This window comes from Amblyomma americanum, chromosome 10, assembly GCF_052857255.1.
Source record: "Amblyomma americanum isolate KBUSLIRL-KWMA chromosome 10, ASM5285725v1, whole genome shotgun sequence".
Classification (NCBI taxonomy): Eukaryota; Metazoa; Arthropoda; class Arachnida; order Ixodida; family Ixodidae; genus Amblyomma; species Amblyomma americanum.
The window spans coordinates 15,977,062-16,118,944 of NC_135506.1; the positions used below are offsets into that span (position 1 = coordinate 15,977,062).

Consider the following 141,883-nt stretch of genomic DNA (forward strand, 5'->3'; position numbering starts at 1 on the left):
TTGACCATTATGATTCCGAAAACCGCCCGCGGACTTTCGCCGTATTAGCGCCGCCGTAAAGCATTGCATGGTCGTACGGCCGTATAGCCTGGCGCTCTCGGGCGTGCTTTGAGGATGATGGGGAGAGTTAGGACCAAAGGTCGCAGAAGCTGTCCTATTAGTTTGCAGAAGAGTGCGCGTGTTTGTAGACAAGTTGTAGGCAGCTTAATATTTAGCGTGGCTTTGTCCAATGAATAACGAAATGATTAAAGCTCCCCTGTGACCATAGGTGAGTGTCAGTGTGCGTGTCTCACTGCCAGGGGAGTTTACACTACAATATACAGCCGACAGCTGGGAGCGTTGCTGGTCAGGATGTATCGAGCTGCAGGAAAACTATCACAAACACTTTGACCCACATATGCCGTTGACGTGCGCTGAATGCCCAAGGCAAATGAATTGGTAACTAAGGTTCAAACCGCTGATGCGTTCCGCTAGATTGTTAGCCGCGTTTGTCCAAAACTTCAAGTGCGGGATGGTTGGTAACGCAGCAGAGCTTTGCCTTGCATTCTACAAAGGAGCCGCTGAATCTTCACCATGACTAAATGTGTATATAATATACAGAGACTTCTAAATATGAGAAACATATGCACTGCCACTAATTATATTATTTCTCTTTTCGGCGGGACCATCCGGACTGCAGGCGCCAGGAATTTAGCTCCGTCTTTATTAAATGTGGGATCTTTTAAACACTAACATAAATAAAGTATAAAGCCAGCAGGGAACGCTTAAGGCATGCCCAGTTTGTTTGCTCGTTTACATTAAGAATTTCGCTTCACATTGCGTAGAATATTTAGTTCGTCTGTAAAACAATCAGTTTACTTAATTTCGAAGCGATATTTGAGTCCTTTATATCAGTGTGACAAAGGCAGGAAAACGTTTGACCTGCGTTTCGGCGTTCGTAAAAACCATTGTGTGTGTTTATCATTTTCGGCTGCCTAGAGATTATGACTGTTGAAAAAATATATACATCGCTTCCTGCCACGATACGCGTGTTGTGATTTTAAACCGGCATCATACAACCATGGTTTTCATATCTGTTTTGTAAAAGCACGAATTACAGCACCCAAACCTGTGAACTGGCTTGTCTTTCTGCAGAATGTGAATATCATTGGACTATCGTGTAATTACTGCTTTTAATTACGGATGGACACATCAGCCGTTCGCGGTCACATAGAGACTGCCTTCAGTTGTTGCATGTTTGGCAGTTCTATAGAGTCGGGTACAGCAGAGCATCAATCCGCGCTTTCCAACACCTGACAACGCTTGCATTCGCAATCTCCACAAACCTTTGTCTGCTGGCTGGCTTGCGAACTAAAGATAGGTATTGGATGAAAAAGGACCAACTGCAGCTCGCTTACAACCGTAACTTCTCGGCGTGCATTTTAAGTTTCACGCAGCTCGTTTGTAGATAAGAACTTTATCATCGACGATGGCATTCTGCTCACAGTACGACACTGCATTTCTGAGGCGGCATGCTTAAAGGAGGGCGCAGAAAGGCGAGATGTATACACCAGATATATCCTTCCCACCACTGCGCTGTTGGGCCTATGACGACAGAGAAAAAATATAAGCACGTGGAGGAGATGAGGACCTAAAAGTCAAATCAATAGCGGAGTTTTTATCTGGAGCATCATGCATAATAATACTGCTGACAGAATGGTTAGCTTCAAAGCGAGAACGAAGCAATATATTGCACATCCACAAAACCTGCATACTTGCTGAAAGATGTTGCAGTCAATTTCGGTGACATTACATGCACTTTGTGACACGCGTTGCTTGCGGCGCCATCACTTAACCAGGCGCATTGACACAAATTATATGCAACGTGTGCCACGCAGGTGCATACCTGGTGAATTTCAAGGCTTCAATCACGCCAGTCGGAGGTGAGTGTAGCGGTACCCGCTGGTGCCACGGAACCCGCGGCAAGACCGTTACGGCGAATTTCTCGAATTTCGCAACATAACCTGTATCTTATGATTTTCTGATTGCTGAATAATATAACTTCTCGGCAGGCTGTTGAGCCTACTGGGCTCAGGGGAAAAATTTCATTCAATACAGCACTGCTTTTCGTGAATGCAAACAGTGTCAGAGGTTGTCCATGGGAGACAGATGAATCTGACAGTAATCTGTAGATGGAAGCGTGTAAGGATTAGGTGTTTGCTTGAAATACCTAAATTTTTAAAGATATGTTGTCTGGATTATGAATTCTGTGTGTGTACAGATTTGTGGCAGCCCCGGGAATTTTACTTCAATGGAGCGCAGTTCAATGGCGGTTAATTGCTCCTGAACCACAGTTACAGATGTAAGGCCGTCGTCGTATATTTCATCTCATCGGTTTTTAGTTTCACAGTAGAGCTGAGAAGCTTTTGTGGCAGCGCTTTGTTCTGCCCTGAGAGAGTTTAAGAGCAGTGCAGGGTGTGCTTTGACAAGCGTCGTGGACAGAGCTATGGAAAGGAGATTCTTTGGGTCACTAGCCGTGCCGCCATAGGATTGCCCGTGGCGAGTTCGTGAACGAATCATATCTGTACAATAAACTATCAATAACCTTGTTTTCGCATAGCCAGTTCAGTCGCCGGGAAAATATAAATCATACATTTCCGAGGTCCGGTAGGGACAAGTAGTTCGACATGGTTACGGTCGATTTTGGGGCAACAGGGACCGAAAAAGTGAGGTGCACAGTCTCCTTGACACAACGCTTCATGGACCCCCCGTAATGCTTTTGCCGAAACTGTGTCGAAGACTGAGGGCCTCGTTTATGCGGCTCATTGTTCATTGTTCATTGTCAATGTTCTGTGTCAGTTCTTGTACAGCAATTTTTCTCAATGACTGAGCCCATTATTCACCGTTTCCTTCTTTGCAGGAGACTGGCCAATTGGCTCCTATCCGGACGGTAAGCAGAAACATTTGGGTTTTAACAACAAAGAAAAAAATCAGCCATCGTCAGTGCGCCGTTAGCATCAAAACCTAATAAATGGGACAATGCAACAAAAAATATAGTCCTATTAGTTTGCAGAAGGCTGCGCGTGTTTGTAGACAGGTAGTAGACAGGTTAATATTTAGCGTGGCTTTGTTCAATGAATAACGAAATCATTAAAGCTTCCCTGTGACCATATATTTGGGTGCCGGTGTGTGTGTCTCACTGCCAGGGGAGTTTACACCACAATATACAGCCGACAGCTGGTAGCTTTGCTGGCCAGGATGTATTGAGCTGCAGCAAACCTATCACAAACAATTTGACCCACATGTGTCGTTGACGTATGCTGAATGCCCAAGGCAAATGAATTGGTAACTAAGGTTCAAACCGCTGATGCGTTCCGCTAGATTGTTAACCGCGTTTGTCCTAAACTTCAATTTCGGGATTGTTGGTAACGCAGAGCTTCGCCTTGCATTCTACAAAGGAGCTGCTGAATCTTCACCATGACTAAATGCGTATATAATATACAGAGATTTATAAATATAATAAACATATGTACTGCCACTAACTATATTCTTCCTCCCGTCTGCGGGACCATCCGGACTGCAGGCGCCAGGTAAGTCAGCTTCGTTTTAATTAAACGTGAGATCTTTTAAGCACTAACATAAAGTCCAAAGCCAGCAGGGAATGCTTAGGCATGCCCGGTTTGTTTGCTCGTTTAAATTAAGAATTTCGCTTCACATTGCGGGGAATATTTAGTTCTTCAGTGAAACGATCAGTTTACTTAATTTCGAAGCGATATTTGAGTCCTTTATATCGGCGTGACAAAGGCAGGAAAACGTTTGACCTGCGTTTCGGCGTTTGTCAAACCATTGTGTGTGTGTGTGTATCATTTTAGGCTGCCAAGAGATTATGACTGTGAAAAAAATATACTTCGATTCCTGCCACCAGATGCGGGTTTGTGATTTTAAGCCGGCATTATACTTCCAGGGTTTTCATATCGGTCTTGTAAAAGCACGAATTAAGGCACCCAAATCTGTGAACTGGCTTGTCTTTTTGCAGAAAGTGAATATCATTGCACTATGGTGTCCACTATTGTGACGCGGTCACAAAAAGACTGCCTTTAGTTGTTGCAGGCTTGGCGGTTCTATGGATGAGTCGGCTACAGGAGAGCATAGGTTCGCGCTTTCCCGCACCTGACAACACTTGTATTCGCAATCTCCACAAATCCTTCTCTGCTGGCTGGCTTGCGAACTAAAGATAGGCAGTCGATGAAAAAGGACCAACTGCAGCTCGCTTACAAGCGTAATTTGCCGGCGTGCATGCAAAGTTTCATGCAGCTCGTTTGCAGACTAGAACTTCATCATCCACGATGGCATTCTGCTCAGCGCACGACACTTCATTACTGAGGCGTCATGCTTAAAGGAAGGCGCAGAAAGGCGAGGGGAATACACCAGATATATCTTCCCCACCACTGCGCTGTTGGGCCTATGACGACAGAGAAAAAGATAAGTGCGTGGAGAAGGTGAGGACCTAAAAGTGAAATAAATATCGGAGTTATTATTTTGAGCATCATATAAACAAACCCTGCAGATAGAATGGTTAGCTTCAAAGCGAGAATGAATCAATATAATGCGCATCCTGTGCGACAGGTCGTTAAAAGAGTTTTGCATAAACTAGAACTGTTTAAAACCTTGAAGCCCTGTAGCGCAAGAGACTCGTGTAACCCTGCGTTAAGCGGGCGGTAGCGTAAGAATCTTGGGGTCTAAAAAACCAAACACACCACAAAACCTGCATACTTGCTGAAAGATGTTGTAGTGAACTTAGGCGGCGTTACATGCACTTTGTGACACGCGTTGCTTGCGGCGCCATCACTTAACGAGGCGTATCGACACAAATTATATTCAACGTGTGCCACGCAGGTCCAGTCCTGGTGAACTTCAAGGCTTCCATCAGGGCGCACCAGTCTGAGGTGAGTGTTGCGGTACCCGCTGGTGCCGCGGAGCCCGCGGCAAGACCGTTACGGCGAATTTCGCATATAACTTTGATCTTATATTTTTCTGATTGTTGAATAATATAACTTGGCGGGAGGCTGTCGAGTCTTTTGGGTTCCGGAGAAAAACGTGTATTCCAATACAGCAGTACTTTTCGTGAATGCGAATGGTGTGAGAGGTTGTCCACGAGTCATAGGTGTTAACACTACAGAGACAGATGATTCGGAGAGTAGTCTGAAGATAGATGCGTGTAAGGATTAGCTGTTTGTTTTAGATACCTAATTTTTGTAAGACATGTTTTCTGGCTTATGATTGCTGTCCTGTGTACAGATCTATGGGCAGCCCCGGGAACCTTATTTACGTCAATGGAGCGCAGTTCGATAGCGGTTAATTGCTCATTAACCACAGTTACAGATGTAAGGCCGTCGTCGTAGATTTCATCTCAACGGTTTTTAGTTTCACAACAGAGCCGAAAAGCTTTGTAACAGCGCGTCGTTATGCCTGGTGAGCGTCGAAGAGAAGTGCAGTGTGTGCCTTGATAAGCGTCACGAACAGAGCTGAGCAAAATACTCTTTGGGTGACGCGCCGTGCTGCCATAAGATTGCCCGTGGCGAGTTCATGAACGAATTTTATCTGCATAATGAACTATCAGTAACCTCTCCCTGGTTTGTTTTCGCACAGCCAGTTCAGTCGCCCGGAAAAATAAGGCGTACATTTTCGAGGTCTGGCAGAGACAAGTAATTCGACATGGTACGGTCGATGTTGGGGCAACTGGGGCCGAAAAATTGAGGTGCACAGCCTTCTTGATACAACGTTTCATCGACCTTCTGTTATGGTTTTGCTTAAACTGTGTCGCACTGCGTTGCTGCAAAAGACTGAGGAGGCCTCGTTTATGCGGTTAGCGCTCGAAGATGCTACTTGATGAACTAAAGAGCATTTGAAGCATCCCTTAGGCATTCTCTGCATGGTGCATTTCCCTAGAGAGGCAGGGAGTGAAGCATCGAGTCTAGGCACAGCACACTGACGTCAGCGTGTTAGTGTATCTACTGTTAGATGGTACAGAAATACTTGGCGATGACAAGAAAAATCTTGTGACGTCACTGACCGGCCGTAGGACGCGCACAAGACATAACCACTGAAACTCCGCGGCGGGTGCGCTGGGCTTCCTTCGGGGCTGAGGTCACATCTTTCCTCGGCATCTTCCGTTTTGATCTATCATGACTGTCTTCTACAATGAGCCTCTGGGCATGTAAAAATTATCTTTGTTCTGTGTCAGTTCATGTACTGCAATTTTTCTCAATGACTGAGCTCATTATTCACTGTTTTCTTCTTTGCAGGGGATTGGCCGGAGAGCATTGACACAGATGGTAAGCAGATCAGGTTTGCAAACTGCTGGGCTAGTTGGTTCATATTGCATAGAAAAGGAACCAGCGAAAATAGATGGTGATGTGTGCCTCCTTTGTTCTTGTCTTGCGTCTATTTTCGCTGGTTCCTTTTCGATGCAATGGTAAGCAGAAACTGTATGGGTTTTAACACCAAAGAGAAAAAGCAGCCATCGTCAGTACGCAGTTAGCGTCAAAACAATAAACGGGAGAATACAGCAAAAAAAAAATATAATAGTTGTTCTGCCTGCCTCTCGAAGACATGCGAGCGCATCTTAAAGAATGTTAAACAAGGAATGAGGGAAGGAAGAGAGAAATAGGCATCGCATTTTGTTTCCGGAGGTGCCCGCGTGCTGAAATTCATGCGGATGCACGTTCCCACGAGGGAGGTTGCTGTAACAGTGTATTACAGGATAAAATCATTGCAGGAAACGGCAGAGTGTCAGCCAGGCGGAGGAGATTAGGAAGCTTGTAGCATAACGCAGGCGTTTCTGGCACGTGATAGGTTTGGCTGAATAAACATAAGATCCTTCCTCTCCTGCAGTGTAAGCTACGTTGAACATTATTTTAAGAAGTCATCATAGTTGTAGGCTTCTGAAGGGCCTGCAAGGGTTTTGTAGACGCGAATAAAATTAGCAGAAATAATTATTTCGCGCTCGTAATAGAAAAGAAGTTATTTCATCAGTTTTAGCAGCTCAGTTCTTGTTGTGAAAACTAAAGCTAAATATTTAGCTTCAGTAATCAATTACAGCAGAAATGGCTTTCAAATATATGGAGCGACTTGTGTTTTTTTTTTCACTTACGCAGCAGTGCTGTTTCAGTAATTTGTTTGGAGCTTAATAGCGCCCATTTTGTAATATCGTCTGAAAGATAACAGGTGGTTTAGGTTTATTTCTATTTTTGTGCTATTTTTTCTTTCAGGCCTGACGGAGTAAGTAAAACTCTTAATCGTAAATTTGTGCCCGATGAATCCGGACAGCGCACTCTGCAGCCAAACGTAGGGTTTATCTTTTATTTTACGCTGTCTTTCATGCTCCATAATTTGCATTTCGGTGTTCTCTGGAGGTTAAAATGGCTTGCACCCTTGTGCGTTCACATAACCCTTTTGCAAAATTTTCGTGAATAACATGAACACGTGATTTTACATTTAGGCAACAATGCAAAGACGGTTGGATAGACCTCATTTGGAAGACGGTGTGCAAAAAAAAAAATTGCATGGGGCTCTTACTCAACATTAAGTGTATGACGGGATGTCATAATGGGTTAATTGTCATATATCTAGAATATCATTTTTTACTTTACATTCATGGGTCTCTGGGGGCAGTTAATCCGCTATCCGCAGGGCAGGTGATCACTGAGCAAGGTCACGTGTCCTAAGTGGCCCACCTGCCTCCTAGGTTGCCTTCTGGGCAGCACCTGCCTGTCATGCTCGTGATTTTTTTGCTCATAACGTAGACAACGCCGACGCCGTCACTAGGTTTTTCGGGTAACGAGGCCTTTAACGCTATTGAGTAAAAAATTTACAGAATGATCATAAAGCTAAGAAAGCTGCGATAGAAAAACTATAGAAAGCCAAACCAAACCAAAGAAATCCATAGGGACGAAAAACGGAGGAATCCAATTTGGGTCGTTTGTCGCAGACTACATTAGTTTTCGCTGTCCTTCTGGACCACCATTCAAAGCGGTTCTTCCCGATTCAGAGATACAATGCGGTGTCCCTGTCCATTGTCAGGGGTTTGCGAGTCGTTCCTGCTTCTTTGTCACGCTAGAGGCCCATATCCTATGGTGTAAGTTTGATATTTCCTCGCAGAAACATGGCGGGTGTACGTAGTCTGATTTCCAAATCATTAGTACAGTCGCGCTTACAAATTGAATTCTAGAGGTTCGATAATGATATCTTTCTTCCTTTTCGGAGCGTTCCGTTCCGTGCCTGCAAGGATCTCCTTGCAGGAGGTCAGCGATTCCCCCCTTAATAGAGAAGCATTGGAAACCTAAAGAACATATCGCTGACCTCCTGCAAGGATCTCCTTGCAGGAGGTCAGCGATATGTTCTTTAGGTTTCCAATGCTTCTCTATTAAGGGGGGAAGCTGGTCTTAGAAAATTAAATTATTAATGAAGTCACAATTATGAAATCTTCAGGGAACATGTATTTTTGCTTGCTGATTCCAAATATGTAAATTAATTTAATGTACAACAAGTCCTTGCGCCCTTAATGCAATATGTTATGTAACTTTTTGTGGAAAATTTTAACAAAATTCTGCTGCAGGGAACTTGCTAAAATGTATGCCGTCGGCCTGTCTTGACATCAAGCTATGCAATAAGGGTAATCCTGCCTATCATAGAAGTTGATCGAGCTACAGGGTTTTGAACTTGGTACTCCACAAATGGGAAGAAAAATTTGTATTCCTCTTTCTGAGGTGACAACTTCAAAATCGTATAACTCAACTTTTATGACAGATAGGATGACAATTTTACCTATATTGCATAGCTTAACGTCAAGAGAAATTAATGGCATGCATTCTAGCAAGTTTTCTGCAGTAGAATTTTTTGAAAGCTCTCCACAAATTGTTGCATAACATACTGCATAAGTGCTCAAGGAATTGTTGTACATAAAATTAAATAACATATTTAGAATTAGCATGCAAAAAAATACATGTTCTCTGAAGATTTCATAATTGTGACCTCATTAACAAAATTTTTTTATAAGACCCTCTTCCCCCCTTAACGCTGATTTTTGGATAAACACGTCTGCCGTTTTCGTCTGATGGGACTGTAGTGTTGGATGTTACTGAAGCCATAGATTGGAAGCCATATAGTTCCCTATATCAATCGAATGACCCAGAGTCTAAATCAGGCTGCAATTTTGGAGTGTCGTGTCCGAGGAGGATGCAGCCGTATCGGCCGCTGATTCTTGCTCTACTGAACTTTCGGCAGGCGAACTGCGAATCCATGATGGTTTATTTACATCCGGGCTTCGAAGTAAGCGCGAGGGCATTGGCTGTCTTTAGTTACCCCAATATAATTTCATACTAGAGGCGCAACATTTATGCGCTTTTCTTCTTTGTTCACGCATAAAACCGTTACGATTTCGTCGACGAATCCCCGCGCATGCATGTCGAAGGACTGCGTTGGCTCTAGCCAGGTGCCATTGGGTCTGGCTCTGGAATAAACAGGCTTGCATATGTCGAGTTCTGTGCTGTTAGAACTCCATATCTTGGTTGTTGGGGATACCCACCCGCTTATTCGGTGGCTGTTAGGAAATCCATCTCGAAAAACTTATCGTGCCGGATGTGGAAGGGATGCCGAGTGCTTTTTTCGTTGCTGTTCTGTTCGAGCTTTTTCCGTCTAAGCAACTGTGCTCAGTAGGCTACTCGGCTGACGATGAAGTTTGCATTTGTACCAGTTGTTGCCTTTCTTTGATCATGTGGGCTTACCTTGCCCAAGGTGTGTTTGAGCTTGATGATATCATTGCCGCATCCTCTTGGATTGTTCCAAATGGAGCTTGTAATTTTCCCGACGTTTGTCGTCTGCGTACAATGAATATAGAATCTTTCACATCATTCGGGAGGAATGGAGGGCCAAGCAAGATAGGAGTGGTGACGTACCCTTCCCTGCGGCGTCCGTCTCGGTCAGATTTATAACGTCTCTATTTTTTCTTCCAAGATGATCATAATCTTGTCCTATCGAAAGTCTTCTACGTAGCTTACAGTTCTCTATCCGCAGCCCTTTCCTACCACATTCTTGAGAATTGTCTTACAGAGGAATTTATGTAAACTGATTTTAGATCTATATAATATAGCCGTGGTTTGCTGGTCCCTGCAAGAATCTCCTTGAAGATGGTGACCGATGTGGGTTTTAGATTTCCAATGCTTGTACTACGGCTGCGTTTGGCTCTGGAATAAATAGGCTTGCATATGCTGAGTTCTGTGCAGTTAGGACTCTAGCTCTTGGTTGTTGAGGATACCCACCAGCTTATTCGATGACTGTTAGGAAATCCATCTCAGAAACTTTTCCTGCTGGATGTGGAAGGTCTTAACGCTGGTTTTTGAATAAACACGTCTACCGTTTCCGACTAGTCATTACCCCTCTCTCCCGTATGTGTTAAAAGCATGGCGAGCTCCTAGAGGGATCATTGTCCATGCTCCAACATCTTGCACGTGACTGTTACGCCTCCCGGGCATACGCTGCTATTCATGTAGAGGGCTGCTTTAAGCTGATTAAATGTTCTCACCTTACGTTCTGTTGGCTGTCGTAAGTAGTGGTGGTCTACACCACAATATGTACATCTTAATAAGTGTTCCTTGTCGTGGCTCTTCATCTGGCTACGATTACAGTTTGTTATTTGCATTAGGCAGTGGTTGCTATGTAATGCCTCCCAGATGTTTGCGTGCCTCACGTTGTCACATGTGATGCAGTAAAAGCAGCTATTCTTGCTCACGCTGTTGCCCATTCGGAATGGCTTAGATGGGTTGGCCCGTTTACAGCAGGCAGTCACAGTCCTGGGTCGGGAACTGCTGGGGATAAGAGTTAATGGCAAATACCTTAGCAATCTTCGACTCACTGATGACACTGTGGCTTCCACTCTGTGCCCACTCCTCGTCACTTTCATCCTTTTCACGGTGCTCATCCCACGTGACCTTCCTATCCACATTCAGCCGAGGCTTCGCACACTCGGCTGAATATTTCTGGTTTGTGTAAATGGGACAAACCACGTGGCGCTTCTGGAAGGTAAGCCGGCTTGGAGAATTCCATTTCCTCATCTTTTTGTGCAATAGCATTATCCATTGCATTTCTGGAATCTGAAACTGTTATGCTATCGCAGTACAGGCAATGGTGAAATCCCACCTACGAACCGCGAACCTTGATCCATTTCGCCACCCTGTAACCCACCCACCACTACCTTCCATAAGTTCTACGAAGGCTAGGCAGCAGCCGTACCAAAAATAGACAGCAAGACCGAAATCAATGACGGCAGTTGCTCTGCTCTGGTCGGGTGGCTAGGTAGGTGGCTGCCGCCACCCGACTATGAAAATGGTCGCGATGGCCACCCACTCAGCGCCATCTTCTGTGCACCTCTCGCTACCGCCCAAGGTTACCCGGCATAAAAAGGCAACAAAACAAAGAGGATCAATGTGACTGTTGCAGAGTGGGATATGTTTATATTCGGATTTGATTTGTAGGACCGGTCTGTGTCCATGAAGTGAATTCAGCCATGGTTATGAGGGCCTCTGGGAGACGACGGAGTGGAGACTTCAAACGGGGACAGCGCCGCGCAGAACGAGCGAAGGCGATTGCGCGTAGTGCTCGATAGCGTTTTATTGAATGGGCATCGTCAAGGCCTGGCTATGTGCGGACACGTTACGAGTGTGGCGTCGAAAGTACGGGGAGACCTCAGGCTGTATTTGGCGAGGTGATAAAACGTATTACGAGACAGCAGTGACATTTCGCGGAGCTCGCTCACTTTGCGTACAGGCTAACTTGCCGCCTTCTTTCGCATTACTCAGTCTTGTCTGTTTTACAGGTATGCATGCACACTCTGGCTTCGGCTCTGTGCCCTCCTCCTTGTCACTTTCATCCTTTCCACGGTGGTCATCTCACTGCACCCTCCTATGCACATTATGCTCCTCAAATCTTCACAGCTCTCAACTAAACAGCGAAGGTTCAAGCTGATACTTCAGGACAAATTTAGCCAAGATGTCAATAGCAGTGCTAAAGGGTTACCCGGTTACTCTTTGCCAATGTAAAGTCGCTTTGATTCTCTTGCTTTTTGATGGAGGGCAACACTGGACAGTAGCGAAAGGTGGGCAGAAGATCTTTCTAGTGTGGAGCCTCCGGTTTGACAAACGTATTTGTTAAAGAAAAATATCAAAGCAAAGATTGAGGCTAAAAAATGCATGATATCGCAGCTTTCTGGCATTAGCCTTCATGATCGCTCGTAAATTTGTTTGCAACAGCTGTTGCGTGAAGTGAAGGCCTTATGGAGGGTGAAGTTTGTCGTGTTGCGCTTCAGTAGAGTAAAGAGCTAGGTGGAACGTAAGCGGGGTTGGCGGTGGTAGATATGCAGCCCCCTTAGCAAATGGGTGCAGTGGAGATGTGCCCGGTTCATGGGTTGCGCTTTTGGACGGTGCAGGCTTTAGTCACCACGGCTTCACAGAAAAAAAAACGCCGCCATTTCCGCCACTAGCGCAGTACAATAACTGCACTTTGCTCCAGCCGCTTTTCCACGCTCCTGAAAATTGCTGCGGCTCCATTGTTATTGTTATTTTTTTTTACTGTCTAGGGCTTCTCACCGTAGGAGACAGTCATAATAAAATGTGGGAATGCTAAAAGTTACCTTAGACCACATCTATCCCGTCAGCCTGCAGACTGCGAAGTGTTAGTCTCTGTGTTCTATTTCTTCTGCTGCAGAGAGATGAATGCCAAGCTGCGCAGGATGGCCAGGACCTTGAACTTCCTGGCTGTACTCCTGGCGTGCTGCACATTATTCACTCCTCTCTGGATCATCCTGAAGCCGGACCCAAATGTGCTGCTCAGTAAGGCTCGTTTTTGAAAAATACCCAAATACTCCCTTGTCGCTTCTGTTTATATTAACTAATATTCGAACATCACGCGACGGCATATCATATTACTGAAATTTACTGCGCATTATTTCTTATATGTGAGAAAAATCATTACACTTGATCACAAAATTTTCGGCATTGCTCAGAAATATTGAATGTGCCGAACATGTCGAGATACAAAATGGGATTCCGAACCCCGGGTCGTGTACAAACAGGTCAAACCTTCTAGAAAGCAGCAGAGAAGCGTATGGGTAATCGAATTTTACAAAATTGGTCTGCACTGCAACCGCTGGCGTTGTAGTCACAGTCAATGTCCGCGAGGCATTCGACTGTGTCTCTCATGATCACATTATTTCGTTCCTCTCTAACACGAACTGTAACTCCCGCATGTATAACTACGTTCGTGGTTTCCTTTCTAACCGCAAGGCAAGTTTCCGGGTATCTGACCTAACTTCTACGCGACGGCATATCATAGTACTGAAATTAACTGCGCATTATCCAGGCGGACCTTTCACCCGCTCCCGACAAGTCCGAACTAATTGTTTGAAGCTATTCTGCCTACCAACGAGCTCCCAACTCACTGATCTCTCTTACCCTGGCCGGCTCCCCAGTCTCCAAAGTTCCTCAGTGCCGCCTTCTTGGCATGCCTCTGCATGAAGCCAAGAACGTGCAGGCTGTTTGTACCGCTGCTTGTACCTGTCACTGTGTCGCTCACCTACTTCCCCGAGCTGTGAGGTGGTCTTCCGGCCTGCGGGAAGCGCATGCATGTCGACTGGCTCGTGCGCTGGCTCTCCGCATCCCCATAACCACCTCCACCAATAAACTTTATGCCACTGGTCTCTTACATCCTGTTCGCGCGCTGGCTTCTCAACTATTTCCCCCACCCATACGGCCCCTCTTCCTGTTCCCTCCCCTCCTGAGGCATCCAACCTCCGTATACCTCCCCTATCCTCCAATATGTCACCAGTCCTGCATGCTGGCCGCCGACATGCTGCTTCCTCTCATCATAGTCCCCCTTCAACACTCACTCCTCTTACGTGGCACCTCGCGGCTCCGGTAGCAAGGACCTCCATCCTCGTCTTTTTAACCCTGCTACTCACATCCTACACCTGGCCCGTCCCGTCCTCTGCATCATTCACGCCACTCCACCAGTGCCTATAAACTCGCCCATAAAGCTTATTCGGTCACCATTGATCCCCTGGCCAAGGCCCTCGGAGGGCGGGTCGAGACTGTTCCTTCGCGGCGCCATCAAAGAGTAATACGACGCTCTCCGCCTCGACCGTAAGTTCTACCCCGACCCTCCTCACCCTAGTCTTTCTGTGCGGGAGGCTCATGCTTCGACAGATACAACTCAACACACTGTCACACCTGCACGGCTTTGTCTGTACAAATTTCGTTGCTGCCCTTCATATTCCATCTCTCCTGCCCCTTGTGCCAACCTTTCACACTGTTTATTCTCCTGTCCAGTTTCTCTGCAATCTGGTTTTTTTCCCCCACCCGCTCCGATACTGCAGGGACCTGACTGGACTGGCTTGGAACTGATGGTGAAGAAGAGCAGCGCCTGCTCGTGCAGCGGGCCATCGACGTCTTCGGCGCCTAAATATTGTGCTTAAATAAAGTCTCTTACAACCACTACTGCTACGTTCTCATATCTGTTGCAGAATATACATGTGTAGTTGATGTAATTTAAGAGGTTAGGATAAATTTCTTGACACTGCCACGCCAAGCGACGCCATTTATTACATAGGCAACTCATGAAATCCAACTGAGCCAGCTTTTGAAAGCACATCTTTAAGGTTCGACATTGTGAACCATAACGCGAATCTGAACGAACTTCAGTTTCCTAATATAACCTTACGCCTTACGCATTAGTGCAGGAAATATAAACGGATCACGATCATGCCTTCTAACACTTCTGATGATTTGCCTTATTTAACTGGCAGCTGTGGTACTGCAACCTGGTAGTAAACCTGGTGTGCTTTTACATGGACCAATGATGATAATGTCAGAGCGCAGGCGTGATTTCAATTAACATGAAATAGTGTGCACAGTTCACTTATGTCCGCAATAGTTCATATATGTGCTTTCCTGAGCACGAACCTGCCCAGAAGGCACTGATGCATCTCTTTTTGGACTCGTATCAGGCTGTCGTCGTATCTATCCCTGTGGCACTACTTTCTTGTTCAGTCTTTGGAGTACGTAAATGAAGCCCTGCGATCGGTTAAATAAGTTGCGAGCTCCGCTGCCCAAAGCCTTCGTTTCGAAGCACTATGTCCATGCTGCGCTTTTGCTCTGACAGCATGTTCAGCGAGCGTGTGCGAGAATGGTCAAGAGGGCAGTCAGAGGCACCCCGCACCTTGGGTTAGGTTGCCCTGTGGTGATGTAACCAAGTCACCAGTCCCCACGCACATACCCCGTGCCTTGCGTCCCACACTAACAAAAAAAAACGAATGCTCCAATAATAATAGTAAGTGGTTTTTTTGGGGAAAGGAAATGGCGCAGTATCTGTCTCCTATATCGTTGGACACCTGAACCGCGCCATAAAGGAAGGAATAAAGGAGGGAGTGAAAAAAGGAAGAAAGGTGTCCGTAGTGGAGGGCTCCGGAATTTCGACCGCCTGGGGATCTTTAACGAGCACTGACATCGCACAGCACACGGGCGCTTTTGCGTTTCGCCTCCATCGAAACGCGGTCGCCGAGGTCGGGTTCGAACCCGGGTACTCCGGATCAGTAGCCATGGCAAAAAAATCACAAATTACTATGACACGATTTTCTTTACGCAGCCTCCGGTTATTTCCGGCACGCGGTGCCGACTACTACTACGCCAACGGCTTTTCGACCGAACGAGCTATAAACGCTATCGCGTAAAACACAAAAGCAACAAAGCAAACTGCAAGTTATTTTAAGATTGTTTTGGAAGCGCGTACGTGAATGCATCCAGGGCGTAGCATTGAACAGTCCATCTGCTCGGTCAGGCGCTTTGGCTTCAAGAGCGATGTGCTCTGCACTGAGAGGATGTTATCCAACTATAGACGCGAGTAGAAAATAGTGCTAGACTATATGCGCATCCTCGAAGTTTTTGTGAATTTCACGTATACACAACGCAGGACATTGGACGATCGCATCTCGTGCCTCCGTCTTCTTTACGTGCAACCTGTGCGAGTTTGGCGACCCCCAAAACAAACCGCCCTTTTAAATTCTACTTCTTGGCGCTTAAAGATAATAATAATAATAATTGGTTTTGGGGGGAGAGGAAATGGCGCAGTATCTGTCTCATATATCGTTGGACACCTGAACCGCGCCGTAAGGGAGGGAATAAAGGAGGGAGTGAAAGAAGGCAAGAAGAAAGAGGTGCCGTAGTGGAGGGCTCCGTAATAATTTTGACCACCTGGGGATCTTTAACGTGCACTGACATCGCACAGCACACGGGCGCCTTAGCGTTTTTCCTCCATAAAAACGCAGCCGCCGCGGTCGGGTTCGAACCCGGGAACTCCGGATCAGTAGCCGAGCGCTCTAACCACTGCGCCACCGCGGCGGGTGACGCGCTTAAAGAGCACAGTTTTAATTTACAGAGTTTACTAAAAGAGCACAGTTTTAATTTACAGAGTTTACTATAGTTTTCAGGCATGCTTCTGCCAAGCCCCCATGCCTGTCACGTCTTTCAGGGCAAGCTATCTGAAGCGGACCGCGGAAATTCGATATGATACGGCTGCTTCATGGCACATCATAGCGTGAAATCTAAAATACATTTATCGCATCTACACCCGCCGCGGTGGCTCAGTGGTTAGGGTGCTCGACTACTGATCCGGAGTTCCCGGCTTCGAACCCGACCGCGGCGGCTGCGTTTCGATGGAGGCGAAACGCTAAGACGGCAGTGTGCTGTGCGATGTCAGTGCACGTTAAAGATCCCCAGGTGGTCGAAATTATTCCGGAGCCCTCCACTACGGTACCTCTCTCTTCCTTTTTTCTTTCACTCATTCCTTTACCCCTTCTCTTACGGCGCGGTTCAGGTGTCCAACGATATATGAGACAGATACTGCACCACTTGCTTTCCCCAAAAACCAATTATAATTATTATCATTTACAGATGGCAAATTAGGCAGACATTTGCAGTATCACTGCAGCACGGCAAGTGCACGGTAACTGTGACCAAAAGCAGCAGTCGAGTCATGACGCCACAGGAATCTATCCCAGGAACTATTGATTTCACCAGCCTTCATCCGAATTGAGTTTTTAATGGCTTTGGTGCCTGGGCAACCAGCGCCCAGACGTATGCGAAACCTATACAGTGGATGCGAACAGCGACGCGTGTCTCCACGATCTCTTGCAGCCTCTGATGAGAAAGTGTGGGCGGCAACTGCCGCTACAGTTAAGAGATAGTTGCGCGCTCTATCCTGATCGCTAACAGTCCATGTTCACTTTCACGCACTGTTGAAACTGTAACGTTGGGTGGCGGCCCGGCGAACACATTCGTGCTTTCTTGCGTCCAGCGAATGTCGCAACACGAGAAAACTACGGTGGTAACGAGTATTTAGACCCCTGTATGCTGTTGTACGCTACCCTCAGAGCTTGACCGTGAGCTTAGTAGCTGTAACAAATGTTTCGGATGTCCTAGCTATATGGCTCTATCGTGACCCGCTGTAGCGTCGCCAACAACGACACGGCGTAGGTGGAACGCGCACCGCACAGAATGACTGCTGGCTAAGATATAGTGAGACATTAACTGAGCGAGTCTCCCAAACCTCTTGTACGCCCGACTTGGCTGAATAGATACATGAAAGTGTGCGCGTGGTGTGGGGGCTACGTCACGACGTACCGCGTCACCTGGGGCTGTGAAAAAGGTCCTTTACTGCCCAAGATAACTAGCCCTAGTCTCGAGCAGTGGGCGGTCCTCCTGACTCGCTCCAACCCCAGCCCAAGGCTTATGCTGGTGATGAGGGCCATGGCGACGGCGGAGACCAACAGGATTCTGGACTAGGTAAGACCAACCACTGAAACTCCAAGTCTATGCTTCCCCATCCCTATGTCCTAACTTTTATCTTTCCAAATAAATGTTTTTACTACTACTACTACTGGAGAGGCAGTTAACTCCTTATCAGCTGTGAGTGGCGTAAAGGCCACCGACCGGCCAGAATAACTGATAATTTTACAATATTTGGCACGTATTCAGAGTGCATAATCGCGTTACGTTCGCGCCAACTCGCGGATATACTACACAATGCAAGCACGTGTATTCTCTGCACTCTTGGGGAATTAAGCAACAACCTTCATCATCCTTGCCGTCTTGGAATGCAACAGTACTGTTGTGCAGCCGTCAACGTCAAAGGCCTCTCCGTACAAAGAACACACGACGTCGCCATCCAGAGGCCATCCAGATAAAAAGCAAGCAAGCACTGCACAAAACGCACAACTCAATGCGCACAGCTCAAAGCGAAAAGTCCAAAGCGCAACAAAGGAGCAGTCATATAGCCTCCACTCTAAACACGAATTACCCTATACAGTATTGAGCATCTTTAACACGAAGATTTTTAAAATTTTTCCCGCCTCAACCACTGGCTCATTTGCGGCGAAACTGAGCACAGAGCTTGGGTATTACTACAACTTTCGTCGCGCTTGAAGTTTGAGAACGATGCTTACTTGATTCAGCCGCGAATGATGAAATTCAGTAATCGTCTGCGCCAAATTAGACGAACTGAAATCCACCAGCGACGGGTTGCCGCCGAAGAGGGTGGTGGCCCATCATAGGCTGCGTTCCAATACTCCCAAGTAGACGGCTACTTAGACGTCTAGCCGGACAGCCGCCATCTTGGAACGCGTTCCATTTCTCGGCGAAGCAGTCTCATAAGACTGCTTCGCCGAAGTCCACATCGATGCAGGCTAACTTGCTGTCTAAAGATGGCGGAGCTGATGTACGCGGATGAGCGAGTCGTGCTCTTGCGGGCGTCGGACTGTACACGGAGTATAGGAAAGGAAAAATGTGAGTCATTCCATTATGTTATTTGGTACGCAAACTAGTGGCTAATTAATCTTCGTGGACGTGCGATTCCTAACAGTGAATCACGCAGGAGAAAATCGTGCAGTCGAGAGCTTTGCTACAGCAGCGGACGCTGTAGGTCTATTTACGTGATCCGGCATCTCACGATGTCGGATCTTAATTAGCACCTTGATTTTAGAGAATACTTGTCGCTGTCGTTGGTTTCCTCGACGGGCGTTAAGACGGCTGGCGTGACGGTTAACAAATGTGTTCTTCTGGTGCTGTATTAGTTGCATCAACTAGCTCTTTCGCGTGCATTCTTTTTTATCTCTACACTCACAGAACAAATACACCGGCATGTTGCGAATTGATTTTAGTCTTTGCAGGATTAAAGATCGCTGCTGTATTTAGGTATCTCGCTGTCTCCGAGTGCCACGTACGGCAGACAGCAGGTTTAATGTCACGTATGTGTTTTCCTGTTGCAGTGTATATTAGCCGTATCGCATTTTGCGCATATTGATTACAGTCTCGTATTCTTTCTTATGTTTACAGGACCGTCTGGACGAGCACGTTCGAGGAGCATGTACAGTTTAGCATCAATAATAAAAGAATAATTGCATATCTCTTTAGCGTCGTCTTTGGAGAGCGGCCCCGTCTGCTACAAGTAGACTGACCGATTGGCACATCCACCAGTCCGGTTTACGCGCAAAGTCATTGCAGAAGAAATGTGTAAACTTGTTGAAAACACGTTTTTAATTATCGTTATTGCTCAGTTTGAAAATAGTAGTACAATTGTTCATAAGCTTTAGTTACATTATTATGCCGCGAGGCGGCGCGAGCAGTAGACAAGTTCCAATACATGGACATGTAGACTGCTTCCTAGACGTCACACTAGACGTCTTGTTAGACGTCTAGAGTATTGGAAACGCAGCCAGGATCCGCGCACTTTGCAAGGCTCGACACGGCGCCCTTCGCATCGTGGCGCTTTTTTCTGTAGACATTAGATGGCGCCACCCGCTGCAGTTAGGCAAAAATCCGACGTTGGTGGCTTACGTTTCCTCCACCTCGGCGCAGACGACTACGGGTGTACATCATGCGCGGCTGAACCATATTAAGTAACGTTGTCCAACTCGCTACGATACAAAAAAGTACTGCTGTATTCAAGCTCTCTCCGCAGTTTTACAGCAAAGGATCCAGCGGTTGAGCAGAGAAATTTTCCAAATTGTTCCTCATCAGCACGTACGATACTGTAAAGGAGTAAAAAGGAAGTAAGCTGTCATCTGGCGCTCTCCTTTATTTTATTGACAGAGTATACTTACCAATCCATGGGGTATACCTCTATATCAATCCCTAAACATTCGAAATATACTTATGGTTGGAAACGGAAATGAATTCCCTCTTAAAAACATTGTCTTGTCTATTTCCTGATCTCGAGACCTAAGCTGCCGCCAAATTTAAACATCTCCCATTGCTAACTGTGTCAAGTTACAATGCTTTCCAGTGGGAATATTGCCTCCGTTTAATAATAAAAATAATTGGTTTTTGGGGAAAGGAAATGACGCAGTATTTGTCTCATAAATCGTTGGACACCTGAACCGCGCCGTAAGGGTAGGGATAAAGGAAGGAGTGAAAGAAGAAAGGAAGAGAGAGGCGCCGTAGTGGAGGGCTCCGGAATAATTTCGACCACCTGGGGATCTTTAACGTGCACTGACATCGCACAGCACACGGGCGCCTTGGCGTTTTTCCTCCATAAAAACGCAGCCGCCACGGGCCTCCGTTTCCAAGAGTAAGCATTCCGTTTATTTAGTGAACAAAATCTACTCTGCGACTTGGGCCAGCACGCCCTGCCCGTAAACGGGGAGTGAGCTGGAGAACAGCTTTTTTTCACTTTTGTACTCCCATGTAGGATTTTTCGTGTTTAGAGAGCACGAGCTACCAATATCTTTGCGCACACGTGTGGTGCCCAAGGAAGGCATGCGATAATAATAATAATAATAATAATAATAATAATAATAATAATAATAATAATAATAATAATAATAATAATAATAATAATAATAATAATAATAATAATAACGCCTTTGTTAACACCACAAGCCCCATAGTTTTAGGTGAGATGAAGAAAGAGAAGAAAACAACTTGACGACAGCTGAGGATGCTGCTCCGCCTGGCTCGCATCGCCGGAGTAATGGGCCTTGTACTCATAGCGTGGTACTACAGGGACAAGGCCGCGGCCACGCTCCTTCGTATTGGCTTCAGCAACGGGACACAGCCACCCTCTCTGGCCACCTGCAGTAACAGCGGTGACAGTGCGCACTGCGAGGTCCCCGCCGTGGGCAACACGAGCCTTCTGGGTAAGCTCCACAAGTATAGAAATACGTGCTCCCTCACAGTTTCTTGGGCTTCGGCATGCAGTGAAGATCATTTTGTCCAATCGACTACTAACACTGGATCCAGCTTCGTCAAAGCATTACAGAGTAATCATACGCACCTAGTTTATCTCATCTGCTGAAGGCACTAATACGATAGCATTTAGGTTGTCTCCCAAGAACTGCAGGCTTCTCTGTAACCAAATTCCGGGTTGGTCGAGAGAGGTCACATAATCTTGTGTCTTCGTCACAATCTATCCACAGGATTGTGAGCAAACTGTCCGTCGTTGCCTAATTCAATGCAGTTTCCACGGCCCACTGTGACGCTCCACGTGAACTCACGGGAACTCGGCAAGAGCAACCTGTGTCTCACTATCCCCATCGGTGGCTGTGTTTGAAAAAGCCACCTGTCAGGGCAGTGCCGCATCACTTAACCGCTCCACCGCTGCACCAGAAGTGGTATGGGGACTCGTAGCAATCTATGAATGCGATTGAAAAGGTCTTGACGTCATCGACACCTCGTGACCACCAGTGCACCGATGGTAGGGTACCGCCAAATTTGAAAATCCGAGCGCCCCGAAATCTGTTTTAAAATATACTTAATGTTTTATAGCGAAGGGACGTTCGGTGTTTGTCTCGAACACAAAAATTTGCGTGGAAGTAATCTGAAACGCTCAGGTTACCCTTATTCCATGCTTCCTTTCTCCTGGCTTTGCCAGAGAGGATACAGGTCCGACTAGCGACACTGCAGAGCCGAGTGGTGCATGCCCTGGCCACCATTGACCCGCAGCAATGGCTGGAAGAATACGTGCGTGACCTACAGTCCACTGATTGGGTCCAGGAAGCTTGCTCTTCTCAGATCTTCCTGCTGCTCGTGCCGATGCTGCTCAGCTTAATCTTTAGAAGGTAAGGCGGTTTGAGCAGAGACCTGGGAAAGTGTCGAGCGACCCTGCAATTCACTTACGCTTTTCACATCTTAGAAGTTGCTCTCGAGACGAGACAGTGATCAGTGCCCTCGTTGATCCATTAGCCGCAGTTTCGTGAATGCGGCAGAAGTCGAGTCTAGTCCCCATTTTTTTTTTAGAGAAAGAGCGGATTTTGAGAAGCTAAGGCGAATATTTTGACTCGTCCTTCACTGTCTTCTTAGACGTCTTTGCCGTTAGTCGAATTTTGTCGCATTCATTAAACGCGGCTATTTTGAGTCCGGTTCTGGCCATTGTTCTTGTAAGGTGGTGATTATGGTTTGATTGGATTTTTTGGCCAGCTTCGCCAAAAAGCACCATCGATAGGTAGTTCGGTATCCACCTAGCAAGGTCACACTCCTTTTTCCGAGCATTTCCCCTCAGTGAAGTCCAGAATAGAAAAACCGATGGGTACCTGGCGGGACCGGGGACCGAATCTCGCACCTCCCACATACGATGTCAAACAACCGGCCCACGGTGCAGTAGATGATTTTTTGGAGACATATCGCTGACGGCGTTTAGCAGTGCAATGCAAATGGCCACTATCGGGATCTGCAGATGTTCCTTCGTGGTTAAAAAAGCACGAACCAGACGGAACACATGATCGTTGTCTGCGAACTGAAGCTGCAGAGTTCAGCCATGAGTGAAAGGTTACTGAACGACGACGATGCTTCACTTCTCAACAGAAACTACAGAGAAGGTTTACTACATTCGAATTGGTACGAAAGCATGGATTTGTACTGCGCAGAAGACGACAATGAGCGGGCAGTGCCGCCGGATGGAGCCCGTGCGCTAATCCAGCTGCGAGCAAACAACAGAACAGACAATGGATGATTTTGTTCGGGGTTGCTAACCTTTTTTATCCTTTTATTGGTCCTCTCCAGATAATATAAAGACAACATAACAGAAAGAGAGAAGGAGCCTGAACCAGCAACGCTTTGGCAGGCTCAACGCTACTTAAATAAAAATATATTAAAAAGACAAATGATAAAGATAAATGAAAATGAGCTAAATGTCCAAAAGAGAAAAAAATCATTTAAATAGAAAAGCAATGTAGCAAAAAACAAAACAAAACTAAAATCAATAGGAAACCAAAGACACAGCACAAAGTCACAGTCACAGGTAGACAGTCAAAGCACAGAGTGCATGCCCATCAAATTAGTGCTTACGCATTAATAAGCCACAGCACGTGAGTTCAGGTGTGCGTGCGTGCATGCGCAGGCACCAGGTGGACGAAACTTCGTATTTTCTTGACATGTGATAGGCCGAAGACGTGTACCTTTCGTCAAAAAAGAAGCTGCGCAGTAATTCAGGTACTTCTGTATTTTGAAAAGTATTCGTTGCAACACATCAATAATATTCTCACAGTGCCAAGTTTAAGAAACTCTGTGCACGTTTCTGAATTCGACAGAAATAAAACGAGGAGCTGCGCTCGCTATACTCTGAGCAGGCTACATTCTTCTGCAAAACGACACATTTATTTACTTCAAAAATATCATGTCATTGTTTGGTATTGCGCGCATTCTGAATTCACTAAAGAATTTTTGGAGGCTGCCTAGAAGGAGCCATGCTTCATCAGATGAATCCACGCTTTCAGGGCAACACAGGGCTAACCAAAAAACAGTTGGGCCTCGTTATAGCAAACTAAAAAAAGTGCACGTACGTGACCTTTACTGAAATTGTCATACTAATAGGCTTGCCTGCCATCTAGACTGTGGGCAACCTAGCTAGCACTGAGTATAGCGCCGATGTTTTGAGGGAACCTTCAACATCCGCACCGAGCGCCTCAGACGCGGACTGATATATGTACACAAACAGAATGTATGTCCCGCCAACGCATGCGTGTTCTCTCCCCGCCTATAGAACAGCTATTGGAGAAATGATGTGTACAGGAGAAACCTATTCAGAATATTTAGTCCCGCTCTTTACGTGCCCAAGCCGAATTGGGCTGCTGTGCAACCGGACAAGCGGAGGTGATTCCCGCGCGAATTCCGTTTTGGATTACTTCTCCGCCTAACGCATTGTCACGTTTGCCATAACACTTCACTGCATGACAGCAATGTCGTGTGAAGAATCAGTACGTCAAACATAAGACTAACAAAAACAAATCATTTCAAAATGGCCATCAGGTGCTTCTAAAACAAGGTATATTAGCTTCTTTTTAGTTTATTTCACGCCGCCGAGAAAGGTACACAATGTGCTCAAAGCTACGTCGGAGTCTCACTATTTGATGTTAATTTGCACTCGATGCGCCTGCTTCGATTACGGCCGCATTCTTGTCACCGGAAACTGTCTTGCGCTTTCGGTTCCCTTTGTACCTGTGAAGCCAGCGCAGAAACGTCGATATCCTCAAGCACACCAAACGTACACTGCCAAATGGTCAAACATGCGAGCACAGTGCGACAACGTACACTGTACTGCACACTCCGCGTGACAAGCCCAGCGCGCTCACAGTCGCCCGTGTACATCGAGAAGGTTGGAGACATGGGAAGCAGCGAAGCCGGCCTCGCGTACCACTTGCATGACGTTGATCAGCGGCCAATGTACCCGTGTATCCGAGTTTCGGCGAAGGTGGATACGCCGGTGTCTAACTTTCTTGCGCCGGAGCCACCAAATTATCCGGAGAAATGAACCACGCGGGCCCCGCTAGAGGCGGGAAAAGCCCTCTGCGCGTTGTGTGTACTCCTCGATAGAGCGAGTTGTGCGGTAATTTGCTATGAGAGCTTCCAGAAAGAAAAAAAGGCCATTCCTTCATTATACACATTATTTCGATATAAATCGTTTCTTTATAGCGATGTTTCACTGTACGGGGTTAGCGCTTAGCGATGTTCTCGTGGTGGGTGAGCAATCACAGCGCCACTTAACTGCATGCAGCTTTATTCCAACTTTACGCCCTTTACAAACTCGGTTTCATCACAACCTCGTTGGCAGGTGGCGCTGCGGTGGCTCCGGCCAACGTGGCCAGCGGGAGAACGGCACCAGGGTTGCCAACTCACCACCACGCTGCCTGTCTCGCCACACTACTACCGCCGATAGAGAGCCACGCTTCGCACTTGCCCGCCACCGCCGACCAATCACGTACGGACGCCAGCACGACGACGACCACTGTTTTCTTAGCCGTAAGACAGTTTTAAACAGAGCTCTTAATTGAATCACACCGGCTACCAAACTCCGTTTCCGAGCCTAGCTGTTGCCTTTGACCACTTAGCGGAGCAAAACAGACGGTGGTTCCCCCTATGAGCTGGGCTACCAGCTATCTGAAATGTCCTCCAACTTGTTTCTGTATTACCTTCGTGGTTTGAGCAGCGTTATACTGTCGTCTCAATACCACAGGTGGCGTGACAGTCTGCTAACCTTGTAGTTTTGGCCCAGTCAATGTACCACGTTCCGATCCACGGCTTGAGGACATTTCACAACTCATAGGTGCAAAAAAATAAATGGTTTTTGAGGAAAGGAAATGGCGCAGTGTCTCACATCTTGGTGGACACCCGAACCGCGCAGTAAGGGAATGGAGGAAGATGGGAGTGAAAGAAGAAAGAGGTGCCGTAGTGGAGGGCTCCGGAATAATTTCGACCGCCTGGGGAAGGTCTCTGGTCTTGATGTGCACTCATGCACGCTAGAGTAAGATACTTGTAGGTTGCCTTGATTCATCTGAAGTGCTGAAAATGTTTCCAGGAAACGAAATCAGCACCGACTCGATTTGAAAAGCCCTTGAGTAATGGGATCAGCTCTTAGCAGCACAGGTCTATACTAATACGAGATGTCTCCACGAGCGATGGGCAACGCTGTACAGTCAATACCTTCAGTTAAAAAAGGCGTATCCTTTCAAGCAGAAAAAAAATCTTTTCAAAACGCAGAAAAAGCAAGACGCTCACTGCTCAGGTAACGGGTACCGATTCAGCAAGTACTTTAATAAATGTTATGGTATGGCAACGGACTTCGTCAAAAGTTTAAAGCCCAAGAGGCGTACTTCTGGGCCATTCCGTGTGGCTCGTTAAGCACCGAACATCTGAAGATTAGAGGAAGTTTCGTTCCCAGCGCTCTGAAAGTTAGGAATGCCGCAGACGCGTGAAAGGACTCGCCATAAACCGCTTATATGCAAATCCCTTCGGCTCTACTTCTGATAAAGGGCGTACCTTAAGTAAAAGGCACCATGGTGGGCGAAAGTAAGCACTGGCTGCGTGTGGCCCGGGGAACGACGGGAGCGTCACGGAATCGCGACGAGTGATGTGTGTGACGGATGCGGTGCAGTGGAAACACTAGAACACCTGCTCCTTCACTGTGCCGCGTTCGCCGATGCTCGTCGCGATATGCTCGCGGCCTATAGGGCGCAGGGCATACTATACCAGACTCCATCGAGACGCTTTTCTGGCAGCAGGGCAGTGCGCGCACTCGTGAGCGAACTTTGGTGAGCCTCTCTGCATTCCTCGAACACACGGGCTTGACGTCCCGTCTGTTCTGCGCGCCCGGTATAGTTACACGCAGTGACCGAACGCTCCGCGAGTTCTACCTTGAACGATTAACAACTGGACGCCCCACTCCAGTTGTAGCCAACACAGTGCTGTGTGCGTATGTTTTTATTGCTGCATCATCAACTAACCACGCGCACAACCTGTGCATATTTCTTTTTGTATAAATAATCTGTGTATATTACCTCTCCCCCTATCCTCTCTTCCTGTCCCCTCACCTCTTTCATTTCTTTTCTCCATTCTGCCTGCTATTCTTTATTTCCGCTGCCCCAGCTCAGGTGCTTCAGTATCGATGGCAGATTCCGGGGCTAGCAAAAATCTTTTCCTTCCTTTTTACTATTATTTTAATAAAACCACTTAATTCTACTACTACTACTCCCTTCAAGTTCCGACTCGTGCTACTCTGCGTGGAGCACTAGCTGACAAAGCACTTCTGGTGTCGAGACTGACGTTCTGGGCCTGTCTCAGCACCAGGGGCCGTATTCTACAAGCGCTCTGTTTTAAAATGCCCATTTCGCGTCTTTCTGGTCTCTGTAATTGGTCACTCAGATATACCAGCGGCTTTCAGACGTCCGTGGAAAGCGGCCTGGCCATTGGGCGGAAGGCGACCGGTCCTCACCGTTGGCTGCATATCGCAGCCATTGGCTGCCAGTTGTCAGGTCCGGTCGCCTGCTGTTGTCAGAGCACTGAGATACGGCTCACCATTGGCTGCATATCGCAGTCAATTCAGGCCAATGATAAGGTCCGGTCACCGACTACCGAATGGCAGGGTCGCATTCCAAAGGCGCTTGAAAGCCGCGAGTATATCTGAGTGACCAATGACAGAGGAGCAGACGGACATGAAATGGCTAGTATAAAATGAACAGCTTATGGAATCCAGAAGTGCTTTGACAGGTGGCGCCCCTAGGCAGAGTGGCACGGGTCGGAACTTAGAAGGAAGGGGGGGGGGGCTCTCTCTTACTTTTGCTCAGGATAGTACATACCAGAGGTACAGTAAAGTAAAGGGTACATTAAAGTGCGTAACATAATTTCATGGTTGATTTTGCAGCATCAAAAAAGAAAATACGAAAAAAGATGAAGAATTCAGGAAGGGAACAAGAATAAGTGGGAGTGCATTTCATGAACACTGCTTATTCATGAAAAGCAGCTTACCACAGGAGTTAAAATAGAGCGGAGGACACAGCACCCATTAACGGGACGGAAAACATTGAGTACCGTGCGCTAAGAAACATGAAGACAGTAGCCCGAACAGGGGAATAGGCCAGTTGATGACATATCCTGGAGCCGCAAATTATAGTGACGGAATGGACTTCGGCAGGGCACGTAATGTGCACAGCATGTAACCAGCAGCAATTAGTTGTGTCGGAATGAAAAGAAGGAAACAAACACGTAGGCGGCAGAGGCTGGCCTAGGTATTCAGTTGGCAAGATTGCTGAAGTGGGTTGTCAACAGATGGCGCAAGGCAGCTGTATTGTCTAATCCCTGCGAGAAGCCTGTCCTGATGAGGACTTGCAACCAGGTTTCACATGGGTGACGTGCACATGGCACAAGAGCTTCGTGGCGCAGTCTCATTTATTCTTGTCTTTATTTTGCTTTCAATTTCTTAACAATGCGCAGCACCACACACACCTCGCACTGGTACCGTGGCAAGCGCAGTTCACGCCGATTCCTCGCCATTTGCCACAGCGGGGCTGCTGGATGAACTCCAAGCTGCAGGTGGGAATCAGAATAAAGACGCTATTTTGCTGCCCCATCGCGCAGCTATTGGACAACTATTGCAAAATAATCGTATTAAAGTACACCCCGGAAATAGTGCCTGCAACGCTCCTAAGACCTTTTTGGGAATTGACTTCTGGCGGTCCTGCAAAGACGTCAAACACTCTGAACATTCAATGAAGGGCACATAAGCTGCTTCCTTGGCGAAGAACAATATTCTGGGGCTCGAAAATACCACCCTGGAATAAACACGCCAGCAAAGCTTCTTCTCGTTTAGGATACCAACCTACAGAAAGGCGTGTCGGTACTCGACCACAAAGCCGTACGTGTGCTACAACTCCTTGCTATGCATGCACATACCAATCTGTGCTTGCATTATCTTTACCTTCCCAGAGGAGGGGTGCTAGACAGTGCACTGAATGAACCTTTGACATTGCCTTTCACACAGCCGAGGAAGCTGCTGTCCGTCTCATGAAGAGCCGACTGGCCACCGCCAAAATGATCTGAACAGACAGGACAAACATTTTATCTAAAAAAGATGGCCCACGGCCGGCTTGTGAAAAGGAGGGATGTGGAAAAGGGTTATAATTCGTGGAAGTAAGTCGTTTTAGTGTAGTTTTGAGAGAAATAAGTTTGATTCTGCTGCCGTTCTTGGGAGAAGCGCAGCTGTCGTAAGTGATGATTGCATCATCCTGCAAGTAACGGTATCTGTGTCGTCGGTTGTCCCGGACATCACCAGGGGAAATGTTCGACGTTTGTAGGTGTTCTGAGATAAAATCCCAGGCTCTCGAGTGTGCTGAACGATGCCCTTACCTCCTCTCCCTCGCAGCCAAAGAGAAGAGGAGGCTGGACGCCGTCAGAGTCATCCAGCGCTGGGCCCGCTCAACTTTCCAGGGCTGGCTGCTGGAACGCGCATCTCGCTCAAGGTTCTCAACCCGACGACCGAGAGGTCAACTAAGGCGGGCTCAGGACAGAGACGACGGCACCATGTACGCTACCGTCGTCGACTACAGCGACTTCTCTGAGGCCGGACTCTCCCGCGATGGCAAAGCTCCTTCGAGCAAGGCCCTGCTGCAGATACCAGAAGTAGCCCCGGACGGGGGGCTTGATAAAGGTATCGACGGTGGCATGCGCAGGTCTGCAGTACGGCGCTGGGAGGCACCGGCACCCTCCACTGCCGTGTGCCCGCTTTCCTCCACGGTCTTCGGCAAACTTCGCTCAGCGGGCGCCACGCTCAAAGTTCAAAACGCACAAGGGAGGCCTTCCCGCTCTGGACCAGCCATGGGCCAGCAGTGGGGGTTCCGGCTCCCGCACGGATCTAACGCTGCTGAGAAGAAACAAAACAATAAAAATTGATTGTATGGTGCTTCATGTTCAGGTTCACCGTTATACTTCAAGAGTATAAAAATTGGCAGTGGCTCTTTAGCTCGGATATGCGTAGCGAAAGCTAAGGCACAGCTTGGTTAGCTTTGGCTAACCTTGATTGCAAGTCCAGGTTAGTCTGGGTGTGAGGCTAGTTGTTGTCACGTGGTTGTTCACGTGACCAGTCACGTGTTTGGTCACGTGGTGTGGTGCGACCACGGTGAAAATGCGAGCGCGGCGAAACCGCGAATTCGTGGCCGATGTAGCTTTCGCTACAAAACTTTAGAGCATTTATGCAAAAGAGTTAGTCTCGATGTGTGGTACAGCAGTGACACATCTTAGTGTGCAACTTGTCCACTCCAAACTCCGGACATGATGTTCGATTAAGGAGAAGGGGGGGGGGGGTGCTAACATAAGGCTCGACATGACTTCTCACTATGTCATCTACTGTTAAAGCTAACATTCATAATTTCTAGGTCAAAGCTGTTCTACTACCCGCACGCGAAGTTTCGTTAACAGAACGTCAAGAGCAGAGGAAAGCCGCCGAGTAATAGATCGTTACGAGTAAAAATGCGTTTCCTCCGAACCGCTGTCTTCACGTATAGGTACCTTAATGTTCGTTACAGCGCAAAACGCTACACCCAAAACACAGATTTGAAACCGGCGAAGTGCCGGCGTGTCTCAGCTCCCTTTGTATCCTCCCCTGCAGCTTTCTCGGGTGTAGACTGTTTATCATGGGTAACTAACTAGCCTGCACCCTTATCTACAAATCGCTGCAACGTGACAAACCGAAGCTAACATCATGCGCCTATCGAAGCACTCACCCAGTCTACCAAATTCCACAGAACCTCGAACTATTCCGGAACACACCGAAAGCTTTTTTTTCATTTTTTTTCAATTGGACGAGAACATCTTCGAGGGAAATCCGCCTGGTTGGATTTTGAAACAAAGGTCGAGAAATGCTGACACCAGCCGCTAATTTGCTTTTAAACCCAACGTTCCGGGACCAACTCAACTTGGCGCCTCTTGAACGGATTAGGCTCTGTGGCCAAGACGTTCCCCTCTTCGAAGGCGATTCTGCGTTTGGCGTGTTCGCAGTGCTCGGCGAGGGGGTTGCCTTCCGAACTCACTGGCCGGACGTCATTCTAATAATAATAATAATTGGTTTTTTTGGGGAAAGGAAATGGCGCAGTATCTGTCTCATATATCGTTGGACACCTGAACCGCACCGTAAGGGATAAAGGAGGGAGTGAAAGAAGAAAGGAAGAAGAGGTGCCGTAGTGGAGGGCTCCGGGATAATTTCGACCACCTGGGGATCTTTAACGTGCACTGACATCGCACAGCACACGGGCGCCTTAGCGTTTTTCCCCCATAAAAACGCAGCCGCCGCGGTCGGGTTCGAACCCGGGAACTCCGGATCAGCTGTCAAGCGCCCTAACCACTGAGCCACCGCGGCGGGTCAATTCTTGTGTTGCCCGATTCGTTGATCGAGGTTTTTTCTATATGTTTAACTGTGCATGGTTGCATACATACCCTCTTTAACCGAATGTTACTATAGATATCGCGTGTTCAGCACGAGACACACCCAGAGCGTGTTCTAGACGATAGTTTTGCCCTTTGTACGTGCCCGATTTTCCTGTAACAGTTTGCCTGACCGCAATGATGGTAATGTTGACATTTTTGCACCCATTCCAGATGCACTCAAGTTCTCTTTATATCTTTGCCACAAATAAGGTGCTTGGATTCAGTCTTGATGCATTCAAGTTCTCTTTGCAGCTTAGTGTATCGTGTACCATAACCAAGGCACCTGTTCATGGACACGGTAAATAAATAAATACTATATGCTAAGGCGATAACTAGGCAGAAAACAAAAAAAGCATACTTGCAATGCTTAGGTAAGCAGTAATCATTAAATGAATTATCAAAACTTTGTTCCTTTTCATATCGAAGAGACTTGTACGCTTGGCCTGATGAGACTGCGGAATCTTATAGCCACTCTGAATTAAAACTCCGGCGATTCTTTTTTTTAAACAAATAGTTTATATGTACTTATAACCAACTCCTTGGATACAGGAATTTCTGCATATGTGTGTGTGTGTGCGTGTGTCTTTTGTCTGCCATTCGTCCCTGTGCCACCCACGAGCACAAGCCTATGCTGTGAAAGGAGGAAGTCAAGCCTGTCTTACCTTGTATCTTACGACAGTGCAGAACTATCAGTTCACTTTAATCACACAGAACAGACACATAATTCATATGAACAACATAGCTCGCTGTTCGAAGGTATAGCACGTTTATTTGGATACAGCTGAAAAGACAAATGCACGTATAAAAAGCTTAAAAAAAAATCACAGGAAACATTCCGCTCCGTGCCTCGCCCAACTTCTCCGGCTCCACGCAAAGCGACTTCGTTAACGTCTCGTTGCCGGTCACGTGACACCTCGAGAGCCAATCAGCGCGCGGCGGAACGTTGGAACGACATGTTTGACCGTAGGGCGACTAGTACGGTGCACGGAGCGGTTGATTACAAGTCGTTTCACGACTGATAGGAGACTAACCACGGCGCCACAGCCGTCTCACCGCAGTTTCACCATACCATAAATGCTAATCACCGCTGAACCCGATTAGGATTTTTTTTTGCACTTTTTGTAATAGAACGGGCGCGGGATCAATAAAAAGCCTATTACAGCCGCGGGCAAATATATTGCACAGAAAGACGCCTGCTGTGGACGCGTACATTTTCTCTATGCAGTATACACGCGAAAGTGGCGCCACGCGGTGAGCGAGGAAGTGACTAGTCGCTCAGGTTCATTTCGACCACTTCGTCGAGGAATGGTTTGAGCATGGGCAGGTAGACGCGCTCGACGGCGCGCAGGTCGTAGCCGCTGTCCACGTACACGGCGCCGGCCACGGACTGAAAGAAGTTCTGGATGAAGCAGCGCCGCTTCTCCACGCCCCCGAGATCCTTCAGGGTCTGCAGGTCGCATGTGACAGCGGCAGAGAAAGAGGGCGAAATGGACGTTACACACCAAATGCAGAAGCACTGGAGAACCTACCGGTAGTTCGTTTGTGCCATGGCAACATCAAGGTGGCAACAGGCAAGTTTAATTAGGCTCTGAAAGAGGCTCTAATAAAGTTGCGGTATGCCTGGGATGTTAAAGCACGCCGCTTCACAAATATTGCCTAATAGTATTTTTTTAATGCACTTTATAGAATCTATCTGTAGTCAAAATTTGAATTCCACGTCTTCGTGCCTTTCCCTCTCTGCTCGTCACTGTTTACAAGCTGGAAAGTTGGCGCTCCTCTGCCTGCTCCACCTCAGGGGGCGGAGCTTCCTGACCCACCGGAGCTACGCGGCTTATTGGCCGCGTCCATGGTCGTCTGAAAGAATCTAACCAATAGCCACCTCTCAACTTGTATACGCAGGTGCGAGCGACGGAGAAGGGTGTGAGCATGAAAAAGTCGCCGGGAAGGGCTCGACAACTTTCGTGCGTGACTGTGGGTCCTCCGATGCGTGTAGAAGTGAATTATTTAGCTCAGGTTTTCATGGCAACGCAATGCAGTAATTGAGCGAGTTTTCTGTGCTCTCCTGAGAAGGCGATTCAGAGCCCCTCGTCATAATTTTACATGAAACTAACGAGAATTTTACGAGAAACTAACGAATGATTGTGACACTGGTTATCAAAGTTTAAAAAATTATGAATGTTTTCTCGTGCAAGAAAGGGACAAAGAGAAGGCTTTATAATTAAAAAAATATACAGACTCTTCGCATAAGGTTCAAACAAAACTGACGGGATGCCTCCAGCCAAAGCCTCTACATTAAAATGAACTGATAATACATTAACAAGGACGGTACGGTACATTAGTGTAAAGAAAAAGAGAAAAGAGCTTGCTTGAAAAACAGCACAGCATTATCACGAGCGATAACATGAACTTCTGTTCTCCATCACGTGATCCCATTACACTTACGCATACAAGACACACTAAGCAACGCCCTTTGTGAAATCTTGTTTTGACAGCTGCAGTTTCGCGGGATATATGCATTACAACACAAGAAATTGAGAACATAGATACTGGATACATTTTTTTAACATAATGTTCGGGTTTTAATTTCAAAATCAAACGTACTACGTGTCCAAAAGGTACGCATGTATAAATTCTCTAATCGAATGTTTCCATCGATAAAACACCGGAATTCGTGGTACCTGCCGCGGTGGCTCAGGTGGCGGCACTCACCCTGCTGAAAAGTGCGTTTTGATGGAGGCGTAATGCAAAAGGTGTCATTGCATGTCAAGTAACTTTAAATGGGCTATGCCTTGCACAACAGCGACCATATCCTCCACTATTTTAACCACTTTCTTCATCACTTCCCCCACAGCGCAGTTGAGGTGTCCACCGAGAAGTAAGACAGCTGCTGCAACCTTTCCTTCTGCCATAACCAACTACTATTCAAAGGTAATTTTAATCCAACTACTCCGAACTATCGTGATTTCCTTTAAAATTTTCTGGTAGGCATTACACTGCTCAGCCTCTCAGTCATTCCCTAAAACCTCAGTGCTCCAGAAGGCATGAGGGGACGTGTACTATACCTGCACGTCCTTGACGTTGCGTATGTACTCGTTGAGGTGCTCCCAGTCGCGACGGTCGTCGATGAAGACGGCCTCGTGGAAGCCGTTGCGTACAGCCAGCAGTGCATAGGCCTCCTGGCACTCGACCAGTGCACGCCTCTGCGCCAGCTGCTCCTTGGTCTTGACGGCGCAGTGCTCGAGAAGGTACTGCGAGATGATGAACTTGAGCACGTAGTCGCCCACGTAGTCCAGGGGGTCACAGAAGGTCTTGTTGTTGGGCCGCTTGCTCTGCTTGTAGGTGCGGTGCAGCAAAGCCCGAAGCAGCGTGCCTGCATGGCAGTGAGAAAGACTGTCATCGCTCTGCAGGTAAGGAAGTCCTGGTAGTCTTCTCAAGATCGACGCTTTCCGCTTCCGGTCGCGCCTTTACTGACGACTTCTGTTAAAGCAGGCAACTAAAAGCCAGCGCCAGAGATGCTATGCCACAGCGCATATGCATTAATTATCCACCATGTGACCTGTACAACCACCACATACCCAATAGCTCTGGCCACCCCCGCTCTCAGGTATGTTAAACCTACCTTGATAACACAACTACGTGCCACACAGTCACACAACTACCTACAACGCAGATTCCTACCCATCCAGGAACCCTATTCTGGTGAGAGCTGGGCCCTTCCTTCTGTTGCACTCTGCCCGATACTGTGGCCACTGCTCGTTGCCCATATCACCCACGTGCTGGGCGATATGGGCTGAGACGGTCGACTCGAGACGGCGAACCGGACCAAAGTTCGAAAAGAAATTTGCTTCTCTCTCTCTCTCTCTCTCACGCGCGCACCTGAATTCGTTCTGTATTCCTTCAGCATTAATACGAAAGTATAGAAACAAGTACGAGAACAGTACTAAAGAGACAAAATTGGCTGTGGTTTAGCTCTGATTAACCTAGTTGAATTGCGAAAGCTTCATTTCCTCGTCAGGTCGTCTACGCAGCGTTTCATTCCGACGCTCTCGAGACTCAAACCGGTCTCTTCCGCAGTTGAAGAGTCACTCCGGGACGTGGCACGACTTCATTCTAGCCGCATCTTCGTTACGACGCTTCTCGAGTTGTGCGGCGCGTTCTTCTGGCGTCTCTTGAGCGCGTTGTCTGCGAACCCCGCGAGGCGACACCATCTCTACCTCTAGCCCAGCGGAGCCCATCTGGTGCAGCGAGCGGCGACGGCGGCGCCATCTGTTGGAGCGCGGCTGCGGCATTGTTAGGCAATGGCGGCTCAAGGTTAGGCCACGCACATGCGGCTGAAGTGCACGACGAGTCGATATGGCTCGCTGGCTGGAGTAGTAAAGCTTTTGCTTTAAAAACATCGAAACACATACCTACTGCCTTAAGCATCAACTCTGTCTATGAAGGGTGGTGAGATATAAGTCTAAAATAACTATCTTAAAAAAATGGGGACGGGGGAGGGGGGGGGGGGTTCCGAACAGCGGGCCAAAAGTATTTGGGTCACAACCATTAAAAGTACGTTAAGACACAGAAGAGAAAATGCCTCAACTCTTTGTCTGAACTCGTAACCGCCCAAACGTTCCTTGACGAACTTCTCTGGGTAGTCCATCTGCAGTTTTACCACCAGCTCTGGCTTCAACACAAAGTGGGGGTGAGTTTCGCCTGCAGCATCTGCGACAAAAATGTAAAAAGAATGCATACACAGTGAGGCTTAGAAACTGCCCTGTACATGACAAACTCATCCTCTTAGTGCTCTGTCATTACTTTTAAGAAGAAATAAGATACAGAAAGTAAACTAAGGTCCTTTGGACCTTGTTTCTACTGGCCGTGAACTTCCCTAAAGTTCTAGATAGGGGCAGAATTTTTCCACGACTCGAAACGCAAGCATTTATTGATGGTAGCAAGCTGCCATCTTGCCAAAGGTGTCCCTGCATTCAAAGCAGAGCACTGTGCTAGGACTGCCATGAAAAAAGGAAGCTTCAGTCCAGTACAGGTAAGCACAGAGTGGAATACAATCGTGCAGTACAACATATTAACACTTTGCCCTGACTAAAAGCAGACTTAAACACAAGTTCAATGCCGTTTTCCTTACGTTTGCGTGTTCTACAGGACGAAAAATAAGTCCGCGGCAGCAATGCCATATTATATGCTATGTTTTGTAAGGAGCCACAGTGGGTTCTCTTAATACTTTCTGAGGCATAACTAGAATACAGAACGTTATTTGCATAAGTCTCTTCTGTACAAGACACAAGTGGAACAACCTAGAACTTTCGATTAGCAGTGCTACCTATTTGCTGAAAGCAGCTCTTGCTAGCACATAACAACGCTACTAGGGTAGCTATATGCAGTGGAAGTTTCACTACCACTATACTTTGATTCTGGGGAACATCGACTGAAACGCCATTACTCGCTACATTACTATTAATTTTTTTCATTATTTGCTTAGCTCCGATATATGTTAAGTGTGTGAAGTACGTATTAAGCCGTATCATGGGATGCTTACGGGCATAACCCATCATTACGTGAGCTGTGCGACCAGGCACTTGAGTCGTTACCTTTTACGAATGCGTAACCCGATGTTCTTGCTCCTTTCCTTTCACACAAAGGAATCACGAAATTTTTTTAAGCTAGTATGAAATGCTGTCGAAAATATGCAGGCTATTACCATCTGATCCACGCCGGTTGCATATTCAGCTCTTTCTTGAGGCACCCACTGCAACTTTCACTGCTACCGCGACGTTTCGGTTACAGCAGAAAGTCTGCAAATCTTTTTACGCTTACCGTTCGGCTGAGATGTCTTTGCGGGTGTCTTCGGTGCTTCCTTTAAAGGCGTACTCTGGACCTGTAGATGCAAAAGTGCACGTCATCAGCGACAGAAATCTCCTGACCTCACATGGTGTAAACTACAAACTGAAAGGCTGTTAGATCACCTAGGGAAATATTTTATTATGAACTAATTTCCCACAACACTATCACTTCAGAACGCAAAGAGGGCATTGCGTAAAAGGGCCCAGTTAGCCGCGTATATAAAATAAAGCAGCGTGTGATGAGATGAGAACCCTCCACCCACTTAATTAACGGGACTATGCAATGAATAAAAAGTCACTTGTAAATGTTTTCAATGCTTAGAAATGATGCTAAGAAGCATTCACACCAAGTATGAGTCTTCGGAACTGAGCCGACAATTTATTATGGATTATTAAAAACTGTGTTTTTCAAAATTCGCGGGCCGATTGGTGTGCTCGTAGTGACCAATTTTGCAACTAAAATCGTGAAAAAAGACGTCACTGTACCCATGACGTCGCCAGGCCGCCACACGCTCTCATTCGCTGGAGCCACGGCAGTTACGACGTCACGGGCACACTTCCGGTAGCCGTGAAAATCGTCTGCTCGTGCCGCCACGCGACCCTCTCGGGCAAGCGCGAGCCAGCATTGCCTTCGCGCATATGGTTTCAATTTTCCTCTGCCGCCTCCTTCTGTCGGGAGTTCCGGAGCCACTCGCAGTGGCTCGCCGAGTCGCTACTGTCGTCACTGGCGTTCAGCCGGTACGGCGTGAACGCACAGGGCTCGATGCCCATCGCGGCCGTAAGAGCGAGCAGTCGCACCTCGAGGTCCGGGTCCATTACTGCTAACTACAACAGACGACGAGCAAAGAAACTCGACGCGCGCCGTAATCACGCCGCCGACGCTGCTGCTGGGGTGCTAGGAGCGACAACCAGAAGTTGCAAAAGGAACGTCAGCGGATGACGTATTCATGGGCGGGGCCCAGTCCCGGAGCTGTTTTCTTTATTTTTGCCTGGTGCCCCGCATGTACGAGTTGAGGGGGGAGAGGAGGAGCGTAACTTATAATCGTCAGTATCTTCGTTGTTATTGATGCTAGCTTAAAAATCTTTGCGTTGGGGTGACGAGTGATGAAATGCCTATCTCTCGTCTGCTTTACGTAATCCCAATTTATTGCATAGTCCCTTTAATGTAATGTATACAAGGGTCGGATTTTGGAGAAGCGTAAAGCAAAACCACACCCGCCAAAAGTAGTGGACGCTGGCTTCTGTGTAGTTCCAAAAAACACGCCCCAAGCAGCACATGTAATCGGTCCAATGTTGGAAATGTGTTGGCAAAGGCTGGCCCTGCCAAGGAAGGACCATAGTAAAACCATCCACCTTCATAATTGGGCCGATTGCCTTTGCCGCTTGGGACGGGCATTCAAGGCAGGTAAATGCGCCTCGATTTCACAGCCGGTGCGCGATCGTATCAGTCAAGCTAGACAAATTAGGCCAAGTTTTCTTAGATTCTAGGGGGAATAAGAAAGGGGACCTGCGCGCACTATCAGGCCAGCGTCGAACACTAAACACTGCGTGAAGACAAAACACAAAATTTTTGCTTTGTTGCATTCAGTTTGAGTGAGCAACGAGCCTGATTCATATTTCTATGTGATGGCCTTCACACGTCCGGTTTTCGAGCAGCGTATATTCATCAACCTGCTAAGCAATCATATTACGCTGATGTCTAAAAGGAAAACACACGCGAGCGCTCGCGTTTGAATCAAGCCTGGTATATACTCACGAGAGGGGAATTAAATGTGAAGAGAAAGCAAGCCAGGAAGGCATGCTTGTTTTACAAAGATAGCGATCACCTTCTTAGGAGCTTCCTTGAAGCCTTCGAGTTCATCCAAAATATCCGCCATGTCGACAAAGCCGTCGGCGTTCTCCATTGGTAGGAAGCGAAGATTAGTCTGCAAGAAAGCACGCAAGCAGGATATTTAGCCACTTGAGAAGGCATAGCCAGCAGCAAGCATTAACTACGTGACAGTTCTCAAGCATATATATATATATATATATATATACTTATGAAGGGAGCCAACAGTCACCGAAACCAAGGTGCACAGGGGAATGTTTTTTTTTTTAATTTCTTAATGTGTAGTACTAATCAGTGGGATAATATTACTTAGATTAATCTATCGCCTAAAGAAGATTACTTATAAAGCAGCAGAAAAACAACATGCCGCCGGTGGGAACCGAACCCACGACCTCCGAATATAGCGTCCGGTGCTCTTACCAACTAAGTTACGGCGACGGCTGTCCAATCTGCTGCTCCCTTGGATATTTATGTTTATTGGGTGTAAGCGAACCTTGAGAGTGTTCACCAGCGCCACCCTCGTCCATAGTGGCGGCGGACGTAGCACGTCCTGTATTACCGCGAGTTTGACGTGGAACGTCATCTAAACGGCGAGGGCGGAAACTGTGCGAGAGCCCTCTTATGCTACCTATGGCATCAAGACTGCCAGAACCGAGACCCTCGTTAAGCAATTAGCAGACAAGGTAAAGGAAATGAGGGACTCGTTTTGACAAACTTATGAAGGGAGCCAGCAGTCACCGAAACCAAGGTGCACAGGGGACTGTTTTTTTTTAATTTTTTTAATGTGTAGTGCTAATCAGTGGGATAATAATACTTAGATTAATCTATCGCCTAAAGAAGATTACTTATAAAGCAGCAGAAAAAACAACCATGCCATGAAAAATAGGGGAAGGTCGCGAAAGCTACCAGTCTAAAGTAGTAGTAAGTGGTTTATTAAAATAATAACAAAAAGGAAGGAAAAATTTTTGCTAGCCCCGGCATCTGCCATCGATACTGAAGCACCTGAGCTGGGGCAGCGAAAATAAAGGATAGCAGGCAGAATGGAGAAATAAAATGAAAGAGTTGAGGGGACAGGAAAGGAGGATAGGGGGGAGAAGTAATATGTACAAACTATTTACACAATAACAAATGTGTACAGGATGCGCGAGTGATTACTTCATGATGAAGTAGCATAGTTTCGGTTTCGGGAAACTGTGGCTGACGCAAATAGCAGCGGCTTTGCTGGACGGCGACCGTATACTCCCGGAAGGCTGCCAGCTGAGTGCGTCGAGTAACGCGGCGCAAAAACTAAAGCACCGCCAGACCGTGGCAGTGAGAGATGCACTGCGCTCCGCTCAGCATTTTCTTTTTCTCCATCCATGACTAAGCAAGGAACAAAAAAATTCATACGTCATCTCACTCAGCGATCTGTGCGCACGTAAGTTTAAAATATGAGCGAGCACAGCAAAAAAAAGCAAAATAAAGAAAAGCAGTGTCCGCTTTCTGCCAACAGCGCTAAAGTAAAGCGCAGAAAACTGAAACTGCGCACGACGCACAGCTGCTGTGTACGTGTAGTCATGCCCACTATAGCCAGACGCCGCGTAGATGCAGTACATCGCTCCTAGTTCATGAGCTCTACCTTGTGGGCGGTTCTGACAAAATCGCGCAGGCGTGACGAGGGCTGTAATAAGAAAAAAACGCACGTATTTTTTTTTTGTCGAGCTCTGGGTGTTGTTCACATTGTTGAGGCCTCCAATCGAATTATATGGCTCTCTGCTGTATCAGGAAAAACCGAAAGTACGTCGTTTTGAGGCCTCCAGCGCAGTTGTCGTCTACACCTTCCTGAAGTATCCAAAGCGAAACTTTGAAGTTCCGCACTAAAAAAAAAAAAAACGGAATTCACTCGCTCCACCCCCTTCTTTCCTACCGTGCAGCTCTCTTCTGAGCAAGCAGGAACGGTGACCTCGACAAGACCGGACGTCACAGCTGGTAAAGAACAAGAAAAATGAAACTATGCACGGCCCTGGACGGCCGCCAAGAGCAGCTCGGTGAGCGCCGCATTCTTGGTACAGGCCGAAACCGAAACTATAGAGTTTAATCACCGCGGTCGCAGCGTTAAGCGTTCTGGCGTCTGCGAGCCCCTGCTCCCTGCGAAGGCCATGCGACACACATCGCGCTAATCGCATTCGTGCACCCATGGGTGGTGCCTATGTCGCCATATGCAAGGCGCGTCCGGTGACAGCAAACCGAAACTACAGAACCGGTCCTCTCTGTAGCACGGTCGGTACGGTGAGAAACTCAGTGTCTGTAGTTTCGTGCAGTAAAGCCCCTTTGATCCAAACAACCGTATACTGCGTGCAACACCTAATAATGCGAGAATTAAGCGCGACATGCGACGACATGGCCCCATCTCACAGTGTAAACACAAATGATTATGCACTGTCGGGAACTGCGTACTCTTCTAAATATATACTAATGAGCTGTCTCTCCTACCTCTGTTACAAGAGTTGCAGAAGAGCAAAATAAACCTACTACACTTACGTTGTTTTTTTTTACACCTTGAATTCGCGATTGTAAAAAAAAAAACAATTCGCCTTCCGGCCACGTCACTTGAGTTTTAACGTCCGAATCCGTCACTTCATTGTGATACAGCAAGCAACGAGGGTATGAGATATTTATTCCTCCTTGAGCCCATCTCCGCCACTGCATGCGTGTTGGTAATGGTGAACAAATGTGTGTTGGTCGCGGCCGCACACTGCGGGACAGACGATAATGTGGAGCTCGTTATCCGACTGCATCTGAGCTATAGCTATCACACAAGTTGGCAAGGACAGTGTTGCGCTCAATGCTATACGACCCCACTGAACTGAAACTCTTGGAAGCATTCCAAGGAAGCAAGGGAGAAGCTGACTCAGAAGACGCCAGAAGCGAAGAGCCTAGAAGTCTACGAAACATTTTAGGAGAGGGCCAAATATACATGTATATGTACGATATATATTGGCAGCTTTTCCTTTTTGTTGTTGTTGACCTTGTAGACACGATGTCGATTAAAAACCACTTATACCCCCCCCCCCCCTTTCAGAGAAAATATCTGGACAAGTGTTTCTATTGCACGCCTGCCGCCACCACATTTGGCATGGCCCCGAGAACGTTCAAATTTACCGCGGTAATTTTGAATGTTCCCTGTATATCCCATTGGTTTTGAATGACCGTCGGAAATATTCATTGCGCGCGGTAACCATTTTATAAGTCAGAACTTTGTGATGTGAAGGAAAAGTAGGCAAATTACAATCAAAGTGTCCGCAGATTTTTGATGCCCGAAGACTAGACCATCACAATCAACGTGCCCACGCAGCGTCTCGTCTTACTGCGTAGTTATCTCAAAATAACAAGTTTTCTGCTATAGGCCGACAGACGGCGCTAGCTGGGGATCAAGAAAGCTGCGTTTGAATCTGCTGTCGTGCAGTCACAGCGGGTAAATATATATGCATCTCCAGCGTACGATATGCCCCATATAGCATATAGCATACTGAGCAGCCCTTGAGGTCTGACCTGTACGGCTTCGCAACAGCAGCAGCCGCATGACTCGTGTGACCCGCCGCGGTGGCTCAGTGGTTAGGGCGCCCGACTACTGATCCGGAGTTCCCGGGTTCGAACCCGACCGCGGCGGCTGCGTTTTTATGGAGGAAAAACGCTAAGGCGCCCGTGTGCTGTGCGATGTCAGAGCACGTTAAAGATCACCAGGTGGTCGAAATTATTCCGGAGCCCTCCACTACGGCACCTCTTCTTTCACTCCCTCTTTTATCCCTTCCCTTACTGCGCGGTTCAGGTGTCCAAAGATATATGAGACAGATACTGCGCCATTTCCTTCCCCAAAAAACCAATTATATATATAGTTTCCTAGCTAGCATCGAAGCGCTATAGCAATGTTGCTTTTTGTTTTGGTTAGGTGTTAATACGTTGGTCTTAAAGAACATTTTCTAAGTTTCTGAACACGATCGAAGCCTCAAATTATTGACAGCAGATTTCTAAGGCATAGTTGCGCGCTTAAATTCGCAGTGCCGTCAAATCATGTAGAACGAGACGTTATAATAGCAGAATACATCACGCGAGCGAAGACCATGTAGTCAAGTAAGGCCGGGTCAGAAATGAACATAAATTCTGAAATATTAGTGCACATACTTCTTTCATTTTCAGGAGTACACAGTCTATTGAAATATGCTAGAGAAGCCAGGTTCATTTCTAATCCAATCTGTCACGTCATCCCATTTCGAAACTATGCGCATTTGGGCGATATATAAAAGTTCCGAACTTCAGTCGGATGTCGTGCACAATTCATTTGGATTAAGCGCTTGGAAAGCAAACCGAGCCGTCCGTTCCGGCATTTGTTCTTGGCGTATGTATTCAAACTGACAGGCAAAAAGCTAGCCCTTATACTATGTGACATGCTCTATACATTGCTGTTACGTGAACTATCGTTATGGAGGTCTGGTTCGGTGTCGCGTTTTTCTAGCAAAGAAAACATGCGACTTATTTTTTTTCTCCCTTTGTTTGTGCACACGAAGTTTTCGCAGAGTTTTACAATTTTCCTTTGTAACCAGACGGATGAGTTCATGTCGACGTCAAGTGCATACCCAGTTATTCACTGCTCCCAGCGCGCGACACAGGCTAAAAACCTCCCAACTCACAGTCTTGTTTCTTATTGTTTGGTGGTTTCATTGTGTCCCATTCAGCGAGCATCGTTTTGTGCTTTGTCGCTTCATGGCCGCACAGGTCGGCACAAAAATGCTGCCTCTCTCGGCTGTGTGAGGAAGGTTTTACTCCTCAACTGCAAAACAGCGGCGGTATGTATACCTTGTAAGCGTGTAAAAGAGAACAGATGCTATATAAGCAGTCTTTGCCAAAAGTAACCAGCTGCCCAAGCAACACAGGTAATCGGCCCAATATTGGAAAATGGTGGTGGTGGTGCTATATGTGCAGTCTTTGCCAAAAGTAACCAGCTGCCCAAGCAACACAGGTAATCGGCCCAATATTGGAAAATGGTGGTGGTGGTGCTATATGTGCAGTCTTTGCCAAAAGTAACCAGCTGCCCAAGCAACACAGGTAATCGGCCCAATATTGGAAAATGGTGGTGGTGGTGCTATATGTGCAGTCTTTGCCAAAAGTAACCAGCTGCCCAAGCAACACAGGTAATCGGCCCAATATTGGAAAATGGTGGTGGTGGTGCTATATGTGCAGTCTTTGCCAAAAGTAACCAGCTGCCCAAGCAACACAGGTAATCGGCCCAATATTGGAAAATGGTGGTGGTGGTGCTATATGTGCAGTCTTTGCCAGAAGTAACCGGCTGCCCAAGCAACGCAGGTAATCGGCCCAATATTGGAAAATGGTGGTGGTGGTGCTATATGTGCAGTCTTTGCCAAAAGTAACCAGCTGCCCAAGCAACACAGGTAATCGGCCCAATATTGGAAAATGGTGGTGGTGGTGCTATATGTGCAGTCTTTGCCAAAAGTAACCAGCTGCCCAAGCAACACAGGTAATCGGCCCAATATTGGAAAATGGTGGTGGTGGTGCTATATGTGCAGTCTTTGCCAAAAGTAACCAGCTGCCCAAGCAACACAGGTAATCGGCCCAATATTGGAAAATGGTGGTGGTGGTGCTATATGTGCAGTCTTTGCCAAAAGTAACCAGCTGCCCAAGCAACACAGGTAATCGGCCCAATATTGGAAAATGGTGGTGGTGGTGCTATATGTGCAGTCTTTGCCAAAAGTAACCAGCTGCCCAAGCAACACAGGTAATCGTCCCAATATTGGAAAATGGTGGTGGTGGTGCTCTATGTGCAGTCTTTGCCAAAAGTAACCAGCTGCCCAAGCAACACAGGTAATCGGCCCAATATTGGAAAATGGTGGTGGTGGTGGTGCTATATGTGCAGTCTTTGCCAAAAGTAACCAGCTGCCCAAGCAACACAGGTAATAGGCCCAATATTGGAAAATGGTGGTGGTGGTGCTATATGTGCAGTCTTTGCCAAAAGTAACCAGCTGCCCAAGCAACACAAGTAGCCGGCCCAATATTGGAAAATGGTGGTGGTGGTGCTATATGTGCAGTCTTTGCCAAAAGTAACCAGCTGCCCAAGCAACACAGGTAATGGCCCAATATTGGAAAATGGTGGCATTACCAGCATTTGCCAATACATCTCCAATATTGTGGCGATTACCTGTGTTTGTTTGGGAGGCTGCATGCTCTGCTTCTCCCTCATATAGCGGAGCCCCTGCGGCTTCCCTAAAAACCAAAAAGTATTGGAAGCTGAGGAAAAGGGTTCTGCTTACCTCACAGTGATTTAGAGTTTGATGGGTTCGATAAGTGTTCCGCTATACAACTGAGAAGCAAATCGGGCAGACTGGTTACTTTTGGCACAGACAGCATCTATACAGGCGCTATATGTATTACAGGTGCTCTATGTATATCTGTATGTATACTTATGTAGCCAGCTGGCCGTTTTTTTTGTCTAAGTTTAGTTAAACTTATCAGCTTAATCATTGCAATAATTACCACTGCATTTCCTTTATCTTCAGTTTGTTGTTTCGGTTGCACGATAACGAAGCCCTGCCTCTTAGCCGCAGCGTATGAACTTCCCCTTAAGCATTGCGATAACACGGAAGGAAGCAGGGAGTTTATAACTACACACGCAGGAAATCGTCTAGAGGCTGTGGGCTGCTAAAGAACGCCGCGATCGGCTGTTATCGCGGCTTGCTCGTTTTCGTCTTTATCTAAAGACTCGCTTCGCCTTTTGCGCTCGCATTTTGCAGCTACTGGCCGCGCTGTATCTCACAATTGTCCCAAATCTGTCATCCATTTTTACACTTGAGTGTAAGTCGGTCGGTTCACTCTAGTAATATGACTAAGCGCTTCAAATTAAGGCCATTGATCCCGATCACCATTAGCAGCTGCCAGTTCAACAACAGTGTATAAGGATTCTTTCCTTTTTTCTTCACGCTAGATGCATGGTACTCACCCGCTCTCTATACCGCAGAGTACGATTGAAACAACGCAGCGGGCAGACTACACAGCCGCGAGCACTGCCTTGATCGCGGTGAACACAAATTATTGGAGGAGTATCACTAGTGCACAGCCGTACAAAAAGCAACGTGAACAAGCCAGAGACCACGGTCTACGTCGAAAGCTCCGGCTTGGAAGAGAAGGCAATCTTCGTTGCTATCTCGAGACCAAGAGTCGCAGGGATGGCGCGACCCCGCCTGCGGCCGCCGCGGCGATCTCACCGAGAATACACAGCCGACACAGCGCCGGCTTGGGAAGCCCGCGGAGACGGCTTTGTTGTACCTCCACAACGTCGTCAGAGCGCGGGAGGGGAGGGGGGGGTTCCAGGGCTAAGCAGTCAGAGAAAGAGCCAAGAATCCAACTAGACAATGGCCCAGAACACACCGGGGTTATTAAGATATGAACATGAAGCTGACAAACGATAAACCGGTTTGTACCACAGAACTTTCTTTTTTTCTTTTTTTTTTACTGGGGCGGATATAACAGAACAAATAACGGACTTTGGCGCACTGCTGTTGCCAGGCGGAACAAAAGCTTCAACTTTTGGAAGTTTAGACAGCGATTTAAAAGCGGGAGCAAACACTCACCCGGCGGCAGAAACAAGAAGCCAAGTGTACCGTCAGCCGAGCAGGAGTGAAACGCTTCTGCGGCTGCCGTTCTCGCGCTATGCAACGAACACTGCCGCCCAGGCAAGTGCGAGAAGCGGCTGCGACTGGCTCCGACAACTCGAAAAAGTAGTTCCAACAGCTGAGGGGTAGCAGACAGGAGTGGCAGAAATGAGAGAGAGCAGCAAGCGAAGTGACAGAGAGAAGATGAAAGAGGAGGAAGTGGCGAGAGTTTGTCCGGATGGCGCCGGTCCGGAGATGGCCGGTTTCGCTATTCGCTGCTCTACCTCTCCGCCCCTCACCAAAATTTGTCACCATTGCTTCGGGGGCGCTAGGCGCTAAAGGGTTAAAGCAGTTAAAGCAATCAAAAGTCACCCCTCCCCCTATGCTTCGTACTCTCTCTCGTGCTTTATCTGTAGCGCTTTGGGTACTTGCGCTCTAGTCGCGGCGCCATATTTTTAATGCAGTGCAACAGACGTCTTCTTTAGTTGATACTGTCAAATGTGAAGCAGAATCATTGCTCCTGTTGCTTTTCGTCCTCACCCCATACATATCAAACAGAAAGCGAATGTGACGAAAACAACAATGTTCGACGTGCGCACCAGACAAGTAGTACACTGAAGAGACAGGGGGAAAAAATATGAAGGTCCCTACTTGTGCCATGATGCAATGGAATCATATTTTACGGAAATACTGAACATCATATGAAGTTGCAAAATATTCTCGCCCTTCCGCATGCGTTTGTAGTCAGTTGTGTGATAGATTCGGGCTCCAGAACCCATACGCCAAGGTCACAAAGCTGCCCACTCATCATGCGCTTTCAGCCATCGCACTCATGGGGGGGGGGGGGGGGGGGGGGAGCGTGCTCCTGTCCTGAAAATATCGTTACGTCCAAGTGCCCCAAAACTTGAACTCAAATTGAGCCAAAATTCGCATTAAGGTGTTCGGTGTGCCAAAAATTGCGAGCATGGCGAATGTCAGCTCGTACTTTGCACCACCATATTAGAAATGTTAGAAACAACCACAGGTTCCAGCAGGGTTTGAGAGCCATGTTTGGTATTTGAGGAACGGAAATGTCTCAGTAATTGTCTCAAACTGCGGCGGACACCCGAACCGCGCCATGACCAGAAATTTGAAAGGTTCTGGCAGTTCTGGCGGTTCTGGTTAAGCCGCAGGTAGCCACATATAATGTCACGCAATTTTTCAAGGCGTACTGTAAAGAGGTAAACTTTTAAGCGGTTCTTTTTTTTTTTTGAAGCAGCTACGACAATAACCCCCCACCTTTTTTTTTTTTTTCTGGCAGCTGTTTGATGATAGGATGCTCACACCCTCTACGTTGCGTTTCAAATTTTACGTATCGTCCCGTGCTAGGCAATCGGAAGGATATGCTGTGCATACAAGCGGAGTACAGGCAGTACAGCAGCATTTTCAGCAGCTCTTTAGTTTCCGTGCGTTGGTGAATCATGTAACGCTAAGCTAATACTTCTAGTCATTATCACCGCGGAAACACTTCTGAAGAATACACCCAGTCCGGCTAATCACGTCGACAGACGCGTTATTATTCGCCGTTTTGTTCGGCGCGAGGTGTGAAATGATTTCGTTTGAAGCGAACAATCAAGTGTCGTGAGGCAATGATCATGATTAGCATTCGCGTGATCGCCTTCGTGCTTGCAGCCGTATTTCTCGATGGGGCGTCGTGCTTCCGAGACATAACGGCGGACGTTTTCGGCAGCGCCCAACCGAGCGTTCTCGGCGCTTTCGGGGACTTCAACTCTGACAAGCTGACCGATCTCTTCCTTGCCTCGAGCGACTTCCACAAAGTGGAGGTATGGATCGCGACGGGTGCCAAGCCGTCGTTCGAGAAGTCCGACGTGCAATGCAGCGTGCCGGGCGTGATCACGAGCATCATGCCGGGCGACTTCGACGGTGACTCCATCATGGACGTGCTGGTTACATCCAAGGAGAGCGGCGGCAAGTCCGACGTCGACATACAGATCTTCTGGGGGCGCCTTCGAATGGGCGTGGACTGCGACAACAGCACGCATATCACCGCCGGCTGGCAGCCGTTGCTGTTCGACTACAATAACGACCGCGTCATCGACATTCTGTCCGCTAAAGCGGACGACGCGAACACGAGAACGGTGTGGACCTTCGGCCCGAGTCGGATTCCGACACCCGTGACTCTCGGCCGCGGCGCGAGCCCGCTCTCGAAGCCGCATTCCAACTCGTACGTGGACCTCAACGACGACATGACGGCCGACCTCATGCTCACCGCCCAGTCGTCCATGGAGATCTGGTACTGGAGCGGCGACGGTAAGTTCAACGGCCCTCTCAAGCGCGACTACCCGCAAGACGCCGCAGTCAAGGGTCAGTCCCTCTTCGTCGACGTCGACGCGGACGGTGACATGGAACACGTCATGCCGGTGTGCCTCGGCAGCCCTGATTGCAAGCACTCCGCCATTATGGTGCTGAACGGCAGCCACTGGGTCCCCTGGTACGAGTCGTTCCAGGACGCCGTCAACTACACCTGGAGGTTCCACTACGAAGAGGGCCAGCCGGACGTCGCGATGCCAGTGGCGTTGCGAACCGCTGACGTCGACATGGACGGCTACCCTGACTTCCTGGCGATACTGGACGGCAAGCCGCCCGGACAGAAGAAGATGGTGACCCGGGCTACGCTGTTCCTGAACGTCCGCTGCGCGGGCTGCCCGTTCGGCCGAAACTTGGTCCCTTACTGGAATTACGGGGCCCTGGCGAACTTTGACGCTGCCAAGTTGGCTGCGTTCTTCGACATCGACGAGGATGGCCACATGGACATCTTGCTAACCAATGGAACCTTGCAGAACGGCTTCCACACGTACGCGCTGCGTAACCAGTTCAGCGATGACGCTTGCTTCATCAAGGTTCTCGCTGTGAGCGGCCTTTGCTACACAGACTGCCCGCAAGGGCATCTTGCCTACGGCACGAACCAGCCGGGACCTCTGGTGCGGTACCGCATCATAACATCCAGTGGCTACCCGCAGGTGTGTAGCCTTGTTTGGTATTCAGACATGTGCCAGCAAACAGCCATTTTTTGCTTAATACTCATACTGCAAAGTGTGCTGTTTGGATGGTGTGCTGTTTGAAAGTGCTGTTTGAATGTCACGAACGCTACCTTGCCTGATTCACACAGTAACAGAGAGAATCGCACCAGCAGGTGTCTTGTCATTTTCACTAGATTCATGACCAAGCACCGCAGGAATCTCTACCGAGTAGCATGAACCATCCTAAACAACCTCAGTCAGTATCAATGGCTATTATAATGTGTACACATGGTTTATACAAGCTGCATGGACTTCATGATGGCGAAGCATGCAGAGTTTCTACTGAGGTTTGACCACATGGGCAGCAGTAAGCTGTTTATACCGTGTCCCGCAATTTCTTACTAGCGCACTGGAAGCTGCGAATGCAGGCTGACAGCTTCCTCAAGTGTGGAGGACAAGAAGTTGGGCGAGTTGATTTGATTCCATATTTAAACAGCACGAAAAACAGAGACAAAAGAAAACGAGGCGAGACATGCACGGCTCTGACTAACAACTGAATGCTTTATTAACAGTAAACAATATTTGTACGCTGGGGGGGGAAATGAGAACAATCGCCTAACACTCCCGGAAGTTAAAAAAAATGTAAAAAGTTTCTACCGATACCGGAGTGACAAGCTTACGCTTGCCTCTGGCCCTGAACACAATATCTCGCCTCATTTTCTTTTGTCTCTGTTTTTTGCACTGTTGAAATATGGAGTCCTCATGTGTGCTGTTCTCGTATATTCTCATGCACTTACAAGCTAGGTGCCGAGGTTTTTTGTCTGTGAAACTGACCTCATGCTCCCAGAAAAACCAGCATGTTGGTATGTCCAGGAGAATATTCGGAGTAACACATGCGACACTTGTGATGCTCGGCCATTACTTGGCTTTGTACCTCAATTTTCTGTTCTGCTGTTGTTGTGGCCAAACCTTGGAATGACTTCACCAGACCGGAGCGGAGCATTCCCACTGGCTGGAGGCAAGTGACGTCACTTGCGGTAAAGGCACCAACAGCTGCTAATGCTATCGCATTGCCAGCACCTAATAGAGTTAGGTGTCCCTGTGGATTTTTTTTATGAGACACTGAGAAACAGTTTAGTCTTCTCTAATTGAAGAAGCAAGCAATCAGTGGTGCTATTTTATTTCCAGTAACGCAGAAAAAGCTGTCCCTGCACAGTATTAACTATGAGGGACAGCAATGGCAAATGGTTCCTGTAATTGGGCCCTGCTTGGACCCATTTTTGGGTGTTCAGTATTCTGTAAATACACTAAATACAAACAAGTGCTACACAGGGTAGGCAAGGGTGCTTTGTTCCCCTTCTTCCCTTTAATCGACCCCTGCGTCTTTTCTTGCCTTCCTATGCACTGCAGGAGAGCTGTAGCAGCCAGCTGTACCAGTCGGCACACTATGCACTGCAGCTGCCTTACCTGGTGTTTGGGCTCGGCCAGTCACCAAACTTTGTGGACGTACTCACCGTGGCTTTTGCGAGCAACGAGAGCATTGAGCATCCCAGCGTGCACCATCAATGGACTCAGATCATCCCCAACTCGCAGATGGTGATCATTCCGTACCCGCCCAATGAGCCATCGCGCTGGGTCAACAAGCTGTTTGTCACCCCAGGACGGCAGGTGTGTACATTCTTCTTTAATGAGGACGCTTTTCGTACCGGTCTTCTTTCATGCTTTTTGAATTCGACATGACTGGTTTTTTAGTTTCCCTTAATGAGAAAGTTTTCCTACCAGTCTTCCCTCTTGCTTTTTGAATTTGACATGACTGGTTTGAAGGCCTTTGATATGTGGAGGCTACTCAGCTGACTATCATAAGACACCCCGTTTTCAAGGGCACCTTTGGCAGGTTCTTTATTTTGATTTATTTATTTACTTTGTAGGCTTCAAGAGTTACAGGAAATAGTGGGGTTAGGAACAGTGCAAATATGTGCAGTGATGGAACTAGAAAAAAACTTACATGTATGGCACTACTGTTGTCAGAGACAGTTGCAGTAGTGATTGGAAGCTGGTTTCAAGTTTAATCAAAATTGTTAGCGTATTATTCTGTTATATGTAATACCTTAGGAGATCCCGAAGTTAGGTAGCAATTTGGTGGACCACAGAGTGCAAACTGAGTGGTTTTTATACATGGGCAACAAGCAGAGCAAGAATTAGCTTAATATTATAAAAACTTAGCAAACCGAAAAGATATACAGTAATGCAGTTACTTCAAGAGGTAACAGATACATATTCTGCGATCAAAACATATATAGAACATGATCTGGTAATTAAGGAGTATAGATGTACAATAGAATATTTTAAGGTTACAGGTCAGGACTTAAAGCAGAATAAAATAAAGGAAAACACACCATTGCTAAGCATTGCTTAATGTGAATGTTTCAATATATTAGGTAAATCATTTTTCAGATTGTGATGAAATGTATTGAAAAATTTGATTTTGTGAGGTATGTTATTGCGTAATGATCATGGAATACCTACATGAGATAACAAAATTGTGATTCAAGTTAACTCCATAAGACCCGCTCATTTGAATCATCATGAACAGGGCACCTGTAAGGGCACTGAAACGTTTGGCTTTTTTTTTTTCTGCATCTTCTGCAAGTGTACGTTTTTTTGTCGTGTGTTTTATTAATTCCTGAACAGTTTTGCTTCGCTGTTCAGCTAGTTACCTTGCCCGGAGCACTTAACCCGTCAAGCTACTCGCTGTTGTGGCTTGCTTTCCACTTGTGAGAGATAAAATTTTATGCGGGTAAAATGGTGCAATATGCATGCCACGATAACACCTTCACTCGCGCTCATTTCAGGTGGTGCTTACGTGTATTGCGCTTGTCGGAACGTGCGCCTTCATCGTGCTAATCATCGGAACTCTGCACTGGCTGGAGAAACGGGAGGACCGTCGAATGAAGCTCCAAGAGGCTCACCAGTTCCACTTTGATGCCATGTGAAAGGTCTCCTAGTGAATGGACAATGCCGTTATGGCAAATCCAGCCACGAGACTGCCTTTTTTGCAAGTGCTGTTTCATGCAGCACTGAATCCTGCTGAATGTTTGTTAAACAAAGACATTGGACCTCGCAAGACTGTGCTGTTCACGGAAATGTTATGGAGTGGTGGTGTGCTACTACAAATCTTGTGCAGCACGGAGCGAATTATCATGTGTGCCTTCTCTGCAAAGCCTTTGGTCTTCACTGAGTGGAGGAGTATCTTAAGCATTTTGGAAGCTATTGCTGTCATTGTTTCTTGTGAAGCACTGGTTGATTGTTAATGAATTACTAGTTCCAAGTGGCTACTTCTGCTCTCCTTCTGTAGCGGTGTTAAAACACAACAACAAAAGCAGCACACAATTTGACAGAACACAAAGAACAAGCAGGGAGAGACACCAGCGCTGACTCACAACTGAACTGTAATGGAAAAAAAAATGAGAAGTATATATACAGTAACCACCTCAAAACCACACGGGAACAAGCTAACGCATGTGGCATGAAAAATGTTACTAACACGAGCAGAGCACAGTCAGTTGTCAAGGTAGCAGGATTCCCTATCTTAAAGGGCCATGGAAGGGTCACCGACTCATCAGTTAGCATTTTTTCTAATAAAAAGGTTTGAATGACCTCACGGGTCACCTGGTCTTGATGGTATAAATGAACAGTAGTGCTTGAAAAGCAGGGCGTGCATTTACATTCATTAAACTTTAGTTGCGAGTCAACACTGGTGGTGTATCCCTTCTTGTTCTTTGTGCTCTGTCAAAGTGTGCGCTGCTGTTATCATCTTGAGTCTACACCAACTTGTGCAGACATTTGCTCTACTACAGTTAAGACATAACTGTGACCTATGTGCTACATATTGGTGTAATTTTATTTGGCATCTATGGTTGCCCAACCTTGTAAGGTGTGGTATGTAAACAAGCTGCGAGGTGATCCAAGGCAAATCTGGAACGAAATTTTACCTCGTGCTTATTAACAGGCTTAACTTATGTAGAGCTGGAGTTTGGTGAAGCAAATTTATATCCAGGCCTTTGTTGGGCACCACTTGTTGTAGAGAAGCATTATGTAATTTCAGGAGAAATGTCGCGGAGATTCGTTTTTGGGTGGCCTTATTGCTGTAGAGCAAGTTTTTCGATGTGTAATGCATTCTCACCTCCAAGAGACGACTTAGAGGCCATACTTCCCACAAATGCTATTGCAATTCTTTCAACATGCTACCTTTGACATGCAGCCACCAAGCCTAGCTGCCTGTTGCTGTTGCATTGAGTGTATGTCGGTTACTTGCCTGGAGATGTGCGACTCAGTTTGGTCGAGTTTGATTGCACATCATGAAAGTGCACACAAGTTTCCTGCTGCATGTTTGTTGGGAATTGATGGTTGTAAGGCTCTCGAGATTATCCTGAGTGTCTGGGTACCTTTTTGTATATTTCTGGCTTTTTTATTTATTACGTCGTCGTAGTTGCTGCCACTGTTAATATCTAGTCGCACTCTTCAAGGCTGCTTGCCTTTGGTAAGTGTACTTGAATGGCCAGCGGTCCTCTGTTTGTTTGCCTCGTGTGTCATGAAGCATAAACAAACTTCTCTTTCTTTTATGGAATGCACGTGTTTTGCTTGCTCAGACAGCTTCCTTTTTTGCGAGCAGACCAAGACAGACAGAAACAAGGCCGATTACATATTCACAAGATACGTGTTCTCAAACTACATGTACAAAAACGCACTACTGGTTGGGCACAGAATGATCTTCAAACAAGTCAGTAAGAACACTGCACTTGCTGTGGTTGTTTCACACACACATACACAAGCTGTCAAGTGTCCTGCAATATCAGTGCCCTGCACATAACGAAACACTCACTGTGATAACGTTTCACAAGAAGGTTTAACTGGAACGCCGTCATTGCTTGGATCCACCATTACACTTCCTTCAGTGTGGCTTGAACAGCCCACCTACATGTTCGTTGTTCACCGTAACATGTGGGGATTCAACATGGTCGCCTCATTATCGAGATCTTTGACTCGAGAGACGTTTCACATAGCCTCGTACATAACTCGACCTCGGAATCCACCAGAAGAGCACAACTTCTGATAACCATTTTTGGCCTCCCATCACCATACCACCGCACTTAACTGTTCATTCCCAAACATCACAGTAGAAATTGCTTTTGCTCAGCAGCTTATCTCAGTCTTGGTGCTGGTGTTGCGCTTCCCGCCACGCATTCTGCACGCTGGCTACCATTCTCTTGCAAATGCTGGACCGCAGGAAAGCACCCACTACGCAAACTATGGTAAAGACCCACGCCGAAATAAGCACCCAGTCGGTGTACTCCAACGGCATGTCGGCCAGTGGGCCGCTGTAGTCGGGACTCAGCGGCAGCGTGGCAGTCATGCCCGTGTGCCTGCCTATGAACGAAATCAGCCCTTGCATCGTGACAAAGGTGTCGTTGAACTTGGCCACTGCGCGGCCATTGTGAAAGAGCAGTATGCTGGGGACGGCGACCAGCCCGTAGCGCATGTTGATGTGGCTCGACTTGACGACGTCAACGGCGTAGAATTTAAGGTCGGGAAAGCCGGCGGGCAACGCGTTCACGTATGGCGCTGCGCTGGCGCAGAAGTTGCAGTAAGGCGAATAAAACGTCACGACGACGCAGTGGCCCCCGCCGGCGGTCGCGTTCGTTTTGTTGGGAGGAGGCGAGAGCTCCTGTATCAAAGCCGTGCCGTTGATCAGATGCAGCCGATTCGGTACGTCACTCGAAGTCGAATCGTTTCTGGGAAGGCAGCGAATCGGATTTGTCGTCGCCGACTCGTTACGAGCGGCGGTAGATTGAGTGGAGTTGGTGGTGTCGTCGGTGCCGTTGACGACTTTCGCGTCGCGCTCCGAGTCTTCTACAGCATCGACGGTTTCACTTCCAGGCGGGCGGTCTTCGACCTCGACAATTTCTGATAGCCGGTCTTCCGAATCGGTCACTTCTGTGTCCATGCTAGTTTCGTTTGTTTCAATTTGGGCATGAAGAGTCGGGAAACACGAAGCGACGAGCACGCAACACCAAAATGTCACAGGAGCCATCTTGTCGATGTCTCTGACGCTAACGCTTTCTGGCTTTCGTTCCGCCTGAGCTGTTGCGTATAATGTTTCGTGCAAGAAATTTCGCACTCAAAAAGTTAAAACTCTTGTGCACCAGTGATGCGCATCGTGTATGTTCGGTACGCTCATTTTCTCTCTGATTACGAGTGCACCTCGTCCAGTGCCGCCTTTCGCGTTTGACTATGGGTTTGCATTTACCTAGCGTGCCACCTAACATATCATGGGACGTATACCGACCTGCTAAGGTACACGGTCAGCCAGACGGGTGATTAACAAAGCTCCAGATTTTCTGAGCATGGAATCAAACACTAATTTCTCAAGGTGTGCTCAGCCTTCGTTGGTGTCACACCTGTAACATAAACTTTCGTTTACAGATATATATGCAGCCTACGCTAAGTTTCCGTTAAAACTCTGACGTGCGCGATAAGTTTAACATTTTGTTTTTGTTTTTTTTTGCTGCAAAGGAGTTACACGCGGAAGCCATTATTAGCCACTGACCTCATGTCCTAGCTGACTCCAGAGAGGAGGAAAGAATGAAAATAAACGAGCAAGTTGAGCGCCTTAACTTGGGCCAATAGGGATGGGAAGTCGGGAAAGAAGGATTGACAGGCGGACAAAGGGAAGGAAAGGAATCAGGCGCGCATGACAGTCTGCTGTGACCTATGCTCGGGTACAGATTGCACAGACTAAGGTTGGTTGAACTGCGCTCTCCCCAAGAGTGATGCCCAAAGGGCCAACATACGTCGATCGGGACCAGTATCCCCCTCCCCCCACCTCATAGCAACAACCACCACCACCACCGCGCACTCTTTTCCGCCCTTTCTTTCCTTTCCTTTATTTTAATTTTCCTCTCTATATATCTGCAGCTCTGTGAATAGTTGGCCTACTGCTGTCGTCGTTTGCGCAGTTGTAGGCCCGCAAAAGTCTCTCGCAACGCACGTGCAAACGAGCATCGTCAAGAGTAGACGGCTTCAACGGCCTTGAGTGACGAAATGGTTTCGAAACACCGCCACCGCTGTCAGCTTGTTACTAAGCGACCCGATCACGCGGTTACCGCGTTCTCTGCGTTTCACTTCGTTGCACAGCGCTGGCTAAAGCTTTGCAAGGCCTTGCCAAGGGCCTGGCTAACATGCCGTGATGGTGCATGGGTTGACATCTGCATTTAAGACCCGGCGTGTCCAGAAAATGTCCTTTCGTTCCGTTCTTTATCCGCTCTCCGCGTAGGTGCGCCTTTACGGCTGCACTTGGCAGCGTTTCTCAGTAGCAACTATCGCGAGCTGGCAACACTAACAATAACATGGCGGTCAGCTGTTGGACGTCGAGTAGTGGGTGAATAGAGCTGTGGAAACGCGTTTGTTTATACACCTAGAAATTACCGAAAGACTGATTTGAGCGCGCCAAATGTCGTTCAAAGGACCGGTCGATCCGAAGTGCCAGACCTCGCGCGCGACGGTAGCGTTTGCGACTGGCAGTCCACAGCGGCGCTTGTGCCTGGTGCGAGCATGATACTACGGATACTGCGGTCTCTCGACGCGATACTTCGGGTGATCTCCTCCCTATTGGCTCCCGCAGAAACGTTTTTCGCACTCTATACGCCCGACTCCAACAAAGTGGTCAACAATCTGCGACAAGTTTCTTAGGTAACGCTCCGTTTTTCCCCTCTCCGAGCGGCTACGCGTTTCAATTTCCGTGCAGCTTTGTAGGGCAAAGCTCGCAGTCTGTTGTGTCATTTTCGGCACTGCAAGAGAGCTGCCCTGATCGGCGGCTGTTGCGAGCATGCGGAAACGTGTTGCCACTCGAGTACTGCCGTGCTTTTTGTCTCGTTAAGTTTCCTCGAGCGTGGCGCCTCCGTTCAACCACGGTGGTCCGTCCGTCAGCGTCTGCCCTTTCGTCCGCAGGTCTTCGTGCAGTTTATCGACAAAGGTGTCAAAATGTTGTACGTGTTCCTCGTCGATACAGGCAAGATGATGACCTTTGAAATGAACCATGCCGTCGAAAGGTGAGCATACGAGCATGCGTGAGTCAAGGGTTATTTGGCAGCGCGTAACCATAGCAACACAATGGGATCCTTTGTTCGTAGCCCCGCGGTTAACATGCTATCTCTTGCTACCTAGTGTTTCTGCGTGTTCCAAGAGGTGTATCCCCATGGGCTTGGCCTTGTAGTGGCCGACCGCGATTAGATCACTTCCGCCGTTGCGTCTGCGTATTTGTCATTTTTTTTACACACCATTTTGGTCGTCATGACATGACCAGCCTTCGCGGCTTTTCCTAACAACCGCGCTTTGTTTCAAACACAAGCTTTGTCAGCATGGCACGTGAAGGGCATGTTTATACGCACGCTGGCGTTACTTGTTAAAATCTGACATCGCCGCAAGAATCGGGAGTAAAGCATCAGCTAGCTGTGATATTTTTCTAATGGGTATGTGTACTTCATGGAGTGCACGATCTGTCATTATAGAACAGTAGAAATTCTTCGTCACCACTCTTTGTTGGGATTGCTCCATAAGCGCGATTCCAATTTGGGAGGTAGTGGACAATGCATCGCTATTGCTTCTTCCACATGACAGTGACAAAGGCATGCACTGGAACAGGTGGCACCAGACCCACAGTCGCTTGACACCATGCTCGTATCTACTGTCTTTCAGTGTGGAACATCTCAAAACGGTGATTTCTCAGCGGTGCAATGTGCCGCCTGAAAAACAAGTGTTGCTCATCAGTGGAGGTGAAAGCCTGCAACCGGCAGCTTCGGTGGGCAGCTATAGCGCAGGCACTGACACCAATCCAATCTTCCTCTTCAACAAGGCTTCCATTGAGTCAGATTCTCTGGTCAGATCTGGCGAGCTTGTCATGTCAGGTGAGCTTCACCCCTTTACCCGCAAACAAAGGTTGTGGTAAGTGCCGGGATGTTTTACTTGCTGTGTCGGGCAGAATTTGTCCAGTTCCCGTGAATGTTCATGCTTCTCAATGCAACTGGGATGTCTGCTTCATATATGAGCTGTTGGTTTTCATAGCTACTTGTGTGTTCTGTGGGAGTCAATGTGCTTCAGTGTAGCCGCTGTCATTGTCACGAAGCAAACTGAGTTAAGAGGAAATCAGAAGTAGGTGAATTCATGGTGTACACCATTAAACCTTACGTCATGTAATGCTGGTGTAATGATCTGTTAGTAACAATGATGGAATGACAGCACTATCTATTCACACGGGAGCCTTGAACAGCGTGGCTGTTCTCATTCTTGATGTTACTGGCTGTAATTACTAGCAAGCCGAAGCACTCTGGTTACTAACTGTGTTTGAAGCACGTGTCTGCTCTGCTGCTGTCGGAAAGTAGTATGCCTACTTTTGACCGCAGGTTTGTGGTACAGGCAGCTCATGATTCTTCCGCTTGGCCTCAAAAAAATTTATGGTGTCATTTGCCAAAGAGAAAAGTGCAAGAATGAGTTCTGAACAGCATATTACAACTGTTGGTTAATGCCTTGTGTATTGACCAAGTGAAATATTCTACATCTAAATAGTCCTGAGATAACTGAAATTGAGTGTGCATAGTGCTTTGAGCACACATCCTTGTCATGCTAACCTATTTCTCCTAGCTTCTACTCTAGGAGGTGTTGGCATTTGCTTCCTTCAGTGATCACTGTGTGATCACTTGCTCTGTTAATAGTATCTGCTTGTAGGAATTTTCATCAAAGGTGTTTCCAAGCCAGTGCCTCGTATATTTTTAAAATTGTTTGTCGTCTAGTTTCTACAAAAACCATTTTATCAGCTTTTTCAAGAAGTAACCTATACTGCACTGACTAGTGGAGTAAAGTGTGGGATTATCTTTAGAATATATTAATTATTTAAAATTTAAGGTAAAATTTATTTACTTTATGCATTTTGTGAGGTGAGGAACATTCACAGTTCTGAGTTACGTTGTTTGTATTTTATGTTTTTAAGCTAGAAACTTTTTCCTGTTGAATATTTATTATCAAGACCAAACATCTCATAGCATAGTTGCACACTATAAGAATCCTGTTCCTACCATCCTCGGTCCGTGAGTATTCATTCACTGGGGAGAGATTCTTCATAGCAAAAGCAGTGGAATCCTTCATTTTTAATCACGCTGTGAAGGTACTCTTGGAACAGAAGTAAATGCAGCACAGCATTCACCAGATGGAAACACAAGTCCCGCGCTAGCCAGGTTCAGCTAATGCTAGTGCAAAGCACTTGGCGACTTCAATGCGCATCACGCACTACTGCGAGCCAGTCTACGTACTTTCACACCGGACTCTGACACAACCTTTGACCATGCTGATCACTGTTAGATCATGCCACTGCTGCTGCCGATGTGTTTTGAGAAGTCATTCATCGTCCAGATGAGTGCTTGTTTTGTTCTCGTGCTGGAAAACAAGGGTCTTTTCTCGAACGAGTAGCACTTTTGTGGTCAAATTCGTGGCGCTTTTGCACTGAAGTCCACAACACTAAAGAAATTGTTCAAATGTTGGTGTATTCTTACTGCGTGCCGTTAAAGAAATAACAGGATCCCATATTGGGGTAGTTTGAGTGCTTCCCTGGTGAAACAAACGAAGCATGACATGACCAGCCTTCGCGGCTTTTCCTAACGACCGCGCTTTGTTTCAAACACAAGCTTTGTCAGAATGGCACGTGAAGGGCATGTTTATACGCACGCTGGCGTTACTTGTTAAAATCTGACATCGCCGCAAGAATCGGGAGTAAAGTATCGGCTAGCTGTGATATTTTTCTGATGGGTACGTGTACTTCACGGATCTGTCATTGTAAAACAGTAGAAATTCTTCGTCACCACTCTTCGTTGGGATTGCTCCATAAGCGCGATTCCAATTTGGGAGGAAGTGGATAATGCATCGCTATTGCTTCTTCCACATGACAGTGACAAAGGCATGCACTGGAACAGGTGGCACCAGTCCCACAGCCGCTTGATACCATGCTCGTATCTACTGTCTTTCAGTGTGGAACATCTCAAAACGGTGATTTCTCAGCGGTGCAATGTGCCGCCTGAAAAACAAGCGTTGCTCATCAGCGGAGGTGAAAGCCTGCAACCGGCAGCTTCGGTGGGCAGCTATAGCGCAGTCAAAATGCATTGGCATAAAGTGGACCCTAGGGGGTGCAAGCCATATTCATGTTAATGCAGTAGTTACGCATTTGTTTTGGAATGCTACAGCTAGCCCAAGTTGATGGCTTATACTTGTTTCTCACTTGTATGTCTCTGCATCGGACACTTGCAACTTTTCTCGGGAAAGCAGCGGGTAACGTTCTGTTCTTTTACGTGCTTCAGATCAGGACATGGCAGGTGAGGTGGAAGCAGTGATTGACTTGCAACCTACGTTCACCACCGTGGTTGCAAGGACGCAGCTTTCCCAGGTAAGAGAGCGTTGCATTCTGCGTGTTAAGTCATCCTTTGCAGTGGTGACTCTGTGATTGTGATCAAAGCCATTGCGGTGAAGCTTGTTTAATGCAGACTTGCAAGGCAACAATGTGGGAGTTTGGAGCTGGGGGTTACTATGTGAAGTAAAAGTGTTTTTAAAAATCCACCTTGCAATGACGGATATCTTTTCCCATCATTTAGACGTTCACTTCCCTCAGATTCAGAGGAAAGGTTCTCTTTTTTTATTATTGTACTCAGCAGCACTCTGGGTTTTTTGCTGGGTTAAAGTAGAACGTAGTAATTGATTAGAGGAACGCAGAAACGGTATGGGCTTTCTCCAGTTTGCTGCTCTGCACTGGAGGAAGAAGGAGTGGAGAAGAAACGGGAGTTACGATGGATGATAATGGGGACAGAATGCGTGGATATATGCAATCATGTGATTAATGGGCCTGGTCACAGCTGTGAAGCCTGCGATGTGCAAGAAACAACGGAATGCCTGAAGTGTCTGGAGAGCTTTCTAAGCCTCTGGCCAAGTGTCCAGTGTATGACACTCCAGCGGCATTCCACCACTGTCAAAACGCACCACAGAAATGGAGGACACCGGCCCTCTGCGTGTGTACATGGGGCAAACTGTGATCCGCAATCACTGGCATGTAGCGAAGTGAAGGCTGGAGGGTCCGCACATCTAGTTAAATGAGGGTACTACTGTATAATAGCCATGTCTAGTCTAGGCTTACTGTAAAGGCTTGTGTGGTGGTGCTCAATGTTACGTGGGATACTGAAAGCGATGCAAGGGTCTAGCCTGTGTCAAGGTAACTGTGTCGGATGTCTGGTTGAGCCCAGCATTGATTCTAAAACAGGAAGAAGCTAACCCTTTCAGCAGATCACTATTTTGATTCGGAACAGATATTTTTCGGCCGTAATAGTATATTGAGGCCTCATGAAATGAAAGCCAGTTAGTTCAGCGATGCAAAGCATCAACTGTTAGTTTCTGCCAGCATGATGCACAATTGTCTACAAAGCTTTACAGTAGTTAAAAATTGTAACATCAAAGCGCGAGGGTACTTGGGAGAGACAGGCTTCTTAGGGATTTTAGAACCACTTTTTGAACTTGAACATGCGCATGCCGCTAGAAACCCAGGCAGTAAAATTTTATTACAAGCCACAAAAACCTTTTCTGCACGAAAATTGTAAAAGACGTGCTATTAGGCTCAACTGTTTTGAGAAGTGTATTCACTATAAACTGTGTTCACTGTATTCTCTGTATTCACTAGTTAACATAAAAAAGTGTGCTGTTTGTGACATGAAAGGTAGTAAATTTGCCTGGTACAAAGAAATTACCGCTAGGCGCAGTGCACTCTCCAAGAGTGCTGTGACTTCACTATGCGCAGCCACACCCTTGAGTAATAAGCGCTACTACTAATGCATCGCTGACGCCATAGTTGCCAGTTTCGCGGTCATAAATAAATCCTGTCAGGCATAAACAGATCTGTGTGACTGCATTTCCTATGCTTCTGCATATGGATTTTCTTTTCTTCGGATGACACAAATTTCAGTTATTACAGATATTTTAATGACATCATGAGGTTTGGATCGAGATTCTGCTTCATCTATTTTATGCAAAAAAGAAGGCTGTTGTTGCCTCTATTGTTTTTTATTTGACCGCTCATAGGGGGAGGTCTGCAGGTGCAAGCTAAATACAATGCCTTTCTGTGCAGGATTTCTACGACCGCGCTCGCCAGGAAATGAGGACCTGTGAAGTCCTTGTTCATGAGCAGCACCTGCAGCAGCAAGGCTGGGCAGCTGTCGTGGCTAACCTCGAGGACACAACCGCGTAAGTTTTTCTGAAGACGTCACTTGCACCCGTAAACGGGAGCTGACGAGACCTTAGAATTCGACGAGCTGCGATTGCGCATATTGTGTTCGCTAACCTTGCAGGTAAATAATGCGAAGTCTTATACGCAATGAGGACATTGTGTATGGTTGTTCTCCAAGGGAGAAATGTTTGCTTTAAGGAAAAAAACCAATGCCAGTGAAGATAAAGCCCACGAAGCATTGTTTGGTGGTATCAGTCAATGCATGGCAGGATATATATACAAAGGCAGTAGAAATCTGGAGTTTCAGCAACTATAACATCATCAGCCACCTTTTCCGGTGCATTGAGGAGAAGCCTGCAGATTGTTGCGGCTTTAATCAGTGGTCACACCACCATATGAAATGATGGCATAAAAATACTTGGCATGCTTTGCTTTAAGAGTTCATACATTCTAATCCTTGAATCTCATTGAATTCTAAAAAAAAAAATAAGTTTGAGCTTCCTTCTAAAGTGCTAAAGTGCCTGACCAGGATATGTCTTTGGTCCGCAAACCTGTGTGACTTCAACAAGGTGAAAAATTTTGAATCTTTCTTCTTTTTCTGTTTCTCGCAAGGTTCACAAGGTTGCTATAATGTGCCAGCATTTCCTTCATCGGTTGGGGGAAAAGTTTTGGAGAGAATATGCTGTGTCTGTCTTAGTTTATAAAAGGAAGTAAATTCAGTGTGCGGTGCCAATTCTTGTTGCATTTAGTTCAGTCTTAAATCAGTGCAGGCCTCAGTGACACATTCAGCTTTTGTCTCGAGAATTTATCTGTCTCAGCTCCTGTGGTTTCTGATTTGATGTGATCATAGGATTGTGGCTCGGCTCATACAAAGGATGGTGATAACATTTTAGGAGACCGTCACGTGGCGCTGCCTGAGTTAGCTGGCTGCCTTCCTTGTCTTATGCATGACCTAGAATCATTCACCACTGACATCCTCACTGCCCGCACGTTAAACCGCATAATACCGAATAAAATCAAAGTGACTACTACTACTACTGCTGTCCGCAGTGGTGGCTCAGTGGTTAAGGCACCCGGCAGCTGGCCCAAAAGACGCGGGTTCGATCCCGGCCGCGGCGGTCAAATTTTGATGGAGGTGAAATTCTAGAGGCCCGTGCACTGTGCGATATCAGCGCGTGTTAAAGAACCCCAGGTGGTCGAAATTTCCGGAGCCCTTCACTACGGCGTCTCTCATAGCCTGAGTCGCTTTGGGACGTTCAACACCCATAAACCAAGCCAAACTACTACTATTGCTACTACTAATATTTGAGCAGTAGGTATTCAGTGCATCGTGTACAGTGTTTGAAGTGTAGAGTGTTCGCAGTTGATGTTGTTCCAGAGTGTTGCTTTACCTGTTATGAAGTTTGGTTTTCTTCTTGCTATTTTCACTTTTCAGTGGATTGAGGAACAGTGCAGCAAGCCTTGAGCAGCAGTTAACGGAGTTTCTTCAAGGCCACAAACAATACCTGGAGCTCCTTGAGAGGTGAAATTTTTCTCGTAATTTTAATCCATATTGTTAAGGTCCCTCTTAGTAGCATACAGTGCAATGCACTTATAACAATATTGAGAAAACTGGAAATTCCAAACTTTACAACCAATTATCGTTATATCTGGGCCAGCAAGAAAAGGTAAAAAGAAACCACCCCATGCATGTAGCCACCGCCACTGAAGTTCCTGTCAAAGACGCACAGCATTTTGACATGCTGCCAGGGTCCATGCTGCGAACAGGCGAAACGGAGGAATGTGCTAAGAAAAGCTGACGCTTATACCAAAAAGGGAATTCTCGACAAGCAAAGTCAAGGGGGAGGTTCAGAGATATCGCCTTGTGCTTAGTCGCCACAATTTTTACCCAGTTCACAAACACACAAACGGCCGGAAACGGTTGAAGCTACGTTTGTGTGAGAAAAGGTTGCACTGCGGAGGCCAAGCAAGCTCTTCCCTCCATCCTGCAACGATTGCGACAATGATAGCGCTTGGTTTCCAAGGCCGTACTAGCCGTACACCATGCCAGTTCGTTTGTGGGGATTGGACGACATTTTCTTCAAAGTATTTTATTTTTTATCAAATTTTCAGACAAATTTTGGTAGTAAACACCTCCCGCACAGCCAGAACCCTATCGTTTACCTTTAATTTGCCAATTTTTTTATCGTCATATATGGTTTATTTTTACCTAGGAGCAATGGAAAAATTGACAAATCTGATGAATTTAATCGTTATAGCAATATATCATTATATCTGATATCAATATATAAGTGGATTGCACTGTAGTCCGGAAATACCAGGCTTCTTCATCGTCTATTTTGCACTATTTGCATGTTTGCATGTTTTATAGTTAAATGCCTCTGCAGCAAACACTTTTACAATGAACTGACTGTGCAACGAAGAACGTGGTAAGGCGTGACCAGATTCGATTCCTACCTCTTGCTTATTTTTCTCAATGCCACGGTATTGAAGGCATACCGGCCAACTCTCCAGATTTTCCTGGGAGTCTCCCGAATTTCGATCGAACTTTCAGATTTTGCGAACACTACCTCATTTTGCCCAAAAATTGTCACTGACTGTGTGTTCGAAACTACTTTCTCTGAAAAAAAGAAAAAAAAAAACTGGCTGGATGATATACGGCAAACTATAATCGCTACCACGTGCTGGTTATCAGCTGAAGCCAGCGCGGCCGCAGCTACGGCTGCTTTTTTTCGCACATTTAAAATTGGAACTATTCCATACTTCGGTGGCAAGCTGCCAGCTTTTATAAAGAGCTGTGCACGTCTCTGAGCAGTTTTTCGAAATAAGTGGTCCAAAAGTTCTGTTTTTCGAACTGAACAGTGTCTATCTGGCACTGACCTCATGGTGCGGGGAGCACCATGTTTTTTAATTTTCTCTTGGTTTAATACGTTTCCGTAAGATTTTATGGCGAGTTTCCGGGGCTTCGGAGCCGATAGCAGTGTACGCATGTATATATTACATGTACGTGCGTCAGTGTGGTGCTCTAGTCTATGTAAGAGGCTGTTTGCCATTTTCCTTGCCATCCTTGGGGTGCATTGCTGGAAAGGAACAGTCAGGTGGAGAGGGTTCAACTCTGAGGGCGTTTGCTTGCTAATCTTTTACTAATCTTGCGAACAGATTAATTTTAGATGCTTGCTGTCATTTCAGCATGTGACATGGTTCTTGAGAGAAAAATAAATGGGCACCATAAACTACTTGGTGATTCAGACTCCAATACTTATGTTGGGGAAGTGCCACCTCATTTAAGAATGCCTTCAGAAAATGTGCTGTGGAAAATTTCTGAAATGAACAAGTCGTTCCTGATGCACACACCCGTTATGTCTTGAATTTTGACACTGGCAAGCTGGCAGATATGTGAAGGTTACTACGGTGAAATGGCCTGTTAAAGTGAAGCGTTGGCCACATTCTAGGTCGCAAACTGGTGGTTTACAAAGAACACACACTGCACAGCTAATGGGATCACCGTTGACACTGATCCTTCCTGTCCTGCTAGCAAGCTTAATTAAGGAATCGATGAATGCTTGCACTACTTGCAGCTCAGCGGCAGCGACTGATGTTTACGGCTCAGTGGGTGAAGAGGTTCTAGTTTGTTAACCAGTGGTCTCTTTGACATCGTTGCCTGCAGCTTGATTGTTCCAACTTTTTTCGCAAGCCATTTGGCTCTAAAAATCTATTGGTAACTGTATAGCTCTTTTGAGCTGTTAAGTTTTGTGTCTCTTATCCTTTCATTTTCTGCTGTTTTTGTTGCAATGGTGAAATTGTCTGTGTTTTCACACCGCTGCGCAGCTTGGACGAAGACATCAAGCTTTTGGGAAAGATACCCGTTCTTCCGGCACTTCTGTCGGCTGAGCCACATCATGAGCAGTCGACCATGATGCTGCTGGACTGGATCAACTCCAAGGTGAGGTGAACTGGGGGACAGATTTTGCTTCATCTTCGCAACCACGCTTTCAATTTGTATGGATTTTTTCGTATGTGATGCGTGTAAGCTGATGTAATGCAGCGTATCCTGCCTGCTTGTGCGAAACTTGGTTTCTTTAGCGCGGCTAAGAATAGCCCGTTATTTTTCTTTCTCATATATGAAACATGTGTTCTGGATCATTTCACTTGTATGCAACTCAAGATGCCGTTCCTAAAACTCCAGCTATGGGAGCGCAGATTACAAGTGGGGTGTTGAACCTCACTGTGGTGTGTATTTTGGATTTACTGTTGCAGGAATCGGTCTCACTTACGTAGTAAGATTGCCCAATGTGTAGTGGATTTCAGCTGGGGGAGCGATTACTTGCCATCACTGCGATCTGCGCCACCTTGGGGGATTCCGTCCTAGTACTTCGGACTAACACCATTCCCACTTATTTCTTGAGTATAATTTGGCCTTGCGCTTTCAACTGCTAGCCCTCCTGGTTAGTTTAGCTGGTGGAACAATTGCTCCATACAGGCCAGGGTATACCATGGTTTGAACCGTGGCCCATGACGAATTTTCTTTAAATGCGGAGTTTCTGGGGAAGCCATGTAGCTTTTCTGCATAGCTGTGCGGCTGCATTCAGGTGGGTGCTAATTAGCGATTCCTCCCTATCTATTGTTGCAGGAGAGCAGAACCAGCTTGAAGGAAATGGCCGACCAGTGCAAGAGCAGCCTGAAGCTGGTTAGTACCTCTTTGTCGTAGTTCAGTACCATGCTTGGTGCTCTAACCAAGGCCTCTTTGAGCATTTAAGTGATGGTTTTCATTGACTCTTTCGTGTAGCTTGAAGAAGGAGGCCTGGCGAAGTGCCGAAGTGAGGTGCAGAGGATTCTTGAGCTGGTGGACAACCAGGACATGCTGGAGATCCGAGGCGTTGAAGAGTGGCTGTACAATTTGGAGGAGCTCATGCACAGAGCACGCAAGCTAGTCCAGGACCAGCAGGAACACATGCAGGTCAGTGGGCTTCTTGATCAACCTGGCGCAGTTGCTCAATGGCTTTGGCGCTTGGCTACTGATCACACGGCCACAGGATAGAATCCCGGTTGCAGCGGCTGTATTTCGAAGGAGGTGAAAGTGCCCACGCATGTGGTATGTGATAGAACCCCAGGTGGTCCAAATTAAACTAACCCTCCACTACGACGTCTCTAATAGCCCCATGTGTCGGTCTGGGATGGTAAACCCGACAGACCACAAACCTCTTTCACGATCTGCGAAATGGACCTTATGCAGAATTGTGCATGCGGCCCTCCCACGTAACACGACAAAAACGTGATGTTGAACTGTCTGCTTTAAAAGTAGCCATAAGGCGATATGATTCTTCCACATTGAGTTTCATACGTCCCTCCAAGAGCCGTAATGCCTGCCCTGTCGCCTCTACAAGACTCCTGGAGAGAGCTGTGCTATCTTGTTTTGGTCAGCCATGATATGCGTGAAAGCACACTTGGGGAATTCGGCATAAATCCTATTTGTTCTGTTTTCACAAAATGCACCTGTCCTTTTGTGCGCCTTTTGTGGAGGTGCAATAAAACTTTAATAATTTGAACTCAGTTAATTTGAAATCATGGATATTTCGAAGAATTTCTGCAATTCCATAATTTCTGGTCTAAATTTTAATAGGTAATTAGAATCAGTGGCCTGCACCAGTCTGGTCAATTCGAAGATCTGGGGTGGTATGCAGGAATGCGAATTCCCTATATTTAGGGGTGTGGGAATATTTCAAATTTTGAATACAAATCGAATGTGTTTGGCATTCGATTTGTACTTGTATTCGAGAAATTGATATTCGAAAATTTTCGAATACTCGCCAGCGATTGCATACTGTGTCAATTTTCATACATTCGACAGTGGCAAAATTACAATACCTGTGCAGATTATCCGATGATTAAGTTTAAAGTCCCAGGAAAACAATACAAATGTCTTGTTCCATTTCTTATCAGTCATTTATTGCGTGGACCGATTGCATCCCAAATTCTGCGAGGGAGTTTTTCCCACATATCACACATGCTGCGAACAAGATGGCTGATGGCCTGCTTCGAACAGTTGCAAAATGAAAGCACGCTTTTTTTTTATCCTTCCGTAATACTATGTTACATTCCTAATGCCCACACCCAAGGCATTTGCGTGGTTTGCGGTGAAATCCCTTGCACTGCAAGCCCGGTGAAGCAACGACCCTTTGGAGCCACAACACATACACACACACACACGAGTAGATTCCCTGTGAGATGAACTGTAAGGGCGACCAGTAAATTTGTTCGTCTTAACAGAAGTGCCTCTAAAAAAAGATATGTACGCACACTGTGCATGTCCAAATGTGTGTTACATGAAAACTGAATAAATTGACCTTGTATTGGGAAGATAATTGCAAATGGAACATGCATGGCATGATGCATGAAGTGAGCTGAACGGTGAGAGCATAAACAAATCCACATTGTCCTACTTAAAAACAGCATTGGTCCAGTTTTCTTCTTTACCGTCTCTTTTTTGCTCTCTGTCCCGTGGCGACTCCCATTTGTTTTTTTTTTTTTTTGTTTGTTTTTGCTGCTTGCTGCGACCTTGCAATTGCTTGCGGTTGTGGGACCACTTGCCATGTGTGGATAATCACTTCCTGCAGTGATTTGTCATGGCTATAGCTTGCATACAACGTATGAGTTCACTATAAGCTGGCTGAAATACTGTTGGGGACAAAAGTCTCCAAGACGCACAAAGATGGATCGTGGTGCTTAGTTGTCATGGTTTTTAGCAATGACCTCATATGGCTACTGCACATATAATAGCATGCAGTGCAACTTTCGTCTCTACAAGTGTGTTCTCAAGCCCCTGGCTAATAAGAGTTATAGACTTCGGCTGTGGTTGCCATGTCTTGGAGACTTTTGTCTCTGATAATACATGTGTGCAGTGCACAACTCTTTCAAGCCTACTGGCCGATGTAGTGCCTTTGCTCTTGCCGACATGCTAACTGCATGGCGTTTCCCCATCTCTGCGTCTCACATTTCCTCGTGGGGCTGCTTCTGCAGGCGTTTGTGCAGAACCAGTCAAGCTTCTCCCGCCTCAAGGACCCGAGTGTGCTGCCCGACCTGAGCGAGAGCCATGTGAAGCAGCTCAAGATCATGTTACAGAACCACGAGGGGCTGCGGGACATTCGGCGCCGTTGCGTCTCTGCCAAGGACGAGCTGTCCAAGAACCTCAAGGACAGGCTGCGGTGAGGAGGTCTCCAGAAATGGCAGCTGTAGAAAGAATCTGAAGTGTCCACCACATAGGCAGAAGAGCTCTAGCTCTCATGTTGTGGGTTATGGGAAGACATTTGTAAGACATTTGGCTGGTGGACGGACCACACATTTGTTGTTCTTTTCAAACAGTGGGGCTACTCGTGCGCACCTGCTTAGCTTCTTCATTGCTGCACTGATGATGACAGTCTGCGTAGATCATGGACACAAGTTTACAGGTGGAGCAGTGCAGAATTGGCTTTTGTTTTTTGGCTGTGCTATTTGTTTGATAAATTTTTACAAAAACACTGCTCAACACATCCTTAAATCGTACCATGACGTACTCTATTACTGGCTGTGACTGCACTAGCAAGGAAAGAAAATGGCTGCCACTACACCAGTGCTGCTCTTTTTGACCACTGTGGTAAGAGACGCAATGCAACAGAGCATGCAGATGATAGCGGAACGGACGAAGGCACAGTCAAGGACGTTTGGGAGGCATGACCTGCCATGCAGCTGAGCGACTGTTTCAATCTTGCTATGAGGCAGATGATATGATGATGAATCAGTGGAGCACCTCGCTTATCTTCGTATCAACTTTATCTGAGAATCTTGCTAGGAGCTCTGGAAAACTTCAAAATGAGGGGGCGCACAAAACCTTTGCACAGTAACGTTGGTAGCAACTGCCACAGTTTGTTAGGGCTTAAAAGGAGGCCAGAACTTTATACAGTACCATCATCGGCATCATTCTCTCTTCTTGTCTTCTGCGTTTATAGCTGGCTTTGCACCACGCTGAGCCTGTGGAGAAAAAAAATGAATTTTCGCAGACTCCTACTCTGCACCTTTTGAAAGCCGTTGGGGTTCCCATATGCTCCATCTCGTACATCGTGTGCCATGCTGTCAAAGCTAGTGCTGTTTGCACTGCCTGCATCCATGACCAAAAAGTAGTGCGTTACTTGTGGTGAGCGAAAAGCAGTAACTACTCGACACATTTGTCATGAGCTTGATTAAATGCATTGTTATTGCTGACAATACGCTGTCACTTTCTCGTGCCTTGGACAGCTCTGTCACGGAACAAGCACGGAGTAACACTACAGTTAAAACTCGATTTAACGAAGATGAGGGGAGCCGTGAATTATTTCGTTAAATCGAGAACTTCGTTAAATTGAATGAGGCAATTCTTGGGCACATAATTCAGTACATTCGATTACAGTAAAACCTCGTTAAAACGTACCCGCTTAAACAGTACTTTCGTTTTAAAAGTAGTAAAGTCAAGTCCCCGACTGAGCACCCATTGAACATAATGCGGGGACTTGAGCACCCATTGAACATAATGCATTTTGCATCCGCATAAACCGTACCAGCTTATCGCGGTCGTATCGGTTAGCACGTACCATCTTCACTTTTCGTCGCACTCACGCGTGACGAATTCACGCCGGTAGCACCGACCCAAAGGACGGTTCGGCTAGTGGCGCAACAATCTTCCCTAAATACCGCCGACAATCTTCCCTAAATACCGCCACACAGCTAATGACAAATTGGCGCCAAAGTTGGTAATCATACAACTAGCACAATCTTTGGGGGTCCGTATGGTCATCGTCATGACCCCCCGTGCTACTTTCGAGTGGGTAGCGCCAACACCACGACCGGCGCCGCTAGCGCGTATGAAAAGAAACAACAAAAATTCTTACTCGACAAGAAAGGCCCGAGGGGACTACGGGACTACAAATTTATTTTCCGCCAAAGAAGTCGGTGATCTTTGCCTGCGTGCGCTTTGTGAGCAACGGCCGCACCGATTTCTCATAGGTCTGAAGTGCGTCCAGCGCGTCTTCCGTCCCCTCGTGTGCGCCGGCAAAATGTCGCAGCAGATCGAGAGCATCCATCACCTGACCTGGTGTCGGCACGGGAGCTTCGGCACCTGCAGGGTCGTCGGCAGCGTCTTCAGCCGTCACTCCCTCCACGCTTCCTACAAGCCGCAACATATCGGCATCAGTCAAAACTTCCGTTGTGACTGCGTTTGCGTCGGCGTTCACGTAGTCTGAGAAACTTATGCCTGTGGGCACTTCATCCACTGAGCGAAGGTGTTCCCAGGCATCTTCATCCTCGTGCACGGCGCTCGCGCAGTCCGGGCCAGCTTCGGCAGTTTCAGGGCCTAGTGTACCGAAACCGGCAGTCCTTGCTCGCACACACCACGTCCGCGTTCACGATAGCAAGGCTAGACTGATGGAGGCCTAACAAGCTGAGCTTGACAAAGAAGTGCGTTCAAAGGCACGGGGAAATCCGCACAAGAGCGAACACAGAGCACAACACACAAACACACACACAAAAAAACGCGAACTGCAACCGCGCCATCTATGAAATGTGGCACGAAACTTTTTTACTGCTGGCGCCATCTCGTGAGCTCGACTCAAAATTAAAACTCGTTTTGTGCCGCGCAGTTTGAAAAAAGCGACGGGATGAAGATGCTCCGCGCTGTTACCGCTGACTCGCAATCAATAAATTTTGGGGTGCTGTCTACAAAATAGACCAAAAATTAACACTTTTTCACCTTTATTTCTCGAAAAAAGGTTCGTTAAATCGGGACAGATCACGGAATCGGTTTCGTTATTTCGGGTTAGTCAAAGCATTGAACCCTATGGGCGTCTGAGGGGGAATTAGGATACCTTCGTTAAATCGAGATTTTCGTTAAATCGGGTTTCGTTAAATCGAGTTTTGACTGTACTTCCATACCTTTCACAGCATTGCACCTGATGTATGAAACGGAGTATAGGCTAGAAAGATTGACAAACCTCTTCTCATGACATCTGCCTTGTGAACCTTGTTAGCATTCCTGCCCAGGTTAAGCAGTGAGAACATCAATCTTATTATCCTATACTGATTTCATTACCGATTACATTTTTTTTTATTCAGGTGGCTGCTCAGGTGTTCGACGTGGATTAATACCATTCACATTGCCCTTTCCCGTGTGCATGACGCAGGTGGATAATCTATGTGGAGAAGGCCATCTCCGAGGTACAGCTCCACCACGTGTTTTGCTTGGAGTCCACCCGACGGCTGCGCAGGCAGCTCGAGATATGTCGCCAAATCCATGTGGCCCCGCACACATACCTTCGCGCCGTTGCCGAAGTCATCAGGCGCCGCCACTTCTCCTGCCAGTTCCTGCAGGCAAGCAGCGTTACGTCTCCTTATTTCCCTTCCTGCATCTCCGGAATATATCTGGGAGGTTTAGAACAGTGGACACCCGCTTTTGTTCCTGGTCTGCTCTGACATAATGCGCATGCACACGGCTTGACTGTGCACGGTGACTGCGTGTTAACATGTTCGGTTGCTTCAGGCACATTCTCATCGTACCGGCGCCGACAATGTGTGCTAACTCCATGCCGGCCACTGGGCCTTCCGAACAGATTCCTGCCCTCTCGGCCAGCTTGATGCTTTGCGAATTCTTGACAGTGGCGTGTCGGAGCGGCATCGCCAACTCTAAGTGTCTAACCGTAGCCAGCGCTCGCCCGTGCTCCGAGAACTTCGGAGTATAAACAGGCCTTTGCCTGGAGGGAAAACTGGCACTGCAGTCAAATGTGAACCTTGGGAACACTAGCGAACGTAAACTTCATGGTGCAGTAGAATCTCGGTGATACGAACCTGGTTGATACGAATTTCCCAATGATACAAATTCACGAAATTCCACGGCCAAAGTGCTTTGTGTACGATGTGCGGAATTTCGGATGCTCCGAACTCTCTCCCTCGCCTCTACGGATGATACGAACGTGCGAGCCGCAACCGCACCCTCGTGTAATAAGCGCTGCCTGCTTATTGCCAAAGTCGCGATCGCTAATCGCGCAGTATGCACCCCGAGTTGCGAACTGTGGCCGCACAGCAGCGAATAAAACTCGTCAGCTTAAACACATCTACGTGAATGCATTTTTCATTCTTCTGCTTACGAATTTTCTTTGTTTGAATGACACAAAATTTTGGATGATACGATTCGCGACCCCGTGAAATTCGTATCACCGAGAGGCTACTGTATTTTTATTTGGCTAGTAATTGGATAACAAGGTAGGTTCGAATGCAGAAATATGTCTTTTTCTTGAAGCAAACCTCCAAAATGTAGCCTTCAGTCATTCGAATGTCTTTGAGGTTTTGTGGCTACAGGAGTAATGCAGTTAAACCTGGGTGTAACGAAATTGAAAAAAGTCCGGGATTTTTCATTACATCCAAGTTTTCGTTTTGTGCAGTTTTTGTGAGAAGACTCGAGAAAGGACAATGCAGAGGAGAAGCCAAAATGAGAAATAAGCGTGGGTGAAATCACCTAGAAAATGTTTAGAGAAAACCCCATTACTCGAAGCCATAAATGCTGAGAAACATTTCAAGATCATGCTGATAGTGCAACTGCGGCAGCAACCGCCACCACCTCCGCCACGGCTCGCGTAACACTGCTACGAGTGAGGTGGAGAGAGTGGTGAAGGCGAGGGCACTGCAGTCGAGATAGAGGAGAGTGCATGCAGTCATGCTGTTGCCGTAGACCAGCCGTGAAGGCACATGCTTCTTCCTGCATGTTTCCTCTCTCAGTCTGCCCACCGCTGTTGTCTCGTGAAACGGACTCATTGCCTTGCTTCGCCGGCGCACTCTGCTGTCGCCGCTCGTGACATGCGAGTTATTGGCACCGGAATCACGAGAGCAACCACGCAACGGTGATGGGCACGCACTGCTTGCACCGTTTCCTTTTTGCTTTTTTGCTATGCCCTATTATTTTTCGCTGCTTTTGAGCATGAACTGATGTAGGAATGCCACGTGGTATGACGTTACAAATGCGAAAGCAGCGGGGAAGCGCCAACGCCGCTGGAGCACGGTGCACCGTGTCAACTGCGATCACTAGTTGCGATCGCAGACGTTCCTCTCATGTCAGTTTTCGTGCTTTGTCATCATTAAACTTCTCTGCCAAATTTTATAACTCGGCACAAGCTAACAGGAGGCAAAATGCATTCATTGTGCAAGGAAGTACGGAATGAATGGACTGCAGCGCAGTTGTGATTCTGCATCCAAAGCCATGTTTTTGGCCTTACACTAGTCAAACCAAATGCAAAATTCACTTCCTTGCATTCCCGGAGTGGACGAAGCGCTTTTTAAGAATTTGTGAAGTCATTGCTGCCTTTTTTACCTCTAGGTGATTTTGAGGAACTCTATACAGGTCGGAGTTTGTGTGATCTTTGAGAATTTCTGCATAAGAATGACTTCCTTGAGCACCATTCTTAAGGAAATCAAAGCACAGTGATTAGATTGCTTCCTAAATCCTGACATCTGATGTTTGTTGCATTGCAGTAAAACGAGTAACAACAAGAGGCGTATTATTCGGCTTGACCTATGACGTTCCTGGGCGGCCCAAGAAATTGACCTGTTTGAACATCTTTTGCATTTTGACAATGTTTCAGCATCTCGCAACGAAATGAAACACAAGTCATTTTCAACACTTCCAACTATGTTCTCGTGGATTGTGCCTAACGTTCTGCTTTTCTTTTTTCTTTTTCTTTTTTTTCTCCAACGTATACAGTGGGCAGGCACCCTGTCGTCACAGTGCCAGCAGCTTCACCAGAATGAAGTCCAGGCCCGGAGGGACTTCAACAGCCAGTTCTCCAAGCACTTCCTGCATGCCCTGTTCCCTGGGATGGATGATCTCCCACCACCATTTGCAGTTAGGCGGCAATGCAAACTTTATTTAGGGGGAAAGAGGGTCTGCAAAAAAAAAGTTATTATTAATGAAGTCACAAGTATGATCTCCAGCCGCCGAGGTGGCTCAGTGGTTATGGCGCTCGGCTGCTGACCCAAAAGACGCGGGTTCGATCCCGGCCGCGGCAGCTGAATTTCGATGAAGGCGAAATTCTAGAGGCCCGTGTACTGTGCGGTGTCAGTGCATGTTAAAGAACCCCAGGTGGTTGAAATTTCCGGAGCCTTTCACTACGGCATCCCTCATAGCCTGAGTCGCTTTGGGACGTTAAACCCCCATAAACCATAAACCAAACCAGTATGATCTCTTGATCTTTTGTGAGAGCATCCGGCTCGCATTCGGGAGGTGCTGGGTTCGATCCCTAGTGCTGCCGGGTACCTACCAGTTTTCTAATGGGTACAAGATTTCCCCCGGCCTGGGGTTTGGCTTTTTTGGAGTGAAATGCTTGGGAAAAGCGGCCTGTACCAAGCCATAGCTTGAGTGTTCGGGTCCGCCAGATGGAGAGAAAATAAATAAAACGTTATCATGTTGCTCGCCTGTGGTGTAAAAGCAAGACTAGCCAGCGTGAGGCTTCCACCGGCATCCCGGCTGATGGCGAATTGTTGTGCACCGCTTGCCCATCGTCGCTAGACGTAACGTGCTTCACGGCAATACGCGGTGGCCTCCCCTGTGTAGTCCGCCATCCCCATCGTCATCGACACTTGTCAAGCCGATGGGCCGACGAAAGGCATAGCCAGATTCACATTTCATATTGTGTTAATTCTTCCCCACGCCATTGGCCACGTTTTCTTCAGCCACCACTGTTGAGCCTAGTGTCAGGTGCTGTTTCGTGTACTGCACCCCAGTTTGCACTGTTTGCCTGCTTTGTTTTGGTGTAATGAATGTGACTCGGCGGCAGTGTTTCACAGCGAAAGAGAAGCTAAAGATTAGAGCCACTGCAGAAGAAATCGGCAACAGAGCTGCTGCGAGACAGAATGACGTCGACGAGTCGTGCATTCATTATTGGAGAAAGAAAAAGAGTCCTGAAACAACGAACTGGGACAGGCGAGCGTTTTGTGGTCCGAAGACTGGCGTGTACCCCCACCTTGAGACGCAGCGTGCCAAGTTCACTGAAGAGCAGAGAAGTTGTGGTCGCTGTGTTTCTGCTGAGATGGCACAAATGGATGCCCTGAAGTTGGCCCGGGAGATGAACATTCTACACGAGTTTCGTGCAAGCCGTGGATGGCTTCAGCATGGCAGTGAACAACCATGTGCCAGCAGCTTCTGATGCCTACGAGGAAAAATTGAACTTTCAACGATATGTCATCGCACTTCGGAAGGAGCACAGCTATTTGCTGTGTCAGGTGGGAAATGCTGATCAGACGCCTGTGTACTTTAAGATGCCAGTGGACATACCATGGAAAAAAAGGGTTCCAAATCGGTCAGCGTGCTGACCGGCGGAAATGCCAAGCTGCGCTGCAGTCATGTTATGTGCTTTGGCTGACGGCACGAAACTGCGCCCGTATGTGATTTTCAAACGCAAGCCGCTACCTAGCACACCACTGCCCCCAGGAATTGTTGTGCGTGCAGAAGAAAATTCCTGGATGAATAGTGCCCTAGTCGGTGACTGGCTTCGAGTAATCTGGTAATGAAGACCAGGTGCCTTGCTGGCACGCCAGTTTGCTGGCACGCTGGCACGCCACTGGATTTCTTCCGAGGCCACTGCACTGATGCGGTGAAAGCTCGCCTCACCAAGACTGGCCCCAACCTCATTATAATACCTGGCCGCATGACGTCCATGCTACAGCCCCTCGACGTGTGCCTGAACAAGCCGTTCAAGGCACGCGTGAAGTGGCTGTATACCCAGTGGCTGGCCGACGGCCTTTACGCCCTCACACCGACGAGATGCATGCGAAGGCCTGATATTCCATTGCTGCACCAGTGGATCGTGGATGTGTGGAAAGCGATACCGGCTGACTTGGTGCGTAAAAGCTTTAAAAAATGTGCCATCAGTAACAGCTTGCATGGTTCCACGGACGACTATGTCTTTGAGAGTGACGATGAAGCCTCGGAGCAGTGAGAGCGGCGACGATTGAAAATCGGATAACCAGTGACGTGGTGGTGGTCGTTTGACTAAATGTTGTGAAAACGAAATGGTCACTGAGTGTGCAGTTGTATCTTTCTAGCACTCATTTTTTCTTTTTTTCACGTAAACGTGCGGGTTATATGCGAGGTTTTTTTTTTTTCCTGGAGTTCGAAGTTAGGGGTGCGGGTTATAAGCGAGTAAATACGGTAAGTGAATAAGGACTTGTTTTACATGAAATTAAATGGCATATTTAGAATCAGCAGGCAAAATTGCATGTTCCCTGAAGAATGCATAATTGTGACTTCATTAATAAAATTTTTTTTCAACGACCAGGGTAAGGAGTCGCCAAGATTCCTTTGACAGGTTAAGCCATGTGTTAAGGGGCTGTTGAAAATGTGCAACAATGGATGCTATTGTAAAGTGCAAGTTATAAAAACGGCAGTTGGCTACAATGGCCCGTGGCCTTGTATTACTCCACTAACCAGTCAACATTTTCAGTCTTTGGCAGGAAACGAAACCAAGCAACGGCTGAAAATGAAATCAACTTATTATTGTTTCACTCACAGACTGTTATGCAATTAAACACGCACCGTAGAATGCCTCTCGGCTGCAGTGGTGAATTATTGAGCTCAGATTTCGCACAGAAGTGGCGTCTGGTCGGCAGACTTGTTTTATGCTACATTTATTTGGGGTACCTAACTTGAATGCACATTTAAGTTCTATCGAGCTAGGAGCATTGCATGACACGGCAGCATTCCGTTTGCTTCGTATAACACTTGGGGGAAGGCGTGTAAGTGCCCTGCCTTTTCCTTGCAGACCCGGAATCCCAGGTCGTTTGACGACAACCTGCCACCTCTGTCCCCCGAAGACCTGGAAGTTCTTCGGAATGCACTGCCGGAAATGTCGGAACTGCTCCGCACACCAGAGCCATTCATGCTGCCGGCTATCTTGCCGCAGTGCCCGGGCAGCGCGCAACATTGTAGCGGCCGGTCGTCTCGGGTGGAAGCCGAGGCATCGTCCTGTATGCAGCAGTCATCTTGCAGTGAGCAGCAGCAGCAGCAACAGCAGCCGCCTTCAGAAACTACTGAGTGCCAAGCAGAGGGGCCCGTGCAAACAACTGAGGTCTGCATTGTCTCGCCAGTCATTTAGGAAATTAGCGTGCAGTGCAAAAAAGCTTTTGTTATCTAACTTGCTAGTGTCTAGAATCCTTGATTTGTGCAGTACTAGTGCACGAAAGTTCCAGTGCTTAAATTTGCTTTAATTGACGATAACATAGCGAGCTATGGAAAGGTTAATGACAGGTGTAGCATTAAGAGGTAAGAAGAGAGCAGAGTGGGTCAGGCAGCAAATGCGATTTAATGGCATCTTAGTTGAAATAAAGGAGCAAAACTTATCTTGGCCAGGGCATGCTATGCAAAGGCAAGATAACCGATGGTCGTTAGGGGTAACGGACTGGATTCCAAGAGAAGGTGAGCCTAGAAGTTGCCAGTACTAGAGGTACTAAAGGTGAGCAAATATCAAATTTTTGGTTGCGTATCGAATTGCAAATTTTCAGCTATTTTCAAACTAAAGACAAATCCTTTTCTGCGAAACATAGTTATGAAAAGAAAACGAGGTATTGCAAACAAGCTTTGTTTTAAACTATTATCTACATTCTTTACTATACCTGCATGAGCAGCTAGGCATTAAATGAGGAGGAATCATGTAGCAGTAATAGTAATAAACTGTCTTTTGTAGACTACAGTCACCAACCGATTTTTTTGGACGCTGCGGGACTAGGAAAACGGTTGAATAATTGAACAGTCCAAAAAAATTCATGACCTTCAGAAAATTGAGTTTCATGCCAAAACCGCCTTTAAAAATCGTGAAATATTCTGCTCCCTATGTTCCACTTGCAAGCCATAATGTTAGACTGCATCTGAGTCGGTAGTTATGTTTTCGTCATGTATGCGCCACCTCTTGTCACAATACCAGACAATGAGACGCAGCCGCAGGTCATGCCACGAATGAATTCACACGCCGTGTGAGGCAAGTTCAGTCGGTTTCTGTGGGCCACGATGCTCGTGAAGACGCAAGGAGAGACATGAGCGGAAGCAGGCGCCTCCCAATGCACCCCCCATTCTCCGCATATGTTGCCCCGCACTGCAGGTGGCGTCGTCCAACCAAGCCGCAGCGAACGCTGCAGCTTTCAACATGATTGTGCGCTCTTCGTAAGTCATCTCAATGAGCAAATATCAAGCCTAAGCCAATCTGTCCGACTGCATCCGTCAGCCTCCGCTGATTTCGTTTTAGTCCAAGATGGCGTTTTTCACGTCTGTGGACAACCAGTTGGTCGTGACTAGTTGTGACTAACGTTTTTAGATTACTTCAATTTGCAAGCTCCCCCTGAGTCGCGTGTGAGGAAGTGGCACCTTTCCATTTCCATTGACAGAATGACAATAGAGCGGAGCTCTATCGTGATCTTGAGGGCCTTCGAGCAGCCGCTGCATGCTATCTCAGATGCGGAGCGCTCACAGCAATGCACAGGGAAATAAAATCGTTGCAGTACCATCTCTTAGAAATATGAAACTTCAAAATTTAGAACTTATTTTGCTGATAAAGAAGACAGCACGGGTGACAAAACACTGCCGCAAGCATCATACCATTCTTGCCAGCAATACAAAAACGGCCAACACCAGCCTCCACAAGAATGCAGGAATGCTATACAGCTTGTCGGAAGCAATAAAATTAATTTCAAGAGTGATTAATATTACTGTAGTGAATAAACATTTCGTTTTTAACCTTTTTAGGTTAAACTTGTAGGCTGATTGGTACCTAGCTTGCCTACAAAATTACTGGCAGCTACAGTGGTGCCACAACACTGTGGTGTGAGGTGATAGAATCTCTCAATGGTGATCGAGTTTGTCGTTTAGCAGCGGCACAACTCCTTTGAGTTCAATAGTGATAGAGAATCTTGAGGGCTGTCAACTCAATAGGTTTTGAATGTGCCTATGTCATGGGTATTAACATTGGTTCTGCAGTTTGCAGCTTACAAGCATTCTAAGCACTGCTAGGTTGTTTAATGTGTTCTAGGTTCTTAAAGAGGAGGTACATATTTAATTTGAACTGTGAACACCAAGCCAGAAAACCGAATATACAGTGCGGGAATATCAGTGTCAGTGCACCGACTGCTCGTGTGTTCCGATTTGTGGGCAAGACTTGAGTACAGAAGTTTTTTTTTAGACAAAGCCATCTTTCTCTTTTCTTTTTTGTTTTCTTCAGAGTACTGCTGAAAAAGACTGCCCCGACGGTGCCAGCGCTGAAGACCATGAGCGCACCCCAAAGTTGGCTACGTCGGATGATGAATTTGAAGAAGTCACTGATGACCCGTCATCTCCAGTCGGCCTCAAAGCGGTCACCGGCGACATCATCTTGGGCTTGGCGGCTCCCCAAGACACTGTCCTCTGCTCTCCAGACTCCCTGGTATGGAGCCATTGTCAGCTTTCAATTGCCCTGGGTCAGGGGTTTTCAAATCTGATTCTGCAGAATCGTTCGGTTCCTTAGAGTCGTTCTCGGATGTCCTAAGTGCCTATGTTATATACTCGTGTAAGGCGTAAGGGTGCACCCCAACTTGGCAGCCTGTAATTTCGAACAAAAAAAGAAGTCACCCAAAAGAACCGTTTCATGTGCGCATAATTTTTCCCTTGTGATACATTCTGGTGGGAGTTAATATCGTATTTACTTGCATAATTTGCACACTTTTATTCTTTAAATTAAGGCTTCAAAAAGGGAGCGTGCAAATTATGCAAAATTTTCTGAACAATTCCTAAAAAACGCTACAAAACTGAAAACGTGCACTATAGAATACTGTATATTGTCAGCTGTGCAATAGACCTCTCCCCCATCTCGTACCCACGGTCGGCCAAATGTAAAAGACATGCCCCCCCCCCACATTATGTAGTTCCCTGCAGGATGGCATGACTACGCGTGTGCAGCTCAAAGCAGTAAACACACAACGATACAATCGTGAAGCCAGCAGTGGGAGGCAATGGAGATAATGCCAATAAGGCGGAAAACTGAACGGCAAATGGTTCGGTAGGTTTCGGATTCAGGCACGCGCACTACTGTTCTTCCGGGAAAGCGGCCGCCAGGGCGAGCAAGCCATGTAAATAACGCACAATTCGTGCTCTCACCACTCCCGCCTTTTTCAATCGCACATACAAAAAAATGCAAGCTTTCTTTGTGCATTCATGCTGGCCAAGAAAGGATGGAGGCCAAGACTTATGGGGTTCCTTGGCATCTTTAGGACAGATTATTGAGAGTCCTTATCCTGGGTGTGAAAGCACTAATCTGGGCACCCAGAGCCTAACAAAATATTTCTTGCGTGTATGTGCCTAGTGCAAGCGCTCCTCATTGTAGTCTTCTACGTAGCACTGCCTAGTGTGAGTGCTCCATTCTGCGGCACTACCCGCTCATCATCACCTTCTATACAGCACTAATCCAGTGGTTTTGACCAGAGCAACATCGTCTCTTGCATATCCGCTAAAAAAAGACAGAAAATTGAATCGGTCGTCATGCGTGTGCCTCAGTTCTGTCATTCGTGCATTTAAAATCGGTAAAAAGAGTCATTGCCAAAAGAAAAGCCCGTGCTTTCACACTGAATCGAGTGTTGTAAAATTCTCTGCCCTTTTAATCGCAGACAGCTTCATTACAGTGCTGGTATTGAAGAAAGGTAGTGTTTTTACTTTCACCAGCAGCCTCTGGGGAATTTTTTTTCGCACGTGCACTCTCCGTTCTCACTCCCCTGTCTTGCTTGCTCTTCTGAGATTGCAGTTTTCAGCCTAGATTATTGGGGAGCAATTTCTGGCTCTTGTATTTACCCGATTTGTCCGAACCTGCCGGAAAGCCGCTGTTTATCCGAGAATCTGTCCTCGCTAAAAGCTTCTTCTTCCTTCTGCTGCCCGTTTCTTCTCACCCAGGGCCACGCTTCGCAGGACTTCCAGACGGCAGACTTCTACATAGACGAGTCAATGCCCTCGTCGATATCGGACAGCAATGGTGTGGCCGCTTTGCCCAGCACCGTGGTACCATCGTCGGCTGCGGTGGCACCTAGCCAGCAGAGTGGCGTGGCCGCCGAACTTCAGCGCCAGCTGGAAGAGAAGAGCGCCGCGCTGCTTGCTGCTCAGGTGAAGATTTGACTGCCAACAACACCGTCATGTGGAGAGCGCAGTCAGATACGGAAAGGAAAATGGTGGGGGTAATGGTATCAAGTTCTGAGCGTGTATGTCTCATGCAAGTCTTCAACATTGGACCGGTAGTTTGCAAATAATTTTTAAAACTTCCCATTCCCACGCCTCTGCGACCACCAGCGCCGGTCTTTCGCTCGAATCCTACCTTGTGACAGATTTGCCTTCTTGACATCAGTTGGGAGGGGACTGTGATTGACTCGCCAAAAGAAATGTTTTGAGATAAATGAACTTGGGAGGTGTGCAAGGTACTGAAATTTTCAGTGTGCTGACTGTGAATGCTAAAAATTTTGAGTTTCCTTCCTAGTGTTGTTTCACCGTGTAAACTCCGTTACTTAAACTGGGCACCTAATTATAACATGAGGAGCCCCACGTAACGGCACGATAGCGCCCAAAACGTGGCCGCCAATGAGTGTGTGTGCTTTTGAGCGTGCAATTAGATTCACAAGGTGGCTGCGGCTGCTTCATACACCGCTGCTCTGAGGAGGAAAAGGGGTCTTAGGGGCGTGCGTCTTCACACATGCCCTCTTGTCAAGGTTGCCCAGTCATCGTTGTCTTAGGCAAGCCTCGCAGTCGGGAGCAAAGGCGACGCATGTCAGTGTCACACAAATTACTCGGCGGTGGCATGAGCCAGCATTTGCGGCGTGCTAGTTGGTGCTTCATTGTTGTTCCACAGCATGGCCTGTAGGCTAAGAGTTTCGAGCTTGGTCGTAGGAGCGCCACGAGCAGGAAGCCCGCCACGCATTCCTGCCGTTCTTGGTGAGGACAGACGCTCGCGCCCGTACCCCCGCTAGTAGGTTGGAAGCCTTCCTTTACACATCACTCACAATTAAGGAACTGCTCGTCAGATGTTTTGCCACCAGCCAGCCCGCTCTTATTAGTTACAGCTGTAATGAGTACCACGTGAGCAATCACATCTTGTCGACCCCCTCGAGCATACCGTATTTACACAATTTTAAATGCAGTTTTCACCGTTTTCCTGTCCGAATTTTGTGCTGATTTTTATTTTCATGAATGTAAAGAGTCTAAACTTGCAAAAACAAAAAATTGATGAGTTTCGAAAAAAAAATGAGTTTTTTGACCCGCATCTTCCCTTAAAATTGAAACCAAAGTGTCATACCATAAATAAAGGCGAGACAAACGAGATATCAGGCATGCTACAGCGTGGTTGCATTTTTGCTGCGCGGCTCCCTCGCATCGCTCTTGGTGCTGGCCTTGAGCAGCTGCTATGTCAACGCACAAAACCGGCATCCCCACCTCACGCGCGGCGGCCAATAGTGGCTGTCGATAAGCAGCAAACCGGCACCAGCCCACACCCCACACGTGGCCGCAGACTGTGGCTGCTGAGAAGCAACGGAGGCCCGATAACGCATTCGCGTTCTACTCTTAATAAGCATCATCCAAATTTTTTTTTTTTTTTACTTTCAACCGCGCACTTGGCGCTCAAGGGAGTGTCGATAGTTTATGCCGCTGTTCCAATCGCGGCGGCGCCGCCACTCGGAACCGCAGCGGCGCGGGGGAGTGTCGGTAGCCGACGGAAGAGCCGACGCCGCTCATGCGTAGTTTTTCTTTGGCTTTGACGCATGTGACTACTGCCGGCCGCGTTTCACAGTTTTTTAATGTAGTGCTTTGTCATTCGTCATTTGTGCTCCGAGTCTGGTAAGTGACCAGCCGAAGAAACGAACAGCTGCGCACCGGCCGCAAGTTCGACATTCGCAACGGGCGATACAGGTGTGGCAGCTGCAGCGAGGCAAAATTTTCAGCTGTTCCACGTGATGTCGGGATGTGGCTGTTTGCGAAGTGCGGGATTTCACTGCATGACGATGTTAGAATGACGAGCTGTGGGACCGCAGCAGCAATCACGACGGCAGCGCTAGTGAGGACGATGGCGCAAATGTGGACGAGTAGTCCAGCGACTAATGCATTTTTTTTGTGGAGTGTGCCCACGGGAGTGCCCGTGCACGGCAGCCGATAGCGGCTGGCGATAAGCGGAGGCCACAGGATAGTGCTGTGGCATTCTATTAATAAAGGCCAAGTGTGAACGACCTCCAAGTTTTTTTTTTTTTTTAATGTGTGGAAAGGCGGGGTTGACTTGCATTCGAGTAGACTTACAATCGTGTAAATACGGTAGATGTAACTGCGGTTTCCGAGTGATGGTGCTGCATCTAGGCAGTGGGCAGAACCTGCACAAGTTAGGCTAAAGCGTCAATCTAAAGTGAGGTTGCTCTAAACATGCCTCTTATAACAGGGTTCAACTGTATTTGCACCACATTTGGCTACACGCGCTGCATTAGCTCCGTCAAGTTCCGCAGTGGTGTCGCCGGCGTGCAGTGTCAGTTCAGGCAATTCAAGTGCATCTTGGCACTGGCTGCTTCCAAAACGAATGGTCGAGTGCAGGCCTGGTTATCCAATAGCCTTGGCGTCGCCACCAAATTACAGCCACCTGTGTGCCGCCGACATCGGTGGGTGCCAAAGTTCCGAACCATGTGAAGAATTTTTAAGCAGCAAATCGCAGTGAAGTTTTGCCGTGAACCAGCCCCAGGAAATTGTTGTTTCACAGAAAAGGAAAAAAAAAAAGGAAGTCGTTGCTTGTATAGACGTTTTCACGACCCTCGGGATAACTGGTTTTCTAGCTGTGGGGGGAACGTGGGGGAGATTAGTCAACTTTTTCCTGTTGTATTACGAGTACAGCCCAGTGCCCAATATGGTGCTAGTGCTGCACTACAGCTGCACTTGCCCGTCTGACAGTGCAAGCCAGCCAAGAACTCATGCTGCACTCCTTAAACTGGTGCAGGAAGTACAGCCAAATCAAAGAGACCTATTGATGCCACTTGGATGGCATTTTGCTGTGGCCGCCAAATTAAAGCAGTTCCAAGCCGTATCAGGTGGTGGGGGGAAATGGACTGAAGGAAAAGGAGTAGGGGAACAAATGCCTTCGTGGATATCTTAGAATGGCGATAAACAAGTTTGCATCTGTTATGCACTGCTCTAGGTTGGCGCACTATTGACTCGGTTCAACTTCGTGGAGTATCTGGACTTTTGTCGAAGTCGTTTTAGCATGTGGGCAAGCAAATCTGAGTCACATTATATGGGCTGTTGAAGATGTGTGAAAATAGTGCTGAGGCAGGGTGTGCGATTCTTGAAAAGGTCAGCTGTCGCCTGGCCCTTTGGCACACGATAGTGCAATGAAGTGCGGCATTTTTAAATGCAATGGCATTCTGAAATGGGCAGCAACATTATGTCTGGCCAGGCAGTGATACAGCTACAAAAGTCTTTAAAATGTTCTTTGTGGTCTTGTAGCTGTGGTGTAGCACTGAATGATGTGTAATGGCTGCAGTGCTAGCCGTGCAGTTTTACTAAATACCGTAGGTTTTTCAGAGTCCCGCTGAAACAGAGACAGTGTTTGGGCTTCTGCCCTTGTTTTGGTGCCAAGACGGTGCGGAATTTTTTTTCCTGTGATGACCGTTCTCGAATGCGTGTGCAGAAAGAGCTGGAGAGGGAGCGTGCCGAGAGGCTCGAGTTGAGGCACAGCCTGACCGGTCTGTGTGAGGTAGCGGCAGCGGCGTGCGCCAGCTCCCGCTCGGATGCCGCGTCCCTGCGCTCGGACCTGGCAGCTGCCCGCCAGATGCTGAGCCAGGAGGCATCGTTCATTGGCGCTGCCATGGATACAGCCCTCCAGGCCCTACTCGCAAGGCTTGAAAATGAGAAGGTGAGTGACTGTGGTTTGCTCTGTTCTAGGGGTTCTCGTACTGGGTTCCATGGAGCCCTCAAGCTCATTGGTGTGCTTTTTGGTTTCCCCAAACACCTGAATCCGCGCATACCTCAACCCCTAACTTTCTTTCCTCCCCCTTCTTTTAGTTTTAATCATACTGCAGTTGCTTTTGGTATAATGTTTCACCATACTGCCGGCTGTTGTTAACTGAACACGGGCATTTTTCCAGTGGTGGTAAGTCTGTATGTCCCTTTTGCGAAAAGGGGCGATAGAGGCAAAGACACGCAGGGTTCTTCAGCACTTTTTGAAAGCTGTTTGGGTTTCCCATAACTGAAAAGATAAAGAAAGTTTACATAATCTATGTGACAGCGATGACTGTGGGTTCACTGCAAAGTCATTGTAGAAATGATAGCCACATTTGTCAAAGGCCTGAATCTACTGTGTTTTACACAGCGACAAACATGCATACACCTCAGCAAGCAGCATCTGTTGCTTTAACGTTCATGCATTCTTCTGTGTAGTCAACACTTCATGTCTCGCAACTAGCTTTCTTGTCTTGTCTGCCTCTGTGCAGGCAGGTGCGAACACTTTACGTGTTGAACATGTGCCAGACCTGTACTTTGTTACTAAGCAACCGGTGCGCTCCTAGCTACACACTCTGTTTGCAACCATTCTCTTGCTGTTGCAATATAAACTTTATACCTTCTGCTTGAAAGCCGCTTGGTGTGTTCTCTGACAATTTCCAGCTCCGAGGCACCCAACAGGTACAAGGCTTTCGTGCGAAAAGCTGATTTGCTGGGAACTCCACACATTTGCTGTCACCATGTTGATGCCAGTGTCAGTTAAAGGGGCTGTGAAGGGGGCTCTAATAAAGTTGCGGCATGCCTGGGTTATTGAAGCACGCCGCTTCACGAATAGTGTCCAGCAAGGATTTTTTAAATGCGCTTTGTAGAAGCTGAGTTATTTGTAGTTAAAATTTGAATTTCAGCGTCTTCGCGCCTTTCCCTCTCCTCTCGCCACTTTTTGCACGCTGGAAGCTAGGCGCTCCTTCACCGACCCCCACTCTGGGAGCGGAGCTTCCCGACCTGCCAGAGCTAAGCGGCTTATTGGCCGCGGCCACGGTAGCTGCCTGACGTCTGAAAGAATCTAACCAATGGCCACCTCTCACCTTGTGTACGCAGATGCGGGGGACGGAGGAGGGTGCGAGCATGAAAAAGTCGCCGGGAAGGGCTCGCCAACTTTGACGCATGATTGTGGGTCGTCTGCTGCGTGTAGAATAGTATTATTTGGCTCGGTGGTGTTCATGGCAACGCAGTGCAGTGATTAAATGAGTTAATGTCCTCTCCTCGGAAGGCGTTTCAGAGCCCCTTTAAGGGGGGACACTGGTCTTTGGGACCAAAAAACGACACAAAAATCAATTTTTTAAAAATGACAATTTTGGAGCCTATAGCTATTATTCTTCAACTCTACCAGTTTTCTCCTCCAGGAAATCGGTATTTTGACCATAGTATTAAATTTAGATCACTGTGTGGGCTCAATCTGTTCAGGAGCAGGCGATTTAACACCACGAAAATTTTGGACACCTGGCTGTCTTAGTACGTCAATATCTCGACGTCTAGGACAGATAGGCATGTCATATTGTTTGCTAAGGGAAGCTGAAGGCACAATGTATGCAATAATTGAAGCAGAATTGTTCAATCACGCGTCAAAAATTTGTAACTTTGCAAAGTTTATCGATGCACGATGTTCACACTTTGAATGCTGCTATTCTAAGTGCTGTAAAATTACTAATGAGGGTAAAATGAAAAAACTGCTTTGATTATTGCACTCTTTACTCCCCATACTGTGTAGCCATGGGTTAAAAATTATGTTGTATTGAGCCATTTTTTTTGTACCGAGGTACTAATAAATGTCTAATTAAGATTAATTATCTTAAGAACTAATTAACTAAATTAAAAACAATTTCATATTTGAAATTAGCATAAAAACTGAGCAACGTGGTTCAGTTTCATTAGGATTGGACTAAAAATAAGGAAAATAGGTCTAAGCTTGCTGAGCATGCCGCATGCGTTCCCAAAGAGCTATGCCACTGGTGCAGGCTGCCTCCGTGGCGGCTGAGGTGGACAGGGTGCGGCGGGAATTCGAGTCAGCGGAGGAAGACCACCGACACCGCCTGGAAGTCGAGTGCCTCAAGCTGGAGGATGCCCACCGGGAGGTGCACCTTTACCAGCAGCAGCTGCAGCAGCTGACACAGCTGGCGGATAGCCTGCGCAACGACTCGGCCTTGGCACTCAGCTCGGTGGGTCAGCACATGCCTTCACGAGCAAGGTTCCATGTACCCACAGACATTCGCATGTGAGACGTGTGTCATCTTCCTTCGACGAGTTGCATGGTGCGCTGAGTAACCCTTATTAACTCTTAATAAACCTTATTAATAACAATTATTATTAATAACTATTAATAATTATTAATAACTCTTAATAACCCTTATTAACTCTGAAGCCGTATACGCAGTGCAAAATTTAGACATAAAGTACTGTAATTTTTAATGTGCCGATTGTGTACTTAAAAAATTCAAGCCTTCTGTGTAGTCATGTGCAAATATTCGATAATTTCGAATATTCGGTCTAATAGTAAAGTACCATATAAACGTGTGTAAGGGCTGCACTGTTTTTTTTTTTCCAGGTTTGAGGGTGAATTTTTGGGGTGCAGCTCATATGCATGATGTGCGAAAAAAAAAATTTTAAATTAAAAGCATCAATCGGGGAATGAGCAGCATTTATTCTACGTTCAGTCATCATTCGCGGAGTCTCATCCCACAAGAAGTCGCGCAGAATGTCCGCTGTCGACGCATAGCCGTTTTTCCGCACTTCCATCACATGGCAGAGCAGCTCTTGCAGTTTGGGAAACTTGCACGGCTTTCCTCGGAAAGCACACTTTTTGCAACTTGTGTTCCTCAATGCATCCTTTTGGCTGCACCATCATCAGACGCACTTCAAATTTCCTGCCTGCCGCATGCTTGCCGTGTTCCGAGAGCAAACTCTCAGCCGTGTATCTATTAAGGTGCTTGCCATCGTGCTAAAACTCCAATGCTCGGTGGTAGCACACAAAAGCAACAGCTACGGTGAACGAACACGCTACCACAACTTCCGTGCCTTTAACTTGATAGCCACAAAAAGCTGGAGCTGGTGACACTGATGCTGATATGAATAGCGGGAGCTCGCGGCGAACCATGGAGGAAGGAAAGAACTCGGCGGAGGAAGAAGTCGACAATGAGAATGATGATGACCTGTGGCCTCAGGTGCCATCTGTGAGCGGAACCTGGAAGCTCCTGTGCGCATGTGTGGCCTCCGCGATCAAGCACACCGTTGCTCGAAGCCGGAACTGATCACGGAGGCCACGATTATTACCGCATAGGTCATGGGAAGTGTGGGAAAACAAAGTGGGGCCCTTACACGTGTTTATACGGTACATGAGGGAAAAGTTCGGCACTGCTGGGAACACAAGTTGACAGGCAAATAACATTACACCAGTGGTGGTCCAGAATGCAGTCTGCCAGGTCTTTACCATGGGTTAGTAGTAAAACAGACTGCAAAGCAGTGTGTGTCAAGCATCTGCGCTTAGCTCAGAGTGTTATAGGAAAAACCTTGTGATTGACATCCTGCCCAGTACAGCCCTGCAGCTGTAAACGAAAAGCCCCAACAAGGAGGAACATTACTGCAAAAATTTGAGAAAGCTTTGGCACTTTCATTTGTAGCTGCAAGGCTGCACTCGGGTGGATGTTAATCGTAATTGCTTGCTTGTTTGAAATCTCCACCCTGCTGGTTATCCCATGATTTCCCTAAAACTCAGCCTACTCGTTTCAGTGGATGAGGTGTACTAATTGCAACATTTCCAACGAGCAGAAGCGCAAATGAAACCCGAACACTTTCTGGGGAGCAGCTCAAGGGGCAACTCATTTACTTTTAGTGTGTGCATGTGTACGTATATATTGGTTTTGCTTGTCAGTAAACAAATAATACTTGAGAAACGCCTAAAATTTCTGTACACGTGCAGGCGCAGTTTTTCTTACCACATGTGTGTATTTCTGCTCGCCATGTGCAGCTGAAGACCAGCCTGCAGCAAGAGCATGAGGCTGCGCTTGCCAAGGCCACCCTTGAGCACGAGCTGGAACAGGAAGGCCTGCTCGAGCGACTGCGTTCCTTGCAGAGGAGCCACGAGGAAGAGGTGCAGGATCTCAATGAGGTACGGAGGCGCCGCATGCTCTGAGACAGCCACATTGAAAAGTGTTTTGTGGTGTGCAGTACAGTCGAACCTCGTTATAATGAAATGGTTTGTAACGAAATAATGGATATAATGAAGGAATTTCCCCTCGGAACATCGGTCAACACGGGCTATAATCAAGCAATCACCGGACCCCTTCAACTTCATTATTATGAGGCTCACCTGTACCATATGTACAGGAATGGAAGTTGACTCGAATGTAAGTGTACGCACCTCTGTCCCCCGTTCGCCCCCTCTGCCCGTATTGCATGCCAGGACATATTCCACAACGAAAATGTATTAGTCACTGTACCACTTGTCCTGTTTGTGCCAGCAGCCTCATTAGTGCTGCCGTCGTCATCGCTGCTGCGGTCCCACAGCATGTCGTCGGCTAGTGAAATCCCAAAACAACCGCATCGCGACATCAAGTAGAACAGCAGAAAATTTTTGCAGCAGCCACACCTGCATCACCTGTTTCGAAATGTCGAACTTGCGGGCCAGCACGAAGTTGTTCATTTCTTCAGCATAAAGAATGACAGCCCTCTTGAATGTAGCTCACTCATGACGAAGCGCGACAGTAAAAAATGATAAAACGAGGCCGGCAATGAAGTCGAATGCGTCTAACCACGGAGGAAGGAAAGAACCCATGAGTGGCAGTTATGTCACATTTTTTTAAAGCTGAGCTTGAAGGCGTAATGGTTTATGATTTATGGGGGTTTAACGTCCCAAAGCGACTCGGGCTATGAGGGACGCCGTAGTGGAGGGCTCCGGAAATTTCGACCACCTGGGGTTCTTCCACGTGCACTGACGTCGCACAGCACATGGGCCTCAAGAATTTCGCCTCCATCGAAATTCGACCGCCGCGGCCGGGATCGAACGCCTTTCGTGCCAGCAGCTGAGCGCCATAACCACTCAGCTACCGCGGCGGTTTTGATGTCGTAATGGCAAGGTGACGAGGAATCTGTGGACTACAGCGATGCATTTACCTAGGAGTGGACCGGGTCTGAGGAAAACAGTACAAAAAGCAGAAACGCTGCAACAGTCAGCCGCCGTGGTGGCTTTTCTGCAGTGCATAGGTGCAAAAGGGGTGAGGCATCCAAAAATGAAGAGATTTTGGTTACTTTCACCATTGCCATCAATGGACTGGATGCATTGCTAAGTTCTTTCCACACTTAAGACGGCACAAATGTGGACTGAATTCTGCGAGCACATGAAAAGAATCTGTTGAGATCTTGTGCCAAGAAATGCTGTTCGACATTCTTATGAAGTGAAATTGGCAATAAATGCCTTTGTACCTCATTCATTAGTTACAGTTTTTCAAAAGTATGCGATTTGGATCATACATTTTTCTAGGTAAAATTTATTGTCCTCAATTTTATTAACATATTATTGAGATATTACTGTACTTCCTGGGTGCACACGTAGTGTGGCTGTACGTGGGCCAGTTTGCGCAAGCACGTGGTGCGAGATGTCCTGCGCGCACCAGAAGTGGCGAAAGAGGAGGAAGCGAGTCAGCACCAGGCTCAGTGAAATGTGTGCTCCTTTTCAACGCGTGGCACTGGGTGGCATTGGGTGGCACTGCACACGCAAGCGCCCATTGAGTCCCCGAGTCAAGGGCAAAATGCAGTGCTGATAAATGCTTTTGATGAGCTTTTCTCACTCACATTATACGCAGATGGCAACTTTTTTAATGCGATAGCGTTAAAGGCCCCGTTGTCCAGAAAATACAGTGTCGATGTTGTGAGCGAAAAATCACGAGCGTGACTCTGGCAGGTGGTGTCAGAAAGCAACGTAGGAGGCAGGTGGGTCACCTAGGTCACAGGGCCTTGCATTTCATCGCAACCTGGCCACTGTATAGTGAGCAAACTGCCCACCGTGGCAGGTGGCAGTTAAATTAATGATTGGCCACTCGGGCAGAGTAACCTGGGCTTTGCAAGGCCCACCGCTGGGAGCACCTGCCATCGCAGTGCAGTGGCGCATCGCTTAACTGCTACACCACTGCGTCAGGAGAGGTATGAGGACTCCCATGGGTCTATGAGTGTAAATTAGAGAATGACCTTCTGCATATATGGGAACTAACCCAATATGTTATCGAGTAAGGTGGAGCTTAAGTGACCCCTCCAATATTTTCTTTTTTCGTTTTCCAAATTACACCTCGTATTATATGTGGGTTTTTACGGTAAGCAAGCATCCTTCACTAAGGCGTGTCTCGTAACCCACAGTGTTGCCTTGGCGTGTAGATATCCATTAACAGACTTTGTGCCGTGTCTTCAGTTTCTGCACAGGATGTTTGATTCAGGAGTGGGTGCTTCTTCTTCAGTGACGGGAGAGAATGTCCTCCGTGTTCCCTCTCGCTCTTGGTGCAGTGCATCTGTGAGAAGGACCGGCAGATCCAGATGCTGTTCCAGGAGCGGCAGGGCATCGAGGAGCAGCTGCACAGCCGCTTTGCCCTGGAGAAGGAGGAGCTGCTCGCCCACTTCCGCCAGGAGTGCACCCAGCGGGAGCAGGCGCTCAGGGAGGAGCTGGTCGCCCTGCACGACCAGCAGCTCACCCAGTGAGTGTGGGGGAAGAAGTAGGAGGGATGCAACTCCCGAGCACGGAGGAAGACTATATAGGAGTGGAAACTCCGCTGTCTGCGGCGACCAGAAAAGGTCACAAGCCCGTGGCGCCACTATCCTGCTGGCGGCCTGGAAAGAAACTACTGCTGTTTCGGTTGCCAAGGCAACCGGTCGAGCGTGTTGCTCCCGTTGCCTGCATCCCATCTTAGTCTAGCAAATTCTGAAGGAGGTCGCACTGTGTGTAGCAGTGCTGTTAGTATTACGACCCTCGAACAGACATTGACAAGAACTGTTGCTGTTTGACTTAAGGGCACAGAAATACCCTGTCACGGCGTGCCCGCTGAAGCAAACACCCATGTCGTCTGCTTGTCGTCTGCTTTGAGCGCGCGCCGCCGGAGCCGCCTGCCCGGGCACTGCATTTTTTTGTTTTCGCTGCGGCTTCTACGGCGCACCGCATGGCGCCGCCACTGCATATGGCCCCGTCGGCGCATACAATTGCGACTTTATCTGGTCGCCTGCGCTTGCTCGTGCAGACGGGAGTTTCACCTCCTGTATAGTCTTGCTCCGTGCCCCCGAGCGTAACATCACGCAAGAAACGAAGGCAAGCCAGGTCCAAAGAGTTTTGGAGGGACTCTTCCAGTCTCAACTGTGCCTTGCCCGCTCCAGCTACTCAGGTGGAAGAGGCGTGCTGGCTCTGAAACATTGGGCTCCCCCTGGGAACATTCCATTGTCTCGGAAAGATTCTGGGAAGCTTTCCAGGAATCCTTAAAATGGGTTGCCATTTCATTTTTGTTCCATTAAGTTCATCCCCAACTAGGCAGATTTCTGCTGGGCATTTTCTTTTGAATCCTGTTTACAAATCTGCTAAATTCAAGCTGAGCTATAAGGAAAGAATAAGGCGGAGCCTCTGTGCAACTCATTCATGGCCAGCTATTTGTGTCCTTTAATCAGATACACACAGCTGCAGAAAAGTTGCGAGTGTAAAGTAGAATGCAAAGCTGCAGTGCAACGTAGCCATTGTGGCAAGGCCTGAATACATCGAGTCACATGGTGACTCTGCACATTTATTCTACTCTAATGATCAGTCTCACGTGTTGGCCGTTGACACAATTGTCAGAAAATGTACCATGCCCACATTCATGCCTTAGGTGCTCAGAACTCCCTTGCTTTCTGTTTGCATTTTGCTATGGTGGACAGTGTGACACCTTGAGCACCACTATACTCCACAACACATTTTTCTGGCGATGGAGCGAAAGCTGCAGAGTCGAAACACACCCTTTCTTCGTACACAGCTGAATATTCCCTGCTTACAGTATATTAGATTCCTCTTGAAACGTAGTATATTGTCAATATTCGTTGTTTAGGGCATATTTGCAGCATAACTCAAACTTTCATTGTCAGAAGTCAAGAAAAGAGCAGCTTTCTTGACTACAACAGATTAACTTGGCATGTATAGTTACAAGAAGCCTCCATAGATGGTGCTAGCTGCACCAGTGATGGAATGAACGTGCTGTGGAGGAGAGAGAAACATGTCAGGCAGCCAGGTAGGTGCATTGTCGTACAGCCCAACTATTTGTTGGAATGACAGAGTTACGGACTCTACACCCCTGTAGCCCTCTCTCTTTGTTTCCAGGAAAAACTGGCAATGACTGTAGAAGGGAGCATTTTGTGCATAATCTTGAATTTTCTGACGGCTAACAGCCCTTGAATTTGATGGTGGCAGATGAGATAGAGAAGAAAAATGGGTGTTTAAATTCGTGCTGGTATCATAGATGGGCCTCATCCTTCATGTGGTTTGCCCATGTCAATTGATGACACTTGTTGGTTAGTTGGTTCGTTTGCATGTGTACTGTAAGTGTCGTTTTTGAACTGCTGTCTTTGTTGTCTTTTTCGAATAAAGGATACAACACTGCCATGAAGAAGCAATCCAAAAAGCCAAAGAACAGACGAGGCTAGAGCTTCAGCAAGAGTTGGAAAGCAGGTTTCCGGATTTCAAGGTAAGCAATTTCAAGCAACCAGGGCACAGATCTGTATTGATACCATGCTTAATTAAGAATAAAGTACTGGTGATGTGCAACTGCGTTAGCAGTGATGTTTGAAACGGATGTTGACTTAAGAATGCGTTCCCCAGATAGGCAGATAGATCATTGCTTTTGGAGAGTAAATTGCATTACCACACTATTGTTTTGACACTCAACACAATGTTTTGAATTAATTTTGGCACTCAAGACTTGAATAGGTGTTAGAAGCAGTTGGTGTAAAAGTACTAGTGCCCTGTAAGCAGTGATACAGCTCCATCAAGTTTGGAAGAGCTTAATGTTGTGAACTCATGCTGCTTACAGAGAAGAGAGTCCATCGAGGACTTGGACGCAGCAGCGGGTGATTCCTGCTCCTTGGAGGAGGCCAAAGGGGACCCCTGTGGAGAGAGCATGATGTGAGTCGGCTGCACTGGTGATATCACCTTTTGTAGTCCTCCCAGCACGAAGCCTTCCTGTGTCCAGTTTTGCGTGCTCGCCTCGACCTTCGGATAATTGGTACATTCCTTCCTGTCCCTTGAAGTCTGAATTAATTAGGTTTTACAATCCATCATTTTTTCTTTCAGTTGCCAGTCATGTGTCATTCATTGATTTCATTTTGTTACTCATTTTGCATGACCACTTTACAGGTTGCATTCTGTTATGTTGTCTAGTCAAACAGAATACATTTCTGCATCATTTTTTTTATATATATATAATGCTGAGTCAGTCAAGGTTTGTTTTTGTGGTTGCAAAGACAATATGTTATATTGTTTTTTTTTTTCATTTTCTTATTCAGTTCGTATTCAGAAATTCAGTTTTCATTCACCCCTAGCAAACAGTGAATTTTCAGTTTGAACTGAAGCGAATAGTTTTGAATTGCAGCCATCAGTTTGCGACTGCATCATAGTAACAGCAAGTTCAGTAACAGGCACCAAAATGCATGCTTTGCAGATCTCACTAGATTAGTTGAAAAATAAAGTGAAATAAAGAAGTTATTTGAATCTTGCGTTCAGCAGTGTTCTGTCCGCAGCAAGCCGAAGTGCACTAAATGTTGTAGTGTCAAGCTGTTACCACACGGTTCGTATGCCGTTCATTTTTATTATAAAATTTCCTGGCAGATCTTTCAGTTTTTTCATTTTCTGGGCTTTGAGTAGCACATAATGCATCCGGTAGAGTCTGTACATAACGATAGCTGAAATTTCGGATGCGTTGCAGCTGATTAGACGATTTCTCCAACCTCATTTGCATGGCATATGGTCACATGTCCACACTGTTCATGCGTGATTGCACATTTGTGCTAATGGCGTACATGGCTCATGGAAAAATATACGCATCGGAGGACACAGTATCCGCAACTTCTGGAATGGATCCTTTCATCAACCGGCCTCGCAACATTTCGCATTGCGCTGCTCTCTCGACCAATCAGGATGGCCCATCAGGGCAGGTTGTGGTGACATCGCAAGGTTGTGTGACCTCTCTCAACCAAACATCGAATTTCATCTTGCACATCGGTGTGGTTTTGGTGCGGTGACCGCATTAACCCATTGATGGTCAAATTGTTTCAAAAAAAAAAAAATTTCCCAGATGGTCTAATTACCTTATTGCAGATATTGAATCAACAAAGGGAGTACAGGTGGGAAAAAATGGGGGAGGAATAACAGACAGTACAGTATAAACGCCTGTAAGGGCTGCACCCGTGTATGGGCCGCATTTCCGGAAGGAAATATTAGAAAAAAATAATATCCCTGTATGGGCCGCACCCAAAATTTTTACAGGACCCACTCGGGAATAGGCTTTGAAATGCACGCGTCATGGCCACTGAGATCAGTTCCGCGCTTCGTCGCGGAGGCGACACATGTGCACAAGAGTTTCCAGGTGCCGCCCACAGATGGTGCCAGAGGCCGTGGCTCATTATCGTCGTCAACTTTTTCCTCCGCTGCGAGCTCCCACGGCTCCCGCTATCCATATCGGCATCAGCATTACCAGCTCCAGCGTTTCGTCAACTTTTGTGGCTGTTAAAGGCACGGGAGTTGTGGTTCACCATAGTTGTGGCTTTCGCGTGCTGCCGCCGAGCGTTGTAGTTTTAGCAGTTTTAGCACGACGGGCAAGCACCTTAATAGCTACGCGGCTGAGAGTTTGCTGTTGAACACTGGAAGCGTGCGGTGGGCAGGAAATTTGACGTGAGCTACGGCGGTTACTAATTGCCTTTTTGCTCTTGCTGAATTTCATTTCAGGGAATCCACTGTCAAACTGCCCTACTCTGCTGACACAATGCTGGAGCTGAAGAATGTGAGTGTTGTTCAGCGTGGACATTTATTTCTTTTAATTTGCTTTGTGAGGTCATATACCTGAATCCCGCTACAGTGAAATTCGCAGTGAAGTTTCACTGAAGCAGAAGCTTTTTTGTCGTGAAATCGGGCGAGAACATTGACAATTTAGAATGAACAACGTTTATTTTCCAAGTTCTGTATTTCACTGTTTCGAAATCAGTACTGTCACGTGATTTTAGTGGCACTCCGAAAATCTCGGACAATGGACGTATTCACATGTGACCTCACCTGCTACATTTGCTACCAGAACTAATATTTTTTCCGCCTGTGTTATAAAAGTGCCTCAGCTTTCGTCCTGCGAGAATTCATACTGAGTCCATGCTCATACTGAGTCCATGCTGCCTGGAGGCATTTCGGCGTGGACTAAGCACGCGTGCGCTCGTGCCACTGCGCATTAGAGAGAGAGGTCGTGTACACCTCAAAATCAATGCTTTAGACAGAAATGCGGTTGCTCCGATTCTTTGGAGACGTTTCGTGACTCACGGTATGAACATATCGGCAGAATGTTGTTCGATTGGGACTCCGCCCTGAACCACTGTCACACTGCCATTTACGCAACAGTGCGTGTACCGGGACGGTGCATAGGTTTACCGGAAAGGCAAAAAAAAATAAAACGTTATCGCGGTGCTCACCTGTGGTGGTGCCAAAGCAAGACTAGAGTGCACCCTAGCCGGCGTTAAGCTTCTTGCAACAATTTGTCACGCACCAGCATGCTGGTCAAGAGCGGGTCGTTGCACACCACTTGTTCGGTGTCGCTAGGCGACACGCTCTGCAGTGAAGCCTCGGGAAAAAGTGGTTTGGAACTAGCCATTGCGTATCATGAAATCATTAAAGTTTTTGCCGTTTTTCGTCGGCATGATAACTGCACATTGAAATCAGTGCAGAATTGATTCATCGTTGTGCCTTCATCAGCGAAGCGAGCGGAAAAGCCGCCTTGCACTGATGGTCGCAGTTCGCAAGAGCGGAGTCCGAGCTGTCGGCAAAACTATCGCAGGCAGTCATGCGCTGCATCGCATGGAGTGTCAGCTGCATTATTGAAAACGCGGAGTGACTTTGGCAGCCATTTTTGGTGAAACCTAATGAGATAAGAGCATATGTGGATGCAAGAAAAAAAAAATCGCCTGCTAACTCGGAAAAAAAATTCATTGAAGTGACAACCTTGCTCCGAAAATTGTTTCCTTGTGGGGAAAATAATTGCATTGCCTTGTGTGGTTTGCTGAAGGAGATTCTGAAATACTTCGTTGTGACAAATTTCGCAGTAGTGGTGATCGTTGTTGCATCGTTTTACTGTACAGCGACTCTTAGTCCTTTTTTTTCCCCAGAGACATGCTGTGAGCTTTTTGCACGTGTAGCCTTTTGTTCAGTTGCTTTTATTGCTTCCAAGAATGCATTGACAGTTTGACATCTTAGTCTTCTTTGTGACTCTTGCAGCAAAAGCACTTGGGTTGCTTCTTGCAAGCACTAATGGCATTGTTTTATTTCTGTTTGCAGCAATTGCTTGACAAGCAAAAAGAAGTTAACAGACTGCAGCAGCAAGTTGTAAGTTGACATTAGACTGAAAAGAAAACTTTTTTTTTTATTTCCAGCGGAATCTTTTTAATTCAAATTCTGATGAGATCAAGAATGTATACTAAGTAAAGTGGGTGGGGCTTGAACTAACGAAGACTGCTACATTTGATGAGGCTGATGTTCTGTGCAGCTTGGTGGTGCATGGTAGCTGCGTTGTGCACACTAAAATGCACTTGTGTCATTGCCTCTTATCCACCCCTGCACAAACTTGTGCAGTAACTTTTCGTTCATCACAATCTTCTTAGCTGAGTCACCTCTTCTTAAGCGTTAAGGCGATGCAGCAAAGCATGCAGAAAGTGTACAGCTACAGAAAATGGCGATGGTGTTCAAAGCAAGGACTGTGCTCTCTTGACAGAGCGAGTACTTAGCTTTTCACGACTTCATGGCATTGCCAGCAGTAACTGGCATTTCTCAGCTTGCCAGTCATGGATTGTACAGAATAATGTCCTTGGTGGACTGTTCACCTTGGGTGCAGATTGAATGTTGTGCGAGGATCTCGTTAATTGACCTCCTATGTCATGTTTAACCCTGTTTTCCAAGATGGTTGTGTATATTGGCTAAATTATTAAATAAACTTCAGCTTCAGACTTGTCTGCCGCCTTTATCAGCTCTTTTTATGATGCACTGTTTGGCGCTGTCAGTGCATCTCAGTTTTGCGGCAGCTATAGTAACATGCCAAAAGAGTCCTCCATCCTGAAATAATCTTGCAAACAGCTGGCTGCACCAGTGGCAGTGTTGTTTGAATTAACTGTTTTGGTCCTGGAAGGGCTTCAACTAATTAAAGTTTGCATCACTTCAGTAGAGCTTGAGTGTGATCTCAAATTGTCTGTCGGTTCGAATAAAGTGAATCCAGATTATCGAGATTTCAGTGCATGGCATGGTATATGAAGCAGTGGCTGCTGCCTGTGCCTGCAACATCGTTCTGTGCTTGCTTGTGGGCTGTAGCTTAGCTGCAGTTCTAGCCCTCTTTTTTTTCCCTGCGTGAACATTTTGTATCGTTAACACTTGGTTTTCCGGACTTGATGTGGGTTGCGTATTTATTATACTTTTGCATTCAAATACAGCAATACAAAGAGATGGCATACATTTGATGTGAATGCAGATGGCCATGTCCGACAACTTTGGCACCCAACTCCAAACCCCTCACATCGACAAGGTCTCCATCCTCACGTAAGTCACCCTCGACTTTGCGCACTAGGTGCCAGCCATGCTTTCTTAGCAGGTAGCTTCCGTCATATGTTGCAAAGGATGCTTCACTAATGCATCAAAGTTCTGTGCTATTCATCAACATCGAGAAATATTCACTTGAATTTGATATTTCACTCTGTTGCTGGTGCAGATGTGTTTGTAGCTTATTCCATCGCTTGCACTGCCTGGGTGCAGCTTATTTATAATACTGAGCCAGCAGAGGAGACTATTAGATTGTGTGAATAGCTCAGAATGCTGCTAGAGTGTCTGTGCTAGCACCATAAATTTAGGATGCGCATATTTCTTACCTGCCCTCGCCAGTTGCCAACCTGGTGATGTTGTGCTTCTCTGCTACGACGAGGGTCACCAGAACTACGTCCTCTTTGTTCTGGGCCCGAACCTGCACTTTCTTCACACGGACTGCCTCGACACACTCGGCCTCAAGACAGGTAGGTCGCCACGTTGTTGCCGAGGCGATAGCGCATCTATCCTTGGGCTGCTCTCTGCACCATGATGTTAAGGTCAAAGGCTGAACATGCTGTGTGCAGCCACCACTTGCTTGAAACCCCCAACAACCATGTTGTCACCTTAGCTGCAATGTTCCCGTATGACTGTATTATTTGACTTCTGAACGTCCTCTGCCATTTGGCTGTCATAGCAGGTGAACAGCTTATGGAGGTGTTCTGCCACCTGAAAGAAGCGTGGTGTAGTTGGAGAATATGCCAGTGAAGTGAAATCAACTGCATTGTCTCATGTAAAGGTGATGCAGCTTGGTGAAGACTATTGGTGTTAAGCTCAAGCACAGGCCATGTGAAGTTGCGAACACAGCCAGCTTGTATAACAATGCAACATTGAAGGAGGCCAAAAATTTGTTCGAATTAAGTGAAACCATGAACTGGTTACAACCAAAGCATCAAATAAACTAATCCGGATGTTTATGTTTGGCAAATTCAAATTAGTCAGAGGTCACTGTATTTGACGAAACATGATCCTGTAATTAGATTGTGTTCACCCTGGTTTGTGGTGTAAGAAGCCTGGGGAGATCTCAGTGCTTCTGTTCATCACTTACTCGTGAGCATTCATTAGGTTCTTTTTTTGGTGAGGCCGACTGGAGCCATGGTTTTGATGCTTGTCTGTCTTCACATTTGTGTTACCAGCTCCTGGCACTGTTCGCAAAGGTTGGGTCCTGGCCGAGGTTGTTGAGAAAGAATTCTGCCAAGCTCGCAAGGTAAGAATGTACTTGAAGTCACGGAATAGATCTGTGCTCGAACTGATAATTTTCTCGTAATCGGGCAGAAGACGTTCTCGTTTAGCAATCTGCCTTTGGAATCCCCTTGTTCTGATGTGCATCCTTGGTGGCCCAGCAGATTTAAACAAACCTGTTGGACTTTGCCTTGGTTTAAGCTGTGCGCATACGAAACCATGGTTGCAGCTCTTGCTGCACTAAGGATACAGTAGCCTAAGGCTCATACCTGAATTCAGCATGGCTACAAAATCCTCATGGATGTTATTTTTAAACTGCATTACATGTGATGCTAATGGGATTGTGTCACCGGCACAGAGTACCTATTGGTGCTTACCAAGCTAGGGATACAAAGTACAGATAAAATCGTGCGTAAAGGAACACAACAAAGAAATAAATAAAATGAAAAACAGCGTCAGCAATACGTTACAGTAGAAATCGCGATGATATAATCCCAGTTTCCACAAATTTCGGGACCATACGAATTCATAAAATGCCTTGGCCATAGTGCATTGTGTGCAGTGGGCAGAAATTCGGATCTTATGACCCACCCTTCCTTTGCTGCACCACTACAATATGGTACAAACTCGCGAGCCGTGACCGCACCCTTGAGCACCAGGTACTCTCTGATGCCAGAATCACTAGTCGCGCGGCAGCAGCGCAGCAATGATGTTGCGAGTCAGTTGTGGAGCGTAGTCGTAGGCAAACACCGTCAGCCGAAAATGGAATGCTTAAATTCTGCACGCCAGATTTTTGTTTTGGATGATACGAGTGTTTTTCCTGACTTCCCGAGATTCATATGGTCGAGATTCTAGTGTATGAGCAGTGCCCATAGACAAGAAGTTCAGATCGCGCATCGGGAGCAAGCAGAGAGGAATCTTGTGACAGCTCATTTCAAACAGTGGTCATGTCAGGAAAAAAATTGATAGTTGTGGATGTTTGCACAAGCGAAATAGGCTTAATGTCATTTTTAGGCTTACGATAGGGTCGAGCTTAAACTTTCTGGTGCATTTGTCTTCGCATAAGTTGGTCTTTACACAGAAACCTTTACCATTTCTCCCTGCAGCCGCAGAATCGATACCGGGTGCCTGCTGGAACACGATTCTACCGAGTGAAGGCAAAGCCTTGGGACAAAGAAGCCGCTGTACGGCGCGAGCAACAGCGGCGGTCGTCGCTCCGCAGCCTGACTCAATCCTCAGTCGTCACTGCCAGCTCTACCGCCTGCGAGGAGGGGCCAGTGTCGGCCGCCCAGTCGGAGAGCACCTCCTCCGGAGAACCTTTTCCTCAGCCTCTCGAGTCCTAAGTTGTTTATACTTCTGAAAGGACGGTGCTCCTCCAGGAGGACTTTTGTTTCTGTTTGCAAATAAGCCTGGCAGATGCTGGAGGCTTCTGTTGCGAAGGTTTTAAAATTGAGTGTTGCTGCCTTTTACAGGCCTTAATTAGTTGTCAACACTTTTTTAAAATTTTTTTTTCATATGATTTCATTTTCTTTCTCCCCATCTGACTCCCCATACCTCCTTCAAAATCACCTTGCCCTCAAGCTTGAAAGTGACAATGGTTTTCAGATTTTTCAACAGTGCTCAATGCATGATGATTGCACTTAGTGCTCTCAAGCATCATGGATTCAGTGTGAAATGAAGTGTGATATGTCAGGGAAGACCTATTCAGTGTTCAGGGGATCATTACTTCCTAATTTTGAATTCAGCTACAACATTTCCACATTTGCCAGGTAACTTTTCCATTGAGAACCTAGCCACACGGCTTCTTCCAAAATTCAGCACTAAAGTGCGGACACATTTCGACTTTGAATGCTAACCAGGTGTCCCCTGTCATATTGCACTACTGGCCAACCAGCTTCAATTGCCATTACGCCTACATTGGCTTTCACTACAGACAGCATCGTACCACATGCAGAAGTGGTGTAATGTAATGAGCGACTCACTGGCTGTTTTCTGAGGGTGTTGTGGCCACATTGCATTGCACAGCGTGGTGTGGCAGCCAACACTCATTGCTTTCAAGCATGCATGACAGATGGCGCCACCCATGCTTTCAGACATGACAGCACCCTGTGTGTTCACGGCAATCTGTTCAGTGGGAAATGGTTGGATGTGATGTGAGCAAGTATGATGGGTTTCTTGTGGCCAAAGTGTTCAACAATTGCTCTCTTTTTTTTTCCATTACTTTTTCTTTTGTTTCTCTTAGTGATCGCATTGCTTACTGAGATGTGTTATGGTTTGTCAGTTGTGTGAAAGTGTCAGCATCGTTACCAAGCGCTCTCTCCTCCAAGGTAACTTTACCTTGCCACCAAGAAGGCTTGCTTTCGCCACAGAGTTGCGATTCTTCATGTCTCCCTTGAAGTGTTAGCTCCCAAGGTCAAATTGTCTTGTCTCGAAAGGGAAACGGATAATTATTTCTGGGAATCGTTTTAGCTGCTTTTTGTATGCAGCCTGCAGGATTTTTAGAAGTGCGGTAGTAGCAGCTTGACTGAGCAGTTTCTGCCAGTTCTCAGTTTTCCACAGTTCTGCACTGCGAGAACTGCTATGTAATTTCGAATCTGGTTTAAAGATTCAAGTGGAATGCGTTGATCCCAGAGGTTACCCCCTTCTGTGGTTGTAACTCCTTCCTTGTCAAGCATTCTTTGAAACTTGGTAACAGATTAGCCTATTTACTAGTTCGGTATCTAGTATATGCATTCGATATATTATCCCTGTTTGAGCCCACAAATAGGTCGGCAGGCTAAACAATGATCGATGTGGGAATTATTCCAACCGTATTGTTGTTGCGTTGCATCTGGGTTTTGTTACACAGGTCATAGTTTTACGTTGTTCTCTTGGAACTACAAGGTGTTTGAAATAGTTGTCATCCTTTGTTGTTTTCTTGTATCTACACCACTTAGAAAGTATAGATCATTGCGTATGGCGTATATTTTTTTGCCACTACCATTTTAACAATGCCTAACGAGGCGTAGTTGCACTAATTGCTTTTATCAGAAAGCCCAGCTGATTGTGGTTGTGACTCCGACTATTCTTTTATCCGGATTTTAAAAATGATGTTCGACCATTCTTTAGTGTAATAATATATATATATATAGTACATGGTCTAGTAAGCTTCTTGCACAAAGTTCCGATGCCACTCTTGTCGCACATGGCTATGGCTTGCTTTGTTCAAAAATGGTACAAAGCGCCAAGTACGCACAATCGCCAAACTTCTTGGCCACAAGTACCCAAGCTTCTGCTGGTCTCAGCAGACTTACTGTCGCTGATGCCGAAGTTTTGACGACATTAGCATTAATTGCATTTTCCAAACGGACAAGGCTGTTTGAGTCTGTAATCCGTAAATGACTGCACTGTGTGGTTAGTTAAGGAATTAGATGGAGTCACTGTAACAGTGGACTTCGTTAATTCATAACATTCGGTTGATTCAGACTGAGTCTTTACTCCTGTCAACATCAAGTGTATCACTTAAGTCAAACTAATTTCACGTCCTGTTCGAGTTGAATTATCCAGAATTAACTGTACCGTGAACATATGCTATTATTGAGAAATTGAGTGCAGTGTATTATTATCTTCGCACTATAGTTCAGAAAGACCTGTTGTACAAAATGAGACAGTTGTAGCTTAGGCCTCCAGAAAAAAAGGGGGGAAAACTATTAAAAAATATTGGGGGGGGTTTTTTTGCTTTTCGCATCCTCAGCTTATTCCGTTTGTCTGCACATGGCTGCTTTTCTGTTGGACAAAAGGCCGATGGTCAGCAGCATCTAGCACAAGATAACGCACATTAGCTCTTCGACTCTTCTATAGACTATTCAATGTTTCCAGCTCAGTCAGAGCTGCACTGTCGTTAGTCTTCTTCTGCAACATACATTAGGCTACATGCACGTGCGCACCAAATCCGTGCTGAGCGTGTGTGCTCTTTTCAAGTGCAACCACTTTTCTTTTCTGGTCTGCACCTTCCTAATTGCTGTCTAGAATGGGACAACTGTAATAGGTATTAGTGGTTTAGCATGTCTAAAATCTGTCCTCTTCATCCTTTCAGGATACGGTAGTTTGCCAGCAGGTTTTGCTTAATAGCAGTGGAAAGTAAGCGCTGTACAGAGCAGTACTTATATAAATATATATATATATATAGTTTGATACACAGTTACCTGATAATGCACGTGCAAGTGCTGCGTGTGAAAAGCTACCGCCCTCACAGCACGCAGATGTCCATCGAAGTGTGTTATTTAAAAGAAAGCTTTAGCATCCGAGGCATGTTCTTTGCGTGGTATTTATTATTAGGGTGACTCATGTGGTTTTGGTGCATGGTATTTACGTGCGTAATGTGTCGTAATATGAGATATTTTAGGATGCTAGGTTTGGCTTGAAAGTCTGCAGATGTGACTCAAGTTAGCTTGTTTCTGAACTATTTGTTTGTGTAATATAATGTACTCTGCAGAAGCTCCTTCAGTGCAGGAATAGGGGCTTACGTTTCACAAGATGCAACTGTGGATTCGCAAAGTTTCAATGCTTGATACATGTACTTGCTACGTGTGAATAATGTTAGCCTGACTGTGTTGGTTGACGGGGGCAGTGCTTTGAGACTTTTATTTTAATTCATTAATTCACACATCAAGCATCATCGTAGTGGCAGTTTCATTCAAATTGCTTGAAATTGTGCATTGTTATTGGAAACCTGTTGGGTGCAGTGTTTATTTCCGCTAGTTTTATGATTTCCCAGTACGGAGCATAAGCAGTAATGTTATGTATGGTGCAAAAAATGTGTTTCGCATTCTCTGGCTCACTGATGCAGTTGGCACAGCTGCTCAAGTGATGTGTATTGCTATGAGGTACTCTATAATGGAACAAAGTTGTGACAGAAGATGATTTGTACGTGCTAGGGATTTCTTTTGGCTACGAGAGTTTTGAAGAGAGTGTCTCACGAGATGCAACTCCAAGAGCTCTGTGTGGTGTGCAGGAGCAAAGTTTTTTTTTTTATGAAAGTGAAAACAGGTTTGGGGAGGGCCCACTTTTTCTGTACATAATGTGAGATGTGGTGCGAAGCACCAGTTTCACTCCTTTTTTTAACTATCGCTATTGTATAGGCAAGGCACTGATGAGGTATTTGTACAGCAGCTGTAAACAAATAAATGTATTTGATATGTACTTTAGTTGCTCTGTTGTTATGTCTTTTTCCTAGCTGTAAGCATTTTCTGGGGAACACCGTCTAGCTGTCTGAATTGCTAGATGTTGACTGAACATATACAGGAAAGCAAAATATTTAGGAGTTGCTTTATGCCGTGCTTTGGAAAGTCTGGGGCTGTTTCACAATACCTAAGGCTGTCACAACTGTATGAAGCTTTTTGAGACTAAACGGCTTGTGCGTGGTACAGGCAGTGTAAGTGTCATCACAGTGTCTCTACATTCGCTGCCAGTAACCACGGGGTCCACTTTTATGTCAGCTTACGTCGCTTTTCAGCTGTTTCGTCAGCGGAGAGTCCAGAGTTTGAATCAGAGTGGCAGGCAGAAGCTTTTCAACTTTGAATCAAAATCTCTTAGCATCAAATGCACCTTTTGCTGTTGGACATGCGCAAGGAGGGTCGTGAATGCGTCCCCGCGGGCGGTGGCATGTGTGTGAAGACTCCACCTGCCAACACACCTATTCATTAGCATACAGTCATGAGGAAACGCGTACATTAGGTTCACCATTATTCGCTAAAAGCAACTTGGTTTCTTGGAAGAATTTTTTTCTTTGCCGATGACAGGCGCCTTAGCGTTTTTTTAAAAAAAAACGCTAAGGCGCCTGTGTGCTGTGCGATGTCAGTGCACGTTAAAGATCCCCAGGTGGTCGAAATTATTCCGGAGTCCTCCACTACGGCACCTCCTTCCTTTCTTCTTTCACTCCCTCCCTTATCCCTTCCCTTACGGCGCGGTTCAGGTGTCCAACGATATATGAGACAGATACTGCGCCATTTCCTTTCCCCAAAAACCAATTATTATTATTATTATCGAATCAGCACGGAATTAGTGGGCATAATCAGCAGATCGCAATGGCCAGTGGGGTTCGTTGCAGTCCATTATATCCCGCTGTAGGAAAATTTTACTGCGTGAAAACAAGATGTCAAAGTCATGGGCTTCGATATAAGCTGCCTTCGTTATATCCATTATTTCGTTATAAACCACGTCGTTATAACGGTTTGACTGTAACCGTGTAAATACGTTTCGTACATGAATACCATGGCACTCGGCGCAGGAATTGCGTAACGGCAAAGCGATCCACTTCCATAGTGCCCGCCTTTTGCTGTACTGTGTGTTGCATTCTAGGTGGGAGAGAGATCAGAGAGCCCTCTTCCCCTCCGCGGCCGTGTTTGTTGACGCCCGTGGCCGCGGTGTTATCAGCGGCAGTGCTGGCGCTGCAACCGGCCTCGCCGGTGAGCTTCCGGAGGAATACGCCCTAAACAAAGGAGGACGACGGCTCCCGGCGGCCGTACGTACGTACGTGCCTGTGCGCTCAGAGTGACATCGCATACTGCCTCGACCGACGCCTGGAGCGGCCATCTTTTTCAGGGCACGGAGTTCGTTATACTGGCACGGCAACTCTTGAATGGTCGAAAAAAATGGTCAAAGTCGTGATGCACTGTTAGGGTCAAGATGACGGCCGACGAACCTTTGCTCCAAGCGGTGGATGCGAATAAAGGTGCAGACGCTAGAAGGGAATCACTTCTAGCAAGTTTCAGTCGTAGACGCTGAGTGGAACGTAATATGATATTGAGTCATGTCCAAAGAGCCGCTGGGTATTCTTATTATTACTATTATTGTTATTATTATTCCCATCTATCTGAGAATCGGCGTTCTTTTTAAGGCGAATGCGGGATAAGGCGGCGACTGTGGAATATGTGCCTGTGTGTGGGTGGGTGTCAATGCACCCAGGGACAGGGATGCTTTCGAATTCCCACATGTAAGCAGTCTTAAGAGTCTCAGCCGAATTTTTTGTTGTCATCGCTGGCATCTTCTGTACCATCTGTGAGTACACACAGTAACACACACAAGCCGCCGGCTTTTCGCGTAATGGGAGTAGTAATGCTCTCGCATTAAAAATTCTTGCTGCAGGATATTCGTGAAGCGGCGTCCCTCAACCTCCCAGGCATACCGTAGCTTAGAGCCCCTTTTCTAGTCCTGTTGAGAAAGGCAGCACACATGCTTCTACTGGGTGGCTGCGAGTACCTCCGGTCTACTCGCAGTAGCACGGTGGTTTGGGCTAGTTGGCTGCTGTCCATAATGCAGACAAGATTCGCAGCATAAATAAAACACACACAGAAGACCAGGAACAAACAAGACGGGACTGTGCTGCACGTGAAAACTGGATAATGCTTTGCTTGGACAGATAAAAAAGAGCCCAGTGCAGAAGAAATACGTCGCAGTAGCACGGTGGTATAGCAACCAACTAACCCAGACCACCGTGCTACTGCAACGTATTTCTTCTACACTGGACTCTTTTTTATCTGCCCAAGCAAAGCATTCTCCTGTTTTCGCGTGCAGCACAGTCCCGCCTTGTTTGTTCCTGGTCTTCTGTGTGCGTTTTATTTATGCTGCGAATCTTGTCTGATTACTCAACGACGATTGGTTCAAGGACTGCCTTGGTGGACCAGCGGGAGAGGGTCCAGCTGTCATGTGGCTTCAATCAGCATGCTTTGCTTCGACGGAGTGTGGCCTCGACCGGGTTAAAGTTTGGACACAAAAGCGCCAAATTCCCGATGTCCCCTCACGAGCCGAGAGCCACCCCAGAGAGCAGGCGGTCATTATCTTCTCTCCCCCCCCCCCTCCCCTGGTCACCAAGAGTGATGCCCACAGGGCCAACATACGTCGGGACCAGTATCCCCCTCCCCCCCACCCCCCTCACAGCAACAACCACCACCACCACCATTATCTTCCCCAATGATCGCGGCCATGTCTGGAGACAAAGGTCTTGTTTCCGGTGTCTACCTCCAGCCTGCCTGCCTCACGAGTTGGATACTGGAAGCACAGTTTTCGGCTACACGAGTCGACAACCAGCTGGCCATGGACCCACCTGATCTATCGCCGCCTACGTGACCTCGTCGACGTTCCCCTCGCTCTCAAGCTCAAACACGAGACGGGGGCGTGTCAACAAGTGAGGGAAAGTGTGAGATTGTGCGTCAAAGTGAACGTTTAGGCCAATCCCTCCTACGCGAGGCGTTCCTCTACCTAGGGAATGAGAGCCCTATATAACTCCGCATTTAGTATGGTCGAGGAACTCTCCTGTTTGCTCTTGACGATGTAAAATAACGTAAATAAGCCTACTCGTAATATTTCGCCCATCACCCAAGTCTTCCACTCGATGGCGCTCCTGTCCTGGTGGTGGGAACGGGCGTCGACTTGACCGCGATTCCGTCAAGCAGCAGCAAGCTAACTGCGACCATGAACCCACATCTCCAACAGCCCCTTTAAGAGGTTCGACGCTTAATCGGTGCTTATTTACATCCGATGTTTATTTTGAAACTATACCTTATCGAATATGACCTGAAGCCCTCTTATTTTAGCGTCCTTCGTGAAGAGCGAAGTGCACATATTGGGAAGTGAGGATTAGTTATTTATACAGGCCTTGATATCACATTTGCATTTTTGTTTCCCGTTTATATATAAGTTCCTCATACTGGTCTAGCAGTGCTTAGTGTTCTATAGTCGGATACAACTCAAGAACTAAGCGGCTTTTCTCCGTCAAAGAACCCCTTCCAGCCAATGGCGTCGGCCAATTCTCATGACCCTGCTAGCGTGCAATGAAGGGAGAAGCGCGACAATGCAGAGAGAGAGGGGGGGGGGGGGCTATCCCCGACCATAGAGGGAAGGGTCCTTTCACCTGGCACTCCAAGGCAGCCTCGGTATTACCACTTGTCAATCTTTTCAGCAGTACAATCCTTGACGTCTTGCGGTCATGTTTCATACATTCGTATTCCTCACAACTTCGTTCCTACACATCCCGGGGCCTTGCTAAGAACAAATATTGGAGGAGGGAAACTTAATACCGCAAGTGCTAGTATATTCGATGCAATATACAGCTGTTTCCCAAAACCTTTAGGTTTATGGGGGTTTAACGTCCCAAAGCGACTCAGGCTATGAGAGATGCCATAGTGGAAATTTCGACCACCTGGGGTTCTTTAACGCGCACTGACATCGCACAGTACACGGGCCTCTAGAATTTCGCCTCCATCGAAATTCGACCGCCGCGGCCGGGATCGAGCCCGAGTCTTTCGGGTCAGCAGCCGAGCGCCATAACCACTGAAGCACCGCGGCGGCTAGGATCGTCATATGACAGTCATATACGATACGTATGGATAGCAACCAACTAGCCCGGCAGATCGTGTTATTCAAAGTTTTCAAGGCGGCCTCGGTATCACCACTTGTCAACCTTTTCAGAAGTAGAATCTTGTAGTGTTTCATGCATTCGTATTACTATCAACGTTCGTTGCTCCACGTCCCGGGCCTTGCTAAGAATATACGTAATTGGAGGAAGGAAGCATTTAATACTGCAAGTGAAGTATATTCGATCTATTGATTGTGTGCATAGATGGTGACTGCGAGAGAGAATGTGTGCTATTATAAGAGGCTGTGCGCATAGCGGGGTAGATGCGACAGGCTCTAGGACATTGTTAATATAGAAGGGACGCTATTGTGGAGCAATTGCCGGCAGATAAAGCAAGGCTAACCCCACCTGTAACATTCAACACCTCAACTCAACTATATTCGATCTAATAAACAGCTGTTTTTTTTAAAAAAGGCACAGATGCAAAATTTAGAAAGCAAACAAATGTGCTTCATGCGCGTAAGGAGATGCCTTCTAGCAAGTTTCAGTCGCACGCATGCAGTGGAACATAATTTAATATGGTTTTGAATGTTTTCCGAGGGGCCTCGCGACATTTCCACGCGCCTTGAGTGACGTCAGGGTGTACTTTCGTTAATTATTATGACGTCACCAAAACGAGTGGTTGTCCACGGGAACAACCAGTGCTTGCCGGCGACGCCGACATCATCACGAATGTGGTAGTTCAGATTGGCCACTCGACCGTGACGTCAAGGTGCACTTCAGCGCTGGCACCGACCGGGACACGAAACCGCTGGTGCAAAATCGTTTGTAAGTAATTATTAACGTCGCGCACTGGTGTTTTGAGCTCATTTTTATTATCGCTAGGCCCGCAGGCCCCTTTTAAGGCAAAAAAGAAAAAGAACGCCTAAAAGCTTTGTGTCTTAACCCTTTTAATGTTGATTCCGGCGCGATATGTAAAAAAAAACTTTGCAACGTGAAGTGGTTTTTAGGAATGCGTACGGTTACGCAACCTGTTGACAAAATCTTTTGTCACTCTCAGCAGACTGCCACAGTGAAGCCTAGCGAACATTTACAAAGCAGTAGCTAAAGCTCCATTGAAAACCCCCATGGAATGTAATCATGCAGTAAGGATTTGAAGCAATTGTGGAGCGCATCGGTGCTTTCACAGCATTTTACTCTGCAATTATGCATAATTTATTTTGGGTTCCCCCATAAATTTTGGACAAGCACATCTTTTGTTCAGCGGGGAGTTGTTTATGAGCGCATTTTTTTTCGCATATCGGAACACCCACGAATCCCAGAATTTCCATGTATTCAATAAAGTTTTCAATCAATCAACCAGTCAGTCAGTCAGTCAGTCAGTCAATCAATCAATCATTCAATCAATCAATCAATCAATCAATCAATCAATCAATCAATCAATCGTAAGGATGCAGCATATCAATAAGTATATTCGCAGAACCCTTCTCGGAACCACGTTTGGCTTTTAGGTAATCTTAACTAGTCGACGAAAGTGCAGAACAAATTTAACTTTAAAACCTAGACTTTGCTACGCAACAGAAGATTAGACCATTCCTATTAATATGCTCATAACAGTATATTTTACAATATTTCCCAGTTACCTCACTACTATTGTCGAAGACCCCCCCCCCCCCCCCCCATTTTTTTTCTATACCAGTCTTTACTATGTGCACAGTGCGAGCGGAGGACAAACTTTGAAAGCAAGAGTAAGCTATGCAATGGAAGGTTAGGCGATTCTCATAAGTATATGTTCACAGCAGTATTTCCACAGTTGCCTCACAATTAAAAGAGATGTCCAAGCAAGCTGGACTTCTCCCCCTCTACTTCTTTCTCAAAGCTGTCCTCTTTAGTACGTTTGCCTTCAGCGCCGAAGCCATTGTCCCCATCGTACTGAATTCAGATCGGCAGCAAGCCCTGTAGTAGAGACCAGGTCCAGGACCCTATCGATGAGGCTTTCTGAGCCCAAGTAGAGCACTCCAGGGATAACCTACTGCTCACTAATTTATGAAAGGAAGCGGAAGAGTTTTCGAAGATATATACATCGAGCAGCTGAAACTTGCAAGTGAACTTGCACTTTCTGCCGGCACCCCTAATTTGCTCGTTATCAGCTTCCGCAGAGCGAAGCATATGCTCCGCGGTCGTTTGCAGATATCAGCGAGGGACAGAAGTCGCGACGCGATACGTGTAGGAAGTAATCGGAAGGACTGGGCTTCGCTGAGGGGGCATAACCCTATATCGCGCGGAGTTGACCCTTGCCGTGGGTTGTTATGAAACTCGACACACGAGCGCTCGCAGCCATCTGGGGCAAAGAGGGAAGGACGGAGCACATCCGTTCCGTGCGCGGGGCGTATATATCCTCTCCAATGACGTCACGCAGCAGTTTATCTGCCTTGCGCGAGGGAGCTGGTCGTCGGCACCGTCGTTGGCGGCAATGGTTTCCGTTTCCTCCGGGACGCCTTCCTCGGAAGATACGACTTGCGCGTGCGGAGGTCCTCTGGTGGCGCGTTCCTGGTATGGCGAGGCCTTCGACTCGGGCACCTCCGGCGCGAGCTCCTCTTCGGCGTCTCGCAATTGGCATCGCTTGCCAGGAAAGCATCCCATGTGCCGAATGTGTGTCATGTGATATCTGGGGACAGCATCTGCCACGACTTTGCACGTGAGGGAGTTTCTATACTTTCCTTCGGTGTATGAACTCTGCCGGCTCCAAGGGGACCGTGTTGAAAGACTCAATCAAGCCTGTGTGGAAAACAAGCCGTTCGATGGCCGTACTACAGTTCTTTATGGAACCTAGCTTTTATCGCTTTGTTCGCTAGGCCTTCGAGTCTTATATTGATATATTGGTCTCCTGAAGAGACATTCGTTTGGATCTGCTGTAATGGTTGCTCATTTTTAATAGCATATTGCTTTTGGTTTCGAGGATCTCTATGTCGTGACTACGTTTAACGTTATGGGCTGTTCAGTTACCAGAACAACAAATGTGAGGCAGGTTTAACGTTAGAAACACGTTCACAATCTTCCTCGAAGTACGCATTGATTATTTTCCCTAGACTGCTTTTGGTGCGTAGAATTCTTACTTCTGCTGCCATCTGTTACACGTTCTTTAAAATAGGTGCCTGCGTGGAGATGATGCTGGCAGATCAGTTTTCCTGACACATGTCTGTAAGGCTAGTTTTCACTTTTGAAACCCAAGGTCAACACCAGAAAGCTGGCAGCGAATGGCTACCTTTAAACGCATTCTTTGGCGTGAACCTCGTGAAACTTTGTTGGGTTAGTTAGGTGTTTTAAACTTTTTCCTTTAGCCGCTAGTTTTGCCTGGGAACTCGCGCCTCAAGCAAGTGCCCCTTCATAAAAAGGCGACTGTGAACTTATATTTACACAACTTTAGTGCATCCTTGAGCTTCGCGCATTGCAGTAAGTTTGTGGCGTGTACTGCAGTATTGTTAGCCGTCGCATAAGAACGTTATCGTTTAGGGAGGACCAAAATTCCGTTCTGTGCTTGTCTGACGACAGCTAAGCTGCTCCGATGGCTCGAGCTCTTTTCTTCTGAGCCGTTAACGTGCTTTTCTGAACAAACTCCACACATTAACGGTTGTACATGTAAGAAAACCTCAGTAAGAACGAGAAAAAGCCCAAGAATAGGGCGTTACTGCCTAGAAAACTCTTAGATCTCAGTCCTGTAGTCGTTTGTCGTCGTGTCTTACCCTGGAGCCTATTCAGCATACCAGAGACTTTGGACACCACGGCGACAAACTGCGCGACTCGACATCGCATCCACTCTCCCCTGCTTGTCCACTCAACAAGGTGCCCTGTAAAGGGCAGAAGAAGCAACGCCGGAAATCGCAGTGTCGCCGTGGTTCGAAGCGCCTAAGTCTAAAAGCGCTCGATGCACCCGACGCCACAGAAGACGTCAACCTAGAACAAAAAACAGGGCAGCAGCCAAGAGCGACTGCGCCTACACAGGAAAGGGCGAGTGAGTGTCAGGAGGTAAGGCGACGATCTAGAGCACATTCAGCGACCGTTGGACTCGAGGAGCCTGGAGCGACTGGTGGTACAGTAGGAGGAAGTTCACACTGTGCGGTCGCGGGTCCAGCCGCCGCGGATCGAACGTCCCTGGCGCATCGACGGCGGAAGAAGCGGTCCCGCAAACTTTCAAGAACGTCGTCCCGTTGTAGTTCAAGTGGTGCTGAAGAGGAAACATCTCAACCGGCTGAGGACGCAAGATCTCATTCCGAGCAGAACCCACCGGCAGCAAAGCCTGGAGAATCTGGGTCGCGACGCGAAGTCCAAGGCGAGAGGGAGTGCCAGAGGACCCTGTCTTGCCGCCGACCCGTGCACTCGGTTCTCAGTGCGGGTCTCTCGGCTGCGGCTCAGGGGTCGGCTTCGGGGGAGAGGCCAGGGTTGCGGCGACTGTCCCTGCGTCGCTCGAGCGGTGCCTTTGTGTGTGGTGCTTTCAGACTGGTCACCGACGTGGCAGCCATGTTGGCCTGCGAGCATCGCCTGCGACCACGGCCCTTCCTGGGTGTGCTGCCGCGCAACTGCACGAGCTACAACCGTGACAAGGCTTGCAGCGCTATCCTGGACGACGACACCCCTGGCGGTAGGCCCACATCGGCTCCAGGATGGTGCAGATCGGTGAGTATGCTGTTTCTTCTGGCGAACTCTTGTGAAGTTTGAATGGTCCTTACGGGTCATATATAGGGTCGCGAGGCGCGAGTATTGGATTAAAATATCGTGCCAGGGGATTTAATTCAAATATCGAACTGCAACTGGAAACACGCATGCGCTTTGGCGGCTGCCGTGACGATGCTAAAACTCAACATTAGAGAGTTTTAGCATAATGGAAAAGTATACTAGTGTGGACGTATAGCGGACTGCCGGCTTCGCACGAGCAGTGGACCCACCTGGTCCAGCAGTGGCAGGGGATTTTACGAAAATACATAAGAGCTATGATAAACCTCTTTTAAAATCTGGAACTAGCGTAGAGCTCAGTGCATGATAGCTGGATTACATGGCAAGCCTCTTAATTCAATTATAATTCTGTTATGTCATGCACTTTATGATTTCCCCGAATGCCTTATGGATCTTTTTTTTTTGTTCTGCAAAGTCAACGGACACATTGCCGCTTATGATCGCGTTTCTCCGTCGGCGGGCTGTGAACTGTACGACGTCTACCCATGGCATCCTGGAGCTAATTTGACTGGTGAAAACAAGTGTTAGGTCTATTATACACTTTTAATCACGTTCTATGAATGGTGACGCGCGAGCCACCTTCAGAGGTGCGCTCTAAAGCGCTCTCTCAAAGGGCTCTTTTCGTATCCTTAGAGAGCGCTTTTAGAGATCACCTTTGCGAACATCTTTTCAGGTGCTTCACACATATTTATATGCGTAAAATTGTTCTCTCGGGTCCACAGTAGCCGTGGGCCAGTGACGTCCCAGTTGATGGTGACGCTGGCAACCACGTGACGTTTGGTTTCCCATATGACATCGCCGCGATACCATGGGCAGCGTGCCGGCTTTCATTGTAAACAGCGTCCGAAATGCTTATGGAGAAGATGCGAAGCAGGTGGAAAGGAGGTGGGTATCGCTGGTGTTCTGTCCAGTCTCTGCATCACTCAAACTTGTGCACCATGGTTCAAGCCTTCGCAGTAGTCTCGCGAGCGAGAATCCTCGAGAAAGCACGCCCACTATCATGGGATCCCATTACTGTTGTTCATTATGGCTCCGCTGGCTGCCACTGGCTTTTATGTTGCCCTTCTTTTGGACATGCGCTGTTTTCAAGACTAGCAGGGCTGACAAAACAATGAGAAAAAAAGCAACTCCTTGGCACCACGAAGACAGCGTCCATACACGGTGCCTTAATGCCTGCACCGCCTTCAAGGGTGCAGAGAGCGCCTTTGAATGCTAACGCTATTACGAAGCAACGGCTTTTATAAATGCTTCGTTGTACTCTGTTACACCGCCAAATATATCACTGTTATGAATCTTGCACCGATTTTCGGCTACTGATCCGGAGTACCCGGGTTCGAACCCGACCGCGGTGGCTGCGTTTTTGTGGAGGCAAAACGCTAAGGCGCCCGTGTGCTGTGCGATGTCAGTGCACGTTAAAGATCCCCAGGCGGTCGAAATTATTCCGGAGCCCTCCACTACGGCACCTCTTCCTTCCTTTCTTCTTTCACTCCCTCCTTTATCCCTTCTATTACGGCGCGATTCAGGTGTCCAACGATACATGTGAGAGATACTGCGCCGATTCCTTTCCCCCAAAACCAATTATTATTATCATTCACCGATTTTTTCCTTGTGTATGCAGTGTACGCTTGCATACCCGAATGCACGCTTGGGTGGTTTTCACTTTTATCGAGGTCATATTCCTTCAGTGCGGATGCGAAATTTTCCGCGAAGATTGAGAGTGCGAGCCTTATAACGCGTCCCTCGTTGAAAAACAATCACATTTCTCAATGCTCTTCTTCCTTTCAAAGAGATCTTTTCTTACTTCGTAAGAAACTGAACCACTTCCGGAATCGCATTTCCTGCCGACAGAGTATGGCGACACATCGAGCGGCGCACGTCCGGTCTACCAATCGCTAGATGGCACCACGGGCCCGACGAGGAAGGACGCAGGGGTGATTGAAAAAGGGGGAGGGGCGGAGACGATACGGGTGCTCGTTTAGCAGGACCACTGGCGGCGAAAGGACCGCGTGATCCGCCGACACGGTCGGCCGATCCCGGAGAGCCGCCGCGCCGTGGCGATTGGCGCTTAACCGCCGCCGCCCATCTCCCCCTTTTTGGGGAGGAAGGAGGGTTGGGGAGGGAGAGGAAGTGATGAGAAGCCCCGCGCGGTCCACTGGCCGCGTTATCGACCGTCCCGGTGGCGGACGCGGTGAATATAAGCCACCTGCTGAACGATACCTGTCAAGTCGGTCCCCGAGCCACACCTCCCGCCCTGCTTTCCGCAACTATACGCCGTCCTCGCAGCTTTAACCCTTGGGCTTAGTTCGAATGGGTCGGACTTCCCCGTCGGTTCGTTTATTCCTTCTCTTTCCCGCTCGCCCCCATCCTTGCCCTCTCTCTAGCTCTCCTCATTTTGTCTTTTTTTCTTCCCTCCTCAGCGTTTTTGAGACCGCCTCTTTCAGCCATCGTGACGGTCCGCGAACTGGCGACACTTCGTAACCGGCGATTCGTTGTCGCCCCAAAGAGAGGACGTGGAAATGAAGCATGACCTCTTGGTGGCCTCAAAAAGATGCACGTCTTACCCATGCGTTCGGTGCACGATATAGTCTCAACAGAACTCATGCGTCGACAAACCCAACGGGACATACAGCGTGGCATTCTTGCTCGACGTGTGGGTACATGGCCGCGGAAACGAAAGAGGAAAAAAAGTACCCTGCACTTTTACGATTATGCGGGAAAGAAGTGTTGCCGATAGCAGAACAAGCAGCCCCTCGCCCTCAGCTACTGATCCGGAGTTCCCGGGTTCGAACCCGACCGCGGCGGCTGCGTTTTTATGGAGGAAAAACGCTAAGGCGCCCGTGTGCTGTGCGATGTCAGTGCACGTTAAAGATCCCCAGGTGGTAGAAATTATTTCGCGATCGCTCTGGCCATCGCAGATCCCTGCACACGCACGATTCTTAGTGACTATAAATGAGCAATTCAAAATTTCTCGGCGAACTCAATTTGTCTACCTGCCGCACACATCTTCCTAGGCTGTTCTCTCGACCGCATTGTAAGCTTAGTGCGGGTACCTGCGCACGCGGGGAACTCTGGAAAATAAGGGGTCGACCGTTTTGCCCGAGGCCTAACCAACCGGGCAGCCGGCCCCTCGAACCCGGATGCTCTCGCCGAGGACCCCCTGTCCTATGCGGAAATCACCAACTTCTGCAAGGAGACAAGACGCGTGTACCCGCCTCCCCACCCCGACCTCGACAGAGCGCAAGCCACCATGCTTCGCAGACTGCAGACCAATTCCATTCTCAGCCATTCTATACTATACCTCATCACTGACGGGGAATATGACCCCGTCTGTTCTAATTGCGACCACGGAGTGTTTTCCACTCAGGCACACATCCTCTGGGGATGCGAGGGTAACCCGTCCCCACAAACTTTACTGTCAGCTCCCTCCGCGGAGGGTTGAATCCAACTTCTTGCAAGACCAGACAAGAAGCCACAACTCGCACTCGTCTCGAGGGCTCAAGACGTCGCCCCCACCTGGGGGCCACACTCGCCCACCTGCTGTAACTCACAATCCTCAAGCGGCTAATAAAGTTCTCTCTCTCTCTCTCTTGCCCGGTACACCCCAGCTTTCGCTCTCTAACCAGGTTCGCTCTCTCGCCTCCATCGAAACGCGGCCGCCGACAAAGCGGCAATACTTCGCATTGTGCTCTTGAGGGTAGCTCAAGCGTCGTTCCAGATTGTTGTCTCAATATATTGCAAAATCAAGCTGCGCTCAAATTTCAATTCGAATTAGCGAGTATAACCCGCTGGGCTGGCTCAATCGGTTACGGCGCTCGGCTACTGATCCGGAGTTCCCGGGTTCGAACCCGACCGCGGCGGCCGCGTTTCGATGGAGGCGAAACGCAAAGGCACCCGTGTGCTGTGCAATGTTAACGATCCCCAGGTGGTCCAAATTATTCCGGTGCCCTTCACCACAGCACCTCTTTGTTCCTTTCTTCTTTCACTTCCTCTTTTATCCCTTACCTTATGGTGCGGTTCAGGTGTCCGCCGAGATGTGAGACAGATACTGCGCCATTTCCTTTCCTTAGAAACGGATTTTCATTTTCGCCCGCCACGGTGGCTCAGTGTTTAAGGTGCTCGTATATGAGCCTGTGTACCCGGGTTCAATCCGACCGCGGCGGCTGCATTTTGATGGGAAATTTTTTAAATTGGTTTTTGGGGAAAGGAAATCGCGCAGTATCTGTCTCATATATCGTTGGACACCTGAACCGCGCCGTAAGGGAAGGGATAAAAGAGGAAGTGAAAGAAGAAAGGAACAAAAAGGGGCTGTAGTGAAGGGCACCGGAATAACTTCGACCACCTTGGGATCTTTAACGTGCACTGGCATCGAACAGCACACCGGCGCCTTAGCGTTTTGCCTCCATAAGAACGCAGCCGCCGCGGTCGGTTTCGAACCCGGGAACTCCGGATCAGTAGTCAAGCGCCCTAACCACTGTGCCACCGCGGCGAGTTGGGAAAAAAATGAAAATTGTTTTTTGGGGAAACGAAATGACGCAGTATCTGTCTGACATATCGGCCGACACCTGGACCGCGCCGTAAGGGAAGGGATAAAGGAGGGTGTGGAAGAAGAAAGGAAGGAGGTGCCGTAGTGGAGGGCTCCAGAATAATTTCGACCACCTGGGGATCTTTAACGCGCACTGACGTCGCACAGCACACGTTAAAGATCCCCAGGTGGTCGAAATGATTCCGGAGTCTGCTATCATTTATTTCCGCTGCCCCAGCTCAGGTGCTTCAGTGTCGATGACAGACGCCGGGGCTAGCGAAAATCTTCTTCCTTTTTATTATTATTTTAATAAACCTCCTACTACTACTACTGATTGAATCCCTCACCCTTGGATTGCAAGTCATACACGCCACTCCTTGGTCACGCAGGCACGTTCATACGGCTTGGTTAAAGCGGGGTTTTATATGCATGTCGAATGATCGTTCACATAATGTGGTGGCTTACGGCTGTATGCTAATGAATATTTGTGTGATTAGAGAGGCACTAAATAAGGCAGTAGCAAAGCGCATGTCGGTGAAGTGTGAGTGTACGCGAAGGACATCGTGCTTGTGTCACGTGACATTGATGTGTCATATTATCTGGTAGTATTAGTACAGCAGGTGGTAGGGTAATAAATCATTGAGATCAGGTGGAGTAGCTGACGGGACCCTTAACGGTATCGATCGTGACATACCCTTAAAGGCGGAGCTTAAGTGCCCATCAAATTTTTTTCTGCACTTTTACAAAGTTTTCGACTTCAAGAGCAAGTTAGCGGTACCCGCAAGCTGAAGTTCATGCATCTTGACACGTTAGGCATCGTAACGATTGAGTGAGGTAGCATTTATTGCGAGTGTACTATGCAACCTCAATGACGTAAGACAGTCATGCCGCCGGTAAGTGCACGAGGTTAGTTGACGTGAACTTTGCACGCTGGGAAAAAGTTACATATGTCTTTTTATTTTTATTTTTGATATTTAAAATGCTTAGATCAGCACGCGCCGCGAAAGTTCACCCGCATAGGAACCTTACAATGATGAAGTACAGTCGTGAGCAATATAAAAAGAAACAAGGTCTGATCATTAATTCATGATGAAGATGATGGATGAAGTCTTATGGCGCAAGGGCAGCTTTGACCAAAGAGCGCCATGGTACAATGTAGTTTTCATTTCATAAGGTGGGATCAAAGACCCATTTGCCAAGCATTTCACCCTACGAAACAGAGCACCAGGCTTGTACCCATTGTATCACCAGTGGGTACCCGGCGGCACTGGGGATCGAACCCAGCACCTCCCGCATGCGAGGCGGATGCTAAAACCACTAGGCCACCGCTGCGGTAGCATTAATTCGTCCATTACTCTATAAATATATGCGACAAGCACATTTTTTTTTCTGTTCTGGAACTATTTTTGCTCTTAGCGTATAATATCAAAAGTCATTCTCAAAGTTAATGCATAAGAAACCAAAAAAGTCGCAGTTCTGTGCAAATAGTTCGTTCCCTCTTATACTACTCACGACTGTACGTAAAAGCATGCATGCAACCTGGTGCCGCCAGCCTCCACGTTTTGCCACATGTTCCAAGACGGAGTTCTCCCTCGAGGTGCTCCTGCACATCCGTCCAAATTGTCTCCGGTACCTTTACGCCGAGGTGGATGCCCTTCGTTCATTGATCCAACGCGAAAGATCGTGCCAGACGCTCGCCATTTTTGTCTACCATCGCTGTAGACACGAACACATAGTTACAAATAGGCTCCCTTCTCGCCTGTGACGTCACGAGTGTTTCTACTTCGAGCCTTTCAGACCTCGAGACATCAATACGGGCTTCACGTGGGCGTTGCGCCGTTCCTTTCTTTGTCGACTTCTTTCCCGTTGGTCAGTTCCTTGAACATGTTCACGCCACACAGCGACCTCTCAAAAAACTTTTAACAGCAGTTATTTTGATATTGGTGTTGCTTCCCCGGAAATGGCGGTTAACGGCGCATGTATTTTGTGCTTGGGAATATTTTTTTTTTCTCAAGTACGTCTTTTCTGTTACTTTCAGCTTGCCGATGTGATTTATTCGGTGAAGAATTTCATGCATCTATCTCCTCAAAGGCTGTTCAGCAGAATCAGCAAGCGGAATGTGCAGGCGAGAGAAAAAAAAATTAGTACTTTCAAAACGCTGTTTATTCCGTTAGAATGATGGAGCCTGGTGAAAACTAGAACTGTGGTAAGTTTAATGGAAACAGAATCCACAACGGCCTTCGCAAGCATCCGAACGGTGTACTGTCGGCCAATGCCACAGCCTTAAGTAGTACGATGCCTACATTACGACATAGCTTAGCTACGATTATTCAAATCAATGGCTGCGTTACGAGGCTTTCATCGATATTTTGCTGCTTTTTTAATTCGCAATTCAAGCTAGTTTCAACGTATAAAGTGAAATTTTGCTTGTTCACTGTTTTTCGTTTCTATTTGTTTTTTTTCTTTTATCGCATATTCTTATTCCACTGGACAGCTGGAAGTGAACTTTGTGCACCCAGCTGTTTCGCGTCAGCTAGAGAAAGCGTCACGCGGAAATGTATATTCCACGCCGCGTGTCCGCATTCAGTTTCCTGCTAGCGGTGCTGACTTGTGCTGCCATCTAGTAGCGCTGTCTGAAATGAGCACCTCCCTCCTGCCGTATGGGCGAGCGCAGACGGCGCCCGCTCGGTTGCATTGCAGTTGACAAGCGCCGCAGCTGCGCCGACGTCACAATGACAAGTGCCGCGTTTCCATTCTGTCTGACGACACGTAAAATGACCCTTCTTCGCGCTGTGTTTTGATCACGTCAGCGGCTGCGGTGGGTGGGTTTTCAGCGCGTCGGCTCACCCGCCCACTGTCTTGGTTGTTTGTTTTTGCGACTGCCGTTCGCTGAGATGTTCTAAACATGACTCATACCGAGTACACAGTGCCTTCTTTTAACGGGAGAGCTTCTCGAAGCGACACAGCGCGCCGGGATTCGATAATGCATTGTCACTTTCCTGGTGCGTGTTGCTTCATTTTGCTTTCGAGTGATTCTCTTCTACGTGGCGCTGTCGTTTGCTTCACTGCAGTACGCGGTGGTTGAACAAGGTGCACCCTTTACAGGATTCTCTGGAAGGATGTTTTTGCAATAAATGCGGAGGACCTTTTTTTTTTTACAATGAATTGAAAGAATGTTTTGGAAAGACTTTTTTAAAGTTAATTTCATTAAATACGCGATATTGTCTAGAATCTATAAGATGTTGTCAGTGCCAGATGTTTCCATTTCTCTTCAGCTCATGGTCAAGCGAGCAGAAAGGCTGTAACTTGAGTCTGGTTTCCAGGTTCTTGGGGTGTAACCTTTGCTTGCCAGCGTGCGAGCCGCCATCCTTGGAGAGGTTTATTATGGACTAACTTCTGCTTTGAAACTGGTTTCAAAAGGACAGGCTGTGTACGTGATATGTATTATAAGGGACAAAACTATGAAACGAACAGAAAAAAAGCGGAAAAGCTCAGCGCACATTAACGTGCCGCTAATTTTTAGCGTTGTTTGAAGTTTTAAATTGAAGCGGGTTGCTAGAAACGGCCGACAAACAACACTCAGATTTCACGGCAGTCCTGTGTCGCCCTCTTCACTATGTCTCCTTTCAGCGCCGATTTTTCATCGTCGTGTCTTTAGTCTAACTATAGTATCGATGAGTGTGTAACTAAAGCTAATCAGAAAACGAAAGGTAGAAGGCTTGTTATGACGGCACGAAGAAGTGACACGGCTAAATAAATGCTTTCAATCCTTGCAACAAAAAAAACAACAGGAATTTTGCTAGGCAGTACTACGGCATGTTAGTTGCAGATGTTCGTGACGTTAATTTCTTGCCGGAACCTGTCTCGGCTAAACTGTGAACTCAAATAATGCTGCAGCGTGCCTGTGTGTTACTACGGACAAAGTCAACATTGTATTGCATCAAAGAGGAAGTATGGCAATTCAGGAAACAACGAGGCAATATAAAAACAAAAATTCGCATTTCAGACATGGTCCGGGGGCTGGCACCTCTCACTCACTCCACTACGCGTTGGCACCAAGCGCACTTCAACCGCGCTCTTGCGTTTGCTGGCCGCACGTTTTGGTGGTTCGAGCCTTATGTTCCACTTGGTGGTTACGATACGCAAAGATCACCTCAAGGGTGCTCGACGAGGACTTCGCATCACTCGCGGGAGTGGTTTCACGCCAGTATTCCACGCTCAACTTGCAATATTTCCCTGGAAATCCGGAAGAACACAGCCACGCACACGGGAAGACGACTCGCAGAACAGACCCCGGGCTTCACTGACGGGTGCCGCAGCTTCATCGGGCAACCCTGGGTCTGGCGTTCCGATCAACGCCCTCTTACGCTGATGTAAGAAAACGGAGAAAACGTACAAGGGTCGCTAAAAAAACGGGAGAGGAACGATGGGCCCCGAAGAACTCCACGGCGGCGCTAGCGCCGCTAGCGTCATCGGCGTCGCCGCCAGCGCCGCGCTCGGCGGCGACAGCTGTTCTCGCGTGAGCTTGCGAGAAGGAACTGGGTGGGCCGGCGCAGTTTTTGTGTGCTCCCTCGCGCGCGCCGGCCGTTGCCATGGCGACCGAGCTGTCAGGGTGAGGAGCGGGGGGGACCCGTGCCAGCGATGGCGTCCGACCGCCTGCGCTCCGAGCCAGGACCGCCCTGACTTGGGCTCGCCGCCGGGGCCAGAGGTGAGTTTTACCGTCGCCGGCGGCCCGGGGAAACCCGCGGCCCGGGACTCGGGGGCCCGCGAGCGCTGCGCCGTGGGCGCGAGCGCCGAGATCGCGAGCCCAGTGTTGCGCTTTTCTCGTTCCCCAGCCCTGCGCTCGGGAGGTTCGAGCTCGGCGACGACTCGCGGTCGCGCCGCCGACTCCGTGGCTGGCGCTGCGACGCCGCCGCGCGCACTCTCTCTTCACGCACGCACGCACGCACAGCCGCTCTGCCGTCGTTTCGTCTCGTATCTGTGGCAGCGCCTACTACTGCTACTACGGCTTACACTCGGTCGGTGTTCCTCGAACCGGCGTTCGTTTAGTTACGTCGAGTTACGCATTTTTCGCTCCCTTTCGGCGGTGCCGTCTGCGAGAAACTCAGTAAGCAAGCAGCGTGGACGGAGAAACGCCGACGCAGATAGCGCGCGCGCGGCTCTCGTGTGTGTATCACATCAGCGCCGTCTCCGAGTCGAAGGAGAGAGTAGGTTTCGTGTGCTGCCTCGCCGTACACGAAACCCGGATTCCACGCCGCTTCGGCACTACTTTAGATCTAAAGCTTTGCTACCGAAACCGATTAGCAGCGAATAGTTGGAGTCAACAGCGATGGAAAGCCTTGTGTTCGAGCCCGCAGCCTCCACCCCCGGGACTATAGCCGTGTCGCCGACTCCTGCAGAGGTTTAGCCACCGCCTCAGTGTTTAGAAAAAAGACCGCGACCGACATCCGTGCTGTCTAACTTCATGCGCAATGCGACTTTATATATCTTTTTTTTTAATCTTTGGAAAATACTGCGAAGGCCTAACTGAAAGTGAGGACGAAACCTGCCGAACGGCGGTGGTGTTGGAGGGCGCTTTCTTCAAGACAGAGCTCGCTTCGCGAAACTGCGCTGGCCTGCGTCGATCGGTCGGAACTCGAAAGGCTTCCCGTCCATCGATGCGCGTTCGGATCCCGCTGCCGACTGCTGTAGGAACGACGGCGAGGTTTTAGGTTCGAAGCCGTCTTAATTTGCGCGACGCGACTGAGGCGCTTCTGCTTTATTAGCTCGGTGAGAAACCGGAAACGGAACAGCGAATTATCGACGGAAATGTGCCCTGGTTAACTAACTAGTATGCTGCGACCGAAACGCTTCCACAGTCGTTGGATATTTTGCGTTGTGTTCATTCATTATCTTTATCAACTGCATGATCCCGCATTTGATTTGTTGGGAACTCGGCATGAACCGGTTTCTGACACTTTCGTGAATGAATTGAAATCACCGCGGTCGAACTGGGAAATGTCTGTGTTGAACTGTCTTCTGCGGTTGTGTGCTGTTCTGTTGTCGTGCGACATTCAACAAAAAAAAGTGAATGAGAACGGGAAACCGGTTGTTCTTGTCATATAATCACAGGTATCGCATTCTCAAGTAAGCTTTATCAGCTAGCGCTGTTTAAAAAGAAGTCGCTCAATAAAACAGTCACACCTTCCAAAATCACGCTTAAAAAAAACCGTTGTATATTAAATTGTGTGGTTCTGCACATATCACCCCACTTTTCTTTTTCTTGTGTGCAATGATTTCCTTCACACATTCAATATCCGGCAATATTATTCGCTGCTGAATGGCCGGACTATATACTAGTTTCGTTCGCCGATACACACAGATGTCCTGCCTAGTCTCCAACTCAGTCGCTCGCTTGCTTTGGAGAGTGCTGAGCTATGGCATCGTTTCGCTATATCTTGATGTGTAGTCCTACCCCTGGCTGCCGAAACCTTGTCGCTCTATTGTATGAGGCGTCGGTACTGAAGAGCGCGCGTCCGTATCCAGGTTTATTGTAGGAACGGTTCCTTTTCCCCTGTTCCTGTGCCAGAGTCCGTTGCATCGCCTGCGTTACGGTGTCCTAAGTGATGAGCGCTGGCAGCCGTTTCCTGAGTGTATAAAGAAGCAGGCTCTCCAGTGTGGTCTTATCTTGCTGAAGTGCATCTTTTCTCACATTGATTCCTCATATTTCTTTTTGCTGTCTTTGTGACTGGCTTATTAGCACGAAGTCGCGAGATGATGCCTCCCCTTAGGCGCTTCACCAGTAAGCGCCAGCGTTGCAGTACTTTCAAATGTGGGAAACGTTTGAGGTCGAGGATTGTAGGTGGCGCTTGTGGTGTCAGTGTGTTATTTTTTTTGTTCTACTCTACTGAAACATCGTCAGAGAGAGGGGAGTCATAAAAAATCGTTGATCGCTGAATCGATCGTCGAGTTTACGCTAAAATGTGTGGAGGAAAATACGCTCGTGAATAGCGAGCACTCTTTTCTATGTTTTTGTTCTTCTTTTCTTGAATGGCGTGTTACGTACCTTCATTCGACGTATTACGAAAACCGAAATCGACGTAATAATTTGATTTGCTTTTCTCAATCCCATTCAGTTTCATCGACAAGCATGCACGACCGCTAACTTTCTAGTACACATTGTACAGCGTTCTTTTCCCGTATAGCTGCCAGGACAGGCCTGTCAGTTCTTACGGAGTGTTTTTTCCCGCTAAGATTAAAATCTCCAGGCGCAGTCGAGATTTCAGAAGCAGCCTTCTTCCTGAAGCTTTACCGGAAAGGCTTCTGAAAATAAATTTAATTCAAAATTTACGGCCAGAAATTGAATCTAAAAGGCAGGAGGCTACATTCGCGAAGAAAAAAGGAGACAGGCATTCAAAGAATGATGGGCCTGTCAAAGCATTGAAACGCTCTCTCACGACTTCATATTTTCCTTTCGTAACCCGGACGGGTCCGCTCCTTAAATATTTCAAATGCGCGTTCAGGAAAGATTGGCATACTGATCCAAAGCCGGTTACTCCTCTTCTCGTTATGCAATCAAGCTGTAGCACAAAAATGCAGCTCCAAAGCGGCCTAAAAATTATTATACGCCTGATAGAACCAAAGTTAGGCATGCACGTATAAAAATTTTGAAAATTGTAAAATTGTAAGACACTATTATGGAAATATTGAAGGTAACAGTCCATGATTCTGTATATAGCATAATATTTCTTAAAGTGTTTCCGTCGATCGCCTCGAACAGTTAAGATTGCCGTAGAAAACCAATGAGGAACGCTTTTGACGATAGTAAGAACGTTAATAGCAAAAAAAAATCCTAGACTGCCGTCGGGTGACATGCAGATATATTGATTGTTATAGTGAAATCTTGCATTATATTTAAAAAAAAATTGCCTTCATAAACGGTTTCCTGCTCGAAAATGTTTTTGTCCAGAATTGTTGGGTATGTTATGGCAAACATAAGTGCGTCCTCTGCTGCTCGAGGTCTGGAGCGTTTGACTGCTTTTGGCCGCAAAACTTGGCGCATACTGTACCTTACTCCCGTTCGGTGATTTCGTCACTCGGGGCGTTCCGCTGGAACCTTCCTGCCTTTGTTCGTGTCCCTTCGTTGTAGAATGTGTTTTCCGTGGGTACTTCTCAAAAGAACAGATTTGAATTCAGGTCACGAGGTTTGCAAAATCGCGCCTTTCTCGACACCATGTTGATGGCTACTCAGTAAGCACATGGCAAGTGCACGACATGGCGAACACTGTACGTGTTGGCGGCAACCAAAGAGCACGCGTTTTTGCTCAACCTCAACTCTGCAATCACTGCGCCAGTCTACATTCGTGATGCGCATTGTCCATCCTGAGGCGTGCAGCTTCATGCAAAGAGTCAGCAATGGGACTTGCGTTGTCCGCTGCACATAACTAAATGGGGCCTACGCGGAGGCCAGTTATTTTGTCGGTAGTGTGGTTCAAGTTGTCAAAAGTATGTAATTCTGATATACTGATACCTAGAACGATGGTTAACAGCTAACCAGATTGATGAGGAAAGTTTTTTTTATTAATATTCAAAAGCGCGCTTCTTGAAAAGGACATGAGGTGTCAACAATGCTGCACTAAAATTTCGCGCGCAAACACACTCGTATCCGCTACAACGCCGATTGCGCGTTTTTGCTCCCGTGTTTGCTATAGGCGGGTGCAGTGCAGTGCAGTGAGACCCACGCGGTAGAGGCTTAGTACTTAAATGAAGTTCTTACGTACTGTGTTAGAAAACAGCACAAAAGGCGTGCGCGACAGCGAGCGGTACACATCAGGCTGGTTCAAAACTAACCAGCCAGTCACGTGACGAGTACTAAGTATTTTTCTTTCGAGGCTTTATTTCTAGCCTAAACATCGCAAGCATGTAATACGCAATAATACTCCGGCTAGGGCGCTTGCCACTGATTACTAATATTCCTACATACTAAACACGATTACGCATACAAGAGAGTAAAAAAGGAATAAGCTGTCCTCTATCGCTCTTCTTTCTATAAAAGAGACTGCGTTAGACGACAGCTTATTCTCTTTTTACTGCTTTCTATTTAGAGTGTAGGGAAATACTTCATCACTGACGTATTCCCTAGAATGCATAATTCTAGGGAATAAAACGTGTTCACTTATTCTAGCGCAGGTTCATCCTTGTATTTTTCCGTGTTTCATTAAACATGGATCTCATTAGCATGCTGCAGTATCTTGTTGTTGAGAACCATGCAGACAACACGCAATCATTGGCCAGCATCGTCTTTCAAGGCGCATTAGGGAGTCCACAAAAACTTAACTTCCTAAAATTTCGTCAGTACAAATTTGGACCCGACCTTCGGTGCCCGATAAGAGGTGGTGGAAGCAGATGCTAGGCATCGTCGTCGGCCTTCGGGAAGCGGGAATCGCTCCAGTGGTCCTTAGGATCACTTTGGCGTAGGAGGTTCTCGTCAGTGCAGGCAAGAGCGTATACGATGTCAGTTCTGCCCACACGCATGTTGACGAAATGCGGACGTGTGGAGCTTCCTAGAATCCAACGCGAAACCTCTGTCACGTGAACTTTTCCGCAGATAGCTTTAATAATTTCAGAAATTTTAACTTTGACAAATATTCTTGCACTGCTGCTTCGAAACGTTACACCTCACATGCCGCTTACCACCCTGCAATCCTTTTGCAGCTTTCCACCTGTTCACTATTTTTCGTTGTGTTGAACTTTGTTTTTCTTCTGAGTTTTGTAAAAAAAAAATATCACTTTTTATAAGTTATTTGAAGGCGAGTGCGTTGGAATCGAATTTGATAGCGCGCAACACTGCCATTACACTCTGGTCCGGTGAACAATGATCTAGGATCAGTTGGAAAATCGGATCCCTCGACATCTGTCAATCGGCCGCTCGTCGCGAGTTAACGAAAAAAATTGACATGCTTCTATGCATACTAAACGTAAATTCACTTTCGTTATTTTAAATAAATCCTGATATAAAGCAGTTCTAGCTTGAACGATTAATAACTGGACGCCCCACTCCTGTTGTAGTCAACACAGTGCTGTGCTCGTGTGTTCAAATTCCTCGAACATGATCTAATTACGCGCACAACCTGGACACATTTCTTATTGTGTAAATAGTTTGTACATATTACTTCTCCCCTTATCCTCTCTTCCTGTTCCCTCACCTCTTTAATTTCATTTCTCCATTCTGCCTGCTATCCTTTATTTCCGCTGCCCCAGCTCAGGTGCTTCAGTGTCGATGGCAGATGCCGGGGCTAGCAAAAATCTTTTCCTTCCTTTTTACTATTAATTTAATAAAAAACCACTTACTACTGCTACTACATATAAAGCACCTGGCCCTAGGTGTCCTCTGGGTTTCGCGGTCGTGCATGTGTACACCAGTACAGCGTCCTAAAGAGTTGGCCGAGACAGGTTTGTACCGATTAGAAAAGCGGTGTTTCCGGGATTCGAACCCAACAGCTCCTAAGCACGAGCCGGATGCTTACCTACGATGCCGCTGCCGCGTATATAATCGCTTGATCAGTGACCAGACGTGAACCTTTACAAGCGTTAAATCCCCTTAAAAGGCCGAGCACCTGCACTCTAAACAGAAAGGAGTAAAAAGAGAGTAAGTTGTCTTATAGCACACTCCCTTTGGGATAGGGGACTGCTTACTCCCTTTTTTACTCCCATATAGGTGTATTCGTGTTTAGACTGTGTCCGGGGGCGCTTGCACTCGTTATATAGAGAACTGACCGATTTCTGGTGCAAATGGGATTCGAACCCGGTGCCTCCATCATAAGAGAAGGTGCTGCTCTGCCACCTTTCTATCGCTCCAGCATAGGCACAGGACTACTAGAATAATGAGGGAGGCTCTGCAGTAGGTGTTACCTGGATGCAGATGGTAATTTACACCACTGCAGCATGTTAACAAATAATGGTGGGCGCAGATGACATCTTTGTTCCGATAAATTGTTGGGAGCGTCAGAGCGTCTCCGCTGATTGACGGCAGACGCGACGGGAGATCCAGAAACAAGAGCAACTTCATTTGCAAATGCTGATTGGTTCCTTGAATACCTCTTCAACACAAGTCAAAGCCTAGAACTCTTTCCGATTTTATCTTGAAATGGCACTTTAAGTACTTTAAAGCAGGGCAAATAAAGTGCCCCTTTATATCTGTCGGATAATGCGCTCACAGTGGCGTTTCATGCTGTGACTAAAATTCCTTCCATTAGACCCAGAATCCCCTATTTCGGGCCCATGCTGCCCTGCAGCGGCTTGAAAACTGCACCACTCTGAAAAAAAAAATGAGACGATTTAGGTCCTTAAAATTCCCATTAACTCCTTAAATACTCCCTTTTCGCCGAATTTTATTCCTGACGTCCCTTGAAAAGAGAGAATCCCCCTAATGAAACATCGCAGTACGCTGAGGATCATATGAGCCAAGTATAAATTCTCCGCGGCTGACAGAGAACATTCGGCCCTGCTCTAAAATTTGCTTGATACAAGCGGGGCCTGTTTGAAATCCGCGGCCTCGAAGTGTCCTCTTTTGCTCCATTTTTTTTTTTTTGCTGCTGTCACCTCACGACAACCGGAGAGCAGCTGTTGACCTGATTCGTTCAGCGACACGAATGATAGGCGTGACGTGGATCAGGTCGGCTGCAGAAAAGGTAGGCCAAGCAAGAGCGGCAATCGCGCGCCTCCAAGCTATAAGTAATCAAATTAAGCTCGTGAGCTGAACTGAACAAAGATGATGTTTGTTCTACTCGACACAAACAGTTTGTACAAAACGGCTTGAGGGACTTTCACACCACGTTACGCCCGGCTCAACAGCTTTCAAGAGGATCATATACGTTTAAGGTGGTCATGGCCATATGTGAGAGATGTTTAAGAGGTCATGGAACCCGTCGGACGGGCCAGACCTAATGGCAGTTGATAGGTGATGCTATGATCAATAGGACCCATGACCACGTGACCCATCTTAATGGGCCATGCTACTTAGGTATGTGTTCACGTCATTTTATGTGTGTGACGATCATGCGATCTCAAGGATATTGGTTTAACGACTGAAGCTATAAACTAATATAAGGCCCAGAGAGCGCCGCTTTTGAAGTGTGATTAACAGGTCAAGCGGTTATCTCGTTCAAGGATATTTGTAAGTATTAATCCATTATTTACCTGACATGTTATAATCAACTTTTATTCAGTACGCTCGCTTGTTACCCTAAATAAGCGAACAAAATTTAACACCGCGCAACTGAGGCGGTGTTATTTATCTATACCTTCTGGCTAAATGGCAGCATGTTTCCGACTTGTTACATAGAGTACGCTTCTTACCTTCCATGCATCATAATAGACAACCATTACAGTCATCAGAAACAAGATTCGCGTGCTTGCACACACAAAAAAATACATTGCAGCATTATCTCGTGTTCAAGCTCTCCTGGTATACCACCGGAAAACACACGCACGCCACTTAAATTCTTGAAAGAATTTCAGGCGACTGAATTGTGTCCCTGTGCGGAAAAAAAAAATGATCGCCCGCATCCCGCAATCTTTTGCTGTCAGATGTTCTTAGGCTGTTCAGTATGTTGTGCGCCCTGTAGTCTTCTTTTGATAGCCTGTGGAATGGAAAGATGCCGCATTCAAACATATCCGCAATCTTCCGTTTTCCGCGGGCACATCGTTTTTCAATATAGACCCCCACCAGCGGCTATGCATTTCTGCCACTAGAGTAGCTTTTGACGACACCACCGAGGAAACGCGTTGGTGGTGACCTCTGCGGCGGACGCGCAGCCCTTCGGATGTTCCCCTCCGCAATGGGGAAACAGCCAGGTGTCCGATTGCACGAGGTCACGGCTGTAAGGCGGGTGTGGCAGTATACGTCCGCCCTCATTCTTCTGCGGGTTAGGCGGAAACTAGTGCACCGGTGGCGGAAGGACGGTGTTGATCAAAAGTCCTCGGGTCACACTGTCTGCTTCTGAGCCGCACGGTAGAGCTCTACCGGAACCTTTAAAGACCGAATTAAGGACCTTTAGAGTCTAGAACAAGAGGTATTTTCGCTTTATTTAAGTCTGGTGATAGGTGCACGCAAACTCTGTTCGTGCAATTAAAACGTTCTGACTTGAATAATTTCCACTTTTCATATATGACCTCAACTTGTTCGGAAGCTTACAGGCGCGGGAACAGGGGACAAACTGCGCGTGTGGTGCTGGTGAAAATGTTTTAATGAAATCGTTTAGGAGGTTGTAGCGGTGGTTGAAGCTCTCAGTACGGAACTCCATTGGCAGAGGCTGCTGTCCGGGTTCTTTTGACGAGTTCTTTTTGACTAGTTTCGTCCGAGCTGGTCAGAGCTGCCGCCCACCTTTCCTGCGTTGGCTGGTCATTAACAGAGACTGCCTGATTTCGTTGGCAGGCCCATACCATATATGGTACAGGTCCGCCTTCTCCCCGCAGAATTTGCATTGTGAGTCAAATGACTCCGGGTATATTGCGTGCAGTCTCCGCGGGTTGTTGTAAGTGTTGGTCTGTAGCTTTCGGAGGTGTAGTTCCTCCACTTTGTCTAGTGCCCGAGCCGGCGGACCCGACGGGATAATCTTAAGTGCTGAAGTACGTCGGTGTAAGTTAGTAGTGGGGCAGGAGGTTCCACGGCATCCGTACTGGGCGCCCGGGGGAGGAATGCTCGGGCTGAGGCATGCGCGCTCTCGTTCCCTGAGATGCCCTGGTGACCTCGTACCCATATTAAATGTTTGTGTGTGGTGTATCCGTTCTCTGCTTCGCACTCGCAGTAGGCGATGTGCATGCTCTGTCTTCATTTTTGTCGAACTCTTTTTGATGAACAGGCAAGAAGGACTGACTATATGAAGCAAGTTTGTTATAGGAGCTTCGATTATGGTGCGGTACTTTATGGTATGGTACGGTGTTGTGTGGTGTGGTGCGCTGCGGTGTGGTGTGGTGTGGTACGGTATGGTACGGTGTAGCACGATGTGGTATGACTTGGTACGGTATGGTGCGGTGTGGTCGGTATGGTATCGAATGACATCGTATAGGCACGTAGCCGGATTTTTTTTTCTGGAGGGGCCCACGGTTACTTATTATGTGTAATTAGTAATGGAGTAATAAAAGTTAATATAGTTTTAGCGAGGTTGTGCTGTGTCGTCCTCCTTTTGCGTCATGTCTCTGCGTTTTTTTTCAATGATTACGCGTTTTATTTTATGAAGTTGCAGGGCGTTCATAATAATAATAATAATAATAATAATAATAATAATAATAATAATAATAATAATAATAATAATAATAATAATAATAATAATAATAATAATAATAATAATAATAATAATAATAATAATAATAATAATAATAATAATAATAATAGGTTTTGGGGGAAAGGAAATGGCGCAGTATCTGTCTCATATATCGTTGGACACCTGAACCGCGCCGTAAGGGGAGGGATAAAGGAGGGAGTGAAAGAAGAAAGAGGTGCCGTAGTGGAGGGCTCCGGAATAATTTTGACCACCTGGGGATCTTTAACGTGTACTGACATCGCACAGCACACGGGCACCTTAGCGTTTTTCCTCCATAAAAACGCAGCCGCCGCGGTCGGGTTCGAACCCGGGTACTCCGGATCAGTAGCCGAGCGCCCTAACCACTGAGCCACCGCGGCAGGGAAGTGAGACAGATACTTCGCCATTTCCTTTCCGCAAGAACGAATTTCAATTTCAATTTTAATTTCAAGGAATCTGCAGTGGTGATCCTTTCTAGATTTCTTATGGCGGCCTCGGGTTTTTTTTTTTCAGCGCAATACCAAAGAAAAAAAAAGAAACGCAGTCGTTTGTTTTCGGCCTCTGCAGCGCCTTTTACGAGAGCCTATTTATTTATTTTGCGGAAGCAGTTTTTCTGACAACTTGCGCTTATATAAATCTTCCCGAAGGCTGACTCCTGGAGACATTTCGCAATGTTTATTAGATGGGCTACTATTTATTATCTGAATGTCATGCCTAATTACAATTTGCAGTCCTCGTAATTATATTTCTGATGCGCATTCCCGTTTTTATCGCTGCTATCAGTATCTTTGATTGATTGATTATGGATTTTTATGGCGTAAGGGCATCTATGGCCAAAGAGCTCCATGACGCAAGGTAATTCCTTTTTCTCAAGGTGGGGTCAAAGACCCATTTCCCAAACATTTCACCCTAAATAAGCCGAGCACCAGACCAGCGGAAAGCTTGTACCCATTGTATCACCGGTGGGTACCCGACAGCACTGGGGATCGAATTCCGCACTTCACGCATGCGAGGCGGGTGCTCAACCACTTGGCCACCGCTGCGGTATCACCGCTGCAGCATCTTTGAATTTGGTGACTCATCTCTCTTCAGCTCTCTTGTTGATGGTATCTGCCGCCGCTGTGGCTCAGTGTAACGTTATGGCGCTAGGCTGCTGACCCGAAAGACACGCGTTCGATCCCGGCCTGGGTGGCTAAATTTCGATGGAGGCGAAATTCTCGAGGCCCGTGTACTGTGCGATGTCAGTGTACGTTAGAGGACCCCAGGTGGTCGAAATTTCCGAAGACCTTCACTACGGCGTCCCTCATAGTTCCTCTGGGACGTTAAACCCCCATAACCTAACCTAACCTAACCTTCCCTTTGCTTCTCAAGCTCTTGGCTCCTTCCTCGAATTGGTGAAGGGAACGTAATCAGCTTTCTGAGCAGACATAATGAGCAAACAATTGCCGTAAGTTCTCTCAGAGCGTCAGTCGTTCTGTTCCAGTTTTGTTCACATTTTTTTACTGCTCTATCATTAGAATAGCCACGGAGCCAAAATGCATCGTCGGTCACAAAGTTCGCCCATTGGCTAGAAGGAAATTACATTACCAGACCGTAAGTGGCGTCACTTCCGGTGAAGGCCTCAACCATTGCTAATGCTGTCGCAGTGCCAACACATAATGACATTAGTTGTCCCAGTGACGTTGTTTTTACTTCGGTGTTCATGAGATTTTCTCACCAACTCACTCACGTGTGTGATCTGTTGCTCTACCTTCGTTCAGTTCTCTCCGAAGGGCATCTTGTGTACTCGTTTTGCGTGAGGTTTGAATTGCTGATAAAGTAGTTTATGTCAGGTTCTCTCAAATCATGAATGACAATTTACCAATATCCCTCAAGAGAAAAGTATGCAATAGCTGTATCTTACCGGTACTCACCTACGGGGCAGAAACGTGGAAGCCAACGAAAAGGGTTCAGCTTAACTTAATGACAACCCAGCGAGCTATGGAAAGAAAAATGACAGGTGCAACGTTAAGAGACCGGAAGCGAGCAGAGTGGGTGAGGGAACAAACGCGGGTTAATGACATCCTAGTACAAATCAAGAGGAAGAAGAAATGGGCTTGGGCAGGGCATGTAATGCGAAGGCAAGATAACCGCTGGTCCTTAAGGGTAACGGAGTGGGTTCCAAGAGAAAGTAAGCGTAGCAGGGGGCGGCAGAAGGTTAGATGAGCGGATGAGATTAAGAAGTTTGCAGGCAAAGGGTGGATGACGCTTGAAAAAGACAGGGTTAATTGGAAAGACATGGGAGAGGCGTTTGCCCTGCAGTGGGTGTAGTCAGGCTGATGATGATGATGAGTATAATTATTCACTGTCTTCCATCCTAGCGCAGCGATACGGCTACATAGGGAAGCTATACAGCTTTCACGGAAACATTATGATTGAAGAAGAATGCGTTCTGGTGCAGAGATCAAATCAGGGACAACCGCCTGCCCGGGGCATTCGCTCTTCCATCCAGGCCAATTAGGACGGCTAGCGGAAGATGGGGCGAGACCAAATAGAATAAACAACTCGAAGCGGGAACGGTATTATTTTAATCGGTTCTGGGGAATCCCCCTGGTAGAGCAAATTTGTCACAAGTGAGTAATTATTCGTTGGAATCCACCAAAGCGCATTCCATACGGCTACAGTCAGCTCTTTGTTTAGTCTTTCTACGGTTTTTTCTTAGTTCCTGTGTTTTCAGGCATAATTTTTCTGTTGAGAGTTAGCTCTCGCCCTTGTGGTTTTTCGTCCTGTCGTCGTCTTCACAAGCTTTTAGGGTGATTGAAGCTATTTCGGGGTGCAGTTAGAGCAGTTCCTGCCCCCTTCCTTCATATATCGAATTGTTGTTAACGCTATCCGCATACAGCGAAATACTACCGTGAAGCAGTAACGCTTCCAACAACTGTTTAAATGAAAAGAGCTTCGTTTAGCTGAGTGGGACAGATTTCATCGAAACGTATGATTTAGTGATCAGCGCAGACGCGAAGCCTTGCATCATGGGTACTGCACCGCCTTCTTGAAACGACCCATCGCAGGTCCTCGTTTCAACAAACCAGGTTTTGTTTCGTTACCTCTAGTGCGGCTGTCCCTTCACCCGATGTTGCCCCGGTGCATTCGAGTGGCAGTGCACTGGAACGGTGATTACGTCATGAACGGCAGTGTGCAAGCTGACAGTCCCAATCTGCGTATAACGCGGGTGCAAACGATTAGTGGCGGGTGCATTTGACCCGCTACGGGTTGTTAGCGCGAGTGTACACTAGACGAGTGGTGCCGAAGAGACGCCGTTGTTCTGAGGAAACGTTGACTGTGTTGCAGAGATGACCTTTCACACTGCCCTTAACCGTACGTTGGAAGGAGAACCGAAATCTAAAACTACCATCAAGGAGCCTCTTGGTTACGGGGCGTCGGCCTCAACTAAACGTGCACGGTGCGCGAGAGTCTAGTACAGGTTACCGGTGAGATTTCGTTTACGAAACGAGCCCGCTAGCTTTCCAGACGACTCTTTTAGGTTAGGTAACAGGTGGCAGTTAGTAGAGAGAATGGTGATCCCATGCAGTGGCTTTTAGCAGTTGTACCAAGTCTACTTAGGTATACAATTAAGCTCCACTCAGTAAGAACGACCTCGAAGAATGGAAGTCATGAGCGCGCTAGGAATGTTTTTGCGAAGTTATTTCAATTCATCTCCTGGTATAACTTACCTAGATACGTGACGTTATAGCGCGAGCGCCTAGCGAGCCCTCATTTGTGACTGTCATCACCAGCGCCTGACAAGCTGCGCCCGGCACGCCAGTGACGTCACGGTGTGAGCTATAAGACAACGATACCTGGAAGTATAATTTATTTATTTGTGCATACTGCGAGCCATAAGTCTGGCCCAAGCAGGAGGGGCATGCAACTAAAATACAAAAATCATAAAACCAGCAACAGCAACAGCCGCTAATTCATATACAGGACATCAAATCCAACGGTCATCACAACAACAATACTAGGAGTCATACAAAAAACCCTCCAACTATTTCACGAAATACTTCGATTTACATAAACTCGAATAAAAGCGATTCCACTCCGCGACAGTATTCGGAAAAAAAATTGAATTTAAACCCATTGGTTCGTGCGAAAACTGGGGCTAATTAATGCTCATAAATGTTTTTTTTTTTGCTGTGCTGTCGCCATGGTCGCTGTCGTAGTCATTTCACAATGATAGCCTATTCTCCAACGTTGCCAAGGTCACGCGACTTGCGGCGTTGAGGTTAAGTGTTCAGTTCTATCCAGAGCACCAATAGCGTGGGGAAAGAAAAAGTCAGGACACGACCAATAAGTAGAGATTACCGACTTCACAGGCGGCGCCACTTTCTGCTCACCTCCAGAAGCTGGCCGCAACTCATACACTAATTTTTATTCGGATTTATCGTAGCTGATAGGATTAAATAACAATCTTCGTAGCTGATAGGATTAAATAACAAGCTTTGTTAGACCGCTCCCTATTGTTAGTCTTCAAGCTGCATTCCTGTATTTCAAGCATTGTTGGATGTGGTACTCATATTTATCCTATCCCCCCTTTTTTTCGATATGTGGTCTTCAGATAGAAACGGGACACAGTGGAAGGGTGATTTCAATCATTGGGTATACTAAAATTCGCGCTACACCCCCATATCTGAACAACTAGAGAGCAACAGTTATCCTAGGGACTCGAAGCCGCTGCAGCGCCACCGCGGTGTTGCAGGCTTAACGGTCACCGTGTACGAGTTTCCCATCGCGTTCGGTCCACCGTCATCATCGACTTCTGTCGCGCCCGCTATAGACTCGAAGGCGACTAAATATCGGCTTTTTCTTTGTCTCTGTTCGATTTCTTTATTTTTTCCGCTAAGCCCTCGTTGCGGCGACGGCGGCGGCCACTGCTCTCTCGCAGTTGCTTCTTCGCATGGGGAAAAAAGGGAGAGAACGGGGGAAAGGGAAGGGCGAGGAAGGGTGAGTTCTGCCGTTCCTCCTCCGGCGGACTGCCGGCCGGCGGGCGCGTTTATTCGGAAGAGGGAAAGAAAGGACATCTTTGGGGGAAACGGGAGGAGAAGGGTGCGCGAGAGAGCGTCCTCGCGCGCCGCATTGATTGCCGCTGCGAGTGTTTGTGCGTGTGTCTGTGCGTGTCTGTCCACGCGCAGCGCGACCCGCGTGTTGTAGTAGGGCCAGCAACAGCAGCAACGGTCGCACAAGTGCGCTTGTGGTGGCAGCAGCGGCTTCTCGTTCGTTTCGCCGCGGGCGCTGGGCAGAGAGCGCCGCGCCGCCGCTGCTTTTCCCTCTTTTCCCCACTTTGTTCTTCGTCGTTTTCCCTATTTCCCTTTTTGTTCCCTTTTTTATTTGCGAACTGCAATTTGGCTTCTTCGGCCCTTGTCTCTTGCTCCTAGTCGACAAGGTTGTTTTACGGTTGGACGTGGTATCGCTTCGCGACGCTCGCTCTCTGCGCCTCCCCCCGCTTTCCCCAATATTCCCCATTCTCTCCTCCCCATTGCACCCATTTGTCCCTATCGCGCCGGCTATTTGACCCCCGCCAGCATGAACTGCACGACGGCAGTGCGCATTGTTGTGCGCGCCTCTCGACGTGAGAGTTGCTCTCGGGTCTGGACCACGTAGTCGTTGGCAAGGAAGAAGAGAGGAGGAAGCTAGCCCTCCGGAGCTAATACACACGCGTGCCGGCTATATAAGTTTCGCGGCGGCGTGCTGAGCGAGAGCACTCTTTGGCGCACTTTCGGCCGGTCCGTCGTTGAGGGCTCGTCGCGTCTACTTGTTGGAGTGAGGTTTGGATGCGCGTTGCAGAACTGTGCCGGCGCATGGTCGAATTTAACTCAGAGCCATCTTCCGGTACGGCTTGCCTCATAATTCTCAGCGCGGTTTTGATACGTAAAAAGCCAGTGACCAATAACGGCACCCTTCGCTACCTTCTTTTCTACCTCCTTCACTGCCGTTCTTCCCGTGTGCATAACCACCGTACCTGAGATAAACTGCTGACAGTGCACGGAAAAGTATTCTGCAGCTTCCGTAATTTCGGGAACCATCTACACGCCAAGCTCGGTTACATTATCTGTTACATTACAAGAGCTCCAACACACTTTTAACCTGATTCCACATGGGTAACTGTAACTCAAGTTACTCTTTAAAAAAAATGTGTTAAATAATGTGGAAAAATGCTCTAGGTGACGCATAAATGAAATAAGTGGAACAAGGTTCCACCTAAACAAAATAATGATTTACATGGAACAAGGGTCCACACAAGCCTCTCATGAACATTGTAATAATAATAATTGGTTTTTGGTTAAAGGAAATGGCGCCGTATCTGTCTCGTATATCGTTGGACACCTGAACCGCGCCGTAAGGGAAGGGATAAAGGAGTGAGTGAAAGAAGAAATGAAGAAAGTGGTGCCGTAGTGGAGGGCTTCGGAATAAATTCGACCACCTGGGGATCTTTAACGTGCACTCACATGGCACATTAAAGATCCCCAGGTGGCCGAACTTATTCCGAAGCCCTCCACTACGGCACCACTTTCTTCATTTATTCTTTCCGTTGGCAATTTTGACGACCTTAATTAATTTATCCAACATGGCGGCGGTATGGAGGACTGCTCCTGGGTGCCGCGCAGGAAGAATCGTGTTTGGTTTTAAAATTTCACGATAACGTGGTGTCTGTTCGTCGACGTTGGCGACCTCGTGAGAGTCGATATTTTGTTGTTAGTAATAATAATAATTGGTTTTGGGGGAAAGGAAATGGCGCAGTATCTGTCTCATATATTGTTGGACGCCTGAACTGCGCAGTAAGGGAAGGGATAAAGGACGGAGTGAAAGAAGAAAGGAAGAGAGAGGTGCCGTAGTGGAGGGCTCCGGAATAATTTCGACCACCTGGGGATCTAACGTGCGCTGACATGCACAGCACACGGGCGCCTTGGCGTTTTCCCTCCATAAAAACGCAGCCGTCGATGGCGTAAAATAACTGAACGTGGGACAAAGATTAAACCGCTGTCTAGCGTGTGGAAACGGCTGGTGTGAAGGCAGAGC

The 141,883-nt window shown here is 47.3% G+C and overlaps 8 protein-coding genes across 12 annotated transcripts in view; 6 read left to right on the forward strand and 2 right to left on the reverse strand.

The window, feature by feature from the left end:
* The window catches only part of LOC144108051 (uncharacterized), a 20,927-nt gene extending 17,467 nt beyond the window's left edge, over window positions 1-3,460 (forward strand). Inside the window, exons 12-14 of the mRNA XM_077641332.1 lie at window positions 1,878-1,922; window positions 2,900-2,929; window positions 3,414-3,460. Of these exons, the coding sequence (XP_077497458.1) occupies window positions 1,878-1,922; window positions 2,900-2,929; window positions 3,414-3,460 (122 nt within the window). The remainder of the gene's footprint in view (window positions 1-1,877; window positions 1,923-2,899; window positions 2,930-3,413) is intronic.
* A 17,538-nt stretch (window positions 3,461-20,998) lies between these two features.
* Window positions 20,999-27,474, forward strand: LOC144108052 (uncharacterized). Its single transcript, XM_077641333.1, has 4 exons — window positions 20,999-21,217; window positions 21,952-22,138; window positions 25,126-25,313; window positions 27,302-27,474. Exons 1-4 carry the CDS (start codon window positions 21,019-21,021, stop codon window positions 27,472-27,474), a joined length of 747 nt encoding a protein of 248 aa, XP_077497459.1. The 5' UTR covers window positions 20,999-21,018.
* Window positions 27,475-28,273: 799 nt separating this feature from the next.
* On the forward strand, window positions 28,274-29,737 carry LOC144106997 (uncharacterized). Its single transcript, XM_077639972.1, has 2 exons — window positions 28,274-28,379; window positions 29,209-29,737. The coding sequence occupies exon 2, from the start codon at window positions 29,367-29,369 to the stop codon at window positions 29,733-29,735; it is 369 nt and encodes a 122-aa protein (XP_077496098.1). The 5' UTR covers window positions 28,274-28,379; window positions 29,209-29,366; the 3' UTR covers window positions 29,736-29,737.
* A 2,277-nt stretch (window positions 29,738-32,014) lies between these two features.
* On the reverse strand, window positions 32,015-46,703 carry LOC144107956 (ribonuclease 3-like). Its single transcript, XM_077641204.1, has 7 exons — window positions 46,556-46,703; window positions 38,935-39,033; window positions 37,083-37,143; window positions 35,851-35,972; window position 35,695; window positions 34,328-34,635; window positions 32,015-32,712 (listed from the first exon to the last, which is right to left on the reverse strand). Exons 2-7 carry the CDS (start codon window positions 39,010-39,012, stop codon window positions 32,533-32,535), a joined length of 750 nt encoding a protein of 249 aa, XP_077497330.1. The 5' UTR covers window positions 39,013-39,033; window positions 46,556-46,703; the 3' UTR covers window positions 32,015-32,532.
* A 1,260-nt stretch (window positions 46,704-47,963) lies between these two features.
* On the forward strand, window positions 47,964-54,215 carry LOC144107627 (T-cell immunomodulatory protein). The gene is made up of 3 exons (XM_077640727.1): window positions 47,964-49,596; window positions 51,007-51,264; window positions 52,449-54,215. The coding sequence occupies exons 1-3, from the start codon at window positions 48,205-48,207 to the stop codon at window positions 52,587-52,589; spliced, it is 1,791 nt and encodes a 596-aa protein (XP_077496853.1). The 5' UTR covers window positions 47,964-48,204; the 3' UTR covers window positions 52,590-54,215.
* Window positions 54,216-54,294: 79 nt separating this feature from the next.
* Window positions 54,295-55,721, reverse strand: bug (thioredoxin domain-containing protein bug). Its single transcript, XM_077640729.1, has one exon. It carries the CDS (start codon window positions 55,685-55,687, stop codon window positions 54,803-54,805), a length of 885 nt encoding a protein of 294 aa, XP_077496855.1. The 5' UTR covers window positions 55,688-55,721; the 3' UTR covers window positions 54,295-54,802.
* A 1,033-nt stretch (window positions 55,722-56,754) lies between these two features.
* Atg17 (autophagy-related 17) lies at window positions 56,755-107,144 on the forward strand. 2 transcript variants are annotated; one of them, XM_077640339.1, is made up of 27 exons: window positions 56,755-57,345; window positions 57,604-57,704; window positions 58,351-58,559; window positions 60,996-61,081; window positions 62,804-62,919; window positions 64,338-64,424; window positions 66,731-66,845; window positions 67,533-67,589; window positions 67,689-67,859; window positions 69,920-70,104; window positions 73,087-73,273; window positions 75,654-75,794; window positions 78,709-79,014; window positions 81,154-81,354; window positions 82,851-83,057; window positions 86,602-86,826; window positions 88,928-89,128; window positions 90,934-91,074; window positions 93,459-93,646; window positions 95,551-95,647; window positions 95,993-96,084; window positions 97,903-97,957; window positions 99,490-99,537; window positions 100,670-100,737; window positions 101,077-101,204; window positions 101,913-101,983; window positions 103,065-107,144. In XM_077640339.1, exons 2-27 carry the CDS (start codon window positions 57,637-57,639, stop codon window positions 103,299-103,301), a joined length of 3,687 nt encoding a protein of 1,228 aa, XP_077496465.1. In that variant the 5' UTR covers window positions 56,755-57,345; window positions 57,604-57,636; the 3' UTR covers window positions 103,302-107,144. The 2 variants fall into 2 exon arrangements, with proteins under 2 accessions (XP_077496465.1, XP_077496466.1); XM_077640340.1 differs by having other exon boundaries at window positions 56,988-57,345; window positions 82,866-83,057.
* Window positions 107,145-114,991: 7,847 nt separating this feature from the next.
* LOC144107558 (uncharacterized) overlaps window positions 114,992-141,883 on the forward strand; it is a 167,135-nt gene continuing 140,243 nt past the window's right edge. For 2 of the 4 annotated variants that reach the window (XM_077640626.1, XM_077640627.1), the window contains exon 1: window positions 114,992-115,966. In XM_077640626.1, coding sequence (XP_077496752.1) covers window positions 115,811-115,966 — 156 coding nt within the window. In that variant the 5' untranslated portion in view covers window positions 114,992-115,810. Of the gene's footprint in view, window positions 115,967-125,082; window positions 125,254-141,883 lie in introns of those variants that run through there. The other 2 variants (XM_077640628.1, XM_077640629.1) reach the window with 2 other exon arrangements.

Bases quoted from the DNA above. Each gene is read 5' to 3' on its own strand.
- bug (XM_077640729.1), bottom strand. From the start codon at position 55,687: ATGGCTCCTGTGACATTTTGGTGTTGCGTGCTCGTCGCTTCGTGTTTC.
- LOC144107956 (XM_077641204.1), bottom strand. From the start codon at position 39,012: ATGGAGAACGCCGACGGCTTTGTCGACATGGCGGATATTTTGGATGAA. The intron at 37,144-38,934 runs GTGATCGCTATC...TTGCATCTACAG, and splicing joins TCAAGGAAGCTCCTAAGAAG to GTCCAGAGTACGCCTTTAAA. The intron at 35,973-37,082 runs GTAAGCGTAAAA...TTTTTGTCGCAG, and splicing joins AAAGACATCTCAGCCGAACG to ATGCTGCAGGCGAAACTCAC.
- Atg17 (XM_077640339.1), top strand. From the start codon at position 57,637: ATGTTGTACGTGTTCCTCGTCGATACAGGCAAGATGATGACCTTTGAA. The intron at 58,560-60,995 runs GTGAGCTTCACC...TACGTGCTTCAG, and splicing joins TGGCGAGCTTGTCATGTCAG to ATCAGGACATGGCAGGTGAG. The intron at 93,647-95,550 runs GTGAGTGTGGGG...TTTCGAATAAAG, and splicing joins CACGACCAGCAGCTCACCCA to GATACAACACTGCCATGAAG.
- LOC144106997 (XM_077639972.1), top strand. From the start codon at position 29,367: ATGTACGCTACCGTCGTCGACTACAGCGACTTCTCTGAGGCCGGACTC.
- LOC144107627 (XM_077640727.1), top strand. From the start codon at position 48,205: ATGATCATGATTAGCATTCGCGTGATCGCCTTCGTGCTTGCAGCCGTA. The intron at 49,597-51,006 runs GTGTGTAGCCTT...TATGCACTGCAG, and splicing joins CATCCAGTGGCTACCCGCAG to GAGAGCTGTAGCAGCCAGCT. The intron at 51,265-52,448 runs GTGTGTACATTC...CGCTCATTTCAG, and splicing joins TTGTCACCCCAGGACGGCAG to GTGGTGCTTACGTGTATTGC.
- LOC144108052 (XM_077641333.1), top strand. From the start codon at position 21,019: ATGCTGCTCCGCCTGGCTCGCATCGCCGGAGTAATGGGCCTTGTACTC. The intron at 21,218-21,951 runs GTAAGCTCCACA...TGGCTTTGCCAG, and splicing joins GGGCAACACGAGCCTTCTGG to AGAGGATACAGGTCCGACTA. The intron at 22,139-25,125 runs GTAAGGCGGTTT...CCTCGTTGGCAG, and splicing joins CTCAGCTTAATCTTTAGAAG to GTGGCGCTGCGGTGGCTCCG.